At 52.8% G+C, this 134,489-nt stretch overlaps 2 protein-coding genes and 1 pseudogene across 2 annotated transcripts; 2 read left to right on the top strand and 1 right to left on the bottom strand.

Moving 5' to 3' along the window:
* Positions 1–34,186: 34,186 nt before the first annotated feature.
* Positions 34,187–53,162, top strand: NALF2 (NALCN channel auxiliary factor 2). The gene is made up of 3 exons (XM_088062680.1): positions 34,187–34,966; positions 51,837–52,008; positions 52,500–53,162. The coding sequence occupies exons 1-3, from the start codon at positions 34,187–34,189 to the stop codon at positions 52,910–52,912; spliced, it is 1,365 nt and encodes a 454-aa protein (XP_087918806.1). The 3' UTR covers positions 52,913–53,162.
* A 9-nt stretch (positions 53,163–53,171) lies between these two features.
* Positions 53,172–71,777, bottom strand: LOC102102268 (SAP30-binding protein pseudogene; annotated as a pseudogene).
* EDA (ectodysplasin A) lies at positions 71,776–133,208 on the top strand. Its single transcript, XM_005526146.2, has 8 exons — positions 71,776–72,048; positions 107,307–107,412; positions 123,980–124,009; positions 127,036–127,215; positions 128,022–128,056; positions 128,159–128,210; positions 130,404–130,534; positions 131,935–133,208. Exons 1-8 carry the CDS (start codon positions 71,776–71,778, stop codon positions 132,184–132,186), a joined length of 1,059 nt encoding a protein of 352 aa, XP_005526203.2. The 3' UTR covers positions 132,187–133,208.
* The last annotated feature ends 1,281 nt before the right edge of the window (positions 133,209–134,489 follow it).

Genomic DNA, 134,489 nt, shown 5'->3' with positions numbered 1-134,489 from the left:
CTTTTTGTTCCTTTGATATTTGAGATCCCAACATCCAACTCCAGAGTAACTTCTAGAAAATTTGTTGGGGGAAAGGTCTTTCCCACCAAGAAAAGATGAAGCAATCTGGGGCGAATTCCAAGCCCTGAGTGAATCCTACATCCCACCGAGAACCCCCAGGCACGCCAAGAGCTCTCGTGCTGGGTTCCTGAGCGCCCTCTTCCCACCTCTCCCGTGATCCCAATTAGCTCCGAGGAGACACAACAAGCCCCTCTCCTAATGCCCTTTCCAGGGTGTTTTCTCGGGATGAATCCTATGATCTGCCTCCATCACTCAGGGCAAACCTGGCATTCATCTCCCGTTCCCCGACCCCTGAGCACACCAAGGGGTGATCAAGGGAAGTTTTCCCGCAGAGTTTTGGCTCCTTTTCGCTGCTGGATTTCCCCCAGGTGCTCGGGATTCTTTTTTTCGCTCGGAGTTTGACACCCACACGCGTGGGGCCGTGCCAGGAGGGGCAGGGACAGCTCTCCCTGCCTGGCAGGGGCGTCGTGCCCGGGCTGGGCCGGCGGAGCCTCGGGAGCCGCTCCCTCCCTTGGCTGCGACCCCCGGGACCGTTTCCATTCCATAATTGGGCAAATCTTTTCCTATCAGATCTCAGCGCAAGTGTCTACAAGCCTTGCCCGAATAATAAGGAATATTCAAGCAAAATACAACACAAGGAAAACCTGGTGCTTTTTCTCATCTCCTTTTTGCCAGGAATCTGGTTTTTTAGGATAGCGGCTGCAGCGCAGGCAGGGACAGCTCCCGCATGACTATTCATGGGCAATCTTCGGGGATTTGCTTAAACTCAAAGCAGATTTGGAAGAAAAATAGGGAACCTGGAAGCCTTTGCTGATGACTCCTCGCGGTAACTCCGCTCGGCACCACGGGAAGCTTCTCCGCTCCCTCTTTCAGCTTGTTTTTATTGAGGTGTTTTTCCCTTCCTCCCCCTGACGTTATTTAAATCTTGTTCTTTAATAAGTCTACAACTAAAAGCAATTAAAGAGCTCAGTGAGCAGCATCCATTTCAGCGCTGCCTCCAAGGCATGTCCAGCACCGGTAAGCCCTGCCTGGAGGCACGGAGAGCATCGGGAGAGCCCGATGGGTGCCCGGCTGTGTGAAACCTCCCACCGTGGGGGCACAGGGGGTCCCTGCCACCCCCACCCCGAGCCATCCCATCCTCCCAGGGGCTCCCAAGCCTTTTCCTCAGAGGGCAGATGATTTGGGGGCCCTGCCCGCAAGCCCCTTCACCTAAAGGCGTTGCTACACTGATAAACGATGCTTAAAATAAAATAAAGAGAGAAAACGTGTGTTTTCCTTTTCCGGGAGCAACAAGATCAAAGCAGTTCTGAGGCAGATGATAATTCTTGGCAGTAACCACCCACAGGAGATAAGGGGGATGGAGGGGTCCTCAGAGAGACACGCTCAGAAATGCAGGTGACAGACACAGAGAGGGCTTTGGCTTTTAAAAGAGACATCGGGCTTTGCCATCAGGGCAGCCCAAACCCAACCCACACTGTCCAAAAATGCCCTGCCCCGTCCTCCCCCTGCCAAAGCCTCGGTACCTCCGTGGGCAGCAGCCACAGCCACGGCCGGTGCCCACACGCCCTTGGCAGCCCACGGAAAGCCCTTCCTGCCAAAGCTCCTTCCCTGTCTCCCTGACAAAGGGCTCTTGCTTCCAGCTCAGGGGCAGCAAACACGGAGCCAGGCGAGGTAACCTCTTCCCACAGCATTTTAATGAAGAAAACACCCACGGAGATGCAAACGCGGCCGCAGCTCGCTGCCTGCCCATCCTTCCTCCACCTGGGCTCGTCCTCCTTCCAGCTGGGATGGAGCAGGGCTGCGAACCACCCGCTGCCTCCGCCCCAGCGGAGGTGGATTGGCCGGGAAGGGCATCCCAAATCCCGAGGCACGGGATGCTCAGGGAGCAGGGCACTGCCAGGGGGGCAGCGGGCACGGCCCGGAGGGGAGCGGGCAGCAGCGCCCAGGAAGGGAGGAGGGAATCTGCATGAATTACAGGAGGCAATTTTAACCTCATCTTCTAATCCCTGGCACGCTGCCCCGAGAGGAGAATGGCGAAGAGGGGAGGGTTAACCCATCAGAGGTGAGAAGAGAGGAGAGACCACACTGAGGGCGGCACATCCCTAATTCCCAGTAGGAATCAGTATCCTCGATGGGAATAAGGCAATGCCAAGCTTCCAGAAACAGGGCTGGGCACACCTGGCAGGACCAGCCTGTGCCTGGAGCCTGCTCAGCCCCAGGGGCTCCAGAACCCCCCGAGGCTGATCCCCGGAGTGGGGAGCTGGGAGGGGGAAATTCTGCCCTGCTCAGGTGAGACCCCACCTGCAGAGCTGCCTCCAGCCCTGGGCTCCCAGCACAGGAAGGACCTGGAGCTGCTCTGAGAGTCCAGAGGAGGCCACGGAGCTGCTCCGAGGGCTGGAGTCCCTCTGGAGCCAGGCTGGGAGAGCTGGGGGTGCTCGCCTGGAGAAGAGAAGGCTCCAGGGAGATCTCAGAGCTCCTTCCAGTGCCTGAAGGTTGCCCAGAAAAGCTGTGGTTGCCCCCGGATCCCTGGAAATGTTCCAGGCCATGTTGGATGGGGCTCAGAGCAACCTGGGATAGTGGAAGGTGTCCCTGCCCATGCAGGGGTGGGACAAGATGGAATTTAGGGTGATTTCCAATCCAGACCATGCTGTGATTCCATGATTATTTCCTGAGGACTCTGAGATGGAGACCTGGCTGGAAGGACTGTAAACAGGAGGTGGGGAAGGTGCTGCCTCTGATGTAATCCTGCTGATCCCTGGGAACCACCAGCATCTTCCCACATCTCCCTCAGCCTTGGGAGCCCAGCTCAGCCCACCCCACCACCCCTCCAGACGGGTACATCTGACTTGTCCTCAAATCCAGCCAGCAGCTCTGAGTATTGTCCATAAAATAAACTTAAAAAGAGCCCAAGAATGATTTATTGAAATGTTCCCATTTTCACTGGAAACACAAAGGAATGATCCTCCCAGAAATGTGGCTCGCAGCTGGGAATTTTTTAACTAAAAAGTACGAAATGTGTGCAAACGAGAGACAGTTTTGGGGGAAAAACCAAAAATGCAACTTGAGAGCCCAAACATCTGTTGGAAAACCATTCCCAAAGTTCGGAAAGGCACTACCAGCAAACCCCACAAAGGCTGCAAGCAGAGGGAAGGGCCATGAGCAAGTCAAGTCTTCCCAGGTGGTCACGGGTCCTGCATCCTCAGGAAGGGCATCGTCTCCCCCTCTGAATTTTTGGGTTTTTCTGGAAAAGCTGGGCTGTGGGAGCGCTGCCCCGGGACTCCCAGCAGAGCAGCCCAGACGGGTGAGGCTCGTGCCTGTCAAAACATTTCAGAATAATCGTCATAAAGCACGGCCAGATCAAAACAAGTTAAAACGGAGCCGCCAAGGTCTGGTCACCTCATAAACCACAGATAAAGGCAGCAAGGCTTCACCAGAGCAGGTTTGATCTTCCTCCCTTCCTGTATCTCTTCCATAAACATTTTGGGGAGCCGCAGGAGAAGAGTCTTATTGATGAAGTCCCAAAACTAACATCCTATGGATGCTGGGAATTATCCCACGCCTCATCCTCCCTGTGCGGGGCAGCGCCAACCCCAGCGGATCCTGCCAGCCCTGCAGAGCCCGCCCCAAGGACTCCTCTGTTTACTTTAAACCAATTCCCATCAAACTCCTCACTCAAGAAGGGAGAAAAATTGGGTCAAAAGAGGCCCTTTGGCCGCCCTCTTCCTCCCAATTGTCCGACCATGGCAGGTGTTGGCCGAAGGAGCCAGGACCATCAGCAGCACCTCAAGAGCTTTTGTCAAGTCCAAAGAGCTTCTCCCAAATCCCTCTCTACCTTCTGCTGCTCTTGTGCTGCTGCATTGAGGATGTCCAGGGAAGGGAACGGAGCTGGGGAAGGGTCTGGAGCACCAGAAGTGGCTGAAGGAGATGGAGGGGCTCAGTCTGGAGAAAAGGAGGATCAGGAGAGCCCTTCTGGCTCTGCACAGCTCCCTGACAGGAGGGGACAGCCGGGGGATCGGGCTCTGCTCCCAGGGAACAGGGACAGGAGGAGATGGAATGGCCCAAGCTGCTCCAAGTGAGGTTTAGTTGGATATTAGGGAAAATTTCTCATGGAAAGGGTTGTCCAGCCCTGGCCCAGGGGTGGAGTCCCCATCCCTGGAGGGATTTAAAAGCCACATGGATGTGGCACTTGGGGACATGGTCAGTGGTGGCCTTGGCAGCGCTGGGCATGTTTGGGCTCCACAGCCCCAGAGGGCTTCTGTGAGTCTAAGGATCATCCCTCCTGCCCCAGCAGCTGAAGGTGTCCATGAACTTCCAGGTCACTCTGCTCATGCACTGCCTGGGATAGAGACCTGCCAAGTCTCTAGCTTCAGGTGCTCCAGGAGAGAAGTGGGATGAGCACCGAGCTCTGGCAGTCCTGGGGCTGGTCTGTCCACACCGGCCATGCTGTAATCGAGGCTTGGAGCAGAGAAGTTGCAATATTTGGGGTTTCTAAAAGGTCTCTGCAAGGTCACTCAGCTGAGGCTGGTGAGGCAAGAGCAGCCCTGGGGTAAATGGGAATGTTAATCCCTAGTTAAGGATGGCAGGACTTGGGGAACAGCCTGTTTATGCAGGAGAGAGAACTTTCAACAAGGTCCCACAGGAGCTTGGCCAGAAACCTCCTCTGGTGCCCCCCAAAGTGATCCAGGAGAGGGAAGAGCACAGCCAAGCACTTCAGAGCAGCTCCAAATTACTCCTGGCACTGAGGAATTGTGGGGGAATGGAATGATCGCATGGAACAGAGCAATAAAATGGCAGATGAACTTCCCTGCTCATAATTGCAGAGTAATGAACATGAAAAGCTTTTCCCCCATCCGGACACGCGCAGCGGCTCCGTATCAGCAATTACTGGGATTTAACGAGATCTTGGAGACGCTGCCGAGCCCCTTTGAAGGCCTCCTTTCAATGATTAGCAAGAGTCAAAAAAGGCAAGTGGAATATTAAGAACTCTTGGAGCAAGGAAAGAGAACAAAAGGGGAAATGTCCTTTTTTTTTTTTCCTTCATCTGTTGCCTCTCAGCTCTGATGGATCCATGCCAGGGAATGAGGAGATGGTGGGGAAAAGCATCACTTTGACCCAGGATTTGGGATAATACCCGTGTGGAGAGAGTTAAAATGAACCAGGAAAAAGGAGAAAAAGATGCAAAGAAAGTTATAGAGGTTTGGAATGAGAGAATTGACAATGGGATCCCTGGATAATGGATTTCCTGCTTTTCCTGCCAAGTGGCTTCTTGGAGCTGTGGGAATTGTCACCGGTGGAGATTTGTCAGCACCCTGAGATCAGGATGCAGGGTCAGCTCTGCATCCCTGAGAAAAACAGGATCAGCTCCAGGTAAATCCTGCCTGACCCGGGATGGAAAGGAAAGAGGATCAGGCTGGGCACCACTTCCTTCATCTAGAGCCTCCTGGGAAATCCCTGGAGCTTTCTAGGGATCCACAGCACAACAGTCCCTAGGGTTTTGTCCTGTGAATTTGGGGATGGCAGGTTCCTCTTAAATACTTCAGCCTTTCTTGCAACACCAAGGCTTCCTAGGAATTTCCTATGATTTGTGTCTAGAACATTTCCAGGAATGTTCAAGGGCTTCATAAGACTTCTCCAATCTGAAATATTTCAAGGAATGCCCTAGAGCTTCCCTGACTTTCCTCCACCTAGAAACTTCTCCAGAATCTTCCATGTTTCCCGCGAGTTTTCTCCCCTTTGGAAGTTTTCTGGCATTTCTTTATCAGCAACCTGTCTAGGAGCATCCCAATGAATTCCAAGACTCCCACAAGGGCTCTCAAGAAATTCTTCAGTCTAGGATATGGGTATGAAATCCTCCAAACACCTTTGAGAAATTTCTCCATCCAGGAAACCTCAGCCAAGGACTTTTGTCAGACTCTTCCGCCTTTTTCTAAAAATTCCTCAGATGAGGAATTCTAAGAATTTTCCTGGTGATTTAAAAAAAAAAATTCATTGTGCTTAGCAGGACTTTTTCCTTTGCACTTCATGATGCTTCAAGGAATTTCCCAAATGATTTTTTAAAATTTTTTTTTCAGGAATTCAGCCCTGCTTTATGAGAGTTTTCCCAAGTGCTCTGATTTTTGCAGCGCATCCATGGAATACCAAAAGAGGAGCCATTCCTCACCAGCCCTGAGCAGGACTGTGAGGCAGCTTGGGCTCACCTGGGATCTCTCTGCACATCCCTGGAGACTTCCAGAGTGAACAGCCCATTCCAAGCTCCCCGCTGGATCCAGGGATCTGTCACTGCCATGCCAAGAGCTGGATTTGGGGTGTGATCCACGCTTCTGGCCCTTCCCTCATCCATCACCACCAGTCAGCAGGGAACACACGGTCTGCAGGCTCGGGGTGTGGCAGCTGACACAGCCACATGTGGCCAGATGTCAGGAGAGAAGGAAAAACACAAAGCTGGGAGAGAGGCAGGATAAACCCAGATTGTTCTGGGATAACTCCTGGACACGCTGGCGGCTCCTGCCGCGGGCTGTGGGTTCACCAGGGTCAGCTGAGGTGCCTGAAGATGCTCCTCAACCTCTTGGGTGGTCTGGAAACTCAGTTCCTGGTTCAAAGAACTCAAAGAACCTTTGAACCAAACATCACCTTGCTCTGGGGGCTCCAAAAGGAGCATCAGGAAGGGTCCAAGGCCAGGCTGGATGGAGCTTAGAGCAGCCTGGGCTGGTGGAGCAAGATCATCTTTAAGGCTCCTTCCATCCCAGACCATTCTGTGATTCCATGATCTCCCAGGGAATCCTCAGGGTGCTGTGGGGCCTCAAATTTTCCTGGTGTGGGTGATCCATGGAAAGGAGGAGGGGGGCATGCTGAGGGGACAACGCTCCCCTGAATGGACCCGTGGGTGCTCCAGGTGCCCTTTGTGGGCACAGAGGAGAAGATCTGGGGAAAGCAGTGGCTGCACCCCCAGCAGAACTTTGGGGACCCCCCCCAGAACACCATCCCCCCCCAGCCACCCTGCCCAGGGTGACTCAGGGTGGGGTGGACACACCTGGTCTGCAAATATTGTCTGAAATGCATCAGCCCAGGCCGTGTTTGCACTGTTTATCTCCTGGAATTATTTATTTCCTACCTGTCCGTGGACTGCTGGGGACTGTCACCACTGGGCCGTGGCCATGGCTGTGTTGACTTTGGCACAGGGAAGGAGAGCCTGGGCCAAGCTGGGCAGCAGCACCTGGAGAGGAGGAACTGGGAGAACCCAGGGCAGGGAGAGCTGGGGCTGCTGGGCTGTGGGAAGAGCGCCTGGGCACGTGCAAGGAGCAAGATGTGGAAGTCAGTCCTGGAGATTGGTCCTGCAGCTCCATCTTGCAGGAATTTGGGGTGTGATGCCCCTAGAGCACCAGCAGAACCAAGGGCTGGGGGAGCAGAAGGGGCCTCTCCTCCTGCTCCGGCATAATTCCATGGCCAATGGGGTCACAGTGATCCCAAAAGGGTGGGTGGGTCAAACATCAGGATTCCCTGGGCAAAGCAGCCCCAGTGCCTGCCTGCCTCCTCCTCCTCCTCCTCTCCTGCCTCTGGACCTGCATCTGGGCTCTCTGCAATGTCCTGGATTGCAAAATAGCCCAAAAGTTCCCAAAAGAAGCTCTGGCTCTCTGATCCCACAGAAGAGCTGCCCTCCCATGCTCCAGCTGTCACCTGACACAGGGACATGGGTGAGGGGTGACAGAGGGACAGGGTCAGGCAGAGAAACCTCCCTGGAGGCACCCAGTTCTGTAAGAGGCAGCTTAGAGAGGAACTGGAGGATTTGGATCCTGTTTCTTGCTTAACTCCCTGATATCTGATCCCTGGGGAGGAAGAGAGGATTCTTCTGCCCCCGTCAGAAGGGATTTAAGAAGAGCCACTAAGAAGAGCTTCTGGAGCACCATGTGAGGGCTCTGAGCCCTTCCCGACGCTGTGGGCCATGCCTCGGGCTGTGAGTGCAGGATGAGGGGGATCCCAGGACTGTGCATGATCCCAGTGCTGCCTGGGTGACCAGGGACAGGGGGACAGCCCCTGGCGGCCTCCCAGCCCTGCTGCTGTGAGGAAGCACCAGCCCTTTAGGAAGGGGATTTCTAACAAAACTGAGATCACGTTGCTGTTTGACTTAATCTCAGGCCATTCTGCCTCCAAATCCCTCCTAATTCCTCGCTGATATTAATTACCATGTATCCGACCCAGGCCTGGGGAATGGTAGCTCTTCCCGACATCCCAAGCCAAGTGCTTCTCCGGGATCCTGTTCACAGCCAACAGCCCCTGAGCCAAATAATCCCTGGCCTAATGCGCCGACTTAAATTAGATTTGGGCCCTCCGTCCCTGCTCCGCCACTTTCTGCTCGCTCCCCACAGCTGCAGCGCAGACAAAACAGGAGGGATTTGGAGGGAGGAGTTGGCTGTCTCCTCCGGCACTCTTGGATCGCGGGATTTGGGTTTTGCCGGGCCGCCTCTCCCCGGGCCAGCGCTCGCTGCCTGCAGAGCGTGGTGGCAGCAGCGCTGGGGTCACCGCTGTCCCCGGGGACTGGGACGGACTCTTTGGTCCCGGCTGCAGGGCTGGGGACGCTGCAGCCGAGACACAGAGTGAAGCTGAGGGTTTGTGCTGACCTTTGAGCTGAAAACTGCTTTAATGGAGTCACGGATCCAAGGGAAAGACGGGAGCACTTCCCTCGGCGTCTCCAAAATCAGCTCGTACCCCACCAGCCCTGCCTGACGGGCTGGAGGGCATCCCACATGAACAGGGGAAAATTCCCGCAGGAGAGCATCCCACACCTCCAGCAGAGCATCCCCATGCAGGGATGCGCTGGGAATCCCGCCTGGCACGAGCGACCCGCGGCGGCTCCGACCCCCGTTCCGGACTGGGACACCCGGGGCTGTCCCACCCCCGCGGACACCCGGGCACGCCGCCCGGTCCCTGCAGGTGGGATGAGCCGAGCAGGGGCTGTAATTCCAGAGCCACTTCCCAGAGCAAAGCCGGAGCCCCCGGGCAGCGCCCTTTGGCCGCGGGCGGTGACCCGTGGGCAGCACATCGTCCGAGCCCTCCCGGGCCAGTGATGGATGGTGGTCCCTGCCCCCGCAGGCACAGACCGCCTGTCCCCTGCCCTGCCGGGACAGCCCGGCCCGAGGAGCTGCTCCGGACAGGAATCAAAACTTTGGGAATGGCAGGTCCAGAGCCTTCCAGTCAGGCAGGATCCACGATCCTGCAGGAGGGCTGGGGTCAGCCAGGGGCTGCCTTGCCCCTCTCCTGCCCTGGAATTTGGCAGGGATTTGGGATGCTCCAGGCACCGAGGGTGCAGGCACAGCCATTCCCTGCGGCGCCTTCCCAAGGCATTGCCGGTCTGGCTCAGCTTCTCATTCCCCTCCTTCCCTGCCCTGGGGTTCACTTATGGGATTTTTTATCTGCTAATGTTTGTGCCGCTCTCTGTGGGGAAGGGCAGACGAAGCCCCGAGGGCACGGGGTGCAGGGAATCCTCTCGTTCCATCCCGACTCTTCCAGGAGCCCGCTGGGAGAGAGATCTCCTCCCCGGGCAGGAATCGCCGGCTGGTCGTGAGCAGGGGGGGAAGCGGAGCTGCCTCCCTCTCCCCCAGGTTTTACCATAATCCAGCCGGTTCTAGCCCGACTCGTGTTTCCTGGGCCCGTCCACACCATTCCAGACAAATTGATGGAGTCAGCAGGATGGGAAGTGTTATCACGTACTACAAAAACATGGAATAAATCCAAGTCCCAGATTATCAGATAAACGGGCTCCTGATAACTGGCATGATTGGAAAGTAATGGGGAAACAGCTAAACGCGGTGGCAGGGGGGTGTGTAAAACATGGAAAAGATCCAGGAATTCTTTGCCCCGTCGCTGAGCTGAGGGGGCTGGGAATGGTCTTCCCAGCGCTGTTCGCTGCTCCCCTCCCGGGCTGAGCTGGGGGAGAAGCCCCTTCCCCACGGGAATGTCCCGCAATTCCCCCCTTCCCCCGCGCCTGCCCAACCCCTGATTGCTCATTAACCAGCTCTTGCACCAGAGAATAATGAGTCGTAAATCACCCTGCAATAGTCTGGACTTTAAACTCCAGCCCTCCTGGAGAGCGCGGCCATCCCGCCGGGGAAGGGGGAGAGGCCCCCGGTCATCCCTACCCAGCCTTGGTTTTCCTTGGACTTTCGCATCTTGCAGGCTCGGGTTAATCTTGGAGCAAACAGTGCGGGAGATAAGGAGCCGGCCGACCCGGCGAGCCCCTCGCCCTCCATCCCACACCTCACCTTTGTTTTCCCTGGCCCAGCCCCGCAGGTGCTCGCTGCCAAAGCAGCCCCATCGCCCCGGCACGTCAAAATCTCCGCCAGGCAAGTGGGACCAGCGCCATCCAGCAGCACCCCGCATCCATTACCCCCAGGTTACCATTACCAAGGTTACCCCCAGCCTCCTCCCTGCAGATTTGGATCCCCCTTTCCTGCGCTCTTTCCTTGTGTTCTTCCTCTCCGCGGTATCCTTGGGTGGGGTGAAGCATGTTAACGTCCGTCCCGGGAGATAAAATAACTTTAATGTCCTCCTTTTTCTGGCTCTTGGTGCGGGTTCTGCCACCTCGGGCCATGTCACAGCCCCGGGACTTGGGCAACACGCTCAGTCGTGATAAGGTGGTGGCACCGTGACCCAGGAAAAACGGGAGGAGGGAAAACAGCGAGAGAGACTGATCAGGAAACAGCCAACACTTCCCCTACACATTAAAAAGATGGGGGAAATCGTGTTTTCAGAGTCTTTCATTCAAATCGGGACGGCAGAGATTAGGACATTGTTTTTGGAATAAAAGCTCCTCCAAAATGTTCATGTTTGACTTTTTCTCTGCCCAAGCTCTTCCATGGCAAAAAGGAGGTTTCAACATCAGCCTCTGGCTGGCACAAGGAGGGAGGACGTGTCCCACCCCCCTTTTCCCTGTCCCCCCGCAGCCCCCCGGCCCTGCCGCACCCCTGGGCTCGCTCAGGAGCCCCTGCTCTCCCTTTGAACCTCTTCCTTTGAACCTCCCTCCGCCGATTCCCTGTGGGACACCTGAAAGCCATTACCCGGCAGATGCCGGTGGGAAGGGAGCGCTGGGGGGCTCGGGGGTGTTGGCAGGAGTGACCCGTCTTTGATCAAGGCCTTTGCTGCTCCTCGCAGCCTCACTCGCAGCCTCCCCGGGTCAGTGCACGAGGGCAGCGCTCGGCACAACTGCCCTTATCCAGAAAATTGTGTGGAAACCAATGTGGGGACATCCCAACCCCAAAGGCATCTCAGTGTCGGGACATCCCGCCCCTCAGTGAGTGCAGGGCATCCCACCCCTCCTTCCCTCGGGTCTCCTCTCCCGGGACTCCCCGTGGGGCATTCCCAGGACACTGGAGCCTCAGGAGCAGCCGGACAGGAGCGGTCACACCTTCACCAGGTGTGGAGGTCACACCTTCACCAGCTGCTCCCACCAGCTCAGGAGCATCCCGCAGCCCTGCACCAAAATAACCCCAGAGCCACACGAGCCCTGCACGGGTGCCTGGGGCCGGGGCATGGCCACCCCGCCACGTCCCCCGGAGGTGTGAGGGATCTTTGATCGGCTTTGCAGCCGTAGGAATCTCCGGGACACCGGGATCTCCTCGGCGGGCGGCTCCTGTCAGGAAGAGCGGCCACACTAAATCGTGCGTCCCCAGCACACAAACGGCTCCACTCATCGCCCGGCCCTCCCCATCCTCCGGGCTCCGGCTGAGCAAGTGCTTCCAGACACGGGCCGGGGCTTTGGGAGCTGCTCTGGGCCCCAGGCTGTGCTGTGGAGATGCGAAAACAAGACCTGGGGCTGCACGGATGCTGCTGAGCAGGCGGCTTAGGGAGGCAGGCTGCTGCCCACAGTCCTGCCAGCCCTGCCTGTCCCACCTGTCCCACCTGTCCTGCCTGTCCTGCCATTCCTGCCACCCCTTCCAGCCCTGGACACTTCCCAGCTGCAGGCTCGTGGCACTTGGGGGTCCCAGTTCTGCCCCTCCAGGCACCCTCAGCCCCCCAGAGAGGCTGATCTGGCAGTGCTGGGTTAAGGGTTGTACTCGATGGTCCTGAGGATCCTTCCCAACCTAAACGATTCTAGGATTTCCCAGCAGGTTCCCCCTGGAGTTTCCTGCCCCTGTCCCTGCCCTCACCTCCCTCAGCACATCCCTTCCCTGGTTCTGCCCCCAGCTGAGGTCCTGCAGGGACAGAAGGACGAGGGACTCGTGTGCTGCTGTCAGGGATGTCCCACAGCCCTGTGGTCACCCTGCACAGCCAATGGAACATCCACCAGCTCCCCAAACCCTGAACTGACTGCTCCAGCCCTCGGGATGGAGAGCTCCACTAGGGATCTTCCCTTAGGAGCAGCACTTCCCCACAGCAGCCAGGAAATGCCACCCCTGCCCTTCCTTGGGGTCACCCTGGGCACCCAGAGCAGTCACTGCTGGGAGCTGCTCCAAACCTTCCTCTCCCCCGTTAAAATCCCTTTTCCGGAGGAGCCTCCAGTCTTTGGGTTCACCTCTCTATGTTTATGATGAATTTGTCCCATGATTAATCATTCCAAGAATTCCCTGCAGATCCCCTCGGCATTGGGGAGGGGACATTGTCTCCGAATTCCTCTGGATTAGCAATTAAGGCATCTTTTCTCACTTTCTATCCAAGGGAGAGCCCTTCTGGTAGAGCCATTACAGGTCTCACACAGCCTCGCTCTTTGTAGGGCTGAGATTCCCTCGGTGGGATTTGCCCCCATCTTTCACCAACGTCTTTTTTGGAGGCCACAAGCTTAATTAAAACCTTATTCATTATAACTTTAGCAACTCGCTGCTCCTCAAGGACTTTGCAATCCCTCTCTGGGAATCCTGGGAGCAGAAGACAAAATGGGTTCAATGGTGGCTTGAAGTGGGTCAAGAGGTGAGGGTAAAATTCCCTGCTCACAGCTCCATCCATCCTTCCCAACATTCCAGGATCCTTTGTGGATTCCTGACACCTCATCTTGTCCTCAACATCCTCTTGGACAGACTCCTCTCCATCAAAATCCATCCTCAGCTGCAACACTGGGCATTGGGGATGTGGCATCTCAAAAAAAGCAGCTAAAAGTTGATGTGGGGGAAGGGAAAATATCTGCAAAGAGGAACTTGGGACAACCCAAATGTGCTCCCCCCGGATTTGCCCAAGCTTTTGTTTCAGTCACGATGGTCATTTATTTTTAATATGTTTTCCTGTCATTAAGTTTAATTTCAGGATTTTCAAAACAGAAAAACATGTTCAATAAGTTGGGGAGGTTTTCTCTCTCTTTTTTGTAGTGAAAAAGGCAAATAGTGCTGATCTGCTCCTGACAAAGTTGATGAATCGGCATTTTTAACAATCCTGTTTTTCCTTGGCCACTTCCCAGCCCGATCTCTTTGCTCTGGCAGTGCAGCTGCTCCATCCCCCTGCACTCCTGGAGAGGCTGGTGGTCCTTGGGGCCGGTGATTTTGGGATTCTCCTCGGCAGTGGCAGCCCCACACCCCCGGTGTCACCGTCACAGGGAGGTTGGCTCCAAAGGAATCTGTCACAGAAAATCCTCCCTCTCCTCTGCAGTGTCCTTCCCACCTTCATTTCCCTTTTCTTGCCTGTGGGTTTCTTGTGGAGGCACAAATTCCCTGGCAGAGCTTCTCCCTCTGAAGTGCTGGAGGACTTTGTTCCCTACCCTTGCCTCAGCCTACTCTGTTTCCTGTCCTTTCTCCTGCCTCCAGGCAAGTTCGGCTCCTCAGGGCTGAAAGGAGCCTTTGCAGCTCCCATTCCACAGGCTCCTGCCCTTGGCCTCGCCTTTCCCGTTCCCACTCCAATCCCTTCTCTGCTGGAAAAGTTCCAGGGCTGTGCCTGCTGATTTCTGGCAGGGCTTGGGCTTCCCATGTCCCCTCCAAAAGGAAGGACTCAGGCTTTCCCAAAATGTTGTGGCTCTTGGCATCCCTGCCTGCTCCCTGCCTGTTCCCTGCCCTGGCACTGCCACCACCAAAAGCCACTCCCGAGGTCCTGCCTGGGGCATTCCTGCTCGCTGGGATGCTCAGAGCTCATCCAGGCCATGCCTGCGGGATGCTGGTGAGTGGAAAATGTCTCCCAGGGGGATCCTGTCCTTCAGCACTGCCGGGACAGGACCCACAGCCCCCTTGGGGCTCGCTGGCACCACACCCCATTTCCAGGGCTCAGGAAGGGCAGCTGCCTCCAGCAAAGGATTTGGAAAATGAGGTCACTGCTGACCACATCGGGACGTGGAGCTTTCCCTGCCTTGCTGGGAATTCAATCACTGCACCTAATGAGGGGAGCACAGGGAGCAAGAGCAGGGGGACACCTTTATTTTCCCTTGACACAGTCCCAGGGGATGCCCCAGCGAGATCCAGGAAGGTGCTCCCATCCCATTCCCAGGTGGAGAGGGGCTGACACTGGATGGGATTGGAACACACAGCTTTAATTTATCAGGAGAAGGCAAGAGATCCCCAGGGCCCCCGACCTTTCAACAGCCACATGCAGCCCCCTCCCGCTCCTGTTCCGCAGGTACTCCCTTGTTTCCAGTTGATTGAAACCCAAATAATGTCCTCAGCCTGATGGATCGCTGCTGCTCCACCGGCATCCACCTTCCAGGGGGAGTGGGAAGGAGAGGAAATGGTTCCTGTGTGCTTCCCACCCAGCCCAGTGCATGGAGACAGCACAAAGCACATGGAAAACATCATTGCTCCATGGATAAGAACCGATTCACCCTCTGGAGCTGCTGGTGCAGTCCAAGGAAAGTCCCTCAGCTCTTCTCTCCACCATTTGTCCTTTCTATTTAGATTTTGGACACTCATGGCTGCTTTTAACTATTTCCTGCTGGTTGGAGAATCTTAAATAAAAAAATCTCCCTTGTGCCAAGGGAGACACTGCAGGAAATCCCAGTTGGGAATCAGAACCACCGGGATCCACATCCAGAACTCTTTCCTTCCCTATTTCCCCACATACTCCTGCCCCAAAGCCCACAGCTCTGGGCCAGGTCAACATCCAGTGACCCTGGCGGGGGAGGTGACAGTCCTGGAGTGCTCCAGAGTGATGAGTGGGACCCTGGCAGGGGAGGGCACAGCTCAGCCCTTTGCAGGGTCAAGACAGCCGGGCAGGATTCCCAGATAACCCCCGGCAGAGCCAGGCGGAATTCCCAGATAACCTCTGGCAGAAATACGGCTGCTGCCAGGACCTGCCCTCCCTGCTCTGGTGAATTAAGGCAGCCCAAGCCCTGGGACATAAATTAGTGATGGGAATCAGTGATAGGAGCCAGCCTTTGGCCCGGAGGGGCCCGGAGCAGAGGGATCCGGAGTTGAAGTGCCCATCCCGGGATGCTCTGAGCCCACAAAGGCAGTGAATTCCTGGCCAGCCTGGGGGCTCCTTTCCCCCCAGGAATGAGGGGGTGTTAATATCTGCTGGCCCTGAGGTCACAGGTCACGGACAGCTGTCCCAGTGAGCCAGGGGAGGTGGCCTTTGCAGTGACACGTGGCTGCTCCAGGCAATGTCACCATTCCCGGGATGGGGCCCCCGCGCCCCGGGGCTTGGGGGGCCCTGGGTGCCAGGCAGGCTCCAGCAGAGGGATGTGGGAACAGGGAACAGCAAACCCGTGGCTGCCTTTGCATAGAGACCAGGCAGGAGGCAAAGATTTCCTCCACACTTTCCTTCCCTCATCCTCTCCTTGCTCACACAAGGAAAACCTTTAACATTCCTGCCAAAATTCCCTACGACAAAAAACTGTGGAAAAAACAACCAAAAAAAACTCAGTTAAAAAAGTATTTATGTGCTCTGCTCAGACACAATCACAGGTACCCCAGGGATGTCACCTGCAGCTTCTCAGGTCACCCCAAAAATGATGTTTCCCTGAAGGGATTGGGGCACTTTTGCCCCCAGATGCAGGCAGAGACACATCTGGTGGAAGGGATGCTCATGGATTGGGACAAGGCAAGGGCACGGCTCCTGGACAGGGTCTGTGAACCCCCCTCCCAGCACTGGGACCCTCCCACACCCTCCGTGTCACCCCGGCTGGCAGCACCTTAATAACCCCTGGCGCCACGAGTCGGGCCCCGAGCACGTGGGGCACTAATTAGCCCTGTGCTCATTAGCCCGGGCCTGGGGTGGGGTGGGGCTGTCAATGGATTTTGGGGGGATTAGAGCCCCACAGGGCCGGGACCCCCCCTTGCCACCCCCACCCCAAAGAGATGATGAGTCAGTGCTGCAGGGGGCAGGATCCCACAGTTCTCCACAGCTCTCCCAGGGACCAGAATTCTTTACCTGGCCGGAGTGATGGATGTCCCTGGAATGAACCCAAAATGGAAGAGGCCAAAGATTAAAACCACCCCTCCCCAAAAGCCCCCTCCCCACCCCCAGCGTTAACTTTTGGTTGAGTGCAGCAGATAAGAACAAGTTAAATTTATCTTCAAAGAACCCCCAAAAGTGACTCTCTCTTAACCCCTCCCTCGCCAGAATAAATCTTCCCCTTATCTGAATTTCCAAGGAGCAGGGCTGGCAGGGGACAGAGAGGGAATGCTGCAGACTGGGTTAAGCCAAACCCCTCTCTGGTTCGGATTAAAGAGGAGGATAAAAGAGCGCGGGGTCCCGGCGGGAGCATAAATAACACGGGATGGGCCCGGAGCAGGGATTTACACCCGGGAATGCTCTGAGCCCAACACAACAACAAGGGGGGAGCAGGGGGCTGGGCCCTGCCAAGGGGTGACGGTGGCTGTGGAGAGGGTGGAAAGGGCAGGAGGTACCGAGTGGGAAGCAGGGAAAAGATGGGATGCAGGAGGAATGGGAGCCTGGGGAACAGGCATGGTGTGATGTGGGATCCTGCGGCAGGAGGGAGGGGAAAAGGGGAAGGAAAAGAGAAAGAGAAAAGAGAAAAAGAGGAAGGGGAAGGGAATAGGGGAATGGAAATGGAAATGTGGAAGTGGAAGAGGAAGGAAAAGTGCAAGAGGAAGGAGCAGGAAAAAGGGAAAAGGGGAAAAGCGAAAGGGAGAGAGGAGGAGATTGGGGAAGACAAATGGGGAAGGGAAAAGGGGAAAGGGAAAGGGAAAGGGAAAGGGAAAGGGAAAGGGAAAGGGAAAGGGAAAGGGAAAGGGAAAGGGAAAGGGAAAGGAGAAAGGGAAAGGGAAAGGGAAAGGGAAAGGGAAAGGGAAAGGGAAAGGAGAAAGGGGAAAGGGAAAGGGAAAGGGAAAGGGAAAGGAGAAAGGGGAAAGGGGAAAGGGGAAAAAGGAAAAAGGGAAGCAGATCCCTGCCCTGCAGTATCCATGCCGCAGTGTCCCACATCTCACATGCCAGCACATCCACATCCCTGCGGATCGGACAGAGGAAATCAGGCAGACACAGCCAAATTCCAGAAAATTATTTTTTCATTTTCTCCATTATTAGTTTTTTATTAGAGGGAAAAACAAGCAAGAGCTGCCTCTGCCCCAGCACAACCTTCCCCAGCCACAGCGGCTCCGGTTGGGCTCCAAGCGCTGCCCTGGACGGCCAGGAAGAGCCTGGATTTAGGAGCTGTTGGAACCCCCCTGCTCTGCTGCATGGGCAGGGGGTCAGGGAGGCTTCACCCCCCACCCACACACTGTGGATGCTCTGGTAAGAGGTGTCCTGTGGGGCAGATCCATGGGAAAAACCCTCTGGGATCCAAGTGCTGCGGGATCAGCAGAGGGGTGAATAAATCCACCTGGGATGGGAACATCCCGGCCAAGGAATGAGCTCACCATGGATGGTCGGATGTGGGGGGATAACGAGGACTCTCTTGCCTTGATGCAATCCGGGGAAGACACAGCCCAGAGAGAACCATCGGAAAAAGTCTTTGACCTTCCTGAACCCTCGGAAAGATTGAAGCTGCACCTCCGGCCTGGATTGCAGGGGGAAGGGAAGAGCGGGAGCAGATGTCCCTGCGGTGGGGGACACGTGCAGCAGCCGGGGAGGATGAGCTGGATCAGGAGGTGGGATGCATGGAATGGCCACCCACGGCCATTCCAACTTGGATCTGAGCCCTGCAGCATCCTGGGAAGCTGATGCCCTTCCCACCATCCCTCCCTCAGCCGGAGCTGTGCCACGATCCCACTGCAGCTGCAGGTTCCCCGTGCTGGAGGTGGGAAGGGCTGCCAAGATCCATCGCCCTCCTGCAAAACTGCTCCGGGATCTGGAATCAATTATTGTGCAGGCCCAGGGATTAGCACATTACAAAGGCACAGTGACTTCAGGAACCTGGAATGGGAACAGTTTTTGCTCAAATTGTCACCTGCTGCCCCTGCCTGTGCCCTGGGTGTGGGAAGGGCCAGGACACGGATCCCTGGGAGGGCAGGAACACCCTCTCCAGCAATCCTCAGCTCCAGCCCCTGGCCAAGGAGAGGTGTCCAGGGCTCACTCCCCATGTCACAGGGAATTTTCTCATTCCTGGGTGAAGCTCTCCAGAGCTCTGCCCAAGGTGAGAAGTGACCCTGGGGCTGCCACGTGTGTCCTCCAGCCCGGGATGGAGGATCCCGACACCTCCCACCCGAAGCATCTCCCAGTTATCAGCAATTCCTCTCCCCTCCCCTGGCCACCGGGAAACATCCCGCTGGGATTAGCGGAGTAACCCGAGGAGATACCGGTGGGGATGCTCCAGGGCATCCAGAGGAATGAATCTGTTTGGAAAAGCAGATCCTGCCTCCAGTGGCTGCGGGTGCTTGACAAGCTGCCCACACCAACACCCAACTCTTCCCCTTCGGAATCACCAACCATCCCATATTCCTACTAAACCTCCACAGAAAAAAGCTTTTCTAAGAGAGATAAACAGGGGATTTCAGGTAGTGGATGCCCCTGGGTGGGAGACACCTCACAAAGCCCCCAGAGCTCAGGCATCACCGGGGATCAGGGTGGGTGTTCATCCCCTGGTGTCGTGGGTATAAACAGCAGCCAGAGCAACGGCCAAAAATTTTGGGAATATAATCGCCAAAGCCCAGGAAATACCCCAGATGGATGTGCAGGGATCATGAGGAGACCTGGATGGGTTTCTCCCTGCAGTGCCCAGGGCAGCTCATGGAGCTGGGCATCCCAATGCCCTCTTCCCCCTCCTCCTCCTCCTTCTCTTTCTCCACCTCCTCCTCCTCCTCCTCTGCCCTGGCTGCTGGCTCCAGCTGGAGCAATCTTGCTTTTTTGCCTCTCTCCCGCGCTAAGTGAGCTGGAGCAAATCACCCCGGGATTTGCATTAACAGCAGTCGCTACAACAAGATCCCAGCCAAACACAATACTCGGCTTTCCCCCTGTCCTTAGTGCTTCCAGATGGAGCCCCTCGCTCCCACCAAAGGCTAGGGGCCAGCTCCCCTCTCTGCTCCCAGCATGGACCTTTCTTTCAGCCTCGGGCTCCGGAGGGGGTGAGGAAGGACAGATCTGCCCTTTGTCCCAGCTCCGTGCCCGGTGCCGGAGCAGGGAAGGGCCCAGCAGTTTTCCCTGTTTCCAAAGCAGCGGATTTATTTCCGCTTACATCAGAGAAAGTTGAAAAAAGTCATCATAAAAGAGAAAGAGATCAGGATATTCTGCAAGTCCCTTGGGATCTGTATAGGGGAAGACATCCTTGCAATAACATCAGCAGCCCCAGCACCGCCTTTGGAGCCGGCCAGGAACGGCCTCTCCGGCCACTAAAAGCACTCTAGCAGAGTGCTAAAAATATTCATTATCCAGGCGGGAATCGTCAGCGCAGCACAGGCCCCAGGTATTAAGTAGGTAGCAGAACCTGGCACTGGCTCCTTGGCTTACACCTCCTCACACACATTTGGCTTTGTCATTAAAGCCTCCAGGCAGAGATGTTCCCTAGGAACAGCCAGGAGCAGAGGGGCTGGCTCGTCCCTTGCCTCCCTGTGCCAGGAGACCCCCATCCCATGGAGCTGACAGCTCCTTTATTGGAGCTGGAGCAGCTGGGTCTCTGCCAGGTGCTTCTGAGAAGAAAATCCATTGCTTGGTGGGGAAGTGGGGTGATGGGGAGCACCCGGACCCCCCACACCCACCAGTGTTGCTGTGTCCCCTTCCATGGACTGGAATTTCTCCTCTCAGATCCTCATCCTGTGGGAAGCTCATTAAACAATCAGGAGAAGTTTTGGCCAGACCTTGCATGAGCCCAGCGTTGCTTTGGGCAGAGATTCCTGCTCTTCCCAGCCATTCCAATAGGAAATGGGTTCCACTGCTTCCTCCAGGTGGTTTTGTTCTTCCTCTCTTTTGTTGGGACTAAACCTCCTGCAGAAGTGCCATTGAATCCTCCTGGAATCACAGCAGCTCCCATCAGGATCATCAGCTCCAAGACTGCACAAAGAACCTTCACACAGATAAAAATCCCCAAAATTAAGTCACAGGTTCTTGTTTTTCACCCACACTTTTGCAGCTGCTACTTCCAAACCTTGCTTTGCAATCGTGAGGAAAGGGAGGCAAAGCATCCCAGCTGCACAGGGAGTGAACGTGGAGCCTCTGCACTGGGAATCACGGAATCACAGACTGCTTTGGGTTGGAAAGGGCTGGACACACCAGGGTGTCCTTCCACCCCTTCCATGAGCAGGGGCACCTTCCACTGTCCCAGGCTGCTCCAAGCCCCATCCAACCTGGCCTTGGGCACTTCCAGGGATCCAGGGTCAGCCACAGCTCCTCTGGGCCCCCTGTGCCAGGGCCTGCCAGGTTCCCACCTCACAGGGAACAATTCCTTCCCAATATCCCTGTCCTAACCCTGGAAGTGGGAAGCCATTCCCTCTCATCCTGTCCCTCTATCCCTTGTCCCAAGTCCCTCTGCAGCTCTTCTGGAGCCCCTGTAGGCACTGGAAGGGTTTTTAGATCTGCTTGGAACCTTCTCCAAACGAACCCCCTCAGTTCCCCCAGCTTGTCTTGCTGTCACACTGTGCAGGGGGCACTCAGAATTGCAGGATCAGGATGCTCCTGATGCAATCCCCCATCACCCCCAGCACTGCTGGCTCCCAGCCCCCTCCCCTGCTCCCCCAGGAGCGCTGTGTCCATGCCCCAGCACTGCTGGACAGATGCTCCTGCTCACGTCCTGTTTAGCCCAGGCTGCTCCCAGGTTTCCCGGCCCCCTGGACACTCTGCAAACCGGAGACAGCTGCAGCTGGAGGAGGGATGAGAGAGGGGGGTCTGAGCTGCTCCCCAGAGCTGGATGTGGGACAGCCCAAGGAGCTTAGCCTTGTTTATCCTGCTGTGGTTTTCCTACAGGGAACATACGTGAGTTCCTACAGGGACACACAGAGCATTCCAGCTTCCTCCCTGCCACGACCTCTGTGCATGTGAGGTCTTCCTTCCATGGGGGAAGGACAGATGGGAGGGCTGCTAAATCAGAGAATCATGGAATGCTTTGGGTTGGAAGAGACCTTAAAGCCCATCCAGTGCCACCCCCTGCCATGGGCAGGGACATCTTCCACTGTCCCAAGTTGCTCCAAGCAAAGTTCAACCTGGCCTTGGACACTTTCAGGGATCCAGGGGCAGCCACAGCTTCTCTGGGTAACCTCATCCAGGCCTCACCACCCTCACAGGGAAGAATTTCCTTCTAATAGCCAATGTAAATCTCCCATATTTTAATTTAAAACTATCTTCCCTTTTCCTGTCACTGACTGTCCATGTAAAAGCCACTCTCCATCTTTTCCATAAACTCCCTTTAGACACTGAGAGGAAAGGCAAGAACTCTGCTCAAATCCTTCATCCAGCAAACCCAGGAATGTTTTCTCTGGCAGCTGTTTCCAATGTCACGTTTGAGGCTGGCAGCACCACGGAGGGGACCCAGAGCTGTGTCCCCTGGCAGGGCTGGCCCTGCAGCATTCCAGGCTCCGTTTTTATACCCATCAGATTTGCTCTGTGCTTTAAAGTAAAGCCCCTTGTAAAACCTGGCAGCCCTGAGGAGAGATAAGGGGGGTCTCAGGGAGCCTTTGGCTTGGGAAGGGAATATAGAAGGAGCTGCTGTGATGGAGAGCCAAGCGTGGGGGTGGCCGGAGCAGAGGGAGGCTCTGGGGCTACTGCAGAGCATTTGCCGGCCCCAGTCCCATCCCTGGAGCCTGGAAATCTGCGTGGTGGGATCTAGGCCAGCACAGGGAGCACAAAGCTCCTGCCTCCCCATCACACAGCTCATGGGTGGGGCTGTGGCCATGGAGGATCCTGGAGTTCCAGGGCATCAGGGACTCCCTGGAGTGGTAGAGGAGCTGCTTCACCACTGGATCCTGGAGTGGGACCCATGGGTCTGTTTGGGTGGGAACTGGGATGAGGGGGATCCATTCCAGGGAGGTGCTGGGGTGCTGCAGGTGATAGCATGGGGGAAAAGCCACAACGCTCTGTTGTGGCAAATGTCCATGACCAGGATTCATTATCAGGATGAATTTTTTCACGGAAAGGGTCAGGCGTTGGAAGGGGCTGCCCAGGGAAGTGGTGGAGTCCCCGTCCCTGGAGGTGTCCAAGAACAACTGGACATGGCACTCAGTGCTCTGAGCTGGGATCAGGCACAGGTTGGAGTCAATCTTGGAGGGCTTTTCCAACCTCAGTGATTCCAGGATTCTGTGTTTTTAGGGATGCTCTGCATCTTTCTGACTTGTAGAGCAGGGCAGGGGGAGCTGAACTGGGTGCCCAGTGAGGCACAGCCAAGGAATGGGGGAGAGGAGAAGGTGGGAGCACAGGGCAGTGTGGAGAGGAGGCAGCGATCTCCCCATGGATAAGGGGGATATAATCCCTCATTTCACACACATGGAGATACCAAAAGCCAAATCGTGGAGGATAATTGCTCCAAAAAACAAAGGGGTGCTTCATATTCCTTGGCTCCCTGACAGAATTAGCACAGCAAGCATTCCCTGGCTTTCCTTTCATTCTCCTCCAAAAACATCACTTTCCTGGGGGTGGATTTAGGGATGGGAGTGGGAAAGCCATGAGCATTGCTGGGTCCTGGCAGGGTGGGATGGGCAGCTGCCCACAGGAGCAGGGATTTGCCCACACCCCTTCCTTCTGCTTCCCCATTCCCCCAGCTCCCTAGACACCCCCAGACCCTCATCCTGGGGGGCAGCCATAGCCCCTATCCCATCCCATCCCATCCCATCCCATCCCATCCCACCCCTGGGGCTGTGTTCCTGGCAGAGGTGGCACCGATCATGGCAGGGGAGCAGCGTGCCAGCAGCACAGCCTCATCCACGGGGCTCAGGAGGCAAAAACAGCTGGGAAAGAAGAGCCTGGGAGGCTTTTTCCCAAGCTGGGAGAGCTCTCTGAAGCTGCTCGCCCCCGGAGCCAGGTGGCCTTTGAACGGGAGCAGCTCCCAGCAAGCCCCAGCATGGGCGGCACCGGGAGTGCCCACAGCCAGGAAGGGCCATTCCTTACGGAGTTTTGGGATGGAACTCACCTGCTCACCTCAAACCAAGTGTTTATAAACCTGCAGGAGGGTGGGTTAAGAGCTTTGGTGGAAGAACAAAGGGCACAAAAGGAGGGTGGTTGGTAAGAGGGAGAGGAATGGGATGGGGTGAGATGGTGGTGCGGGGCCAGGCATGGGGTGACAGGTCTGGTGACACCAGGGTGCAGGGGAATCCTTGAGCTCTGTTTAACTTAATAAAAATACACGATGTGAAACCCTTTCTCTGCTTTTGAGGTCTCATTTGAGGCCACCCAGTGCCACCCTCCCCGAGTCCCTGCCGCCCACAAGCGTCATGGGTGCCCCATTGCACCTCCAGCTTCCTTCTCCCCAGGTCCCTGTGAGTATCAGGGTACACAGTGAGGGCTCCCCCCGTGTCCCCACCACCAGCTGAGCCACCCCCAGCCCTGCCCCAGTCGGGTGAGGGCTGCAGCCCTCCAGGCCTCCCAGTCCAGATGGTTCTTCAGGGCTGGAATGAAAAAGCTGAAGTGTAAAAGAACGCTGAAGGGAGCAGTGGAAGAACCGGATTTTCTTTTATTTGATTTTTTTTTTTTTTTTCCTTTTCTGAAGGATGCTGTATTGAGCTGAACATGACAAATATGCCAGGAATGTTTGCCCTCAGGGCCTGGGAGAGCAGGGAAAGGCACTGCTGGCACCTTATCAATGCAGCAGCCCCGGTGTTTGTGCAAAAACCAGTGCCAGGGGCAGGTCCTGAGGCAGCAGCTGCCCGTGCCTGGAGCAGGATGCCAGCAGGAACCTGCTGTGACAAGGGGGAATGTCACCCTGGCACAGGGACCTGCCCTCAGCCTGCACACGGGGCAGAAGAAGCAGGTCTGTCTCTGCTCCCAAGGAACAAGGGACAGGACAAGAGGAAACAGCCTCATGATGCCCCAGGAGAAGTTTAGGTTGGATATTAGGGAACATTTCCTCATGGAAAAGGCTGTCTGGTGGAGTCCCCATCCCTGGAGGGGTTTAAAAGCCCTGGGCACGTGATACTTGGGGACATGGTTAGTCGTGGCCTTGGCAGTGCTGGGGCTCACTTGCACTCAATGATCTCAGAGGGCTTTTCCAACCTCAGCGATTCCGTGATTCTCTGAAAGAGCCGCGGCCCAGCTCCAAGGAAGCCATGTGCAGCAGGCTGGGGCCGGGGCTAATTAACAGGCCTCGTTAAAAATATATTGTGTTTGCTTTAAACAAGGTTCCCCCAAGCCAGAGGAAGCTGGTGAGGGACTGAGGAGAGATAGCGAGGGAGAGGGAGGCAGCAGGGAGGGGGAGGCGATGCCTGGGTGCATTTATTCCTTCCCTTCCTTCCATTTCTAACCCAAACCAAAGTGTCTCTGTGGCTGGAGGCGCCCTCTCGTCTCATAAAGTCCCACATAGGAAATTGTAAAGTACAGGAAAACAACCCAAACCCCCTGACCCCTTAACAAACTCCAGCCACAGCCGAAGTTGCAGGGTAAACAAAGCCAAGCCGCTGTCGCCAAACTCTCCTGGGTGCTGGGGCTGCATTCCTGGTCCCAACAGAGCCTGGATGGCCCTGTTGGAGGCTGGATGTCCCCAGCCAAGGCTGGATGTCCCCACAGCCCCACCCCAGCCACAGAGCTGCCCCTCAGCCTGAGGGTGCAGCTTCCTTCAAAGTCAGATGCTTCCTCTCCCCCCCACCACTGGAGATGATGATGCTCTGAGCCAGGATTTGGTCTTCCCTCTCCGGTTCAGAGCAGGACTGATGTCCCTTGAAGCCTCAGGGTTTGTCCCCTGGGTCTGTCTGACACCCACAGAGTGGCACTGGCCCTGCTGCAGCGCCATTAGCATCGGTGCCACCGAGGGAATGCTCTGTTTCCCTGGACACCGGTAATTCAGCCAGAACCTGCACAATTTTCTGTGCATAATAGTCCCAAATGTGCTCTCTGGCAGGCTCAGGAATCAGCAGCCCAGCGGAGGCAGCCTGGATTAATCAGGCTGGCCACGACTCGGAACAAACCTGCTGATGAAGCCTTGGCAGCAGCAGAGTGTGTGAGGGCTGTCCCTCCCCTCCTGCTCCCACACAGCAATGAGGGACTGGGAATCTTAATGGAGTGACTGACCACATTCCTCCAGAGCTCTCTGCCACCAGCACTGTGCCTCCTGCTCCCTGTCCCATGTCCCCACACTGGCTGTGACAGGTGGTGTGGGGCTGCTGCTGCAGAGGGGGGTGAAGGGGTCAGGTCATCCCAATCCTGGGACACTCTGCTGGATAATCCAGCCACACACCCCACCAGGAGCTGCCTGTGCTCCTGCCTGGAGCATGGGACAGGAAAGCCTTGTGGGATGCTTGGAGCAAGCCCGCAGGTTCATTGTGGTCCCGAATCCTGGTGTTTCTCCTGTCTCCTTCTTTCAGCCTCCTGTCCTCTCTGCCTCCCATGCACGCTCTGGCTGAGATTCCACTGCCCATGGGATGCAGGTTGGGAGCTTTCCTGGGGTATCCCAACCCACCCAGGACATCCCCTTCTCTCTTCCCCCCAGCAAACACCACCTCCTCTCCCTCTGAAGGGCCAGCATGAGCCATTTTTGGCAGGTATTTGTCTGTTGGATGCTGCACTCAGGGCTGGCACTGGCAGCAGCCTGCAGCCAGGATGTCTCCTGCATTCCTGGGCATTGCTGGGGATCCTTGGGGTGACCAGCCAGGTCACAGGGACCGTGCTGAGCTAGAGGGATGTTGGCACTCTCCTGTGCCCCCTGTGATGGGTGGGGGGTGCACAAGAAGGACAGCCCTGCAGAGTGGGAGGCCAGACACCTCCCCCCTCCTAAAGACACAGCAGGATGTTTACATGATGGATTCTGGCTGGTGAAGAACACACAAAGCCTCGAAAAAATAAAATGAATAACAAAAAACAAAATTCTTCTGTTGTTCCCTGCAGCAGATGGAAAATAAACACAGCTGCTCCTCTGCCCCGAGCAGCGGCCGCACACCCTGGCCCCCGCGGGTCCCCGTGCCCAGGACACACTGCCCAGGCAGCCAAATGCCCATGGGATCGATCCCACAGGAATCCTCAGCACCCAGGGGGGTGACAGCGTGGCTCTGATGCTGTGTGAGGGGCGTGGGAGCTGAGGTGGCACTGCCAGCCCAGAGGGATCCAGAGAAAAGGGATTGCCCAGCCCAAGGAGCCATCCCAAGGTGGTGCCAGTCCTGCTGGTCCAACCTCTGCTGTCTCTGCTGGATGGGGGGGATAATCTGACCCCCTGGAAGGAGAACCCTCTGAGGGGGTGTGAGTGGGGCAAGGGACCATTCCCCACCCAGCTGGAGCAGCAGAGGAGCGGGGACAGCGCGGGTGTTTGGGGACAGGACAGGCTGTGAGGCCACAGCCGCCCCATCCATGTGGAGCACGGGGTGAAGTGGAGGTTAAACATCAGGAAACACTTTCTGGCTCTAGATGGGATGGGGCAGGCAGAGCCAGCTCCCTGCTGGAAGCCCCCTCTGCAGGGGACCCCCAAGTGAGGGCTGTGTGTCTGTCATGCTGCCACGGCCGGGATGTCCTGTATCTTTTTTTCCTCCTGAATTTTAATGCCAGCAGCAGCTGCTTGCTGTGCACAGAGCCCCCACCCCATCTGACCTGAAGCTGGGGGAAAAGAGAACATTTCCCATATTTACTGTGAAACCACAACAACTCTTGCAGAGGCAGATGCTCCCTGCAAAGTAACACTCCAGGTTCTGGATTTAAATAAGGTACAAGTGTCTACAAATCCCATGGACAAGCAGAAGTACCAAATATCCTGCAGTTTCACCTCAGGCATCCCAAAACCTCTCAGTGTCCTGATCCAGGAGGCCTGAGAGTCCTGAGTGAGGTTGGGCTGTGCTCCAGGCTGGGGGATGATCCAGGTAGTTTGGAGGAATGCTGTCAGGGATGCCTGGGCTGCAGGGATGTTTCCAAGGATGCAGGGATGCTGCCAGGGGTCTTTGGGACTGCAGGGATGTTGCCAGGGACTCCCAGAGCTGCCAGAGGCTCTCTGGACTGCAGGTCTGCTCGGGGCTGGAAGAGCACTTGAAGCTGGCAGGGATATTCGGGATTGGCAGGGACTCAGGACCGGCAGGGATGCTCCAGGCTGTGGGGATGCTCCGGGTTGGGGAATGCTCCGGGCTATGCCCCTAGTTGCGGGGATGATCCGGGATGTGGGGACCAGGGGGTGACCATGAACAGGCATCCCGGGCTGGAGGTGCCGGCGGGCGGGGCAGGGGCTGCGGGGGCTCCTCCCGGGCCGCTCGCGTGGAGCTCGGCTGTCCTCTAGTGCACACCCGGCTCCATGACACGGAGCCGTGGGGCTGGGAAGGGCTGGGAAGGGCAGGGAAAAGCACAGAAAAGCAGGCGGGGCAGGCAGAGAGCACCATCAAGCCCCACCTCCCACTTCCTTCCAACCTCCGCATTTTTAGGGACTCCAATATTTATTCGGTATCCCTTTGTCCCTCGCTTTTTTCCCACGTCCCAGTCCCCCTTGTCCTTCCATCCCTTTTTTGGCCAGTTTTCTATCCAATCTCATCTTAATTTAGTGGTCTCCAGTTATTCCTTAGGCTCCTGCTCCTTTTCAGACTCCGTTTTTCAGCAGCCTCCACTCTTCATCTGCCTCTCAGTCTCCGTTTCGCATTTTTATCGTCTTCCCACCTCTCTTTCGCCTCCCCCCCTCCCTTTTTCAGCCCCCAATTTTTCCTGATTTCTACTTGCCCTCAATCCTCCCACACCTCTTTGGGCTCCCACCCCATTTCGACGCAGGGGAGCCACCACAGGCACATGGCATGGGGAAAGGAGGGAAAGAATGAGGGAAGAGGGATGAAGTGCAGGTCCCTGAGCACTAGGGGCTGTCACAGCCTGAGCAGCCTCACCCACACACCTGCCTGTGGCTCCATTTAAGCTCAGCCTCAGCTCCTTCCCCACCTCGCTGTCAGTGCTGCCTCCAGTCCCACAGCCCATCGAGCTGTCCCCGCCGGGGCTGTGGGCACAGGGGAGGCTCCCTGACTTCTGCCAGCGCTGCACAGGGGGACACCTGTCCTTAAGCCACGGGGGTCGGTGGTGGCCCCTGTCCCCTCCATGGGCACCTCCATGGGTGCTTTGGGGCTCTTCTGAGGTCCTTTGGGGATCCCGGGTCGCGTTGTCCCCGCTCTATCCCCTCTCTCTCCCGGCGCTGTCCCCGCTCTGTCCCCGCTCTCTCCCGGCGCTGTCCCCGCTCTGTCCCCGCTGTCCCGGCGCTGTCCCCGCTGTCCCGGCGCTGCGGTGGCGGCGGTGGCCACGCGAGGGCAGCAGAGCGCCAGGGACGGGCGGCGGGAGCGGCACCGGGACCCTCGGCCGGGCAGAGCCACGGGACGGATCGGGACAGGGACCCGAAACACCGCCCTGCCCACCCCTGCCGAGGGCAGCGACACCTCCCGCCAGACCAGGCTGCTCCCACCGCAGTCCAGCCTGGCTTGGACATTTCCAGGGATTCAGGGGAAGCCACCGCTTCTCTGGGCAACTTGTGCCAGGTCTCCCAGGATGCTCTGATCGAGCCAAGTGTCGGCTCCTCTCTCCTCCACGGGCAACTCCAGGACCTGGCATTGCTCACAAGGGCTTCTTCATCTTCAACCACCAAATAACAGGGGATTGAGGAGCCACCTGTGTCTGTGGATGCTGCTTTCCTCTCTACTCTGAGTCATTCATCTGTCCTGGCCCAGCCCTGGCTGAGGAACAGGTTTGAGGATCATTATTCCAGAGCTCCTTTGCTCCAGCGGGATGAGCTTCCCAGCATTTGCTGCTGCAGACCCGGGTCTATCAGCCTGGCCTCGGGCTCTGGGCCCAATCCGATATCCATGCATGACCCCCCCTCGCCAGCCCCCTCTCCCACCCCCACCATCTTCAAAGCCAAGGACCTGGCAGTGGTTCTGAAAGCTGGGCAGAGTCTCCATGCCATGGCTTGGCATGGAACTCAAAGGCTCAATTAGCAACATCTGCTCTTGTGGGCTGTAAAACCCTCTCACTGCTCCCCTCCCTTGCTCCGAGCACTCACAGCTGGGAGCAGCATGGGGCTGCAGCCAGCCCGGCCAGGGGAGCTGTGCCCCTGGCTCACAGCTGTCATAGCTTGCTGTGCCATCTCTGCCACCGTGCCACCTCTGCCACTGCTCTCCAGACCCCTGAGATCCACAGCCTGATGGCAGCTGAGTGTGAGGGATGAGGAGTGAGCTCTTCTCTCTGGTGAGCAGGGAATGGCTGGAGCTGTGTCAGGGAGGGTAAGGCTGGATATTAGGAAAAGGTTCTTCCCCTAGACAGAGTGGTCTGGAGAACTGAGTGGCTGGGAGTGCTCAGGAGAAAAGGAGGTTCAGGGGAGACCTTCTCCACAACTCCCTGACAGCAGGGAGCAGTCAGGGGGGATTGGGCTCTACTCCCAAGGAACAGGGACAGGATGAGAGGGAACGGCCTCAAACTGCACCAGAGGAGGTTCAAGCTGGACATGAGGAGGAATTTCTTCATGGAAAGGGTGGCCAGGCATTGGAAGGGGCTTCCCAGGGAAGTGGTGGATTCCTCATCCCTGGAAGTGTCTGAGGAAGGACTGGATGTGCCACTGAGTGCTCTGGGCTTGTTGACCAGATGGAGATCGGTCAAAGGTTGGACATGATGACCTTGGAAGACTTTTCCAACCTCAATGATCCCATGATTCTATGAAAACCAGCCCATGGCCTGGAGGCTGGCTGAGAGCCCCCGCCAGCACCCATTGTTCGGGAGCTGAAGCAATCGGAGCCCTTTCCCGAGGAGCCTGGCGGGCCGGGCCGGGCTGTCCCGGGAGGGCTGTATAGCAGCAGGGCTGGACACTGCTGTCATCATTCCACGGATGCCTCCAAACGCAGCCAAGTGGGGCCACACGAGGCCACCAAGGTCGGGAGGGCACAGAGCCAGCCTGGAATGGGATTTGTGAATGGGAGCGGGACAGGCAGTGCCAATGGGGTGAGACTGTGGGGCACCCTCTGGAGAGGGGGTCCCTGAGCCCCCACTTGGAGGCAGCCTGGTGCCAGGAGGGGACAAGGGAGTCCCATGGCAGCACTGATGTCTGACACTGGGCACCAAGCACTTCCCCGCCTTTCCTAGCCTCATTCCAAGAATGTCCAGTATGTCCACTCCTTCCCCACATTTTGGCCATTAGATCTGATTATCCTTGATTTACTTGCTGTCTGGGGAGCTCTCAGAGCCTCTCCCTCTGTACGAAGCAAGCTCAGCTGCATTCTGGCTGCAGCAAAACACCTCACCCTGGGGACGTCCCTTGGGAGATTCCCCAAAACACCAGTGCCCTCCTCAGCTGGCGGTGTCCCTCAACTCCTGCCTGGGAGCTGGGGGACAGCAGGGCTTCCCAGAACTGTCACCCCATGACAAACAAAGGATGTGATCACAATCCCATAAAAACACATTATTGAAGCTCTTTGCCAAGGCCAGGCTTATCTGGTGCAGTGGGTGATGAGAAAACACCTTGTGCTTACGGTGACTTCCTCCCTACTTATCCCCACCAAGGATCTGCCTCACAGGTAATCATGGAAACTCCAAATTCCCCAGGCAGTTGTCCCAAACACTGAGTCAGAAGCTGGCAGAGATGCCTCTCCCACCTGAGGAACCAGGACTTGAGCGCCAGCCTGTCCATATCTGTTTGGAGTGACAAATCCATCCATAAACCACATTTTCCTTGGAATACCAGCAGTAAAACATCCACACAACATTGTCCTTAGTACACCAGCAGCAGCAGTAGAGGGAGAGAAGCCAGAGGAGGGCTGAGCAAAGCTGTTATCTCCTGAAGGGTCATGTGTGAGCCGCTGGTTTTGCAGGCAGTGGGAGGAGCAGATAATATTTTCCCAGGCAGAGGAAACTCCTGGGTGAAAATAGCGCTGTGCCCTGGAAACGGAGCCATCAGCAAATAGGGCTGGTGCAGCCTCATCTCAGCAGGTAATGCTGAGCTGGGCACAGGCTCTGTGGTGGATGAACTGCTCCCGACGGGAATGGGAGAGATGAGCTCCCCCCGTGGCCCTGTGGGAGCACAGGGGAGCCGAGCTCAGGGACAGGTAGAGTGTTCCTGCACAGTGGCTCTCTGGGACACCCTCTCCATGCCCTCTCTCTCAGTTTCATGCAGTCCCAGGTACATAAAAGGACCAGGAGTGCTGGAACAGGAAGAAAGCTGAGTCCTCAGGCTGGGGAAGAAAGCTGATAAAGGAAGGGAACAAATGGAGCTTTGTGGGGATGGACAGGAAATAAGAGAGAAAGGACAGCAGGGCTCAGTGTCCCATAATTAATGGGGTGCACAAGGCTTGGAGGGGCCCTGTTACTGTCTCAGCTCTTCCTAGACCAGGACATGACAGAGCTGATCTCCTGTCTACAACGCTCCCTCTGAGACGTGGAGTGATGGGACAAGGGGGAATGGCTTTAAACTAAAGAGAAGGGAACTTTACATGGGATATTGGGAAGAAATCCTTCCCTGTGAGGGTGCTAAAGTGGGGAAGCCCTGGCACAGGTTGTCCAGAAAAGCTGGGGCTGCTCCTGGGTCCCTGGAAGTGTCCAAGGCCAGGTTGGACAGGGCTTGGAGCACCCTGGGATAGTGGGAGGTGTCATGCCCATGGCAGGGGATGGGCATGGTGATGTTTAAAAGTCCCTTCCCACCCAAACCATCCAGTGATTCCTCAAACCCTGGTCTGATCCTGTGCAAACAGGCACAGACATTCCTGGGAAAGAAATCCACCAGAGGAACTGCAGAGCTGCAGGAACAGCGCTCTCACCTATTCCAGCATCTCCTCCCGGCGGGGCCGTGGCTATGCTGGAGCTGCAGGAAGGGATGTGGTGGGAAATCCAGAGGGAGCAGCCCCTGAGGGAATCACAGGTGTCTGTGCCACGGCTCAGAAGAGCTGAGCCTCCAGCCTGTGTTGCAGATCCTTATATCACTCCCCGTGATGTTCAACATTTGTTCGTTCCGGCTGTAAAACCTCTCCTGGCTCCGCACCAGGTATTTTCCTCCCTCAGTGCCTCAGCCAGGGCCGAGCTGTTGGAGTGTGAGCAGCTCACACACCACAGCCTTTGTGAGTAATGGCACCAGCTGAGGTGACAGCCCCTCCACCAGAGCCCCTTTCCCAAGCTGTCCTCACAGGTTAGGATGGTAAACAGGAGAAGGATAAAGCCTCCAGGGTCCCTGTGCCTGCAGGATCCCACTCTCCTGAGGGCGCTTGGGTAACCTAGCTCCAGCACTCCATGGCCTTGAAGGAACTGGTTCACTTTGGGACAGAGCTTGAGGTAAACCCCAGGAATAGAAACACCTGAACCCCACAATTCCCACAGCCAGGGTAGTGCCCGAGGCTGAGGGTGGCTTTGTGGATGGAGAAGGACCCTCCAAGCAGGCTCTGCCCTCTGTTCTGTGTATACTGGGGTTTCATGTCCATGGAATTATGGAATCATTTAAGCTGGAGCGGCTCCCAGAGACTGTTGAGTCCAGCTATCACCCCCCGCACCACCAATGCCACCATTAATCCATATTCCCAAGTGCCGCATCCACTTTATTTTGACCACTTCCAGGGACGGTGACTTCATTGCTTCCCTTGGCGTCTGTTTCAATGTCTGACCACCTTTTCAGTGAAGAATTTTTCCCTAATATCCCACCTAAACCTCCACTGGTGCAACTTGTGGCTATTTCCTCTCACCCTGTCTGTTGTTCCCTGGGGGCAGAGCCCGATCCCCCCGGCTGCCTCTTCTGTCAGGGAGTTGTGCAGAGCCAGAAGGTCCCTCCTGAGCCTCCTTTCCTCCAGGCTGAGCCCCCACACTTCCCTCAGCTTCTCTTTATTTTCCACTCCCAGAGACCTGATGGTCTCTCTGGGTTTAGCCATGCCATGAACCCCCTAACAGGGGTTTAGGGACATGAATAAGGGACGTCCCTGGAAGATGCTTTTGCTGTCTGGTGACATCTCTCTCCCAGTCAAGCAGAAATGGAATCATCGGGGGCTCTTTGTGGGGCTGAGGGTGCGAGGGCAGTGAGGGGACAGCAGGCTCTGCTCTCAGGGGACAGCACGGTGTGCGTGGCTGCTGCTGGAGCCCCCGCGGCCCCTCTCCACCGGGACCTGTTGACACCGGGGATGTGGCAGGGACCAGTCCGTGAGGGTGAGGATGGAGGCGAGGATGAGGACTCAAGTGAGGGTGAGGTGAGGGTTAGGATGAGTATGAGTGTGAAGATGATGGCAAAGCTGAGGACGAGGATGACCGTGGGGGTGAAGTGGCGGCGAGGATGAGGGATGAGGAAGAGGGTGAGACCGAGGGTGCGGATGAGGTGCTGATGAGGGTGCAGGTGACGCTCAGCGCGGGGTGAGGACGGGGCAGAGCGCGGAGCCGCGGCCGGGGCTGTGGCGGGTGTGCGGGGGTGTCCCGGCCGGGCCGGGCCGAGCGGAGCTGTCCTTCAGCACCTCGGCAGCGCCGGCCGGGCCGGGCCGCGGCCGTGCCGGTGCCGGCGGAGCGGAGGCAGCGCGCAGGCGCAGCGCTCGCGGCTCCTCAAGGTGTTGGCGGCGCGGCCGAAGATGGCGCCAGACTGAGGGCGAGGGGGCCGGGCGGCGGCGGCGGCGGGCGCGGCGCGGCCCCGGCACCGCGCCGGGGCAAGCGGAAAGCCGAGTGAGGGCGGCCGGGGCAGGCGCGGGGCCGGGGCCGGGGCCGGGGCGGGCGGCGGCGGCGGGGCGCGGCGGGGGCGGCGCGGGCATGGCGGCGGCGCGGGGCAGGTGACAGCGGCGGCAGCGCCGCGCTGCCCGCCCGCCGCCCGCGCGCCCCCGGCATGATCCGCGGCGCCTGGATGTCCCCCCCCGGGGGCGCCGCCGGCGGGGCCGTGTGCTGCGCGCCGCGCCGCAGCGACAAGCCGGTGGCCGACCCCGAGCGGGCGCAGAAATGGCGCCTGTCGCTCGCCTCGCTCCTCTTCTTCACCGTGCTCCTCTCCGACCATCTGTGGCTCTGCGCCGGGGCCAAGCTGCGGGCGGGGGAGCGGCCGCGGGGCCGCGGGCCGCGGGCGCTGCTGGCGGCCGAGCCGGCGGGCGGCGGCGGCGGCGGCAGCTGCGAGGCCCTGCTGGGCAACCTGAGCCGCGGCCCCGGCGGGCCCTGCCCCGCCGCCCGCGGGGACCTGGACTCGGCGTGCGCCCGGCTGCTCGCCCCGCAGCGCCCGCGGGCCCCCGGCGCGCCCCTGCGCTCGCCCCCCGCCGCCGCCGCCGCCGCCGCCGCCGCCGCCGCGCCCTTCTTCGCCTCGCCCTCCTCCAAAAGGACCTTCCTGCAGGCTTACTTCAGGAACTTCAACCTCTCCTTTTGTGATACTTACACGATCTGGGACCTGCTGCGAGAGATGGCCGGCCCCGACGGCCTGGACTGCAGCCTGGACAACCTGATGGTGGACCTGGTGGTGGCGGCGGCCGGGGCGCTGGGCGGGGAGGCCTGTAGCAGCTGCGTCCAGGCGTACCAGCGGCTGGACCAACACGCTCAGGAAAAATATGAGGAGTTCGACCTCTTGCTGGAGAAGTACTTGCAATCGGAAGAGTACTCGGTCAGATCCTGCCTGACGGACTGCAAGGTACGAGGGGCCGTCCCGGGTGAGCTGGGCCGCAGGGGGCTCTGTGCTGTGGGGGTACCGTGGTCCCCCTGCTCTCACACCTTCCTGCAGGCTGGGATCTCCCTCTGCTCTCCAGACCTCTCGTGGCAGTGGTGGTGGGACAGGTCTGGAACCCTTGGGAAGGCTGGACAGGGTGGTGTGGCAGAGAAGGCAAAGCAGGACTTGGCCTGAATGAGCACTCACACATCCCTTCACACCTCTGCACACACAGGCAGCTCCCAACATTCCATTCCCAACACCCTTCTCCCAGCACCTCAGTCTGAGCACTCAACTCCTGACACCTCACTCCCAGCACCCCAGTCCTGACACACCACCCCCAACACCCCTCTCCTGACACCCCAATCCTGACGTGCTACCTCAGTCCAAGCACCTCACTCGTGACACCCCAATCCCTACCAGCCTCATCCACACCCCTTTCCATGTGCACCCCTGTGCACACAGGGGTTGAGCTGGGGCAGCTGTGGGGCCCCTCACCTTTGCCTCAGATCTGCTGCTGCTCCTGGAACAGCCCAGGGTTCTGCCTGGCTGTCATTAGACCAGTGGTGACCTGAGATGAACCGTGGTTCAGGGCCCCATCCCTGTATGCAGCTGCTGTTTTCCAGCTCTTCCACCCTTTCTGCCCAGGGAGCTGACCCAGGAGTGCTGGGATGTGCCTCCCATCTTGGTGTTCTCCCCAGTGTCACTGAGTGTTCCCAGCCCTGGGGTACAGCCCCTGTTCTGAAAGCTGATGGGTTGGTTGCATCTCCCAGCATCAATGGGATCGAGGCTCAGTATGGAGCCATCTTCTCTCCCAGATGAGAGTTGTAGTTGGATCTCCATAAGACCCCCAGTGTGGTTCTGCTGGATGTTCCATTCTTACAAGCCCGTGGTGCCTCCAGCTTCCACCTGCTGCAAGCTGCCTGGCTCACCTCCAGACATCACCTCTGGGAAGAGCAATGGTCTCCAGAATTAAACCTGCCTCCCTTGCTCGGAGCTGTGTCTTGGGCGGTGTGACAGCATTGTCCCCACAGGGATGGTGGCAGAGCTTCCTCCCTGGTAGTACAACAGGGTTGGCTGCTCTTCTTCTGGGACAGGAGTTTTGAGGGACACTTGGAGTTGCAGGGAAGCTCTTGAAGTCATGTTCATGCCCTGGGAAAGTGTGGGAGCAGCACCAAGAGCAGTGCTGGGACACCGAAGTGTCTTTCACCAAGGGCACATTGGTGAGATCCTGGCCACTGCTCCAAGGGTCGCTCTGGTGAGGTGCTGGGTTTGAGCAGGAGCCTGTGCTTGCATTCTGGGCCTGGGCCAAGGCAGGTAATCACAGTCTGCTTCCCAAATTCCTCATGTTTCCGAGGGACATAGCATTCAGCCTGCTCTGAGTAGTTTGGTCCTACTGCTCCACTTGCACAGGGAGTTTGGTGCTGTCCATTGTGCTGCTCCTGCTTCCAGGGGCCCAGCAGGATCAGGATCTCCCTGTGTCATGTCTGGTGGAGCATAAACATTCCAGATTCAGGCTTAGCATCCACCGCTGCTGGGAGACCCAGAGAGAGAAGCGAAAGAGGTGAGAAAATAATCATCATGTTGGGACTCCAAAATACGTAGAAACAGAGCCGTGCTTCAGTGAGTCTCCATTAAGTGTCCCTGGGTTTAACATCCTTGATGGGAGAGCAGGAAATGTGCTGGGGAGATTCAGAGCTGGAGGCAGTGGCAGGACTCAGCCCTCTCAAACTGGTTCCGTGTTGTGTCAGTGCATCCTTAGAGCATCCTTAGAGCATCTGTGAGCTCCAGCCTTGCGTTCCACAGGCAGCACTTGGGAACAGGAGGCAGGAGGAGCAGGGACAACCTGTGCACACTCCCCTGGGCCACCCACTGGGAAATTCCCATGGGAGTGCCTGAGTCTACACACTCCCACCGGAGCCTTCACAGCTCCCATCCTTTTGGTTGCTCCTGAAAATCAGGCTGCTTTGTTTAAGGCCATTCACTCCATATTTATGTGTCTTACTCCAGCCTTTTGCATCCATGAGATTCAGCTTTTCCCTCTCAATGGCTGTTCCCCATCTGTGAATTGAGGCTAATGCCAGACCCCTCCAGCATTGTGGTGAGGAGGGAGTTTTGGCCTGATTTCGTGATTTCTGGACGTGAGCAGGGACTGCAGTTACTCATTGCCTTGGAAAAATGTGGCTGGCGGGATTTTTGAAGCAGTTTGAATTTGTATTTCCCATCCAGATGCTGGATGATACCTGTTTGTAAGGGATGGCAGAGCTATTGCTTGATGGTGATAACATCTGAGAGCAAATAACAGGAAAACAGGAGAGGAGTGGAGGAAAACAGAGTGGAATGTGCAGTTCAGCCAGTGTGAGAACTCCTGCAGAGCCCTCACAGCAGGATTCTGGCTGCATGAGCTCTGGAGCTGGAGAAACAGGATTTAAATGATAATTCTGGGACACAGGACCATGGGAGCGGGGCTGTGCATGGAGGGTTAGTGCTGCTTCCCATTTGCATCCCTGCCATTCTGTAACAGCAGCTGGAAAATAGAAGATGAGGAAGCACAGCAGCTCCAGCTCACCTGCTCACAGCCTTCCTCTGCAGAGCCACGGATCCCTCTGGAATTCGGTGCCTAAGAAGTCTGGCTCAACAGACAGCTCACAGGGAACTCTGTGGCAGCCAAACCACTCCAGTGATTTTGGCTCTTTATTCCACCTCATTTCAAACTACAGCAACACCAAATCCCAGCTGGAGCTGCCAATTCCTTCTTACAGCAGCAGGTTTGACCCCAAGCTAAAAGTTTTGAAGCATCTGAGTGTTGTGGATTGATTTTAGGAGACACATAATTCCCTGTTAATAAATCATCTTGAGAGCTGCCCTCAGGTTTGGGGAGAAAAGGGAGGTGCTGCCGGGAGGGGAAACAGCATCCTAGGCATCCCAGCCCTGGATCCATCTGTGCCTGGAGATTGGGAAAGACTGGACCAAAGTCTCCCTGGGAGATAGGAATCCCATGAAATGGTGGGGTCTGTGTGTAATTCAGATGCTGAGATTACTCAGTGCTGTAATACTCTGCCTCTTTATTTTCTGCTTGGGGATCGTTCCTGGGCAGATCCCACTTTCTGCACATGTTGTTATACCTGTGCAGCACTGTCAACTTCCAAATCACTCTTTGGAAATGTTTTATTTGTTACTCTTACAACTAACCCCAGAAATCCCTGTGGCTGAAGGACAGTAAATCATGAAGATGCACTTCTGGGGTTTATTGTTTGCATTTCCCATTTGTTGGGATTTTGGGGGGGTCTGACTCCCACAGGGACACTTATGGACAGGGGCACCAGCATCCTGTGGACAGGAGGAAGAGAGGGAGGTGGGTCCACAGGGTCCATCCATCTTCTCAAATACATTTCTTCTCATGTTGCAGGGATCTGCCTGCCAGCTGCTGGGTCACGGTGCTAGGTAGGGATGATGTGGATAAAAGGTGGAAAACGCCTGTGTTTTTCTGAACATAAGTGGGAAAAGTCATTAATTGAGTCAGGAGCAGCTGCTGGACACCTCCATCTCACCTGTTGCTATGTGACTTGTACCCTTTGTCACTGCAAGACACAATGAACTTGGTGCACAGTTGTGGGGACACTTTGGAGCATCCTCCTGTGACCAAAGGAGGTCACAGCCTGGCAACACGTATATTGGATTTGTATATCCATCAGGAAATGTGAGGCAGAAACAGCACTCAAATTGTCAGCCCAGGCTTTGCAGGACTTAGTGCGGGAGGAAATCGCTGTCCTTCCAAAGCAATGTCCTGCTTAGGGCTCAGTTGTGCCTTTTTCCCGTCTTTCCAAACATGAAAAGAGCAGTGTTGCTCCAGCTCAGACACCAGATGAGAGCTTTGCTCGTGCCAAGGCCATGCTCTGCATGCTGGCTCCTGCCCCGACAGTTCCCAAAAGTGCCCCCTCCCACCGATCCTGGGGCAAATCAAGATCTATGGGACAAAGCCTGCGGAATTAAAGAGTCATTAGGCTGCAAGAAACAAAGCTGTGGCGAGAGAAGGGCTGACAGGCAGGAGGGAGCTGGCAGCAGAGCTGGGCAGGCTGGGCTGGACAGGACCTGTAGCATCTCAGATGTGATTAGATTATCAGGTTTCTCTGCACACGGGCCCGTGGCTGTGGGATCTGGTTCTGTACCTCTGGTTTCCCCAGTACCCCTTGCAGGGCAGGATTTCACTCCTGAGGCTTCACAGTGATGTGGTGAGAAATGGAGGCTGCTCCTGCTCTGGCATCACCCCTGGCACAGCCCACATGGAGCAGGGAGCAAATCCCCAGTGCCCAGGTTCAGCAGCCTCTGGGGTCCTGTTTTCTGGCTCTTGTTTAACCAGGAATAGCATCAGTAATCGGCATCGCTGTGGAGCATCCCGCCCTGTGGAACATCCTCTGGAAACCCGAGCCTGCAGATGCCAGGAGCTTTAGAAACACCATGTCTTGGGGTTATCCCAGTGCCAGGGACACCTCTTGGGGGAACCAAAGCAGCGTTTTACCTTCACAAAAGTAGCTCAAGTTGTGGGTTTTTTTGGGCTGGGCTTGTCCAAAATACTGCCTCAGCCTGGTGCACTTCTACTCTGGGCCTGGATGGCTCCTTGCACAGAGGGAAAGTCCCTTGAGAACCACAACAAAAGTGGTTTCACCAAAAGCTTGTGCTTTTTAAAGGGAGTTACTTTAGTACTGAGGCTTCCAGAGAATCTGTGGACGGGTGACTGCAAAGTTGCTCCCTGGACCTGGTTCAGTGTGGAGCGTTTGGTGCACCAGGAGCAGCAGCACCTGGGAGGAGAGAGGCTGCTCCCAAACACCTGTGTCTGCTCCAGAGCTTCTCCTCCAGAACCAGCCTGGCCAGTGAGGTGTTTCATGAGGTGAAAAAAGGTTCCAGAGTGAATTCCGAAGTAATTCCAGCAAATCAGCGCAGTCATTTGGCAGCTCGAGCAGGAGCACACGCACAAGCTTAGCCAAGTGTGTGGCTCCATGTTCCCCACCCATTCCATGGGAGCAAAGGGAATTTTTTTGCAGCCCTGTACAAAGATATAATTCAGTTGTATAAAGAATTTGGGCTAAAGGACCATGGTGGGTTTAGTCTGCATGTGCTGTGGCTGCCCAGTTCCAGTGCCTTGTGTCTGGTACCTCCTTGATGCTTGAAAACTGAGATCAAGGCTTGGAAAACAGGAGAAACAAAAAGTGAACTGATGGAATAAAAGATGTAGAGGTGTCAGGAATGTGCCAGTGGTACTGGGACTTGTGAGGGCTGCAAGCCAGGTGGGAGTGGGAATGCTCAGATGCTGCTTGGACAGTCTTGAATTTTCCTTGAGGTTGAGACCTGGGAGTGTGTGGTGGGCTGGAGGCAGAACCCACACTGGTGCTGTGGGGTGAAGCTGCCTGGGGTGGGGTCAAGGTGTGAATGGGAGGGGTTTATGGGGGCACTGGATGGTGTTTGGCTGCCTCCTTTGTTCTGGTTGTCTGTCAGTCCTTGTTGTCTGCCTGTCCTCACTTGTGTCTGTCAGTGGTGCTGCAGGGACAGCCCACAAGTTTCCCAAGGCAGCAGCAGGTCTCCATGGAGCAACAGGCAGGTCAGCAAATGGTGCAGGGACAGCGAGGGAGGGTGACATCTGTCTCCATCAAACTGTCACCAGTAGCTCCAAGTGCCACAGGCTCCAGCGCCTTCTCCGTGTGCTCCCGGCTGTGCCTGCTGCCATCTCAGCTCTCCTGCTGCAAGTCCAGGTTCTTCTCCATGCCTGGGAGCATGGTGGGCACAGGGGCTTCACCAGCAGGGTGGGATGAGCTCCTCAGAGATGCCACCTCAGCAGCTGGAGATGGAAAGTATCCGGCTGTTCCGTGTGGTGCGGGAAGGCTCTGGGAGTCAGGAGCTCAGCAGCACGTGTGGTGATATCAGCGGAGTGTGAGATCTGGGAAAACCACACGACCCCCAGCCCCCTTGCTGTGCACATCCATTGTCACAGGCTACCTGTGGTTGACCAGGTCAGGGCTGTCTTGCCACGCTGCTTTTCCTACCAGGCAGTGATCCATGCTCCCCGTGGACAAAGGGATCTGCTGGTGCCACGCTGACTTCCAGCTCTGCGCACATCTGGGAGAGGAGGCAGCACCTCCCACACCAGCACCAGGAGGAGGGAGAGGATGCACAGGGTGTCTGCTTGAACCCAGCTGGACCTGCCCTCACAACGGGCTTCACCTGGTTCCTGCCTGAGGACAGGATTCTTTCCCATCAGGAAAGGAGCCGTTCGTGCCCAGTGGGGATCACACATGGCCTGGCCTGACCCCAGTGCTGGGCAGTGCCAAGCATCACACGCAGAGAGGGTATGTCAAAACACCCCACAGCCCCAGGCCTGTCCCTAGGGATGCCCCGCAGGCTTTTCCTCTGCTGCAGGCTCCAGAGCTGCCCTGCAGGGTGGGAGGCAGGCAGGAGGCAGAGGCAGGATGTACTTGACTGCCGGGGGGCTATTCCCGCTGTCACCGGGATGCCATTAGGATGCGACTCATGCCTGGCTCCACGCAGGAGCTCAGCTCCGCTGTCCTTTGAAGGGCAATGACTCAGGGACAGCAAATCTGTGAATGAGACACGGAGGCTGCCTGGGCAAGAAGTAGCCATCTGTCCACGCTGCTCCAGCCCCATTCCCGTGGGCAGAGCCAGCAGCTGCCTGCCTGGAATGGCTCGCCTGCTTCAGCCTCACTCCTCTTCCCAGCTCCTGGCTTTTCCCTGGGGCCTGTCTCCCAGCTGTGCTCCTGGGGTGTCACAGCTGGTGCTGGCGGCATTGACTCGCCCAGATGCTGCCAATGTGTCCACTGTTTAAAAAGCAGCATGAAACGGCCTCACCTGGCAAGGATTTGGTTTTCCAGAGCCCTGTCCGTGCCAGCATCCTGGTGTTCCTGGTCCTGGCTGGAGAAGGTAAAGCCACCTGCTCTGCTCATCCTTTTGGGAGTAACAGATACACGTGTTTGACATCTTGGCTGGAATTTTATCCCTGCACGGCAGCTCTGCAGCTCTGCTGGTGGGTGGAGGCTGTGGATGGACAGGAGAGTGAAGGTAGAGCTGGAGAGGGGGCCTGGAAGTGTCTGGGATGTGGGATTTCCTGGTGAGGGGTGTGCCAGCACCTGGGTTTGCCCAGATCAGGGAGCCTGGAACCCCTGTGCCCACAGGCACCAGTCCCAATCATTCCCCACTGCTGGTGTTTGCAGAGGGAGAGGAGGCAAGTGGAATTTTCTTGGCATTTTCTGAACAGCTGCAGTTTGGGAAGGACTGACTGGTGCTAGCAGAGCTGGAGCTGTGTTTCTCTCTTTAATGTAAGGAGTTCAACCCCCTTCAGACCTGGGCATCTCTCTGACCTGTTCTTGGTCTTCAGTGTCATATTCCTTGGAGCTGGTCGCCTTCTGTGTCATTTTCCGTAGATGTGGAGAGGAGGAATCCACAGGGATCTCTGCCTGTGTGTGCAGGGAGCAGCGTTTTCCTGCCATGCCGTGTTGCTTGTTATCATTCCTCGCTCTCCCATTCAAATGAGACTGTCGGGAAGCACCAGGAGCTCTGGGCAGCCTGGCTTGGAGTGTGCTCCTGGGACCTCTCTCCAGACATCCCTTGCTCATGGGAATGCAGGGGAAGCACTTCTACTTTGCAGAGCATAATCAGGGACAGGGATAGCCCCAGCCTGTCCTGGGCTTGCTCCAGGGGAGAGCAGCAGGAATGGGGCTTCCCTGCAGTAACGCATCCCTCGGGATTCGCTGCCTGAGGAGCGATGCCAGCCGGGAGCGCCTGCCTGCTGCTCACCACGGAGACTGGGAATTATCCTGGGGCTTTCCCTCCCTGGAAGGGAGCAGGAGATCTCTGCAAGTGGTGTTCAGCCAGGGATAGAAAAGCAGAGGTTGCAGCTCTCGGGTCTGACATGAGCCTGTTGTGTATCTCCAGCAGTAGGAGCTGCCAGGAGTGCTGATAAGCATCTCAAAATCATCTTTGCTTGCATTTAAGGGACCTGTGGGCACAAGCTGAGGTGGCTGCAGGGCCCAGCATGAGCGTGGAAAACTCCACACTTCCCTGTGACCATGGAAGGTGCCCAGGAGCTGGGATGCTCCTGTCTCACCACTGTTTGCTCCATGAGGGAGCAGGGATGGGCCAGATCCTGCTGCTTGCCCATCTCTGTGGGGTTCACAAGGATGACATGACGGACCATGTTCCTCCTGCTGCCTTATACCTTGTCCCATTCCCACTCAAGCCAAGTGGGACCTCATGGGATGCTGTGCAGGGGGCTCCTGGCAGAGTACAGGATTATCCCCTTCCATAGGTGTTGGATGTAAGATAGCCCTTGCTGGGCTGGATGCTCACACCATTCTGAGAACAATTTTCCAACCTCACCACTTCCTTGGAAGGGAGATGAGCAGAGAAACTTCTCCCTCGCCCCCATCACTGGTGGGTAATATATGGCTCGTGGCACTGAAGTGTCTCGCCTTTATTTTTTTATATCCTATCTAATGTAACAGGATGTTCTCATTAGCTGTATAAATGTTTAATCCACTTTTGAATCCTGCTAAGCCCCTGGCTGCAGCAGGATCTAATGGGAGTGAATTCCTCAAGCCATTCTAATGGATTGCAGGGACCTCACTTTCCCTCTGTCACCAACTCCATCATGTTCAGCTGCAGTTTTGCAGAGGTCTTTAATTACTTTTTAAGTCATTGGGCTGGCAGGATGGGTTGGTATCTGACCCACTGGGGGCTTGCAGGTGAGGGATTGTGCAGGATGGAGCTGCTGGAGCAATCCTGAGGAGGCCACAGAGCTGCTCTGAGGGCTGGAGCGCCTCTGGAGCCAGGCTGGGAGAGCTGGGGGTGCTCACCTGGAGAAGAGCAGGCTCCAGAGAGACCTTAGAACCCCTTCCCTTGCCTAAAGGGGCTCCAGGAGAGCTGGAGAGGAACTTGGGACAAATACTTTGAGGGACAGGACACTGGGAATGGCTTCCTGCTGCCAGAGGGCAGGGTGAGATGGGATATTGGGAAGAACTTTGCTCTGAGTGTAGTGAGGCCCTGGAACTGGAGGTCTGGTCTCCCTTCTTCCACCTTGGGGCATGGCCATGTGGTGTCACAAGGACAGAGCCCTCCAGATGCCAATGAGAGTTGCTCTCTCCCTGGCCACCAGCTCCTGTCTCCTGGTGTCCACCCCTTTCCCACACAAACCTCCACACTCCATCTGGCCTTCCCTTCCTGACAAGTTTTGCTTCTCTCCTCTGTCCTCTCTCCTCTGTCCTCTGTCCTGTCTCCTCTCTCCTCTCTCTCCTCTCTCTCCTCTCTCCTCTCTCCTCTCCTCAGCCAAGACCCTTTTTGAAAGGGGAGCACGGAGCAGCAGCCCGGATTAACTGCAGCCTGGGAATGCTGGTCCCTGTGGCCTCACAGTGCTCCTCCCTGGCTGGGATCATGGGACAGGGACTGGCTGTGCCTGGGGTCTGGCAGCAGTGCCCACAGGCAGCCCACCATGGCTGGACCACCATGTCCCAGACACTGCCAGGGAATTCCCAGGGTCTCTGCAGGGGACACAGCCAGGATGTGAGGAGGGGGGACTGAACAGGAGACTGACATCAGGAATGCTGGGATAAGAGCTCCCATCCATGAGCAGAGCACTGTCACCCTGTGCTCACCCCCCTTGGAGAGAGGATGCATCTACCCTGAGGTGGGGTTTGATAATGAAATGGAAATATTCCATGGGAATTGGGATGTTTTGTAGCAGTGATCTGGGAACAAGAGCCTCCTGCAATGGGCTGTAGGAGTGGTTGGGCAGGGCTGGGTGGCTGGACAGGGGGTAACCTCCAGCCTGCACTGGGAAAAGTGGGAGCTGTGGTGGGAGGGAAGGGGCTGCAGACACTGCTGGGCAGGAACATGGAGCAACCTGTGACATGCACGGAGACAGGCACTGGCTGTGGGAAGCAGGAGGGCCTGGCAGCGGTCACTGCCTTCCTGTTCATCCAGCTGTGCCATTAATTACTGTGATTAATCAATAGACACAGGCACATGGCCGTGTCGGGGTGCCACGTGCTCTGTCCCCTCAACACAGGAGCTGCCAGAGGTGTCCAAAGTGACTCCAGAAGCTCTGCTCTTCCAGGGAATGCTCCCTGCTTCAGTACAACCATGAGCACAAGCTCTTCCTCCTGGGTTTGTTCCAAGGGGAGTGTGGCATCTGCTGGGATGAGACCAGGCTTTTCCCTGGGCTCTGCACACAGCAGCCCTCGGTGCCATGAGCTGATGAGCAAAGCCAGGAGGCTGTGACTGTGGTGTCTGTCCCCTGAGAGCATTCCCAGGGCTGGGAGCTGGCACTGCCACCCCCCTGCCCATCACCTCTGGGTGCTGGGGTTGTGTGTGTGTGGTTGCAGAGACAGCTTGGGGTGCTGGTTTTCCCATTCTTTTCCACTCCACTCCTTCCCAAGGCATGTGTTGAGCTGCCTGATATCATGACATAGTGTGACAGTTGTTACCTGGGCCTTGAGGTGTGTGGGGGGGGTCACACTTTAAAGCTACTTTCTTTTAGTTTTGGCCAATGAGTACCTGAGGCATTGTGTGTCTCAGACTGGGTTTGAGTGGTTTGAAGGGGAAATTTGGGGCTCTTTCCTCTAGAAGAAGGAGCTTTCAGACAATCTCTTTAATCCAGGAACTGGGAATTAAAGCTAAAATGCTTTAAAATGAAAACTAAAGGTTTTAAACTTTAAAACTATCAGCTGCTTCATGAGGTGATTGAGTGGTGAGTGAGTAGCTCTGACAAATTGCTTCCAGGTAATTTGGAAGTGATTTCATCACTCGGGTCAAGGGATATGGTCTTGTCCTGTGGGATGTAGGTGGGAAACCACAGTTTGGGAGCGTAGGGGACGTTCCACTGCCCAGGACCTTCCCTGAGGATGAGCCTGGTTGCTGCCAGACCTGGACCACCCTGTGCCCAGAAAAACACACAGGAGGGATGCAAAATGCTGTCATGGATGGGATGGCTGAGGGAGAACTTCTGGGAAAACCAACCCTGGAGAGGGGTGGGCTGCAGGGTAATGAAGAGCCTGGAGTGGGCACGTGCCAGCCAGCCCAGCAGCTCCGTGTGGAGTTTCCAGTGGTGTCTGAGGAGCACCCACTCCAGTTGGGATTACCATCAGTGCCATTCCCTGCAGCCTGTGTGCATCCATCCCCATTCCCCCATCCCCATCCATGTCCCAGGCATTCCTGCTGGCAGCCCCATCCCAGCACCCACCACAGCCGCCACTCCGTGCCCTCTGGAGCTGGGTACAATGGGCAGAGGCTCCCCTGGTTGGGAAACGGAGGAGCTGCGGCTCCAGTGCTGTCATCGCCAGGCAAAAGGCAACTTTATATTAAAAATGAAGGAAAAACAATACAAAACCCATAATCCTGCCCAGTTGTTGGGGTTTAGGGTTGGGTTGGTGTTTTTCTCCCCCCTCTCCTAACCCAGAGCATGTGAATGTGTCAAGGCAGGGATAACAACTCCAGAAGTATCAAAGAAACCAAAAATCAGCTGTTCCAGAGATGATGTTGGAACAGCCCATAGCAAGGAGAATTTTTAAAAATGCCTAAAAGAAGCTGGTTTAAAGCTCCACATTGTTAGTGTCTGAGTTAATTGAATACAGTGGTAATTGGACATTGCAGATGTGTTTGTGACTCCTCCTGGCTGGCCCTGGACCTCAGCATTCCCTTAATCTTCTGCCATCCAGGGGGGCTCTTCTCTCCCCCCCAGCCTGTCCTGCTTCCCGCGCTGCATCCTGATGTGCCAGAGCTTGGAGAGCTGCCCAAGCAGCTCATTAGCAGTGCTCATTTCCCTGTGTCCAAGATTAATGAGGCACAGCCACTCCAGATGCTCCTCTCAGGCCAGGGTGGAAATGTGAGTCCCAGGAACTGCTCTGGAAGGGGAGGGGGATGCTTCAGGCTGGGGGTCTGGCAGGGACTGGCAGGGATTTTTCTTCCCATCCCTGCTGGGAGCTGGGTGCACCCAGTGGGAAGAGGGAAAGGAGGAGAGTCATGATGGTAGAGCCCAACTTCCATAGTGATCCTCACCTCTGGTCCAAGCACACTCCCAGATCTTCTTCTGGGGTTATTTTGTAGGGAAAACAACCCTATTTCCCTGTCTGCATCTCCCCCTTCCAGAGAAATGGATTTTGGGATGGGGTTGCTGCCCCAACCCCTGCCTCTAATTAAGGAGAAGGGTTTGTTACATTTGTGCCATTAGCAGGATTTTCCTTGGAGAAACTTCCTGAGCATTGATTCCTGTTCAAATGGGAAAACAAACACACAGTTTGTTGTGTTAATTACAGCTGGCATTCCCAGTGGGCATCCAGACTATCCCAAGCACTGTGTCCTCTGCACTGGTGGTGTATCCTGCGAATGCTGCTCCATCCCTGCTCCTCTGTTGTCCCAAAGTGGAGCTGGGATGGTTCCACAGGCAGTGCCAGTGTTCCCAGCATACTGGCAGCAACTGGACTGGCCTTGAAGTGGCCAAGTTTGTGCAGAAATCCTAAGGACACGGAAAGACTTTGGAGAAGCTCTTTGGTGGGGAGTGCTCTCCTGGTACTGACAGGAGACAGAAGAAATAGTGCAGGCAGGGCAGAATTCCCATTTGGCACAGAATTCCCTGTGAAAGCACCATCCCTCTGACTGCTGCTTCCAGATCCCACTGGAAGTGTGAGCAGACAGGGAGCTGAATTCACTATTAGAAATCCAATTCAATTTGGGTTTTTTTTAATGTCATTTATGATGAGGTTTTTCATCCCACCTGCAAAATTTTGATGTGGACAGATAGTCTGTCCTCTTCCATATAAATTGGCTGTCTGAAGTTGGCTCCTTTCCTAGGCAGCCAAATTCCGTGTGCTTTCTCAGAGTCATGCAGCCAGTCCTCCAGAGCTAAAAATGCAGGAAGAGGGCACCAAATTGAAGCTATTTTGGAGTTGAGGTCACTTATATTTACTTGGCCAGGCTGGAGATCTGCCAAAAGCCAAACCAGAATGGAGGGAACACTGATTGCAACCTAACCTGCTTCCTGAAGAATCCAGAGAGAGCAAGGATGAAAACTAGGGAGCTTTCCTAGTTGATCTAAGCAGGGAGTCAATTTCTTCCTGTCCTAAATTCTCACATGTCCTTTCTAACAGCAGAACTAAGGAGGTTGTATGGGGTAAGCTTGGAGATACCAAAACCTTGAGCATCCCAGGGAATTTGCTCCTTGTGGGTGAGTGATGGGAGGACACTGGGATCTCCTGGAGATCTACCTGTGTCTCAGCCTGATCCCAGGGGAGTGGGAGAGCCCTGTTGGACCAGCAGGTCTTGGATGTCTCTGGTTTTGAGTACACACAGGCAGTTTTCATCCTGCAGAGCTGCAGGAATTCCTGCTGCAGCCCCTGGAGGGTGCCACAAGGGAATGGCAAGGGCTGGCTGGGGTCAGTGCTTCCCTTAGGGAAGGCAGGTGCTCTGGAAAGGGAAGGAAGAATGGAATGCAGCCAGGGAATCCTGGTTCAGGTTCTAGATGAGTGCTCCAGCTCTGCCCTCCCTGGTGGTATCACCAGCTCCTTGCAGTCTCTCCTTCCATATTTTCATTAAATTCATGGAATGTCCCTGTGTGTGTGACCCCAACCCTCTGTCAGATTTCCCTGATGGAAATCATCACAAACATTCAGGGGGAATATGTGTGGATCCATGCAGAGCCTGCTTGTGCCAACTCCGTTTCCACATGACAGCAGGATGAACCAAAGCAGCTTCCCACAAAACTCTGGGAAATCTCCTGTTCCGGCTGCCTTTTCCACCCAAATCTGGAGCTGGGACAGCTCAGGTGACGCCCACAATCCTGTGCTGGAGCACTCAGTGTACCCTCCATGCCAGGCTGCATGTGAGCCCAGGTGGGAGCTGGGATGTGTCTGGGATCTGGGAAGCAGCGTGGGAGAGAGTCGGAGCTGGGAGAAGACTGGCAGGAAATGGGAGTGAGTAAATCAGCCGAGCTCGCCTGAGTTGTGACTAAAGGGGGAGCGTGAGACATCTGCAAATATTAGAGATGTGTAAACACGGAGCAGGGAGAGGGAATGGTGGAGGGAATGATTGAAGGGAGTGAACTTTTGGATGGAAAAATGTAGGTCAAGTATGAAGGAAAACTTGTAGGCAGCGAGATAAATGCTGTAAAACAACCTCCTTGGGAAACACGAGGAAGTCCCACTGATGGAGATGTTTATCCTGAGGCAGATGAGGGTTGGAAAAGAGGCTGAGCTGGAGGGATGGATTCAGGGTGTCCATCCCAGATGGGGCTGGGCACACCAGTGATGTCCATCCAGCTCCTTGTGTGTTCATAATTCCCTTTTAAACTGCAGGCTGGTTGTGGTTTAGTTAATCCATCCGGATTTTAATCCTGAAAATTTCTTGGCTGTGAGAGGAATTCACCTGTCTGACTTCAGCCAGTTCAAATTCAAGCAGGTCATCCACACCAGCTGTCCAAAATCCTGGATGGTCACCAGGGGAAGGAGAAGCTCATCCAGCCCCTCACTGCCAGACACTCCGAGGGTCGGGGTGTTCTCAGGACACGCTCTCCTTGTTGCTATAAAGGCAGCCCAAATAATTAAGGTTATTAATAAGGCCCCTCTGTGTTTTGTTCCAGATTACACTGGAATGTGTCTGGAATGTGTGGAAACCACAGCATCATGTCCAGGCAGGGGCTTGTTGAGTCCTCAGATTGGAATAAGGATATGGTCTATCTGAATAAATCCTGGGCACTCAGTGGATGCTTTGGAGCCCATTTTACACCCCCTGGTGCTGTGTCCCTTCAGTGTAAGGTGTCACTGTCCCCTGAGCTCTCTAACCCTCCTTTACCTTCTGTTGAGGTTCCATAGCAGCAGTACCAGGTCCTGCTTTCCCAACAAGAAAAACTTGTGGTGCTTGCAGAGGGCCATGTGCCACCCACTGAGGGGTCCTGCTGTGTCCTCCTTGCTGTCCCCATGTCCCCAAGGGAGCAGAGGCCGTCAGGGAGGGCAGTATTGGAGTGGGGGTTGTGGCCTCTCCAGAGCGTGGCCTCTTCCTCCTCAGCTCTAGGGAATCAGCTCGGGCAGATCATGGAGTCGTGGAATGGTTTGGGTTGGAAGGGACCTTAAACCCATCCTGGCCCTGGACACTTCCAGGGATGACATGTTCAGGGATGCAGATCCAGACCTCAAAACTCTCCTGCTTGTGTCCTCACACTCTGCAGAGTCATTCCCTCCTCTGGAGCCGTTCTACCGTGTCCCAGTAATTAACATCCAACAGGACAAGGAGAACAAGCACCTGCATTCCCTCATCCCAGGAGGAAAACCCTGGCCACAGTACTGGGGACTGCTCCAAAATGTTCACTCCATAAATTTTGTCCTAGTGCCCTTTATACTTTTTGGGATGAAAGTTTCACCAAAGCTAACACAATTCTGTAAAAATTCTGGGTTTCATGATTTGGCATTTTCCAGGGGGAAAAAAACAAACTAAAATAACTTGCCAAGAATTTCCCAACCAGCTTTAATCCTGAGACACTACTGTGGTCCAAACAAATGATGATAAGGATCTATAGAAAACATGGGAAAACAAAGATGTGATGGCTTTAAAGCCTCCAGAAAATGAAAATGCAGCTGGAAGGAGGAGCAGGGAGTTTCTTTAAGCATGCCAAGGAGGGAAACTCCCTTTGAATCACAGGGAGCCCTTTCTAGCTGGTTTCAAAGGAAGTTGGATGCGGTGGTGGAATGACCGCGGTGCTGTCACTCGCGCCCACATGAGTTCATGGATGAGATGGAAGTGCCACGGGTTTCTTGCAGCCTGAGGAATGATGTACACCAGGAGAAATGGGAGCTTTCCCTCCCTCTCTGCTACAGCCAGTGGAGACAACTTCCCCTGTGCCTGATGCTGGGGAGAGAAGGGAAATTTGGGAGTATGGTTGTAACTGAGGCCGTGTGGGCTATGCCCAGCTGTCTGCCATGGGCACAGGCACATGGAGGCTGGAAGGGAAGAGGGAAACCCAGGACTGGACAGGCTGGAGAGGTAGGGAATGTGACACAGCCTTATAGTCACAGCTGAGCCCCCAGGGTGCTCTTCCTTCTGGAAATGTTGCCAAGCACATCTTGAGGTATCAGGAAGGTGAACAGAGCACATCAGGACACCTGTACCGCTGGTACATCCCAGTGCCAGAGCATCCATGGAAAATGAACAAGTTTCCCCCTTGAGCCAAAAGAAATGGCACAGCAGAAGTTCCAGATGTCAGGGAATCGGGAATCTCTCCCAGGACCTGTGGGGAAGGTGAGGAAGGTGTTATTTGGTGACAGAGAGGGACAAGCCTGAGGTGCAGTGGCTGCATGTGCTGCATCCCAGCTGCTTTTGTCCAGCAGATTTTCCAGCAGGAAGTTTCCAGTAAAGACCAGTCCATGATGTGTTTTGCTGTCCCATGTCCAGAGCTGATGGGGGCCAAGGCACTTTAGAGGAGGTGAGAATCCCTCCACTTCCCAGGAGAGCAGTGGGATGTCTTGGGGATGAGGAGGATACTCTGGGATGGGTGATAAACAGCATTTGAATTTTTTTGATGGTCTGAGCTCTTGGGTCACTAATGTTGGCAGAATCTGTTGCAGTGCCTGGCTGTAGGGGACATTATTCCATGTGGTAATTAGCTTTATTTTTGTGGTGGATTTAGCTGGATAGATGAGTTCCACCATTACACTCCAGTGGGTTGTTTGAATCCATCGCTATTCAACAAATGATACCAACACACATTTCCCACAGGAGCTGGGAGCTCTCTCATGATCTTCCACGCTGCGATGCTCCAGCTATCCCAGTGCTTAGGAAATGATTTATCCCTCTCCATGATTTCCCCCAGGCTGTCTACAAGGCATGGCTGTGCTCCGAGTACTTCAACGTGACCCAGCAGCAGTGCCGGCAGCGGATCCCATGCAAGCAATACTGCCTGGAGGTGCAGACCAGGTGCCCCTTCGTGTTACCGGACAATGACGAGCTGATCTATGGAGGTTTGCCTGGCTTCATCTGTACGGGTAAGGAGGGCCGGGCTCACACCGGGCACGGGGCGGGGTGATGGTGAGCCCTGGGGAATTTCCAAACCACTTCCCGGGTTTGGAAGTGGCTGGAGTGGGAGGAGGGGCAGTGTAGAAACATTGCCTGATGCCGAAACACGGCCATCTCAAGGATATAGGATAAGGGGTTAAGACAGCAATATCTCAGCCCAGGAGGTGAAAGTCCAACCTCTGACTGAAAGTTAAAGCATGGGAGGAGCAGCAGATGATGGGTTAAAGCAGGGTGGGAATATTGAACCGCTGTGAGCAGGATTTGAGGAGCCCTGAGCTCACCTTGCTGGTGTGTGCAGGCTCACAGATGCACTGGGGCCAGTCCCAGGGGGTGTCTGGGTGTCTTCGTTCTCAGGTGTGCCCATGTCACTGCTGGTGGGCACCAATGCTCGCTTCCTCCACAGCCTCATCCTCAGTGTTCCACTGACCCCTCCTTCTGCTTCCTTCCTTCCTTCCTGCAGGGCTGCTGGAGAACCAGCTGCCCAACGAGGAGGCCAAGTGCTGCGAGGTGCAATGGGACTCCTGCGAGCACCCCCCAGACAGCAACGAGGACACATCCCCCAAATCCACAGCGTCAGAGTCACTCCATTTCCACCGCCACGACCCCCACCTCCATCACCAGAGGCAGAACCACTACCACCTCTACCACCACCACCACCACCAGTACCACCAGTACCACCAGCCCCACTCCCCGTCCTTGCTGCCGGTCTCCGCGGGGTCTCGCCTCAGCAGCAGCAGCAGGATCAGACTGTGTGTGCTGGTCCTGATGCTCCTCCACACCATGGTGTCCTTCTCGAGCGTGCACGGTGGCGCTGGGGGGCTCAGCCTGGAGGCCCCACCTGCCCTGGAGGAGAGCGTGGCACGGGATGAGTGACACAGAGGGCAGAGCCGACCTCCAAGGAGAACGCCAGATCTTTTTCCATAAGGGGGGCACATGCTATTCCTCCAATGGGAGGCACGGGATTGGGGGTGGCGCACACGCACCCCCGCACATCCCCCAAGAGCTGCTCGCGGGGCATCCCCGTGGTGAAGAGTCTCTAACGCGCACAGGGCTGCGGGACCCGGCGCCAGAAGGGTTCGGGCAGGGCCAGCATTCCCGGCCCCGCAGGCGCCGGGCGGGCAGGAACAGCACGGGGGCGGGGAGACCGAGGGGTGGGGTCCCTTGGAATCGAAGGGTGTCCCCATGGGACTGCCGAGGGTCCCCCGGCCGCTGCCGCGAGTGCCTTGGGCGCCCGCGCCTCCCCCTCGCTCCGTGCCGAGGTTTGACGGTCGGCCCAGCCCTCGTTCCTTTTCTCCTGGGTCTGTGAATCCCGAGGGAGCAGGCTGAGGGGCAGCACCTCCCGGCACAGCCTGGCCCACTCCTGTCCCAGGGAAAAGCCACCGGCTCGGGGCAGACTCGCCCTGGTGGGGCGCAGTGTCCTCAGTGCGGCGCTGCCTCGCTGGAGGCGTTTGGGGACAGGAGTGGGACGCTGTGACACTGCACTGTGGTACCACTCGGGGTTGGTCTCACTGCATCCCAACCTGCTCCTCCAGCCTGGCCTTTCCTGCTCCTCTATGTGAGGAGGAGGAGAGGGAGGAGGCATGGAGCAGGAGGGATGTCCCCAGCATTCCCACATCCCACTTTGCCAAGTGTCCTGATGATTTGGTGTAACCTTTTCTGTTGTCCTTCCTGGCTGGTGAGACTGGTCTCAGTGAGGAGTTGGGGAGATGTGACTCCAGCAGCACACAGGCTGTGAGGGAGAGGGTTCCCACGTGGCAACAGTTTGGATGCAGGGAATCCCAAAGGCATCCTTCCGTGCTTCCCAGCTACAAATCATTGACTGGATGGCAGGAGGACTGGGCAAACGGGCTGGAGAAATCTGGCTTGGAGGGAGAGTCTCCCACACAAAGAGGCACTAATAAAGCCCAGCTAGGGAGGAGCATTTTTGTGAATAGTTTCAATCCACGGATGCCCCCAGATCCGGAAATTTCTGGGAGCCCAGCTGGACTTGGCCAGGCAAGGTGCTGGCTGGTGTAGCCTCATTCGACTCACTTGGGGTGATTTTTTTTAACCTGAGCTCAGCATATCCAGGGATTCAGCCCCAAACAAACATCAGATCTCTAGGATCTGATCCCCAGGTCATTTCCTGGGAAACTCCCAATTCTCCACCCACCCACCAGAACTGTTCCCCAGCATGGACACTGCGAGGTGGTGCCTCCGGGCCGGGCACCAGGGGCTGTAATTTGTCCTGGGTGTGGGCAGGGAAGGAAGAGAGGGTGTTTTGGCACAAGATCATGAGTTGGGTGTGAACTCACTCCCTGCTCCCAGAGGGGCTGGGATGGTCCCTCTATTTCCAGGCTGGCTCTTGACAGGAACCTACAGCAGAGCCCTGTGTGGGTCACTTCAGGAGACAGGGATGGAGCAGGAGGAATGTCCTGCTGCATCCCAAATGGATCCCAGATCCCTGTGAGGGTGCAAGAAGGTCTCAGAGCTGATGACCTGTAGGAGTTTTGTAGTTTCTGGTCTGTTGAGGTGAAGCAGAGCCCCGTGAGCAGAGCCCCATGAGCAAAGCTACTTCCTGCCTGGCTGGAAGAAGGAAGTACCAGGCATCTCGTGGGAAGCACAGGTTTCCTGACATTTCCAGCCCATTTCCAGACCAAAGAGGCTCTGAGAAGCAGCTGAATGTTTGATTCCTGCTTTGACTTGAATCTCAGAGCTTTGGGGTGATGTTTACACACCACCAGTTGCCTGTTCCCAAAGTCCTGCGGAGACGAGGCCTGTGATCCCATTGTCCCATGGGTTTTGGGGTGGGAGAGGTGGTGCTCATGGAAGATGGAGAGTGTTTCCTGACCAGATTCCCTTGCTGTTGCCACCCAAAAAGTAGGATGTCTCCCATTTGACTATTCCTCATGACATCCATATAATTTCAGCCTAGTTTACACCAATCAGAAGAGTTGGACATGGAGCAGTTCTGCAAACCGGGATCCAATCCCTTGGTTTTCTGTGAGCAGTGGGTTGTGGAGCTGCTCTGACAAGGAGTAAAAGCTCCCAGGCAGGCCAGGGGAGGGAGCACAGCCCCGTCCCTGCCTCCAGACAGCCGGATCCTGAAGGAAATTAGATTTCTCCTGTACTGCCAAGAGTTAAGCTAATTCCAGGCGCCTCTCTCAGAGATAGACTGTGTCCAATCTTGGAGCGACTCATCGGGAGAGAGAAGAATAGCCCAGTGTGGTGCGTCAGCAAGTGGCCCTGAGTCACTGGCCCTGTTCATTGTGTCATGTGTGACACTGAGCAGTGCTGGCGGGCACACGATGGCCCGGCCCCAGTCCCTGTGCCTCATCCAGATCCAGCACCATCCTGAGGGATGTGTGTCCTTCTCCCTGCCCCAAAGCCCTTGTGCCCTACAGGTGATGGAGCATCAGACCAGGCTTGGGGGTGGTGGTGGGTGTGGGATTCCCAGAGAAGCTGTGGAAGTGTCCAAGGCCAGGTTGTACAGGGCTTGAAGCAACCTGATCCAGTAGGAAGTGTCCCTGCCCATGGCAGAGGGTGGAACAGCCTAAACCATTCCATGATTTCATGATTTCCACAGAGCTGCGGGAGTGAGATCCAACAACCCAAGTCATCTTCAGGGTGTGCGGGCAGGGATTTGCTGGGATAACCTGGGAGCTGTGAGAAACAGTTTCACCTTCCCTAACACCAACTGGAGGCTTCCCTTAGGAGGTCAGGAGCGTGTGTTGCATCCCAGGGAATATGGAAGTGGAGCCAGTGCAGAACTGGGCTGGTTTGGGTGGCTACTGGAGAGGTTTGAGCCCCATCCACTGGGAGTGAAGAGGCCTCTAGGGCAGGAGATCCACACGTTTTCCAGGCCGTGGCTCCCAGGGGGTGTTCCCAAGAGAACGAGATGCCAGAGAGAGCACAGGGGATGCGGATCCTCTCTGGGAGCGTGGGATGGGCTTTACCTGCTGCAAGTGGAAGGAAAGTGCTGAGTCTTCCCAGAGCGAGGCTTTGGAAGGAGATCTTTTCTGTAGCGAGTCTGGGCTGCTGTCAATAAGTTTTGTGGTTTTAGGGCACCATATGCTGCATTCAACACTTTGCCAGTCTCCTTAAATGGATCCAGACAAGGCTGTTCCCAGAGCAGGAGCAGCTGGAAGTGGTGTATGGAGCAGTCCATCATCAGGAGCCCGTCGGATAAAATTCCTGCCTTTGGTCTGACATTACAACCTCCTAATCCTCCATCCCTGAGCGCTCTGGCTTTGCTCTCTGAGAGAACAGCCCAGGAAGCAGACGGTGACATTGTCTCACTTAACACCACTGGCATTATTTTCATTTCAAAGTGGAGGGAATGTGCCTGGAAAAGGAGGGAGTGTGCTTGGATAAAGAAGGAATGTGCCTGAATAAGGAGGGGAAGAGCTTCCTTACCCTGTGCGTCCAGGGATGCTGAGCCCTGTGTCCACCAGAGCAGGGCCCTTTGCAATCCCAAATGCTTTTCACATTCCCAAATCCACCTTGGAAAACACGAGCTCTAAATGATTTACCCAACCAGGAACTTAAACCCAAGGGGCTTTGTCTTTTTCATCCAATGATCTTATCTCTTCTCCCTAAAGAAGATGTCCCGTGTTGGGATTAATATTGTAAAACTCAACTTTTCCTTCAGTGGACAAACTTCTCTTTGCTCAGAGAAAATTCCCAGTGGGAAGCAGTGATTCCTCCCTGGTGAGGGGGTTTCTCATTCCCAGACAAATGAGGGATGGTGATGTCTCCACAAGCTCCAGGTGTGGGCAGAGAGAAGGAACAAAAGGAGCTGGGTCCAGCGTTATTCTCGGGTTTTGCACTTTCATGTAGCTGCCAGTTGTACAAATTAATTAAAAATAACTGAAGAAAAATCCCAAAGAAAGGCCCCGCTTCCTCTGGGGAACATTAATCATTAGCTGAGTCTTTTTCTTATGAAAATACAGATCCATGGTAGCCCCAGGCAGAAGATTCCCAGGGAGAGCCCTTACCATTCGTGCTCGGAGTTAGGGAAATCGCTTTGAAAGCATCTGACAACTAAAGCAGAACATGTTGAGTAACTTGGCAACACTGGGAAAACATCTGGAACTGGTTTTCCTTCAACACATTTTGCTTTGCTTCAAGAGGAGATGTCAGGGCAGTTCATTCACTGCCACTCAAGGCCATGGGCGGGGGCAGGAGACACTCAGCTGCTGCCTGGAGGAAGGGAATAAAGGGAAGATCCTGGATATCTGCCTCTCCTGGGCAGGATTCTGTGGGGCCAGGCCATGGAGTGTCGCTGTGTGGAGCTCTGCAGATGCCACCTGGTCTCTGGTGGCACCAATGTGGTAGTTTGGGATGGGCTGTTGAGGTTGCCTGGAAACGCTCTGGCTGCCCCAACCTGGTCCAAGGCCAGGAGCAACCTGGGATAGTGGAAAGTGTCCCTGCCTATGACAGGGGGTGGAACTTCATGATCTTGAAGGTCCCTTCCAACCCAAACCATTCTGGGATTCCATGATTTCCACAGAGACAAAGGGAATGAGGTCCCATAGCCCAGGTTACCCTCAGTTTGTGGTTCATCCTAATCCCTGCTGGCATCTGGGAAAGGAATGCCTGTAGGGCTTGGTGGAGACAAAGTCACGACAGAAACGTTCCTGGATTCTGCCAGAAAGTGATGGGGCAGTGTACTAGTTTGAAAGCAAACCAGCGGGAGATTCCAAGTCAGAATTATGATTTAAGAAGAAAATTAAGATAAAGGCAGTAGTACAGAAACACTGGCTTGGACTGACAGAGTCAGAGCACGACCTGACCCCCTGTCAGTCAGGGTGGTGGTAGCAGTCTGATTAAAAGGTGCCTGCAGTCCTGATGGAGTGATGGAGGGGCTTCTGTTGAAGTGGTGATCCTGCAAAAAGATCTGGTCCTTCTCTGGAGGTCTGGTGGTGGTTTTGGAGCTCTTGTCCTCTGAGAATCCAGTGGTAGTGCTCCCATAGTGTTCCAAGCCACAGATTATATCCAGGTAGGAATGTTTGGTTCCTCCCCTCAGGGCTGGGGGACGCACAATGAGATGATGTAATTTCATGAGTCATTCTGTGAGACCCTTCTTCAACATGTGTCACTTGCTCCTCCTCTTCTGGGCATCTCCCACAGTGGTGCTGGATGTTGTGGTGGTTGTGGAAGCAGAGCTTGTTGTTGTACCCCTTTTAGTGTCAGTCACAAATTTAATCTTTGCACGTTCTTTCTTGGCCTTCTCCAATTTGTCCATCTCAGTCTTCTGGGCTTTAGCTAGTGCCTCATAATATGAATCCTCTGACCAGCTGTGGGGATCAAACATGTCCTTTGGGTAACTTGTACCAGTTTCATCAGTGGAACAAAACTGGATCAGTTTTTCATAGATGCTGGGGTTGCAAAATTCATTTTTCTTCTGGATGATATAGTTCATATCCATGCCTTCTTTCATTTTCCTCTCATACAACTTACCAATTTTATCCCGCAATTGTTTACAACATCTGCCTGGAGGCTCAGGAGGGATTTTGATCTCATCTGGAGACACGTTCCACACTCCCTCTGAAAAAGATGCATCTGGTTCGCAAGGATCTTTTTCCTCCACTTCACAGAATTCCTTTAGGTCACCAGCCTCAGGTTTTTCAGTCTGTGAATTGTCATCTGCTGACAGCCTGCTGTTGCCATCATCCGCCTCTTCGTACCCTTCCCCATCCGGGCAGGTAAAGTCATCTTCTCCCTACCCAACTGACCCCAGGCCTCCTTCCTCTCCTGTGGGCGTTCCCCCATCGCTGCCCGCTTTGTCCGAGTCCTTACTGCAAGGAGAGGACACTGCACTTCACCGCTGCCTTCTTCCACCTTGGCCACGCCTCCAGGAGTGCCCCAATTCGGGCACCAAAAATGTTCTAGTCTGAAAGCAAAACAGCAGGAGATTCCAAGTCAGAATTAGGATTTAAGAAGAAAATTAAGATAAAGGCAGTAGTACAGAAACACTGGCTTGGACTGACAGAGTCAGAGCACGACCTGACCCCCTGTCAGTCAGGGTGGTGGTAGCAGTCTGATTAAAAGGTGCCTGCAGTCCTGATGGAGTGATGGAGAGGCTTCTGTCGAAGCGGTGATCCTGCAAAAAGATCTGGTCCTTCTCTGGAGGTCTGGTGGTGGTTTTGGAGCTCTTGTCCTCTGAGAATCCAGTGGTAGTGCTCCCATGGTGTTCCAAGGCGCAGATTATATCCAGGTAGGAATGTTTGGTTCCTCCCCCTGGGTGGAGCATCTCACAATGGGATGATGTAATTCTGCAAGTCATTCTGTGAGACCCTGGTGGCCCATTGGTGGTGATGGTGAACTGGAGGGAGTTACCAGGGCTGAGTCATGGGGAAGATAAAGGACACTGCCCCACCTATCTTTTGGTTACAGCTTACATTGTAACCCAAGACAGGCAGGGAATTCTGTGTATCAGCTTTTTGTGCTTTCCTGGGGCTTTCCATCCCTGGGGCTTAAGTCTCTTAAACTAGGCTGGAAAAGTTGGGAAGGGCCATGTCTGATGTTCAGGTTGGATGTTAAGGATCTCCCTCAGCCCAAAAGTTAGCTCATGGACAACCCAGCTGGAGGTACCACCATCACACAGCCCCAAAACCATCCTTCCTCCCACCAAAGGAGCCTGCTAGGAGCTCCTGGATCACAGCAGCCCTGGAGCTGCACAGCTCCCACCATGAGTCCATTTTATTCCAGGAATGGAAGGATTTTTTGGGTGTTCTTGGTCCAGGTGGTTCTTTGGGTGACCTCCCAGCCCTACGTGTCTCTGTGAGGAAGGAGGAAGGGAGTAGAGGGAATGCTACGGTAGGGGATGGACCATTTTTAATTCAGGATCATAAATAAGGAATAATAAATTTTAAAAGTTGTTGGGATTTTATCAAAACTCTCAGCCCCTCTCAAAGGCCTGGGCAGGAGATGGGTGAGTTCCTGAGCCCAGTCCCTCCACCCTTTCCTGCTCCACATCTCCAGGGCTTGTGTTCCAGGCCAGGAGCAGTTTCCAGCCTTTTTAGCACTTCAGGATGATCCTTTTTCAGCCCAGAAAGTCGACAACTCCTCTTGTTGTAAACTGAAACTCAGCAGAAAAACCCCAAGAATTAGGTTTGGCTTATGAAATTTGGGGTTGGTTTTACCATTTTTAAATGTATTTGGGAACTGGACATGCCTGAATTGCAAAACAAAAAGACAAAAAGAGCCAGACAGTGATTTTTTTTAATTTTGAAACTTGTCAAAACAAGCCAGATTGATCATTAGGACCAATTTTTTTTTCCTTTTTTTTTTTCTTTTTTTTTTTTTTTGCAAATTGAGAAATGCATCCAGAACAGCCCTTTCCCACAAAACCTTTCATTTTCCAAAAAGAATATGAGGCAAAAAAAAAATATTAAAAAGTACCAATCACACTTTTTCTGCTCGCACAGTTGGAACGGGCAGCAGCGGATTGGGAGAGAATAGCAATTTGTAAGGAATTCCAACCAGCTCTCCTTAAAATAGTATCCAGCCAGTTTCTCCAGGGCAGGAGGCTGGGTGGCTCCGTGGTGGGAACAGGCTGGAGCAAATCCTGGTTGAGCAGGTCGGGATAACACCTTGGGAATGCAGGGACACCTCCCTCGTGGGAATCAAGAGATGCTGACGCTTGGGAGGAATTCCTGGGGAGCCCAGCCATGCTTCTGTGGAGGTTTGGGTTGGTTTTCTGTTCCAACCCAAACTGATTCCAGCTCCTCCGAACCTCCTGTTCGGACACAGCCTCAGGATGCCTTCAAAAGGGAGATGCTCCTGTCTGAGCACAGGGGTGGAAATTGGGAACAAATTCCGTGTGCTGGTCCTTGAGGGAGCCAACGCCGTGTTCAGGAGGGATGTGGGAAGGGAGAGCAGGAGGAGACCCCAGCCCCTTGTGCCCTTCTCCCCCTGGAGCGTGTCTGAGCTGGGGCTCCCTGCCTTGTGCTGGGTGTCCCAGGGCCTTGGGGGGACCTGTGGGGACCTCAGGGGGACCTGTGGGACCCAACCCCTGCAGTGCCCAGGCTGCTGGTGCCCGAACCCTTCTCAAGTGCTTGTGCCATGGGTGGTGACAGAGCTCGGCCTGACCCCAACGAGGTCCTTTAACAGTGCGTGGTGGTGAAACACAAACCAACATTGCTGAACTCAAAGTATCCTTTCTAATCCCCTGGCCCGGTTTCTCTTTCTTTCCAGCTTTTCCTCCTCCGCCTACTGGACCCTCCCTCTGTTCCCACCCCCCTTCTGTTTCTCTTTCTCCCTTCTGTCATAAGAAAGTGACTGTGTCCTCAAGGGGACAGTTTTCTTATGCCATTTTATACACTGTGCTTCATGTTTAGAACTTTTTTGCACTAGTTCCTATTACATTTATTTTCCAAACTGGTTTGACAAAAAACAAACAAAAAAAACCCAACAAAAACACAATCCCATGCTATAATTCAGTTGTATTAAAATATTATCCTACTACTCTCTGTGTTCAATAGTCTCTGTACCTGTAATGCTTTCAGTTCTGTTGTATTTTGGGGCCGAGGTTTTCTCTGCTCCTTGTTTAACCCAGTAAAGAAATAAAATGTTAAGAATTGATGATAACTCCTCCTCCTGTCTCTGCTGTTCATTGGGGCCACCAGGGTCCCACGGGGATGGGTTCCCCCCAGAACCTGCTCTAAACCCCAGCCACTGTCCCATGGGGGTTGTTTTTCTGCCAAATCCAATCCCAACTGGAGGCCAGAGAGGCAGGATGGAGGGACAATAACCCTGCCTTAACTGAATTTGATTTCGTAACCTTTCTTTATATTCTTTTGTTTCTTGCTTTCACATTTCTTGCCACGGGGCTCACCTCAGAACAATAGGGGCGAAGGCTGTCACCAAGAGATTCATCAGACAATAATGACTCAACCAGGGTATCCAAATTTTGCCCAGCTGAAGTCCACACCCACACATAATCTGGAATTAATTCCTCTGGACAACAGAGCTCGGCATGGAACAGAGGGAGGACACCGCGCTCCAAATTGAGCGCTGCATGCCAGGCTGGGAAAGGCCACGGGATAAAGCTCTGGAGTTACACTGTGGCCATCCCCATCCCGAGCTGGAAACCTCTGTTTGGAAAGAATACCAGGAAAAGGGGAAGAAATTGGCTGGGGATGGAAATAAATGTTTCAAAAAACGAGATTGGTGCAGGAGGCAAATGGGGGAGGCACCAGCTCTGCTGGAGAGCCAAGGCATAGAGTGGGGGGTGCAGGATGGGGGATTTAGGGGGCTGGGGGGTCACAGTGAGAGGGGTGGGGGTGATGATGAGGGGGCAGCACTTCCCCAGCGTGGGCAGCAGGAAGTGGGGATTCTGTCCCTCTGCCCTGCTCAGGTGAAACCCTACCAGCAGAGCTGCCTCAAACTCTGGAACCCCAAAATCAGAAGGACCTGGAGCTGCTCTGAGAGTCCAGAGGAGGCCACGGAGCTGCTCCAAGGGCTGGAGTCCCTCTGGAGCCAGGCTGGGAGAGCTGGGGGTGCTCACCTGGAGAAAAGAAGGCTCCAGAGCGATCTCAGAGCCCCTTCCAGTGCCTAAAGGGGCTCCAGGAAAGCTGGAGAGAGACTTGGGACAAGGGATGGAAGGACAGGACAAGGGGGAATGGCTTCCCGCTGCCAGAGGCAGGGTTAGGTGGGATATTGGGAAGGAATTCCTGGCTGTGAGGGTGGCAGAGGTTGTCCAGAGAGGATGGAAGAGGTGTTTGGCTCCCCAGACAGGAAAGCACCCGCTGGAGCCTGTCCCCAGGAAGCCTCAGGTGCCCCAGGTTGTCCTGCTGCAGGCAATTGCAGCAGCCCAGGTGATTCCCAGTCCCAGAGTGACTCCTCCTGAGTGTGCCCTAAGCTGCCCCAGTCTGAGAGCTCTGGGTCCCAGCTGGGCTTTAGGAACTACATTTAGGGTCCTGCAAGGGCCTGGGGTGGTGAGCAGTGTTGGGATGCAGTGTTTACCTTTTCAGGAGCGTGTTTGGGATATTCTCCTTTGGGAATGCTGCTGGCAGGACGTGTCCTGGCAATCCTGGTGCCATCTCTCATTCCCACCAACCTCCTGGGTGCTTGGGGAGCATTGCTGCCGCTCCTGAGCTCCTAGGGAAGGGTTTTGGTGGCCACATGGTGCCCAAACTGCTGCAGCAGCTGCAAATCCACCCAGGAACGTGCTGCTTCCCAAGGATTTGATTAGCAGGGATTTGAGTTAAGTGGATGTGAGTTTTCATGGCTATAGGGCTGTGCACATCAAAGCTGGGAGGCAGCGTGGGGCCAGGGAGAAGTTTCTCAGCTGTAAATTTGCCTCGTGACTCCATAAAAACTGTGATGGGCAGCATGGAAAGAATTCTGCTGGAAAGAGCCTGGAAAATGCTGAACCTCCGAGAAAAAGGCAGAAAGGGCAGCAGACCCAAATCAAAGTCCAGGCCTGGGAATGTTTTGAGGTGTGAGATGGGACTCTCCAGATGCTGAAATCCTGGGTGGGGTCTGGATTTTGAACCTCAGCCCTTCTGGATGTGGATTAGGAATTCCTCTTTTATGTCTTTGTTTATAGTTTAATAGATGGCACACCAGCTCCTGCTTTCTGGGTTATCAAAAAGGAAAAGGATCATTTTCAAATGTGTATTTCTGAACAATTTCAGACCTCCTGCAGCTTTTCCATCCTCCCTGAGCAGAGGTGAACTTGGGATTTATGGAAATTCAGAAACAGGGCTCTAAAAATGTGCTTGAGATCCCTGTTTTTCACATCAGCACTTGACCATGGGAGATTAAGAATTCTGAAGAGAAGATTCCTCCTATCAGGAATGCAGTTTCAGGGTGTTTTCCACCTACCAGGAAACTCCAGGATGATTTTAGGCCTTTCCAAGTCTTGACATTCTGGACACAGTCCAGCTGGAGCTCCTGATGTTGGTGAGTCCTACATTTATTTTTCTGGGATCAGTCAGGTTTTTTTGGGTGTGTTTATGGCTTTTGTGACTTGACAATGTGGTGCCACCTCAGCCAACTGATGAAAATCCTGGAGTGAGGAGTTGATGTTATTAATGATCATCATTTTCCACATTTTTTGCCTGAAGGACTCCTTTGTTCTCTTCTTTTTGTCTCAAAATCTGTGTTAAGTAACAGCTTACAATTAATTTTTCATTCCAGCCCCCTTTGCCCCAGCAGAGCCTGGAGGGGCTGTGGAAGGTGGGTTTGTATGGATTTCCATGGGTGCTGTGAACCAGATGGGTTTTACTGGGTGATTTCTTTCTCCCTTGTTCTGCTTTTCCTGGTTTCTCTTTTGGATCATGGCCTTGGATCTCTTTTGGTACCTGAAGAAGATCAAGGTTTCACTGATGTGTTTTCCCCACTGAAAACTCCATATTTTTATTAATTCAACTTTAATTGCAGTGAGGAGAAGCCCTTGATGGGAAAGAGCTGGGGAGGATTGGGTTTGCTGCCCCCACCTCCCTCTGGTTTCCTGCTTACCCTTCACAGTCTGTCACCTTTCCAAGGGTGCTTGGAGCTTCATTCAGCTCTGATTTCTGCTCTCTGTGACCAGGGTCAGGACCCAAAGAATGGCTGGAGCTGTCAGGGCAGGTTCAGGTTGGATTTTAGGGAAAGGTTCTTCCCCCAGAGGGTGTCAGGCACTGAACAGGTTCCCAGGGAATGGGCACAGCCCCGAGGCTGCCAGAGCTCCAGGAGGGTTTGGACAATGCTCCCAGGCACAGGGTGGGATTGTTGGGGTGTCTGTGCAGGGCCAGGAGTTGGATTGGATGATCCTGTGGGTCCCTTCCAGCTCAGGAAATCCTGGGATTCTGTGACTCTCCTTCCTTCAGCATCCTCCTACCACCCTCTTCTCTCCCTCAGCTGTGTTGCTTGATCTTTTCTCCAAAACTCATTGAGTTTGGGGTTTTTTTTTAATAGAATTAATTGGGTCAGGATCTTTGGGTCATTTCTACCCCACTCTTGTGCCTTGCTGAATGGGTTGTGTCTCCCCCAGTTCCCTTCTCCCACAGCTCAGAGCCCAGCCCAGGTGAAAAATCAGCCCCAGGTAAACCCAGCACAGGCTTGGAGCAAAGCCTCGCTGCCAGGAGATCCCCTGACATGTTTGTACTCATAAACTTGTCAACATTTGGCTTTTTTGTCCCTCTTGGGGGAAATTACTGCTGTTCCTCACCCCGTGTCAGCTCCCGAGCCGCGTTGGGAACGGTGCTAAAACCCCTGCTGTGGGTGAGGCTCCGGTGGGAGCTGTCACTACCTCGGGGTCAGGAAGCCAACGGGAACCTCTGTTCCATAAACTGTGAGTTTTTCATAAAAGCCTTTCTAATTTGTACCAAAGAGACTCCAGCACACCCTTGGGACTGGTAAAAATAATAATAGCTTGAGTGGTGGAAGACTGTGAATTTGAAACAGAAGGTTGTGAGATCCACGAGAATTACCCGAAACATCAACGTTGGACATCAATAAATGTAATTTAGATATACAGTGAGATAGCAAAGATTCCCACAAAGAGCTGTCAGCTCTTACCTCTTCAGATCTCGGTGAGATAAAGCAGATGTTCCCACGCATTGATCCGGAGGAATCGGCCCTTCCATCCAAGAGCACGCTGCCTCCAATCGCACGGGAATTATTCTTCACCAAAATTACAGGGTTTGCTATTTTTCAATCATTTTTTTATTCATTCTGAGATGAAATGCACATGTTCCCATCAGCAGGTTTAGCTTAGGAATGCTGCATTCCCAAAGCCAGGAGTCTCCTCGTGGAGAAGAGGTGAAGGCAAATGGCACTCGGAGCTGGAGCTGTTCCCTCTGGAAAGGTCCCTCTGTAACACCCAATTTAATCTTTACTATTCCATCCCCAACAAATGGCTCCTGCCCCTTCCCAAATCCCCTCAGCCAGGCTCACATGGAGTGCTTTATCCTGCCTTGATCTCACATGGGCTCTGCAGAGGAAATTGCTGCTTTAGGGCTGTGTTCTGGAGGATATTCTGTCTGAGCTTTGTGATCTTTCTCCTCGCTTAAATCCACAAGTGCTGGCACGCTGGGAAGAACAAACACGTGGGGTTTTCCTTCCCTGGTTATTGCTGTCATCTCACATTAACAATCCCAAGGCTGGAAATCGCTGAAATCCCGGGTCACCTGGAAACTAAGCCCCGGATGTGGGGTCCTGTAGCTGGATCAGGGCCTGGGCGTGCAGTTTCCAATCACTGTGAGCAGAAAAAGACACTTCCATATGTTCTCCTTATGACTGCTCCTGCTTTGATATGAATTCCTTGGATTTACCCTTTTTGAAGCCAGGGCTTTGGTTCTTAATGCTGGACTTGCCCTGTCTCACCCGAAATGCTTGAAAGTTTGAGTTTAGGCCAGAACTGGGCTTTGGAAAAGGGCCTGGAGTGACAGGAAAAGGGGGAATGGCTTCAACCTGACAGAGGGCAGAGTTAGAGATAATTTTGAGAAGAAATTCTTCCCTGGCACAGGTTGCCCAGAGAAGCTGTGGCTGCCCCACCCCCGGAAGTGCCCAAGGCCAGGCTGGATGGGGCTTGGAGCAGCCTGGGACAGTGGAAGGTGTCCCTGCCCAGGGCAGGGGGTGGGATGGGATGAGTTTTAAGGTCCCTTCTCACCCAAACCATTCTGGGATTCTCTGCTGGGGCTGGAACTGTGGCTCTGCTCCACAAAGGGTTTTAGTCACTTTATATTTGTCTCTCTTAATGCAGAAATTGCATCTTTGGGCTCAAATCGTTATCCACAGAATTTACATTTCTAACGAGAGAGAAGCAAAAGCCAAAGAGGCTGAAATGGACACACTGGCCACAAACCTCGGGCAGGGGATTTCCAGGAGCTCTCCTGTCAGAATTCCCCCTTGCCCAGAGAACACACAAGTGGTGACACTGAGGTTCCAGTTTCCCATGCCCACAATTTGGTGCTAATCCCATGTACTTCTGGCAGTGGGAATCCATTCCCTGTGTCCTGTCCCTCCATCCCTTGTCCAAAGTCCCTTTCCAAGTCTCCTGGAGCCTTTTTAGGCACTGGAAGGGGCTCTCAGGGTGTGGCAAAGCTGGTGCGAACCCTTGTGCTGTGAGAGCAGTCATGGTTTAGGTGGGGAAGGGTCTTCTTGGGGGGGGTCCCACCTGGACAGGGCGTGGCTCTGTGGGGTGGCACCTTTTCCCCAAAGAGCCCCAAATCCAGAGCTCTGCTCCTGGACAAACAGGCCCGGAAAAGCACAGAATGAAGTCGGAAAAGACCTCAGAGATCATTGAGTCCAACCTAGGATCCAACAAGGCCATGGCACCAGGAAAGCTGGAGAAATCCTTGGCACCAGGAAAGCTGGAGAAATCCTTGGCACCAGGAAGGCTGGAGAAATCCTTGCCACGGGGCAGGGAGAGGAGCCCCTTCTCTGTGGTCCCTGCTCCGGCTCAGCATCAGGGTGCAGCTCCTTCCTTTTCCCTGCCTTTTGGTGAGCGATCCGAGGGGCAGAGCAAGCTCTGGGCTCTCTGGCAGAGCATCTTTCATGTATCACGTCTGCTCCTCGAGGCACAGATCGTATCCTCTTTCCCTGGCACCAGCACAGCCCAAAAGTGGCACCCCCAGGACAATGCCTTGGCCGGCTCCGGCGCTGACCCGGGATGTGGGAGCCGAGGGGTCGGGATGAGGGGGCCAGGAGGCACCAGGGAGGTTGAATAACGTGGTGTGGAATATCATTGTTCCAGCCAGGATGAGTAAGAGCACAGCTGAGCCTGGTCACCGACGGCACTTCCATGATTCCGGGGGAGGCAGGGGCTCGGAGACGGCTGCACAGTTGAAAATCAAGACAATGAGTCTATAAAAGTTTAAGAACTGAATAGATCCCGAACATTTGGTTCTCATTATCACCAAATAACATATAAATAAACATACAACAGAACCAAGAGCAGCATCTTCCTCACCCCCTCTGCAAGAAGTTGTGTTTAGGATGAACTCGGCCTCCTTGGCCAAACCTCCTCCGGTGTGCTCCAGGATGGAATCGTGGGGCTGCCAGGCCTCATCTTCCTTCACAACAGAGCAAGGCCTGTTCCATGCAGGAAAATGAGGTGTCAGTGTGCTGCTGGTCCTTAAAAGTCAGCAGTGCAGGGGGAAATGTGAAAATAAGCCCAGCAAGAGTCAGCACAGCTTGTTGTTGTTGTTGTTGTTGTTGTTGTAAAAAGCCCATCCCAGCCCCTGCCATGGGCTTTCCACACCTTCCACTAGCCCAGCTTGCTCCAAGCTCCATCCATCCTGGTCTTGGACACTTCCAGGGATGGGGCAGCCACAGCTTCTCTGAGCAACTTAGTGCTAATTGTGAGAATTCATGGAGTAAGATGAGAGGGAGAGATGAATGCTCAGAGACACTGAGATGTCCTGAGAGGGAAAATCTTGGAAGAGTCCCTGGCAGAGCTAGGAAAAAGCCATGAATGTGATTCCTTAGTACATCTTGCTCTTCTAAGATGAACATATTGCTCAATCCCTGCTCCTCTGGAAGCAGTTGGACACAAATAATTACCTTTCCTGCACAGACAGAGCTCACAGTTACTGAAAAAACAGTCTTAAGCAAATCAGATTGTATGGAACATCTTAGATCTCACTGAGGAAGAGGAATTGAGATTGCAGCGCTGGATGGAGGCTCCATAAAATCAGGATTCTCCTTTCTAAGGGCTCATAAACGCCCATGGATGTGCTGTTGGAGTGCCAGGATTTCAGGTTTTAGGAGACTTTATTGTACTCATGTTGTTGAGAACATCTCTGAGAGAGCAAGGGATGGCTTTCCTCAAAAGTCAGGAATTCCAAAGCTTTGAGGTCACACATGTTAAACTCGACTCTGCAGCCGCTGCAGGAATTGCAGCTGCTGCCAAAATGTAAATGGGAAATGGGCTCAAAGCTGCTTTACATCACTGGAAGATTCCCTGCTCTGAGGAATTCACATGGAGAGGGGCACTCAGACCTGCCAGGGAGTGCCCTGTGCTCTGCAGAGTTGTACCCATTCCAAAGGGAAGGGAAATCTCCTAAGCTACAGCGGCTTCCTCCCACCTGTGGTTTAATCCTGCTGGGGTGGGAAGGCAATGCTGGAAAAAACCCAGCAAGTTTGGGAACCAAGAGAAAAAGTCATTCCAGACATGTCCTCTGTGTGTTCTCCTCCTCTGCAGCCTCTGCCCACCCTCCCCAGGACCCTCTCAACTGCTCTTTGTTTTCCCATCCAGAGCATCAGGGATCCCTTCTGCATCTTCCCCACCCTCTGGCTCCTGCTTCTCCTGGACCAGGATTCTTGGAGCACAGGCAGGATACAAAAACAACTTAAATCTGTGAGGTTCTTCATCCGTGTAACAAAGTTTCTCAGGGATGGCAGAGGAAGGGGAAGGAATGCTCGGAAGAAGAGGAATTAAAATAAAAACCTGGAGAAACTGCAACCATGGGCTGTGGGGCTCGACTGGTCTGGGTGTGAGGATCCCACTTATTAATTATGTTTTAATTCCATCATCACCTGGGATTCCTTTTTAATTAGTGGGATGCTGCTCAGCTCTTGGAGGCAGAAATCTTTCCATTTGGCTTAAATCCCTGATGAGATCTAGGCAGGAATGGAGAGCTCACATCTTCCCCCTGACCCAGCCCCAGGCTGACCTCTAAAATCCACCTTCAAAGTAACCTCAGTGACCCTAGAAAATGGGATGAGGCTGCTGCAAGTGTGGGTAGGTCCATGTAGGATTTGAGTTGGGATTTTCATCTTGAAAAACAGGATTTTGGTGGTGCAGGAGTTGGTCTTGATGATCCTTGTGGGTCCCTTCCAATTCAGGATATTCTGCGATCCTATGAAAACCAGTAACAACACTAAGCACTCAAATAATTATAAATGTTCCCAGAATAATTGTAGGGTTTTGAACAGAGGGTTCATTTGTGTTTATTTTGCTTTTTGCTCCTCAGTTGTTTGGATTGGCAGCGCTTGATGCTTCCAGTTTTGCTCTCCCCAAATATTAGGGAAACATTTCTTTCTTAAATGAAAACAGAGACTCTAATGGAATTTCATATTTATGACACAGGACTATAGGAAGAAAAACCTTCCTGCAGGAAAAGAAGGCCAGGAAGGGCTGGCAAAGGTCGTCCTCCTCCCCAAAGGCAGGACAAGGCCACCAGGGGATTCTTTATGGCTGTGATCTGTGGGATGAAGACCCCACAAATTCTCAGACAATGTGTTCCAGGACTTGGAAGGGTTTCTCCTGGAAGGGACAGCTTCGTGAGAAACTCACCCTGCCCCCAGGATCTGGGAGCACAGACCTGGCACGGGACCACCCAGCTCTCGGAGCCCACCCAGGGGAGCTCGCCAGGACCCATCTCAGGGACGTGCTGGTGACAGCCCTTGGTGCTGGCCCTTCCTGGAGATCAGGGCATGGCTCTGACATCTCGCAGCACTGCTGACCTGCTCTGCATCATGTGATCCTCCAAAACCAGCTGGAATCCTCCTCTGCAGTGCCACCAACTCTGCTGCCATTAACACCTTGCATTTAATAGCTTTTTGTCATTTTTTTCATTTTACTTTTCCAAATCAAATCCTATTTTCTTCAGGCCGCCTCTCGAGATTGTTCAGAACATTTCCAATTTCTCAAGTCGAATTTCCTGGCAGCCTGTGAGCATCACACAGCCCCTTACTCATCACATTATCCCTCTTGATATCGATTAAACCCCCTGACTGGGAATGGAACCAGCCCAGGCTTTGCCAACTCCTCTCCATGAGCTTTAAGATCCTTCCAAACCAAACAAGGTGTGATTTGATTCCGTGGTTCCCTCTCCAAACCCATCCTCTCGCTGGTTCACTCTTTCCCAGGCTGTTTTCCAGCTTCCATAAGCTTCCAGCAGTGACAATCAACCTTTAAAAAGCTGGAGAAGGCAGCGACAGCTGCCCCAAAACACTCCCACACCCCTGGGCACCCCCGTTCTCGGCCGTGTCCCCCGGCAGAGCGGTGACAACGCTGCCACTACCGGGGATCGGTGGCGCCTGGTATCTGCAACCAGGAATCCTGGAACAGCGATTGGAGGGACTGCGGTCACCGGGACCGGGATCAGGTCCATCCATACCGGGATTGGGATCGGGATGGGGAAATTGACCGGCACTGGGACTGGGATCGGAAGAGGGACCGGACCCTCCTGCACCGCACTGGGCACGGGCCCACCCATCACCGCGCCTGCCCGTGCCGGGACCGGGACCGGGACAGGGACAGGGACAGGGACAGGGACCGGGACCGGGACAGGGACAGGGACAGGGACCGGGACAGGGACAGGGACAGGGACAGGGACCGGGACAGGGACCGGGACAGGGACAGGGACAGGGACAGGGACCGGGACAGGGACCGGGACAGGGACAGGGACCGGGACAGGGACCGGGACAGGGACCAGGACCGGGACCGGGACAGGGACAGGGACAGGGACCGGGACAGGGATCGGGATCGGGCCCGTGGAGGGGCGTGGCTCCAGCGCGCTCTAACCCCGCCCTTCTGATTTGCATATCCCCGCCCCGCAGGATCGCCGGGTCTGCCCAGGCCCCTCCCCCTCTCAGGCCCCGCCCCCCGCCCGGACGCTGAGGCGGCGCTGCCCCGGCCGAGCCCCGCCCCTCCCTGCCAGGCCCCGCCCCTCTGGCGGCCCGGCCCCGCCCCCCGGGCTCGGCCCCGCCCCCCGGCGGGGCGGTGGCGGCCCGGCCGCGCAGCCCGCGGGGCCCGGCGCGCCCCGGGACCAGCAGCGCTGGGGCCGCTCCGCGCCGCTCCGCCCGAGCGCACCATGGGCGCGGAGCGCAGGGCGGCGGCTCCCCGCGGCTGCGCCTGCGGCGGTGGCGGCGGCAGCTGGCGGCTCTTCCTCGGCTTCTTCGCGCTGTCGCTGGCGCTGCACGTCCTGACGCTGGGCTGTTACCTGGAGCTGCGCTCCGAACTCCGCCGCGACCGCGGCCCGCAGCCCGCGGCCCCGCCGCGCCGGGACGGGACGGCGGCAGCGCCCGGAGCCCCGGCCGGGGGGCGCCCGCTGCGGGCGGCCGAGGGCGCGGAGCGGCGCCAGCAGGTGGGTCCGGCCGGGGGCGGGGGGACCGGGGGCTCCGCGCCGCTCGGGGCCATCCCCCGGCTCCATCCCCGCGCTCGGGTGCCGCGCCGCGGGGCGCTGCGGGACGGCCCCTCGGCGGAGTTTGGGGGAGAAAGGGGGGAAAGCCCCGAACTTGGGGTGCGGGGATGAGACGCGCGGGGAACTCGTCTGGGCTGGGGGTGACGGGCTGCGGGGCCGCCTGTATTCCACCTGCTGCTCGCCGTCTCCCTGTCGCGACAGACCCGCCGTGTGTCCCGACAGCCCAGCCTTGGCGGGGGGCAGCGGCTCTGCCCCGGCCCTTGCGGGGTCCCCCCGGGCGCGGGGTGCTGCTGCCGGGGAGCCCCGCACGGCTCAGCCCCGCACCCGCCGTGCGCGCTGGGTCCCGGTCCCGCACGGCCTCCGCTCGCTCCTCTCCCTCCCTCCCTCCTCCTGCGCCGGGTTCGTGATTCCACTGCTCCCCCAGCCCAGTGCATCACCTTTTGGGTGATGCCTCGGTGTCCCCCCCGCAGCAGCTCCTCAGCCTGTGCAGGACAGGTGGGCAGCAGCCTCACGGTTGTCCCCGCCGCTGTCCCCAGCCCCTCGGGGGGGGTCGCCTGTCCCGAGAGCCTCTGGGAAAGCCGGAGCGGAGCTGGGGCCTCCGCTCGCAAACTTAGCTCATTTTTTCCAGGCACGAAACCTCGCTGCGAGCAGGATAAGCTGGAGGAAGGAGTTTCCTCCCCTCCGAGCCTCCCGAGCGGATGGCCCGCTCCCCCAAGGTGCCGGGGTGGCTTTGCCGCGGAGTCGCAGCGGGGTTTCGGGGGAGATGCCAAGCCCTGCCTCGGCACCGGCGGTCCTCGCCTTGCTGGTTATCAGCGTGTGGGGGGGAAGGACGAAAATAGCTTTGATAAAGCGGCGAGTTTGGAACTCTTCCTCCCACTTGGCAGCGGGAGCCGTTCCGCCGCGCCGGCCTCGGCTGCCCCCGGGAAAGCCGGGCGGGCTTGCGCTTCCTTCGCTGCCTGGATCCCGCAGCTTCCCATAATAAATCCAAGTCCAGCGTTGAACCGGAGGGAAGCCGAGCTCCCGGGTCATCGCTCTCCCCTCGCTGCCCCTCGAGCAGTGTCAACACAGAGTGAGCCGGAGCAGTTTGATGTCGTGCTGGGATTCCTGGGTTGCCTTGGAATAGCGCACGGCTGGAGTGCCTTTCGTGTTACCGTGCTGGATCTGTTTAGTCTTTCGAGCTCTTCTTTCCAGCGAGTGTATAATGAAATACCAGGGCAAATACTTGAGGCATTCATAAATTACAGCGTTAGATAATTTGTCTCTGGATGCGGACGGAGCTCTGAGCGTCGCTCTCTGCAGCTGACGGACTCCAGATAAGGTAAAGCTAATTATTTATTTCTTTATTCTACATCTGGCCTGTCAGGCTTGAGATGAAATATTCTTTGGGGCACATTGGAGCAGTTGGGTTGGAGACAAGGGTTGCTGGTAGTAGGGACATGGGGAAGGGAGCCTGAGCTTCCGGAGCTGCTCTGGTTGGGAACGGCTGCCGTGACAACGTGTGATAAATGAGATTTTTAGTGGTGCTGCTCACCCGTTTCTCACTGATTTTTTCTGCCTTGAGTCGATGTGGAGCTAAAAACAAGCACTTTGGGTGTCCCAGGGTGCTGTGAGTGCATCCCTTCAGTGATTAAAACAGCTAAATGAGGAGTTTGCAAACAACTTTATTTAGGAAGTTACTGTCCAGCTTTGGGGTGCATGTGCAGTTCCTGGCAGCTCTTCTGAGCTGTGCTGCTGTCAAACCCAAAGTGTCATCCCATACATGTGATGCATGCATAAATTGGGCTGAAATTACTAAATAATTAATTCAAGAGGTGTGATCAATGACATTTCTCTCCTGAGGACCATGGTCAGAGCCAGGGTTTTTTTGGGGGGCACCAATGACCACAGGGCTGTGAGCCCTCAAATGTCCTTCAGCTGCTGAGGTGTCCTCAGTGAAGAGGCCAAGTGCTGTGTGTGTTGTGATTGTACAAACTGACTTAAACCCAAAAGATACTCCCTCCCCTTCCTGACCCTTTTTTCTTTATTTTTTAATCATTTTATTCCACCCCCATCTTTCTGACCTGAGGCAGGAGGAAGAGGAGCACAGGGGGAAGGACGGGGAGCGATGGTCAGCGCTGAGATTTTGGCTGAAACCCCACCTGGCCACGTGCCAGAAATGACCTCATGACAGGAGTGAGATTTGGCAGCTCGATAACACCCCGCTTCCCTATCTCACAGGGTATCCAAATATGTAACTCATTTGGGATGGAAGGGCAGATTTTCATGGCAGAGGTTGAGGCATTGTAGTTCCACATCTTTGTCCCAGAACCCGCCGGGTGTTGCATCACCACGTTGGCTGCGAGATGAGGAGTTTGTTAGAGCTGCTTTAATTCATTGACTCTTCAGTGGCTCAGAGGTGTCAGAGAGGGTTTGGGGAGTGGTGGAGCCTTGGCTGGTGGGATAAAATCCAATTAATCCCTCTGGATGGGTGTGCTGTGGGATGGGAGAGGGATTCTGTCTGATGAGCTTTGCTCATGGAGATCCACACCAGGGCACTGTGTCCCTTTAGAGGATTTTGTGTCAAAATTAAATCATATTTTGCCGTCAAAAAATTATCCTTGGAATATTTGAGGGGTGCAGAGCATCACATTCCTGTGTTTTTTCTCCAACCAAATCTGTGTCGTGCCACGCTTCTGCCAAAACTTGTTTTTTGGCTGATGCTGGGTGAAGTGTGTACCCTGAGAGTGTCCCAAGACAGGGATAAAAACTGCCAAAGCCTGGGAATGGGATCAAATGCCATTGGTTTTGTCAAACGAATTGTGGAGGCGCTTGCAGCTGGTGGGGGGGGAGGGAGGGGAGGTGCTGAGTCTTCAAAAAAAATGTGCTGAGCAGCAGTTTGCTTACTGGCATTTCACCTTCCCGGTGCCAAGGTGTCTGATCTGTCTCCATTTCTCACTTTTACAACAAGGGATGTGCCCACTTTGGAGCAGTGCCCACACTGGCGTTCCTGACCCTGGCGTTGCTCCCATGGAATCATGGAATGGTTTAGGCTGGAAAGGACCTTAAATCTCATTCAGTCCATGGGCAGGGACGCCTTCCACTAGCCCAAGTTGCTCCAGGCCCTGTCCATCCAGGCCTTGGACACTTCCAGGGATCCAGGAGCAACCACAGCTTCTCTGGGCACCCTGTGCCAGGGCCTCCCCACCCTCACAGGAAGGAATTTCTTCCTTTTCTTTCCCCCCTCACCAGTGTGAAATTGCAGTTATTTTTCCCATTTTTTTTTTAGTCAATTCTGGCTCCAGCATGAGAGGCAGCTCTTGGTGTGATTGGCACAGAGGCTCTGAAGGTGTCCAAGCTGCTCCTGAGGCTTCTCCCACCCTGAGCATACCTGTAGCTCATCCATGCGTCTTCATCCCCGTGTCTGCTTCCTGCATCCCAGCTGGAACCTGCCCAACGTGCTGAAAGCTTTGAGCTCCTGTTGGAAATGCTTTTCCAGCCTCCTCTGGAAGCAGCCGGTGGGCTCAGGCCTTTAAATCCCTGCTCAGGGCCTGTGTGCTGGGATTTCACAGCTCTGATCCCAGCTTAGGGGAAGGCTGGGTGTGTGCAGAGGGAAGGCGGTGATTAGGGAAGTGCCCCCACAGTGGGTTTTCCCTCAAATTTCACTTTGTGGGTCCTGGTTTTAGCTGGAAGAAGCTTCCAGAGGGCAATAATAGGAGCCTGCAGAGCTCTGTGGCAAATGTCAGGCTCTGGTTACCTTCATTCACAACTCAAATTCTCGTAGTCCTGCTGCTGTGCCTGTGAATATTCCATGCAAAATCTGGCCTGAATCCAGAACTCCTCCTGTTGAGATGCTGCAGAGTGGCAGGAACGTGGCAGTGGCTGCGGGATGTGTTTGGGAAATTAATCCTTTGGGAAATGAAATCCAGTGTGAGCTCTTCCCGAGGGCTGGAGGTGCATCCCTGCATGTCCTGTGGGGTGAATTCCTGGTGTGAGGAGAAACCTTTGGCTGTGTGGGAACAGCCCAGCTGGTCCTTGGGAAATCACAGAAGGGTTTGGGGTGGAAGGGACCTCTCAAGGCCACAGAGTCCAATCTCTGCCACATGCAGGGACACCTTCAACTCAGTCAGGACCTTCCCAAAGTCCTTATTCCCAGATTTATGGTGCTGCAAGGGTGCCTTTCCTTCTGCCCCCCCAGCCTCCTCCACAGCTGAGCTGGGGTTTCATTTCTGTTTTCCACTCCTTCCATGAAGGAGGAAAACTGTGACTTTGTGTGAGGACCAGGACATTTTATCAGCATTTACTGAGTTCCTTGATGGAGAATGTTGCTGCCAGAGTAAGTGTTTGACTGACCCATGACCAAATTGCAGGGTTTTTCCACTATTTTTCAATGAGATCCCTGGCAAATCCCTGAACTTGGGTTTTTAACAGCATTCCAAAGTTATCTTCCCCTAACCCCAGAGTAAATAGTGCTGTATCAACCCCATATTATTTTAACCTTTTAACATTATTTTTCTTACCACATAATAACATAAATCTTCCCTGCTCTCCCATACACATGTAGTGTCTTGTAATGCTAATTAAACTGCACACCAGCCTAATTTTGCTCTCAGACTAATCCAATATATTTTTCTTGACTGGAAGCCAAACCCGGGGAGCTTCAGAGCATGCGGAGCTCTCATTCCAGTCTTATTATATGTTAATAGCTTTATATTTTAGTATCTTTCAACACTTGGGGAGGATGTTATTTTTAGAGGCGTCTGGCTGCAGAAGATACCGGTGTGTGAGGGGTTTGGGGGATGTGAAGCACTGAGTAAACTTCATGCAGTGAGTAAGTGGGAAGTGTGTCCCTGGAGAGGTGTAATCTGTCAGGATCCATTGTGCACAAGCATGGAATCACAGGGAGGTTTGATGCAGTTTTGCCGTGGTTAGGTGGGAGATTTGGATGCAGTTTTGCCGTGGTTAAGTGGGAGATTTGGATGCAGTTTTGCCGTGGTTAAGTGGGAGATTTGGATGCAGTTTTACCGTGGTTAAGTGGGAGATTTGGATGCAGTTTGACCGTGGTTAAGTGCCTTTATGGGGTGGTTGCAGTGGTAAGTGCTCTCTCGTTAAACTCTGGGTTTGTGTGCTAATGGTGCCGATGCCAGTCGGGCCTGGATGCTACTACAGCAGGAATAATCACTCCCAGATGGGTGTGGATGGAAACAAGCTCTTTCCCTAAGCCCAAATGAAACTTTTTGTTATAAGTGCAAAGTCCTAATGATGCAGGAGCCCATTGATGGGGTGCCAGCCCTGTAACACCTTCCAAATGGAATTGCCAACATCTTCCTGCCTGGCTGCATCTCAGCTCCAGGGATGGAGCTCAGAGCATCCTTGGGGATGGCTCTTGCAGTAGAATCCCAGAATCTGCTGAATTGGAAGGGTCCCATCAGGATTTGGGTTCACTGCATGGCGTAGGGTTGAGTTGTGTGACATTGTGTGACACGAGGTGGCATCGTGTGGTGAGGGTTTGTGTCCCTGGTGTGAGGGTCCATGGGGACGGTTTGTGTGGTGTGGGGATGGTCCATGTCCAGGGGGATGGTCTGTGTTCCGTGGAGTGAGGGTCCATTTCCAGGGTGTGAGGGTCCATTTCCAGGGTGTGAGGGTCCATGTCCATGGGCACGGTCCATGTCCATGAGGGTGGTCTGGGGTCCATGGTGTGAGGGTCCATGTCCATGGGGATGATCTGGGGTCCATGTCCATGGTGTGTGGGTTTAGGTCCATGGTGTGAGGGCCCATGTCCATGGGGATGGTCTGGGGTCCATGGTGTGGGGGTCCATGTCCATGGGGATTGTCCATGTCCATGGTGTGCAGGTTTATGTCCATGGGGAGGGTCCATGCTCCATGGCTGTGTTGTGGTGGGAGCTCTGGCTCGATGGCTTTGTGGCAATGGCTGTTGTGTGATGTGGCTTTGCCGTGGTGGATGGGGCGAGGGTTGTTTGTGCTGCGTGGGGCTGTGGTCACTGTGTGGTGTGGCAGGACAATGGCCACAACAGCTGGAAGCTGCTGGATGCTCCCAGGACAGGAGGGAAGGATTGGGGAAGAGTTGCCTCCTGCCAGAGCTGCCTCTTGCCTGGCCCTTGGGAGATCAGACCCTTCCTGGGCAGTGCCGGTGCCCCAGGGGTTAAATCCCATCCCTGAGTGACAGCAGGGTTAAATCCCGTGCCAGGCCAGCGGGGTGCTGTCCCTGAGTGCTGCCTTTGTCCTTTAATCCCTTTTTGCAATTCCTGTCACCTCTGGGCTTTTGGCCTCTCCCGAGGCACAAAGGCTCAGAGGGGAGAGGGGAGAGGCAGGGAAGGTGTTCCCTGAGCTGGTGCTGGAAGTCAAATCCACCTGAGAGCAGGTACAGGCTCTGTGGTTGTAATTTATCTGCAGCTGGGAGGCTCGAGGAGCTGCTGTGTGGGACAGACCCTTTTGTGCTGCTTAATCCCAGAATGGTATGGGTGGGAAGGGACCTTAAAGCTCATCCCGTTCCCTCCATGGGCAGGGACTCCTTCCACTTCCCAAATTGCTCCAGCCTGGTCTTGGACACTTCCAGGAACAGGGCAGCCACAACTTCTCAGGGCATCTTCCCAGTTGTCTCTTCTCCCTTTTCCATTCCTTGTTTTAACTGGATAATGCTGGCGTTCCTTCCCAGAGAGTTGAGATGATCAGAGTGCCCTGTCCAGAAAAAAAATAAAAATTAAATACAGATCTTTGAATCTCATTCTTGTTTGATAATAATATTTACATTTTCTAAAAAGAACTAAAACTTTTAATTCCTCTTTATGTTTTCTGATCCATGAAGCGGCAGCAGCTTTCCCTGGGTTTCCCAGGGATGTGGGGCAGGCACTAATGGCCTAAACAGACCTTTGTGATCCTTCCAGTCTTCCCCACGTGCCGGGCTCAGTGAAATTAATCCAGGAAATCATTTCAGAGCAATTATTTCCTTGAACTTTGCAAACAAGTTGCTGAGCTACTGGTTCCCTTAACCAGCACTTTATTCTAATTTTCCCATGGGGTAGGAAAATAGGATAAGGCATTTAAAGCTGGCAGCTGGAACTGTTGCCAATCCAAGAGGATGGAACAGTTCAGACTCAAAAATGATGGGCTTATTTAAATTTTTTTACTGCAGTTGCTGATGTTCCTGTGGCTGCAGGAAGGCTCTGCCTGGAAAATTTGAATTCTCATGTTTTCCCCTAAAACGTAACCTGTGGCAGAAAAGTGGGATCAGACAAGGAATCGCTGGATGTGCAGCTGATGGGGTGCATTTCCAGAGCAGGGTGAAGGAAGGAGTTGGGTTTTCTGCTGCAGCTGTTTGTATCTTTTGAGTGATAATGAACTCAGTGAGTAGTTGGCTGCCTTGGGGCTGTGGATGGGCTTGTTGGTGCTTGCTCTGTCTGTCTGGGGTGTTAACTCTTGCTGGGAAGGGGGGAGATCCCATCCAAAGGCGAGGGAAGCCCATCAGGAATTACCTCCACCTGCCTCAGTAAATAAATGCTGGCAGATTTCTAAGGTCAAAAGGAGGGTTTTTTTTCTAGGGGGTCAGGAAGGCAAAGTTTAAAGCTGGTAATTGTCCATTTTAAAGGAATGTGAAATCTTCCTTTGAGCAATATCTTTATTGCCAGCTTGGTGTTTTCTCCTGTTGTTGACAAGAGTTGTTTTGGCTCAGAACACTGCTCCTGCAGAGATTCCTGGGCTGTGCAGGACTTGATGGTGAAAGGACAAGGGGTGATGGATTTAAACTAAGAGGGTTGATTTAGATGGGATATTGGGAAGGAATTCTTCCCTGTGAGGGTGGTGAGGCCCTGGCACAGATTCTGTGGATGTTCCATCACTGGAAGTGCCCAAGGCCAGGTTGGACAGGGCTTGGAGCAACCTGGGATAGTGGAAGGTGTCCCTGTCCATGGCAGGGGATGGGCTTTAAGGTCCTTCCCACCCAATCCATTCTGGTTTTCATTCTCTGGAAAGGGAATTTGTGCAGGAAAAGTCCTTGAACTGAAGGCTTCAGCCGAGCCTTGGGAGCTCAGCACTAATCCTGGCTCAGCTGAGCTTGGCCTCTGTGTCTGGTGAGATGCTGAAACCAAGAGAAAAACTCAACATTTTGCTGGTGGGGTGGATTTTGCTTAGGAGATGGGAGAGCCACCATGCTCAGCCCCTGCAGGAATGCTGTCTGGTGTAATCCCTGGATCCCCTGGATGGAATCCAGCACTCCAGACTCAGTCCAGTGCATCTCCCCTGTGTTCCCAGGGGCTGGTTCTTATTTCGGGCTCAGCACCAGCAGCAGAGGGGCAGGAGAATCTCTGTGCCACTGCCAGGGATGCTGAGAGCCAGCACATTCCTAATAAAAGCAGGATTTGACTTCCAACACAGGTGCTGGGCAGGTCGTTCACACTCTCCTGTGTGGCTGCAGGGCTTGGACAGTTCCAGATGTGCTGTGTCCATGTCCTGGCTGGGATGGAGCTGCAGGAGGAGCTCTGGAAAGCTGAGGTCTTCAAGTGTTAAATCCCAAGTGCTGTTCCTGCAGGCTCAGCTCCGATCCCGGCGTCTGGCGCACGTTTCCAACAACAGCCTGGATTTGCCAAGGAAAATGACGCTGGATGCAGCAAAGAGCTGTCAACTCTTTCCTCCCTTCGCTGCCGGGCAGCTTTTCTCCTGCTTTCCAGAATAACTGGGCTGTTTGGAAGTGATATGGAATTTGGGGCTCTCAGCGATGCTTTCATCCCCTTGCCTCCATCCTCACCCCATTCCAGACAGCAGCACCTCACACGAGCGCTGTGGGGTCCCTCTGCAATCCCATTGCTGAGGTGACGGCTGAGGGTCACATTAACCTGAGAATAACTCAAGTTCTTCTCCTCTGGTACCTGAATGTTGGACCAGGGGGGTTTTGGCTGGAATATTAAAGAACTTGTTCCTAAGAAAGGCTTTTTGAGCCTGGTTTTGTGCAGATGGGTTCAGGAGAAGTCCCCCAGGGACCCCTGGTGTCCCCCCCATTCACTGACCATGAGCTTCTCTGTTTGGTCCTTCTGACTCCAAACTCTTTTTTTCCCCCATCTCTGAAGATGCTGAACCCCCAATTTATAAATGATAATTCTGCTAACGAGGGTTCATGGGGTGTTTGGGGCAGGTGGTACCCTTTAGTCAGATCCTTGTGAAGATCCCATGTGGCTTCAAGCTGGATCAGGTACTGAAGGAGTTAAAAAATTCCTGCTGCTGGTGCACACGAGCAGCGCCAGGTATCTCCCAGGGGATCCAAGTTTGCTTTCTGAAATCTGGCAAATAGCAAAAATTTTGATGTCTGTGAACAGCAATCACACCCCGAGGCGATGACGGCTGACGGGGAAGGGCTCCTGACATATTTACCGAACAATTTTCTTATCATGAAGTGCTCAAAAAGCCCAAACCTGGAGAACAATAGCAACAAAAACCCCACTGCAGGGTTTGTCAGCAGATGCAGCTTGGAGATAACAAATGATTTTTTTGCTTTTTGTTTGACTCCTTGGCATTTAGGGGTTAATTGGAGCGAGGCCAAGTGTGGTGAGATAGTGCCTGAATCAGAGTTTTAAAAACACTGGGATTGGAAGGGTTTTAACTTTTAACTTCTGTGAGGCTCTTAGAGGCTGGTGAAGAGGTGGGTTAGAAACAACTAAAGGAAAACACTTGGGATGGGCAGTAAAAACTTTGGAAGTGGTAGCCCTTCCTGAGACCCCAAAAGTCATCTCAGCCCTCACCCCAGCTGGGCTTCCCCTTGTGCTGGGGCTGGATTGGTCTGAGGTATTATTAAATGCTAATAAATGGGAATTAAATGTGAATAAATGTTTCTGTGAGGGTTTTGTGTCACATGTTCATCCACCAGTCCCTCTGTCCTGGTTTTGCATGTGTTTGAAGAATGAAGCAGAACTGCATTTGTGAGAAATGGGGACTTTGACACAAAAAATCAGGAATAAAGTTGTAATGTTGGTCCTGATCCAGCTGCTGCCTTTGATTTCGCTCCGATATAGAAAGGCACTGGCCTGAAACTGGTCCAGAGGGTGTCCAGGATGCTCTGTGAACTCTGGCATGAGGAATTCTGAGCAATAAAACTTTGGAAGTGTGGCCTTCGAGGGCTATTGTGGAAGGAAGGGCATAAGAAACATGACACTGGGATTGTGATTCCTGGCAGGAATGCTTTGCAATGGGGAAATTTCAGTTTGGTTTGTGTTGCTTACATGCCTTTCTTCTCGCTGAAGGGCAAATGACAGTGTCAGCATTAAATGTGAGGAGCTGACATCTTCCCATGAAATATGCCCGACGTCCCCAGAACAGAGCTGGAATTATTGCTGCTCCAGAAATCTGCCTTCCCTGGATTTTACTTTTGGCCTTGCCCTGAAAGGGACCCGGCTGAAATGTTCCTGCTGATAACGAGGTTGGTTGTGGAGGGAATTGTGCTCCGGGGAGAGGTCTGAGAGCAGGAGGAGCCGTGGCTGAGCTGGATGTCCCCGTGTCCCTTTTTCCCCCTGGGCTCTCGTGTCGGGACGTGTCAGCCTGACGGGCGCCTGAGATGGAACAAAACCCAGGGCCATTGCTTGGATGTTTGGGTTTTTTTTTAAGGCCACTTCTCTGGGTTTGAAGATCTTGAACTTCTGTGAGGAAAATTTATGGCGGTTTAGAGATGGAAGAGATTGGCCATGTTCTCCGTGATGCCCTGTTGGTCCCGTGTCCCCGGCAGCTTCTCTTGTGGTGGCTTTTAGGTTGGTTGGTTCAGCTGGGCTTGGTGTAGCCAGGGCTTCACCGCACAGGGTGAGTGATTTAGGGAGCTCTCTTGACTGGGAGCCAGTGGAGAGATGTGTGTGGCAGCTGGAGCTGCAGGAGGATGAGGAGTCACTCAATTTATCTTTACATCCAGTGAATCGCGTCGCTCGTTTCGGAGATCGGGAATTGCTCTCTGGGCTGGGCTGAGTTTGGGCCCCTCGTGGGTTTTTCCACCACGATGTGCCAGGGTTGGTGTGCGTGGGGAAGAGGAACCTGTCAGGCTGTTCAGGATCTGCAGAAGATCAGCAGGGTTGGGCCTTGTTGGCCATTAAGGGACACCTTGCATGGAAAGGGTTGTCCAGCCCTGGCACAGGAGTGCTGGAGTCCCCATGCCTGTAGCTGCATGTGGCACTTGGGGACATGGCCAGTGGTGACCTTGGCGGTGCTGAGGGAATGGTTGGACTCCAATCTCAGAGGGCTTTTCCAGCCTCAGTGATTCCATGATTTTCCTACTATCACTGCTCAGTGCTGACATGCTCAGATTGGAAGAACTTGGGTTATTTCATACAGGATCCTTGTTTTCTTCTTTCCCTCTGAAATCTCCACAGCAGAACCATTTGCACATAAATGAAGCGGAGTTTTTGGCCAGCTCTCGTGCGCACCTGTGCACTCCGATCACCCGCCAGGAAATTGCTGCCCTGAAATGCTGCTCCTAAAATATTTGCCAAGGAATGGTTTGGGAAAGCTAAAAATTCTTCTTTTGAGACTTCTCCTGTGGTCAGTTGTGAATTAAGGCTGCACAGAAAGAGGTTGTTGGAGCAAATGAATGGTTCTTAGAAGCAGTGGGGTGGGTCAAAATAGGGCAACCCCCTACCCATGGGCAGGAACACCTTCCACTATCCCAGATTGCTCCAGCCTGGCCTTGGACCTTTCCGGAGATGGGGCAACCACAGCTTCTTCCACAAAATGATGGAAAACACTGGGCTGGAGTGGCTCTGGTGAATATAGGATTATTTAATATATAGGATGATTTAATTTCTGTTTCAGTAGCTCTGTCTGCCATTGGGGGCTGGGGTCAGCTGGGGTGAGGGAGAAGGATGGAGGGGATGAGGCAGCGAGTCCCTGCTCCAGCAAGACAGGATTTCCAGTAGGAGAATGCCCTTGGAAGAGTGTGTGTTTGTGCCCACAGCCATTAAACTCCATAATCTTGGTGTCTGTATCGACTTACAAATGAAAGCTTGCAGTAATTTGGAGCAGCATTTGAATTGTGAGTGGTAGTGATGATGCTGAGCTTGTCTTTTAATGCTGAGTTTAGAGGCTTTGAGGTTTGGATTAAAAAAAACTTCAATGAAACCACAAAAAAGACATTGGAAGCATAGCTGAACAGGTGGAACAAATTTGTTAAATCTGTTACTGGGAAAACAGCAACTTGCTTTTAAGAAATAAATCAATCTGCAGCTCAGTGTTTCATAATGAGGAGTGGGATAGGAAAATCTAAAAATATCTCCAAATGAGAGCTAATGCTCCGAAGGAACAGATCCAAACTAGAATATAATATTGCCCATTGTGGTGACAATAAGGATTTTAAAGTTCATTGAGATCCTTGCTGGGATGCAGATGGGACTTGAAGAGCCAGCATATTTCCCTTGGCTGGGTCCAGTTTTTATTTGCATAATAACTTATTATATGTATTGCCAGTAGCTCGCAGAGCCCCTGGTCAGGATTGGGAAACCACGATGAGTTCATCCCCCTCTGCCTGCTGAGACAATATATTCCCCAAGAGCTGGGAGGGAGGCGTCTCTAGCAACTAAAGCAAGTGATTATGTGCTTGAAAAGGCAGGAAAAAGCAGAGTTTTAACCCCATGAACCTTTGTGTACCTCGGATCTTCTCACCAAGACCCATTCCAAGGGTCTTTGTCCTTTGGCTGCCTTTGTCCCTGTCCTTCCTCCTGTGGCATGAGCTTTAACAGCTGATTTCAATGAAGTTAAGGAGCTTTTCCAGGTGGAAAACGTGTCCTGGGTTTTCAGGAGGTGGGACATCTTTGCTGTGGTCTCTGTTATTGTGGAACCATGGAATGGTTTGGGTCAAAAGGGGCCTTAATGATCATCTCGTTCCACCCCCTTTTCTGCTCCTTTCCTCAATTTCCCCAGCGCTGTTCAGGCAGCAGAGCCAGCTCCGCTTCCATTTTTCTTGGAAAGCGATTCCACAGCCTCATCCCTCTCTCAGCAGGTTCTTCCCAGCGTTATTCCAGAGTTTCCCCTGCTCAGCAGAGCCTGGGTGCTCTGTCACACCCAGCCAGGCCAGGCTGGGGCACTGCCATCACCTTTCATGCTCCATCGTCCCCTTTCTTTTGGGACTTGCTGAGGGCTCCTGGGCACAGGGGGCTTCTTCCAGCGCTGCTGTGGAGTAGCTGCTCCCAACTAAGCAAATCCACATGGACAGCTGTTGCTCAGAGGGGAGTGCATCCCTAAAGTTTGGGATTTGTGCCAGAGGGAGTGCAGCCGGTGCACGGCTTGGGAGCCCTCGACGCTTAAACCCAGGGAAACCAACCCCAAAACCTCTCCAACTTCCAGATTGTGGTTGAGGGAAGAATCAAGGTGTTGTGGGGCTGTAAAGGAAAGTGCTGTTTTTTCACAGCTGGGTGGTTCCATTGCTCAGGGTCAGGGATTGTGTATGGCACAGCTTTGTTTTTGGGGGCAGAGAAGGTTTGCCTGAAACTGCTTCAGGCTGGATTTTAGGAAAAGGTTCTTTCTCCAGAGGGTGTTTTGACACAGAGCAGGTCCCCCAGGGAATGGTCACAGCCCCGAGGCTGCTAGAGCTCCAGGAGGGTTTGGACAACACTCCCAGGCACAGGGTGGGATTGTTGGGGTGTCTGTGCAGGTCTAGGAGCTGGACTGATGATCCATGGGGGTCCCTTCCAAGTCAGGATATTCCATGATGCTGATTTTGGTGATGGGCAGGTCACGGTGCTGCTGTCCTCCTCTGTCCCAGGCTGAGGTGCCCTCGGGGTGACAAAGGCCGGTGCTGTCGGTGCCTTTGCCGTGGTCAGACCTGGTGTTTGGCCAGGTCCAACCCAACTGTTGGGGCTGCCATTTTCCTTTGGAAGCATTTCTGAGTCCAGGGATGCTTTTCCATGGCTGGGATTCCCTAAGTGCGTTGTACCATCACTTTCTGCCCCAAACCTCAGCTCAGCCTTCAAGGACTTATTTCTCACCTCGCAACTGTCACCGTCCCCAGCCTGGTCATTGTGCTGGGATCTGGATGGATCCATGGGTTTGGAAACTCCTCCTGTTGCTTTAGTGCCGAGAGGGGCTCGTGTGGTGCTGATTTGGGAAAGCCTGCTCTCCGTCTGCTCCCGTGGTTTGGGAGAGCTGGGATGGGATGCCCGGGATCCCCACTCCAACCACGCTGGCCCCGCTGGCCAGGAGCTGCCCAGAGTGGCCAGGAGGCAGGGATTTGGCACCCATGGGTGCTGCTGGAGGGGCCAAAGCTTTCGGGAGGTGCCAGGGACTCACTCCGGCCATGCCGACAGCGATTTTTCAAGGCTGAGGGGTTGGTGGAGCCTTTGTGTTCCTGCTTTGAAGCCCCGGCCTGAAAGTGTTGTAATGAGATTTTATGATGTATTCTGGCAAGGCCTGGTTATTTTGTGTGTGGATTTATTGTCTAATGAATTGAGTGATTTTGAAATGTTTTGTGCAACGCTTTTTTGGAAAGGACATTGTATTTTGTTTATGGGACGTGTGAGTTTTTATGAAACTTTATTTAGCTTTTAGCAAGAATAATCTTTATTCAACAAATAGTGCAAATAAATCTTTAATTGAACAAATATGTGCCAACTTTCAAACACAGTAACAAACAATGACATGAAACAAGGAAACTTTGGAACAATATACAACTTTAAACATAGTATTAAAAAAAAAAAAAAAAGCAAAACCCAAGGAAAAAAAAAAAAACCCAACCCAAAACCCCTAACAAAGCAGATTTTGGGCTGTGTAGAGGAGCGTGGATATGTGGGACCTGCCAAGCTGGAGTGAGCAGAGCAGGGAATGTGGTGCCTGGTGGCTTTCCAAGGGTGCCCAGGGATTGGGGTGTCCCCCATTCCGGGGTTTTGGAGGGGGTGGGAGCTGCTGGATGTGCCTGGGCTGTGGGAGCAGATGTGGAAACTTTTTTTGTGTGTCCCAGTCCTTCCTGAGCTGCCTTCCCAGTGGGGCATCCCCAGCCCCAAGGAGGGATGGGGGGCACCCAGGGGTTGAGAATTTGCCTCTTCCAGCCCCACGCCGTCTCCAGGCTCTTGGAGGGCACCCGAGGGGCTCTGAGGTCTGGGATGCTGCAGTGTCCTGTGTGAGCTGCCTGGGAAATGGGATGAGCATTCCCTGCTCCTCTTTATTCCTGCTTGGGCTTGACTGCTGCCACTTCGGTTGGAAATGGAGATTCCCATCCCCTGCGCTGCATGCAGCTGGAAATCCCTGAAAAATTCTCAAATCCAGCATGAAAGGGTTTGAAATGAGGGGAGGAACCCTCAGCATTTGTTTCATTTCACTTTTTGGAGCGTTGGTCTTTAGGGAAGATGGGCAGAGTCACCTTTCTGTTTATTTACTTATTATTCTGATCCTACTGGATTTCCTTCCTTGTTCCAAGTATGGAACATTCCTTTTATATCCCTGGAAGTGTTTCAGGCCAGGTTGGACAGGGCTCAGAGCAACCTGATCTAGTGGAAGGTGTCCCTGCCCATGACAAGGGGTGGAACTGAATGGGCTTTAAGGTCCCTTCTAACCTAAACCATTCCAGGATTCTTTGCAAATAATTATCCTAAAGTATGGAAGGAATTTAGTACTGAAGATGCTCATACAGCTGCTGCTTTTCCCTGGAATTTCCTATATTGATGACAAAATTACTTGGCAGGAGGAGACCAAGCTGTGCATTTAAGTGACTTCCCTACATCTTCAAACCCCAGGAATACGAACCCTGATATTTCTTCTTTCTCTGGGAAGAGCATTTTCAGCCCTTCGTTGCCCTTTTCAGGCCCTGGAATTGGAACAAAAGAGCTTTTCTTCTAAAAGTGAGCCGTGGAATTGGGTGTTAATGGAAACTAATTAATGCTGAATGGAAAATTCCTTCTCGGCTATGTTTTGCCATTCTCTTTTATAGCTCCAACCTATCAGACCTCTCTCGGGCTGCCCATACTTTTCCAGGAAGGATAAATGAGGCTTATGTTTCCAGAATGGGAGCTGGAGCCATCTCACCCCTCCATTCACCCTTGGCTTGATCTGACCCAACCTTCTCCAGACCTTTGAGTGGTCCTAGAAGGGCCCAGTGCAGCTCTGTGCACACCCCTCACTTTCAAAGACTCCCTTTTTCCTTGGATTTGGCCTCATTTTCTGTTTCAGACAATCACAGGATAATTCAGGTTGGAGAAGCCCGCTGGAATCATCGAGTCCAACCCTTCCCCAGCACTGCCAAAGCCACCACTGGCCCACATCCCCAAGTGCCACATCCACGTGGCTTTTAAACCCCTCCAGGGATGGAGACTCCACCCCTGTGCCAGGGCTGGACAACCCTTTCCATAAGAAATTTTCCCTAATATCCAACTAAACCTGCCTTGGTACAGCTGGAAGCTGTTCCCTCTCCTCCTGTCCCTGTTCCCTGGGAGCAGAGCCCGATCCCCCGGCTGTCCCCTCCTGTCAGGGACTTGTGCAGAGCCAGAAGGTCCCTCCTGAGCCTCCTTTGCTCCAGGCTGAGCTCCCTCAGCTGCTCCTGGTGCTCCAGACTCTCTCCCAGCTCTGTTCTCTCCTCTGGACACAGGAAAAGCCTGGAAGAGCAGCAGGAGATGGTTGGGTTGGGGAGTTTCACCCCATTCATAAATGGGGAGATGTTGGTGTGGCCAAAGTGGCAGAGTTGGCTGAGCCAGCATTTTCCATTTGGATCTCCTGAGCACAGCCCTGAGCCACCAGCTCCAGCCAGAGCTCTGCCTGAAGCTCTCTGAGCCCTTCTGGCCTTTCAAACAGAGCCAAAAGCCCAACTGTGGAGGGAAACACCTGCCTGTGCTTTGTTTTGAAATCCATATTAAATCAGGAGATCAAGGAGTCTCTGTCCATGCAGAGGGATGGGGGAGGGCCATTGATGTGCCAGATGTGTGGTTGGAACATCTGTGGCTGGAGGTGCTCTGCCCAGGATTTCTCTGCTGAGTAAAGCAGGGAGGTGGTGCCTGAAGGGGCTGCGAGTGGTGGTCTCCTCTCTGTGGTAATTCCATCTTTTTCCTTAGGTAGGACATGGCTCGAATCCACAGAACAGCCAGGGGTGGTGTTAAGGATAAACTCGTTGGATTCATGATTGGTGCTTTTAACTACTTGAATTCCCAGCTAGTGGTGGGGGGGATAATTCCCTGTAGGAGCAAACTGAGCATCAAAGCTGTTTGTCCTTGCTGAGCTGGGCTCAGACACAGCCAGTCTCCAGCAGAAAGTGGGATGGGGACTGTAATGTTGGGAGCTGTCAGTATGGAGACATTCCACATCCTCGTCTCTGGATGAGCCCAGAGGAAAGGGACATTCCTCAGGCTGAGGCTGCATCCCATGAGGATCAGGGGGACAATTGCATCTGGCACTGGGGCTGCTGTCCTTCCAAAAGGCAGGAAGGAAGGAGCGCTGGCAGGATCTTGGTGCTTGGCCAGTTTGGTGATGGATCCCAGTTAAGGATGGTGAGGTCCAGAGCACACACCAAGCTCTTCACATTCCCTGTGAGGAAAAGCTTTCCCTTCGCTCGCTGCTGTCCACACTTCCATTCCTTTCCAGATCTCCCCATCCCTCCCCGTTTGTGGCTGCAGGGTGAGGGCCCAGAGCTGCCCCTTGGGTGGGAGGACGTTCCCACATCGCTGTGGGATGTGCAGGTGTTCGTGTGCCACAGCTGCCGAGCTTTTTTCCCTGGGATAGATCCCTGTGAAGCCTTGGCTGCCTCGGCTGCTGGAATTCCTGTCAGCAGATCACCTGCTCCCAGTTGGAAGTGGTAAGTCCTCTCTGTCCCTGTGTCAGCAGCATATCAGGCCCACAAGTGTCTTGGCAGGAAACCTTCCTCTCTCCCAGGCTCTTGGATCACAAGGGGAGGATCGACCAGATGTCCTCAAAATCCTGCGTATCCTGAGGCTGACCTGCAGCTGGCAGGGAAAACTTCACTCCGTGTCCATGGAACCTCTCCCAGGTTTTGTGAAGACAGAACCATTTCAGATCTCTCCATCCCTCCTGCCCCTCCTTGGTCCGTGTTGGGCTCCAGCCTCCTCTGGGGTGGTCAAAATGGAACCTTGTGAAAGACCAGAAAGGTGCTGAGCTTCTCCTGCAGGGGCTGCAAGGAGTGTGTCTGACACTTCAGCTGGTTTTCCCTATGGATTTAAGGAAGGGGGTCAGGGCAGCAGGGCTTGGAGGATATCAATGATTCAACCAAAGAAGTAATTTATATGCACCAAGCTTGGCATTTGAGTGCTCATGGATAAGCAGGAATAATGCGTAGGATTCATGGTACCTGTTTAAAATAGCTCTGTTGGAGCCCCAAACCAGACACGGAGGGTTTGCATTTCAGACCATCCTCTTGCTCCAGGATCTTCCTTTGGAAAGAATGCCAGAATATTCCATGCCAGCAGCTTGTGCTGCCCCAAAGATCCTCCTGTTTTTAGGATGCAGATTTTGATCTCAACCTGGGAGTCAGAGCACGCACTTGAACAGCATCTTAATGAGCTTATGGTTGAGAGCTATTTATTATCTGTTAGAACAGGCCTTTTATTCCACTGGCAGCCTAATTTGCATGGTTTGTTGTAATTAACACCATAAAATGTTTAAACAAAAGTACAGATAGAAATTAAATTTACAGGCATTGAATTCAATAGCATCAGAATAAACCTTTGATTTGTTTTTTTCCTTTGGCAAGAAAGTGATTCACTCAAATTAAATTTAGGAAAAGCTCTCAGCTTGGAAGGAGGGATTTAATGAAAAAAAGGCATCCCAAACTGCTGGAGCAGCTCGGGGGAAAGCCGGGATTTCACTTGGACAAGGCTGCTGAAGGGAAACTCAACTGTTTTGGGTGGGAGAAGTGTCCTGAAATCCTGCTGCTGCTGGCAGCACATGTGCAGGTAGGATGGTGCCTTCGCTATCCATCTGCTCCATTTTTTTGTGCTCTGGCAACAATTTTGGAGGCAGATTGATGGGAGTGTTCCCTGGAATTGTCCAGGGGTGGCTTGTGGAGCAAGCTGTGCTAGTGGATGGTGGGGAAGGAGTGGAACGAGATGAGCTTTAAGAGCCCTTCCAACCCAACACATTCCAGGATTATTCTGATAGTTTGGAAAATCAACCTGATACTGATCCGTGGGTGAAGGGGTTGGGAACTGCGCTGTGTCCCAGCCTTTCCTGAGGTGCTGGAGGCATTTTCCATGGGCTCCTGTGGCAGTACATCCCCTCCTGCTGCAGAGCACGCAAGGTGGCTCTGGAAAAGTCTTTTATGGCACCGAAAGAGGCGTCACCACGTCCAACCCCAAATGAAGTCATCAAACCCAGGCCACTTCTGCTCTGATTTATGCGGCAAACATTGTAAAAAAAATATATTGTGAGCAAATGGTCTCTGGGTGAGGTTTAGATTCCCTTCTATTGTTTGGAATTTTGGGTTTAGTGTTATGGCTGGGATTTGTATAGTCAGAACTAATTTGTAGCGTCTGGGACCAAGGCTTGGAGTGGTGCAGGAGCTGGGGTTGAGCTGCTGGAGATGTTAGTGGGGGGGAGCACATGTTCCCTGGGGTCGGGGCTGCCGGGATTTACGGCCTGTGGGTTCTCGGGAGCTGATCCAGCAGGAATTCTGGTAGTTGGAAAATAAACGGGGAGGGTTTAGCACATCTGTGCCTCTCCCTGGATCTTTGAGGCACCGAGTTGGGGTTTGAGGGGTCATCCACAGGTTCATGCTCTGCATCCCAAGGGGTTGGTCCAAAATTTCCTCAGTGAGACATTGCTGTAGAGGATATTCCCCAACAGGCTGGGGTTTTGAAGCTTAAAAAGGTCAAGAAAGGTCTGTCCCGAAGGTTTGTAACATGAAAATTGGGGTAATGATGGAGCACATTGAAAGGCTCAGGTCCTTGCCAGCTCCTGGGCAGTTTGATAAATTTATAGTGGCTTTCTCTCCCTGATTTCCTCCTGAAATCCCTCCTGCATCAGGCTGAAAACACCAAGGACATGTGTCTGTAGAGGACATGGAAAGACTGAGATAAGTGAACTTAAAGCAACTTTTTAAAAGAAATAAGGCTGACATGCATTGACCCCTCAAGGAGCAGTGCTGGAAAACACATTTTCTTGGCCAGGTCTTGCACAAACTAAGATTAATTAATTAATTTCTGTTGCTGCAGCAGGGAATTCTCCATGTTGGTTTATTCTCTCTTTTTAAGCATTTTTATTTTTACCTCTGGCTCTTACTGCTCCACTGGTTACATTTCATTCTTTCCCAAATAAACCTTTAAAAGGATCCATGGGGATTGTGTCTTGTTTAGGTCTATTTTTTTTTTCTCTCTTTATATAATTATTTGGATTGGTTTGCCAGGAGAAACCCAGCCCTTCACCCACTGGGTGCTGCAGGTTCTGAGCATTGGCTCTACAGAAAATAAAAATTCATTCAGCTTGAGTTGTTTGACTTCGGGATAAACTGGGAAGAAGGAGCATCTTGTTGTTCTCATGCCCAAACTGGAGATTCTGAAGCAGGAATAAAACTTTATCCCTCTCTTTTCAGTTGCTTTGTAGTGAAAAGGGCCAGGTAGGGCCCTCTGCTGGGGTTTGCAGCATTAATCAGTGATTAACTAAAGGAAAGTTGTGAAATTAGGAAAGACACAGAATTTAATGCCTGCAGTTTAATAACTGTGTGGTTTAGGGCTTTTTCACTTCAAATTAGAGGGTTTTGGTAACATGATAAGCTGCTGTTACATGTCAGAGGCAAAGGACTTGAAGTTTGCTTTTTCTAGCAGTGTTTTTTAAGAACAGATTTTCCTTGTATTTCCTGTCAGCTCCTCTGGCTTCTCTTTTTCTTTGGAAATGACACATTGGGAATTATGTTTTTGGAATTTGGCAGGGTTGGAGTGAGGTTTTTTTGACTCAGGCAATGGAGACTGAATTTTTGGCTTGCTGTCCCTGGTCAGGTGATGTGCCCTGTGACAGTGGTGACCCCAAATGTGTCCCTTTCACCCCAAACCCTCGTGTGAGTGTGCGATTCTGTGTCTCCATGTCAGAGCCCAGGGGAGCAGCTCTGCCTGGGAGCGTGTCTGGGCAGGGACAGGAGGGAAATGGGGAGCAGAGCTGCTATTAAAGGGATTATTCCCAACATTATTCATCAGCCAGGCTTGAGTGATGGCCTCAGATCTGGTTGTTTGTGTTGGGAGGTTGTGTGTGTTGCTGATGGGAAAGTGAGCCTTGCTCTGGGGGGGGGGAACTGGTTTTATACTGGTTTTGTAGCAGTTTTGGGGAAGTGTTGGTAAAGTGGCTGCTGTTTATATTTACATTTATGTATTGTGTACATGTATCGGGTTTTTGGGGTAGGGACACCTTCCATCCTTAGCCCATGGACATCTCCATGGACACAGAGCCACAGAGGCTGTGGCTGCCCCATCTCTGGAAGTGTCCAAGGCCAGTTTGGATGAGGCTTGGAACAACCTGGGATAGTGGAAGGTGCCCATGGCAGGGGATAGAACTGGATGAACTTTTAATTTCCGTCCCAACCCAAACCATTCTGGGATTATTCCTAACCCTCCTGGGGATATGATCTTGTGCTCTGGGCTTTGAGTGTTTGTGACCCAGGTTGTGCCAGTACATTTTCCTTTTCCCTGGGTCAGAGTTTTCCTGATCTGGTTGTGATGGGAAGATGTGACTGTCCTGACTGTTGATGGAAAGACCCCAGTGCCATGTGAGATGTGTCTCAAAATCTGCTTGTTAGTGAATAACTGCTGCTAAAAGATATGAGCTGGCATAAGACATGAGCTGGCTGGATATAAGTCAAAAGGAGACGCTGGAACATGGATGGAGCTTTAGCTGCAGCAGAGCTGAGGGTTCAGGAAAGGTGCTGGAGGTGCTAAACAAGGAAAAGGGTGGAGGAGCAGCTTCCACTCCTCCTGCTCACACATTCCCTGCCAGGAGTGTTCTGCTTGCACTGAGCACTGCTTTTTCACTTCACAACATCACACATCTTTCACTTCAAACGTCACTGGGGTTGGAAAAGCCCTCCAAGATCATCCAGTCCAACCTGGGGCCACCTTGTCACCAGCCCGGAGCGCTGAGCGCCACATCCAGGCCTTCCTTGGACACCTCCAGGGATGGACACTCCAAACCTCCCTGGGCCGCCCCTTCTGCTGCCTGACCACCCTTTCCATGCAGGAATTCCTCCTGATGTCCAACCTGCACCTCCTCTGGCACAGCTTGAGGCTGTACTTGAAGCAAAGAGCACTTTTGCTCTCCTCGTGCCTGTCGTGGAGCGCGGGTAGCGACGAGCAGCCGCTGTTTGTTGTGGCTGTTGCCGCCTTTCCCTGGGTTTTCTGCCTGGCTAAGGAATTATCCTGATGAATACACGGAACAGACACAGCTCCTGGCTAGAGGGATGAGAGCAGCTAATCCACAGGAGCACAGCCCAGTCTTTTGTTGCTTCCCGTTGTGGGGAGTTGTGCAGGACAGGATTTGTCAACACTCGGGGCCTGACAAGGAGCCCGTGACGGCTGTGGGTGAGGCCAGAAAGCAGGGCCGGAGGGGAAGGTGTTGGGACTTGCTGCTGGAGCTGTGTCTGCACACACACAGCTGGTTCAGAAATCCCTCCTCTCCTGCGGGAATGCAGGACTGACAGCTCTTTTGGCATCCCACAAGGAAGCAGGTTCAGGAGGTGCGGGCAGCTCTCTCTGGCCACGGGGAGTTGTTTTTTAGTGGGGTGAATTTTGGGGGGTTCCACCTGGTGCTTCTGGGGTTTCATCCTTTTCAGATGTTCTTTCTCCTTTTCTCTTTTTTTTTTTTTTCTTCTACTCTAAAAGTTGAAAGAGGCCTTGGGTGGCTTCTCCTTTTGAAAAGTGACCTTTCTGCATAAAGTTGTCTGACTCTGTGCTGTCCGTGCCCGGTGATATATGGGAGCATCTGGGAATGAGGGGAGGCTGCTCAGTAATTCCCTGAATTTCTCTAGGATCACACACGGACCTCACGATCCCTTCCCAGCACTGGTGAAATGTTCCCCCTTTAATCCCAGCCCTGTGTGAGGAGCTGCCATGTGTGGGCAGAGCAAAGAGAAGTGGGGAATGGGCTTTTTTTGGGAGTTTGGCATATTCCAGTAGTGCCAAGTGTGTCTCAATTAGTCCAGTGCATACATCTGTTATTTGACTGTGGTCCAAAGCAATACATTCTCCTCCTGCCTCCCTGGCCATGGTTTAATTAATTAAATTAAAAAATTTGGCCACAAGCTGTAGGTGAAGGTGCTGCTGGGGGAGTGGGAGCTGCTACCAAAATACCATTGTTAAATGGTGGTGTCATTCCCAAATAATCCACTTTATAAGGCTGTTTTATTGGTAGTTTCCGTACTTTGCTACTTCCAGAAGATCTCTCACCAGAGGCTGGTTCCTGCCCTGCTCACTCACTTCCCACCTCCACCCTGCACCTCTCCAGGCTAATAATAAAAATCAAATTGTTTTCTCTGCTGGAGAATAAAAGGAGAGTCAGAACTGAGGCTGATGTGATCCAGACCAAGCATTTCCCTCTCCTTTGGGTGCTGGATGTCCGAATTCTCTGGAAATTAAAACCACCAGATGCAGTTCTGCCCTTGGGCACCCTGAGCTCCCTGCAGCAGCATTCCCAGTATCCTTCAGTCCACATGGGATCCTCAGTCATTTGGTTCTTCCTGTTGCAATGTTACAAATTTCTGCTGCCCTGGATTTTATTTGTGGGTTTTTCAGGCTTAGCAGGTAATGGTTATAAATGGAAATTTGACTGCAGCACATGGTTTCTGGCTGCAGTAAATTCATTCCCTGCAGGCTTGGGGACGGATCCCATGTGTTTTCTCCAGTGCAAATGGTTGTTTCAAACATCCATCTGCTTTATCTGCTGTTGTGTTTACAGTTCCCCTTTGTAGTTCCCAGCAGCATCTCCTCTCTCTCCTCTGCTTTTGTTTATTTAACGTTATGGTAAAATATCCCTCTCGTTTGGAGTTGTTTTGTGGGAGCCTTTCCCAGCTTGGCTGATCCCAGGGGTCAGGGGAATAAAGTATCATGAACCGATCTCCCCAGGGGAATCCCACAGTGGTGGTTCCAGCTGGTCCCTGGTGTTGTTGCTCCTCGGGAATGAGATTTTAGCCAGATCCAGCCCTTGACCTTCTGTGGCTCTGCAGGCAGCGTGGCTGGTCATTACTGAAAAATAAAGGGTTTAGTCCACTCAATTTGTAGCAAAATTTGACCAGTGGACTCATCTTTGTTTGGGTATTGAATTGTGTGATGTCCCCAGTTGTTTGTCTGTCCAGGATTATTTAGGAAACCAGTTTCAGCTTTAGGAAAAAAAAAAGCCAACAACAAAATAATACAACAAGCAAACCCAAACCAAGCTGTCTGAAAAATCCTAGGAGGATACATTTGATACTTTTTCCTGGCAAAAGTTAAACATTTTCCATCCTTCTTCAGTTTCAAGCCTTGAGAAGGTTTGTGGGTCCTTCTTCAGCACGTGGTGATGTCTCTCCGTGTCCAGGCAGGAGCTGCAGGGAGCACCCCGGGGCTCCACAGCCTTTGGAGTTTCCCTCAGGTTTTGTGTCCCCATCATGGGCAAAATATGACCCAGGATGACATTTGGAGCAGTTGCAAAATTCTCTCAGTAAACAGTATTTTATTTCTTTTTTCCTTATGCTGAGCCCCAAGCGATGTTACTGCTTGTCTCGCACAGAGAAGTAGGAAAATAGTCCCTGGCTGCAGGATGGGGTTGTTTTCCTAATTTTCCTTCACCACAGCAGCATTTCCTCTTACTGGTGAGTGTGTGGAGTGCCCAGATGAGACCCCTCCAGCTCATGTGTCACCCCAAGCTGTTTTGTGGGACACTGGAGAGCGACTTTGGAGTGGAACCTGGAGTGCCAGGACAGGGAATGGCTTCCCACTGCCAGAGGCCAGGGATGGATGGGATACTGGGAAGGAATTTCTGGCTGTGAGGGTTGTGAGGCCCTGGCACAGGGTGCCCAGAACAGCTGTGGCTGCCCCTGGAAGTGTCCCAGGCCAGGTTGGACAGGGCTTGGAGCAATCTGGTCTGGTGTCCCCATGGCAAGGGGTAGAACACAAGGAACTTTAAGGTCCCTCCAACCCAAACCAATCTGAGATCCTATGGTCATGAATTCCCCACCATCTGCTGTTGGAATTGTCTCTTTTCCAGGGTCAAAAGCTGCTGGCCAGCTCCAAATAGTCCAAGAGTCCAAGCCAGCTGAGCCTCATTTTGGCCACTGGGTATGGACAGAACTGACCATGAAATTCTTTTTCTGGCTCCCTTTTTTTTTTTTTTTAGCCTTACAGTTTTTTCAGCCTTCTGTTTCTTTTAACCTCACAGTGCCTCAGTACTACCATACCATGGAGAAGCAGCTGCTGCAGAGGCACGAGCAGCATCCAGGAGCTGAAATATTAAATCCTTTACTACTTTCCTTACTTAAACTCCTCTCAACAAACAACTCAGACAGCACAAAACCTTTTTCTTTCAGCCTCACAAAGTCAGAACATGTCATAGGGGATGTTGAGCTAACGCTGCTCCCCTCCCAAGAGCTGCCCCAGCCCGACACGAGGCAGCTGTGCAGCAGCTGGCCTGGCTGCCTGGCTGCAAACATCTGGATGGGCTGCGGCGCATGGTGGGAGCCGCTGAGCCGATGCTGCTGTGCAGCCTCAGGCGCTGTTTGAAGACGTGCGTTGGGCTCTGCACTTCAAAGCCCGGCTCAGAAAGGCTTGGCTTGCACAAACTCACACCTCTGCCTCTGCTCTGGGGCTGCCCTGGCTCCCACCCGCAGCCAGAGACCCAGGAATGCCGTAGTTGAGGTTTGTTTGCTGGGAGGATGATGGAATTCCTGTGCGCAGCCTCAAGATCCACTTGCTCGTGCTGTGCCAGCTGCTCGCGCTCGCTGGCCAGGCCGTGGGGGCTTGGGGATGGGTTGTTTGGATGGAAAATGGAGCTGTTGCCGTGTGGAGAGGGAGTGGGGAATGTTGTTCTGATTAGGAACTGTCTGGTGCTCGCAGCAGCAAGTGGAGCTGGGTTTGGCGGCCCCAGAGCTGGGCCTAGAGGCAGCCGGGGATGTGCACGGTGCTGGGACCGGCTGTGAGATAGCGGCTTGTGGAAAGCTCGCATTCCTCAGCTCCTCCCAGCTCCTTTTCCCAGAGATTCTACGGCACATCGTGGTGTTTCTGGTCCAGCTCATCCCTCGTAGCTCAGGGTTGTGCTGCTCCAGTGCACAGGCAGTGGTGGGGCAGAGCCAGCCCGGTGCTCACAGTTGATCCCATGGCACCGCTCCAGGCACTCCATGGAGCCATCAGGGATCCCATGTGCCTCCTCTGACTCCCTCGGCTGCCCACATACCCCAGAGCACATTCCAAGGGCGAGGAGATGGCACAGCTGGCTGGTGGGTCAGGCTGCCACAGGTTTGCTTCTGGAAGGTTCCATCCCAGAAGTGCTGGGGTGCTGTTTTCCCCTCATGTCGGTGGTTTCGGTGGGTGCCATGGCTATGGGAGCTGCTCCAGGTGTCCTCACTTCCAGAGGAGACAATTCTTGCTGCTGAACTCACCCAGGCAGGGGAAGCCAGGTTAGGAGGGGATTAAACAGCGGCAGAATTTGAGTTTTTTTACAGTGAGGGTGGATTTTTACCACCACTGGTGCAGGGTGCCCAAAGAGGAGGTGGATAACCCAACCCTAGAAATATTGAAGACCTGGTAGGATGAGGCTTGGAACAACCTGGACTAGTGGAAGGTGTCACTGTCCGTGGCAGAAGGATGGGCCAAATGGTCTTGAAGGCCCCTTCCAGCCCAAACCATACTATATTTCTATAATCCAATTTTTGGGTAGCAGGATGTTTATCTGGAGGCAGCTTCTCCAGTGCCATGTGCTGAGAAGCCCCTTGGTTCTCCCTGGATCCAGGACTTGAGGGGACATTCCCTCTTCTCCCCATTCCCATGCTGTGTCCCGTTGGCTTCCAAGGAATCCCCGTAGGATCTGGAGTTTTGCAATTCCTGCATGAAGGAGCATCTCTGGCACCGCACCCAGCCCTGCCTTGCGGGGACTTGTTCCCATGGCTGTGCCCGGAACGGAGCCTTGCAGAGCTCTTAATCCTGTCTGCATGAGGTCATTGGCTCCTTGACGTTAATTGCAGGGGATCTGATTAATTAGGCAGCAGAGCATAATTTATTTGAGCAGATTATTGTATAGAATTAACCAGGCAGCCGCTGTCTCCCACCACAATTCCATGCATCCCTGCAGGTGTGGGAATCACCATTGAAACCTTCACCCTTGAAGTGGATGGCTGCGTAATAATTGGATTATTTCCCAGTTGCTGCAGTGGACTGTTTATCCATGTTATTTCATGGATGCATTATTTTGTGGGTGTTACATTTTCAGCAGACTTGTTTTCATTTTAATTCTATTCAATTTGGACTGCTTGATTCCCTCCTCCTATTTCCTTCCCTTCCGCTTTTCTTCTTCCAATAAAACGTCATAAAAATTAATCCCCACCGAAGGCCAAATTTAACATTCAGATTGAGAAAAGAGGATTTTAAAGCCCTTGTGCTGAAAAAAAGGAAAAAAATCACTCAGACAGGAAGTCTTGGGTTTGTTATGGAGCAAAGAAAAATGTTTTTAAAACTTTATCATAGAATTATGAAATCCCAGGGGACTTTGGCCTGGAAGGAATCTCAAAGCTCATCTCATTCCACCCCTTTTCCATGGGCAGGAACACCTTCCAGTATCCCAGAATGCTCCAAGCCCCATCCAACCTGTCCTTGGACACTTCCTTAAACAGCTCAATTACCTGAACAGATGAAAGATTTAAAAACTATGAAGATTTTTTAAAATTTCCCCCCCCCAAAAAAACGATAGGAGGGGTTGTCTGAGAGCAAGGGCAGAATGAAGTTCATCAGTTCCAGTGTCTGACAGATGTTCTTCTGTAACTTTCTCCCGTATGGATCCATCTCCGTGAGTGAATCCAAACCAATCCTTTGTTGCAGCTGGTCCCACTCCAGGCCAACAGGGTTGTGTAGAATGGAGATAAAGGGCCAAATACCAGAGAACTGAAAAATGCCATAAATTTGGATCCTGCAGATGCATTCCTAAGGGAAAGCTCCAGAGCAGGATCTGGTTGGTCACCTCCTGCAGGAAGAGGAGGCTTGGTCACCTGGAGTGTTTGTCTGCTTTGGAGATGGGTTCAAAATGGGGCTGTTCATTGAATCAGCTGCTCTTCCCCAGTGTTGGGATTCCAGTGCTCCTGTCTCTTGAGAAAAGTCTGGAATTGGTGGGAGTTGAAGGAGTTGGGTGGCACAGAAGCACCTTTAGTGGAGGTGATCCAGAGCATCCTCTGGGAATGATCCCCGTGCTCGTAATGGTCCGTGTTATGTTGGTTATGGGAGCAGCTGAGGTCATTGTTCCTGCCATGACTAGCAGGGCTTCCCAGGAATTCCTAAAAGTGTTTTCAAACCTGGCAAAATGAGGTTTTCTCCTAAGGAGGGGCCCCAAGGGTGGTTTCAGGCTGGAGAGAGTCCAGTTCTACATTTTGCAGGGAACAGAGGTGCTCCAAGGGAAAGCAGCAGGGCCCTGAAGCTCTTTGCTGGAGCAGCTCCTGATCTGAGGAATATTTTAAGAAGGATTCTGGCTTGAAGAAGATTGTGCTGTTGACCTCATGTTGTCCTGGATGTGCTGGAGAAGCTCCAGGTCGTGAGGAACGAGAGCAGTGGTGCAGCTGGAGAAAGGAAGAGGAACTATGGTTAATGTGGAATTGCTGAGGGTTTGATTCCCCCAAATCAAGTGTGTGCTGTGTTTTATGAAATGCATGAATATTTTGGGAATATAACTGCTCAAATAAGGAAGAAATTGCTGTTGGAATGCAGGAGAAGAGCCCATGACCTCCATCTGGAGGGGGGCGTAGCCCAGCTGGCTGAAAATGGGCCTGAAAAGGGCTACAAAAGCTAATTAAAATGTGAAAAACTGAGAATTCCTGCTAATAGACAGCAGATCTCTGCCTGGCGCTGCTTCACAGCTAAATTTGATTTCCTTGGGAGGCAAAAGGAACTGATTTAAGTTCCTTACCTTGCTGACATTGATCCCTCTCAGCGTTCAACCAGCCTGTTCCCAGCAAGGAACTTCCCGCGGCTCTGCTGTGCCGGACCTGGAGCCTGCAGCAGGAATCTCTTACTCCTGCTACCAGTAAAAAATTCACTGCAGGTGTCTTCATGTGCAGTGTTAAACTCAGCTTTGACCTTGTTGTCTCACATCTGGGTTGTGTTTGAGCTTTCCCTTCGGTGCCAGCAGGTGTAAGGAGTGGGAAGCCTCAGCCGCCGCTCAGCTGGAGCTGTGTCCACCTCCGTGACGTTGTCCCCCCATCAAAGCCTTTGTGGGAGGCACCAGCTCCCCTCCAGCACAAGGCAGCTCCAGGGAAAGGTGTCTTAGACAGGTGTGTGTGGACAAACAGCCTCGTTAAACAAACCAAGGTCTTCCAGGCTTGAGGTGGTGCTGGTTTGGGGTCAAATTTAGTGATTGAGGTGCTCCTACAGTCAGGGGAATCCAGGGGTTTGGACACTGGACCTGCTTCTGTTTTGTGCTGAAACCAATTTTCTGTGGAGGTTTAGGACAGAAAGTGTTTCTGAGGGTTCCATAGGTTATTCTCCCTGTGCTGAAGGAATGCTGGAACCTTCCTTTCCCAAGTTCCACTTCACTCCTCCCGTGAGGAGCAGATCCACCTGCCGGCTGCCTCTGCCAAGTTTACCTGCATTTGCTCCAGATTCCTTCAGCTGATTGAAAGTAAAAGTCAGGTAGTGTGTTCAGTGGGATCAGTGGTGGAAATGTAAATATTTGGGATGTTGCTTATTGAACTAAGCTGATCTGGAGCTGGGGAAGGTTTGGATTAGAGGAAAGGAGGAAATTCCTGTTCGGACTTGGAGCTGCAGGATGTGATCACTGCTGTCATAGGTCTGCTTAAAGTCCAGTTCCACGTGGAAAGGAGGAAGGGAGAGGGGAGGTTTTGGGAAGGGTTTGCTTCTGAAGGGAAGTTTATAAGGTATGTTGATGGTTCTGATGACAATTAATTCCCTGTGTCCATTGCTTTGGCTTGGACTGAGAACCAGCAGTTGGATTTAGGGTTCTGCCCTGCAAAACACAGTGGCTTTCCTGGGTAATGAAGGTAAAATACCAATAAAAGCTTGGGAAAACCTGCTCCCTCCTCTTTCATTGGTCTCCAGTTGGTGTCTGTTACTGGAGTGGTTGGAAGAGCCAGAGTGTTGTTCCGTGGCCTTCTCCAAACTGGGATGGCACAGTCCTTGGGAGAGGCTTTTGTGCTCAGCACATTGGCAGCACCCCAAATCCTGTTCCCAAAAACACTGGTGGCATGTTCAGGGTGTCAATGTGCTGAGGTGGGAGCTCCTGCCTCCCCCAGTCCATGGCATTCCATGGTACATCTCCAAGTCCAAGGTAATTTCTGTTTTCCAGTGGTTGAATACTCCCTTGACTCCTTGGTTGGCATTTTTGTGAAGCTCCTCATGAGTGTTGGGAGGAAGGTGGCTCTGCTGTTACAGCTCCTGCCTGGATCAGAGCTCAATCCCTCCTCCCAGCCAAACTACCCACCTGGATAAGCTCCTTAGCACCGCTGCTGTTCCAGGATTATAGAACAGCTTTGGGTGGAAAGTGCTTTTGAAGTTCCCTGCTGTGTCTGAAAACCTCTGTGAGGATCCTTGAGCACAGACTGGAATGAGGAGGAGTTGGGATTTTGTATCAACTCCTGGGTGAAAGATTGTGCCTCTGGGATCTCAGGCTTCAGGAAATACAGCTGGAAAGAGCGGGAATGTGGCTGGCATTGGGAGGGAAGGGTGACAGAGGTGAAGGAACAGGGACCAGAGGAGTTCTGGGCATCTTGGAGGACAAAACTGCAGCTTCACACAGAAAAAGTAGGGGTTTGTTATTGCTCCAGAGCCCTGGAAAGGATTCCCACAGCCAGGTTTGGGGAGGAAGGTGGGTAGTGGAGGTTGTACCATCTCTGCTCCCTCCTTCTCTGCTCCTCCCCCTCATGGTATTGATCACCTTCGAGTTTTGCAGGCAGGGCCGTGGCTTGTCCTGCAGACAAGACACGGTGTCAAAGTTCTGTCACGTTGAAATGGGAATTGTTCCCTCGTTTGCTCCTTGCATTTTTATGAGGAGCAAGAAACGATGACAAAAACAGTTCTTAAAATATGTTGAATGGGGTTTCTTTTCAATAAAGCAAAGCTACTCCCCGAGCTTCTTTCTGGGCTGGTGGAATATAAATTATCTACTTGATCTTTTTTTTTTTGCACATCGTGTGACCAGAGGCAAAGTTCTGGAGGACAATGGGGCTGATATTCAAGTAGCTGCTCCTCTGAACCACAGGCTGAACTTGAGAGCACCAGAAAAGCAACAATACTGCTTGCAGAGAATGCTGCTGCAGAGCCTGGGCTGGTTCTTAGGCTCCTCACACCTCTGATCTCCCAAACGGCAAAGGAAATTTGACTTTAACAATCCTGTTAAACACTGGTGCAGGAGGGTGAGTTCATGCTTTTTTTCTCAGGTGCTTTAAGACATTGAGCTGTGGGTTTCTGGATGAGATCTTTGGCTGGGTTTGCTTTGTCAGGAGGGATTGGGAGCCTTTGGAGGCAGAAAATCTTTAGGGTTTTTTTCACTTTTCACCCAAAAGACCTTGTACACCTGAAGGTTTGGGTGTTTTTCCCTTCTGCAGGAAGAAGACACTGGTTCTTCCTACCAACTTAGCCTAAGGAAAAATACACTCTTTGCATGGGTTGGGTTTTATTTTCTCACTTTTCTTCCTTTAAAGCTGTTTGACCATTGGAAATACCTTCCCTTGGTGTCCAGTGGCTCTACAAGAGACTTTTGACAAGGGCCTGGAATGATGAGACAAATAATAATTTATTTTATGAAAAATGATAATAGCTTTCTTTATCCTTACTTGCATGGAGTGTGGCATGTCCATCCTGCAAATGAGTTTGAGAGGCCCTGTTATTTTGGGAGTTCCCACTGTGCTCCCTTGACATCCATCCTCCAGCAGCTTTGTCCAATGTTCCCAGGCAGGTTCTGCAGGGAAAACCAGCTCTGTGTGCCTTTGTTTTGCTTTATTTTGCCCAGAGAAACCGAGGCAAATCCGATTCCCTCCGGTGAGCAGTGCCTGTGCTATTGTTTCCCAGGTTATTTTGAGGAATGCCTTCCCCTGGGATTTTTCCTGTGTTGGCTTTTTGACCTTTTTGCATCCTATAGTGATTCTCTTGATTAAACCCACGGTGTTTCTAAAATTAAAGGTGATTTGAGGGCTTTGGGTTGGAGGAGGAGGGAAATGGAGATTATTTAGTCTGTGCAGGGAAAATACCTGCTCCCAAAAAAGAAGCTGTGTGTGCTTGACTCCTGAAAAATTCTCTGGCTCTAAAAGTGCACAGGCTGAGAGAATCAGCTCTCTGAGGCTGTGAGGATGAGGAGTTTCAGTGAAATCATGGACTAGGTAAGAATTCCTTTTAGAATTGCCCAGAAGGTGGCACAGCCAGGGTGCCCCATGAGCCCAGGGTTGATGCAGAGGAAAGAAGGAGCCTTAAAGATGATTTTGTTCCACCCCCTGCCATGGCAGGGACACCTTCCACAATCCCAGATTGCTTCAAGCCCCATCCACCCTGGCCTTGGGCACTTCCAGGGATCCAGGGGCAGCCACAGCTTCTCTGGGCACCCTGTGCCAGGGCCTCACGGGGAGGAATTTCTTCCCAATGTGTTACTGATATCTCGGGGGTGGCAATTGGAAAAAGCATCCGAGTGGTGCCGGCCACGATTCCCAGACGGACACAGACGGGCCCTTCATGGCCGAGCATCCCCCGACCTCCGGCAGCTGCAGCCCTGGAACAACGGAGCCCTTGAGTCCCCAGAGAGGAGATTGGCTTGGGAGGCTTGGTCACCCTTTCCCTGCCCCTGACCTTCCCAGGGATCTGAGCATTCCCTCCCTCCCGAGCCAGACCCCTGACCCCTCCGTGCCAGTCACTGGAGGGTCAGTGCCATTACTGGCGTAATTCAGAGCACTGTGGAAGGTGTGACCTAGGGATGGGCCCCTCTCTCTGCTCACAGGGGTTGTGTCCATGCCCAGGTTGAGTGTGGAGTGCTGGTGTGTCACTGCTCCTGGAAAACATGCTTTCATGGGAGTTATCCCAAAGCAGCGGCTGCTGTGCTCACAGTCAGTGTCAGAAGCTGCTTTATGGGTTTGTTTCCTGAGTAAAAGGTGTCATTCACTCACCTTCACTGTCATTTCTCTGTCTGCAGAGTTTAATGAACAGAGTACTTTTAGCCAAAATTAAGTGTTTTCTGACTGGTGAGTGACAAGTGACATCAGATTAAAACCTGAATCAGAGCAGGGGAGTTGGGGTTGTTCATCCTGGAGGAACAGCCTCTATTTCACCCTGTTCTGTAAAACTCCACTAATGATCCAGGCAGCCACAGCATTCCAAAGCCAGGCTGAGGATTTCATTGACACTTGAACCCAAATTGTAGTGCAATTTGTTCCTTAGGTTAGTTCTTCAGTGTCTCAAGGTGAGTTAAATAAGGTCTTTAAAGAGAAATTCACGTGTTCCCATCTCTGGCCCTGCTCTGATGTGTCAGGAAGGGTGCTGGTGGTGCCTGCAGGAGCCTCCTGCTCCAGTGTTCCACACCTGGGGCAGTGCAGTGGGATGTGGGAGCTTTGGGAATGTGGTGCTTTGGGAATTATTCAAGCCCTTTATTCCTTGTTGTAAACGAGAGCCTTGGGTCGTCCATTGAACCCTGTATCTGGTCTTCCTCAGGCAGATGAATTCTACTCATTGTTACTTTTTAGGGATGTTTAAAAGCCCAGTAGTGACACTTTGGGAAGCTGGTCCCAGGTTATCCCACAGCGTTTTGGGCTCCTTTCAGCCACAACACCATTGCAATGGCAAACACCCAGGAATTTTGCAGACCTGCCTGCACTGGGACCGAAGAAAATAGCAAGAGTTTGGGAATTTGAGAAAAGCTTTGGGGGTTCTTCTTTGGAAACGAAAGGGTTTCCAAACATTTCCGTTTGTGAGACTGCACCCGAGCTTGTTGGAGTAAAGCGAGGTGCAGATGTAAAACCTGGAGTGAAGGACTGGGATGCTGAGGTTGGGAGGGGAGCTGTGCTTGGGAAATACCTTGGAAATTCGGGGAAGAGGGAGGTGAAAGCCCTGGGGCTTGTGAAAAGCCAAGGGCCTTTTGCGATTATTGCTCTTGATAGGGACTTTTATGGGCTGGAGCTTAACGAGCCTGGCAATTCAGGCGAGGTGTTTGTTCTTCTCTGCTCTTTTCAAGATGCTTTTGATGCCCCAGGTTTTGTTCTCAGAACAATGATGAGCTCGATAACCTTTGGGGCTGCTTTTTGAAGCCTCCTGGTTCTTGTCTTGGGCTGTGCTTTTGTTTAGCTGTGTATTTACAGCTTAAATAACCACGATCGGGTTTCTTCAGCAAGAAAACCCCGTCCTGGTCGGAGCAGCCCTGGCTGCTGGGTGCAGTAACACACAGAAGGTGTTTGGTCCCTAATTGATCTTTGACTTCCCTTTTTTATGAAGTGGAAATAACAGGAAAATGCCGCTGGTGATGAGCTGCCACACCCGGGGGTAGCTGGGATTCTGGTTTCTAACCCCAAATTCCAGTTTCTGGGTCGGGATGTTGATCTGTTACAGAGCTTTTAAGGTAGCAGCAGTTCTTTCCTGAATAAGCGGTCGCTACATAGAATTTTTGCCTCTTGGCAAATCTCGTATTACAAATGTTGCTGTAGGTTTAAAGTGTTAATTTATGTGGTATATTGGGTTGGATTTAAAGGTCCCTGAAGACCTTTGAATCTCAGTAGCTAATGAGGCTTGCAGAGAGGAGCTTGAGAGAGGAAAAACTTACTGGCAGTGAGTAATGCTGGAGAAGGAGCTCCAGGATTGAGCAAGTTTTGCAGAGGAAAATTAGGAATTATCACGTTGGCCTTTGAGGTGTTTGATTATTTCCAGCCATAGATCTCCCTGCATCCCTGGGGGAAGGATTCTCCATGCAGAAACCCCTCAGGTGGAGTTTTCCAAAGTCCTAGATGGCTTTCAAGGGGACATATCTCCTTGGGATGAGCTGAGATCCGTGAGCGGCCATCTCGTGTCCTCCTCGGTTCTCCTGCTCATCCCTGATGGAAAGGATTTGGCATTTTAGGCTCCAGTATCTCAGCTTGGCTGAACCAGCCTCGCAAAGATGCTTAAACTTCTTCCCTCTTCTCACAGCTGGCCTTGCTGAACTTCTTCCACCCCGAGGAGAAGCTGCACATTGGAGAAGAAGGGAGACGCGTCCGTCGGAATAAAAGGAGTAAAGGCAGTGAAGGGCCCGATGGTGAGTCCTGCTCAGTTTCTGCCTGATTTTGGTTCCCTCCCAGATAAGGAATTCCAGGAGTTCTGATTTCTGCAACTGTAGGTCTTGTGTGAGTTAATGCTGCTTAGGAATTCCATCCTTGACTCCTTGAACTGTCTTTAATTTGTACTTGTTTGCCTTTATTTGTTGTCCTGCACACACGGCTTTGCTTAAAATCATCCAGGGGATTTTCACAATCCAACAAAACAGCTGGGAACATCTGCATCCCAAACTGGTGACTGCTCTGAGGGGTTTTGAATTGCTGTGGAGTCTCAGGTGGGGTCAAAGCCCATGTGAAGGGAAGACAAAGTTGTACAAAGTTGTACAAAGTTTGGATTGAAAGAGCAGAAAGGTTCCTGATTTCTTTGTGAGGAATTTGATTTCCACCCCTGGAAGAGCTCATGTGCTTCCCTACTGCAGGAAAGCACAGATGCCCTTTTATAGGAGCAGAGGAAGGACTGGATGCCAGGGAAAGCAGGGACAGGACTGATGGAGTCGTGGTTCTGTGCCTGGCTGAGCCTGAGCCCTAACTCCGTTATCATCATTGGTCTTCCAGTCCAGCTCCATGAGTTTCCCATCTCCCCTGGAACCTTTCACAGTGGAGAAGCATTTTCCTGTGGCTCTGCTCCAAGAAAGATCTTGGTGAAACTCCCTGGATTCCTCTTGCCCAGAATGCTGACAAGTCTGATGCATTTGGTACAGACTCCCTGAGTGATTGCAGCCCAGTGTGGGCCATCAATTTTGGAGGCAGTGTTGCTCTGGTGCTCAGATGGCTCAGGCAGCATCCTTTTCCCAGTCTCCTTGAAATTTATCCCAGTGTCTTCACCAGTTGCTTGTGTAGTAGCAAGTTCCCACTGGAGGCGAGCGGTGTCGATGGAGCGCTGCCGGCAGATGTTGGGAGGGATTAACTTCACTCCTCAGGCTGCCTTTGCCTTGCCAGATGTGCAGAGAGCTGCTGAGGAGAGATAGAGAGGCTGAAGGTTGGTGTCTAATGAGGGTTTTGCCTATCACCCTTGTGTCCAGTGTCGTCCTTTCATGACTGGCATTCCTTTCCTGGATTTCCCTGATGCTCCCTGGATGCTCAGAGTTGAGTCACCCCAGAAATGCAGAGCACTTCCACCGCTTATCCAGTCCTGGGAGGGGAATGGGGCTGGGAAAGGGGCTGGAGCCCCAGGAGGGGCTGAGGGGGCTGGGGGCGCACAGCCTGGAGCAAAGGAGGCTCAGGAGGGACCTTCTGGCTCTGCACAAGTCCCTGACAGGAGGGGACAGCCAGGCAGGATTGGGCTCTGCTCCCAGGGAACAGCAGCAGGACAAGAGGGAACAGCTTCCAGCTGTGCCAGGGGAGGCTCAGGTTGGACATCAGGAGGAATTTCTTCTTGGAAGGGGTGGTTGGGCCTTGGAAGGGGCAGCCCAGGGAGGTTTGGAGTGCCCTGGAGGTGTCCAAGGAGCACCAAGGCGTGGCACCCCGTGCTCTGAGCTGGGATCGGTCACAAGTTGGACTCGGTGGTCTCCAAGGCCTTTCCCAGCCTTGCTGATCCTGTGACTCTTACCTGTGTCTTTTTGAAAATTAGGGATTTTGACCCCACAGGTGGTGGAGCTGGGAAAACCTGTCAGAGTGGCAGTTTTGTCCCTCACTCTCAGAGTGAGGTTGTGTCCCTCTGGCTTTGGCAAGTGGCTGCCCCGTGTTTGGCTGTGGTGGTTTTAGAGCTGCATTTAACAAGTGGGAGCCATTAGGGCAGGGCTTGACCTTGTAACAACCATAAAATCGAGAAACAAACAGAGCCACAGCCTTGGGGAACTCAGGCTGTTTGTTTTAGACCTTCGTGAAGGAATCTTGCTGTCAGAGCAGGGCAATGAATCATTTAACTAATAAATAAAATCTTGTCATGGTCCTGATAACACCGTTTTCTTCATGAGTTTCACAGAGGAAAAGTTGATCAAATCTTTGATCTCCAAAGAGCCTCTCGAAGATAAAAGTGGCTGAACTATAAATTCCCAGAAGGAAGGAGATGTGCTTTCCACTTGAGGCCTCGCTAATATTTGTCTGGAATTAATTTTATGAACTTTCAAGTGCTTTTACACATGCAGGGAAAGACCAAAGTGATGTGAGTGTGGAGGCTGGGGCTGGAGGGAGGCTGCTCCGACCCTTCCTGGCTCTTCCACTCCTGCTCCTCCTGATCCCAACAACGGGCTGGCTTTGATGATTTATAAACATCAGGGAGAACATGGTTCTTTTCCCAGAAGCTTTTCTCTTTTTGGAGGATTTGCTTTCAAGCCTTTTGCTGTGAAAGAGGTGATTTTGGGGCAGGGCAGAGCTGGTTCTGTGCAGCCAGGGGAGGGTGGTGGCCCTGGCTGTGCCCAGAGCACAGAGCCACAGGGATGAGACAAGGGAGCAGCAACGCTGCTTTGGTGCATCTTTGTTAAAAAATCCAAGGAAAATTGTGTGCAAAGCCATCAGTTGGATCCTGTCACTCCCCAACAGGACTCTGGAATTTCAGGGGCTCCTCCTTGGAGGACTCTGGTTTCAGCCCTCTGACCCCTGACATGTTTTATGGTTGGATTTGCTTAATTTTGAGTTGTGGCCCTGCACCCACGGTGCTCTGAGCAGGTGAGGTCGTGTCCTGTCCCTCTCCATGTCCCTGCATCCCTCCAGCCCTGGGGCATCCCACGGGATCACTCAGGGCTGGTGCCTGTCCCAGTCCTGGGATCATCATCTTGAAGCCTCTTTCCAGTCCATGCCACCAGACCCAACTTTTGCACAGCTTTAAAAACTGCCACCAATTTTTCCAGCTTTTCAAGGCCCGGGATTATCCCTTTCCACTCTATTTTTCCTGCCTCTTTTGTCCTCACTGTTCCCATCTCCACCTGTCGCTTCATTTCCTTTAATTCTCTGAAATCTGCCCCTCTCCAATGCCTCTTCCCTGTTTTCTCTCCTTTCCCTCTCCTTCCCTTTTGCCCTGGTGTATTTATGCTGCCGTGGAACCGCCGCTGCTCCCAGATGAACAAATTCTGAAGCTGCTAATTAGCAACAGTTGTGCTAAAAGGAACCATCAAGGATGTTAAATTAGTCCACTTTTAAATAAACTGGGTATGAAATGTTAGATCTCTATTCCCAGAGTGCCAGTAAAAATGCTGCTGGCTCTTTGCTAACAAAGCCAAAATCTGGGAGTAGCATGGTTGTAACTCCAGAGACAATTCCGTGCTCTGGAGGTTATAAATAATGACAGAGCATTTACAAAGCAGATGTCAATAGAACTCTTTAAAAAACATTGTTTTAAACATATAAAATAGTTTCTTTTTCTCCTACTTTCATCTCTGTTCCCAGTTAGATCCCTGCCGGGCTGCTTTCCTGGTTTCTGGGCTTTTTTGCATTTTAGGGTTGGGATTGTTGGTTTGTTGTTTTTTGCATTTTTTGGGGATTTTTTTTTTTCCTTCCTAGATTTTTTTCGTATTGAGCTTGGTGAGAAACATCAGGGATTGTTCTCCAGGCTTTGATTGGGAGCATGGCAGCTGGGAAGAGGCTGAGCAGATGGCTGGCCTTAAGCTGACAACAATTTGGTTCCTACTACTTTGGCAGTTCTTCCTGCCGAGGAAAGTCCTGGAGGAGAACTCCAGCACTGCAAATGGTTTTGGGTTGAAAGGAAAATGAAATTCAGGGGGATTTAGAGCTCTTCCCCATCCCTGCTCCTACCTGGAGCTTTGGAAATGATGCCCCAGCTACCTGGGTCCAGCTTCACCCTCTTAGGATTTGTTTGGTGGTTTTAAGGGTGATTTCAGTGTGGTTTTAAGATGGCTTTAGAGTGGGTTTTGGATAGGTTTAGAATGGTCTTACAGTGGTTTTAGGGTGGGTTTTGGATGGTTTCTGGATGGTTTAGTGGGTAGCTGATGCCAGAGCCTGGCTTTTAGAGTGGTTTAAGAGTGGGTTTAGGGTAGAATTTGGATGTTTTCTGGATGGTTTAGCAGGGAGCTGGTGCCAGAGCCTGGATTTTAGGATGGGGTTTGGATAGTTTAACTTTTAGCATGGATTTGGGATGTTTTCTGGACAGTTCAGCAGGTAGCTGATGCCAGAGCCTGACTTTTAGGATGAGTTTAGGATGATTTCTGGATGGTTTAGCAGGTAGCTGATGCCAGCCTGGCTGGGGGTGCCTCACTCCCCGTGGGCAGCCCCCAATCCCACAGGTGCCCTGTCCCAGCCATCCCCCTTTCCTGACCCAGCAGCACTGACCATGCAAAAGAACTTTTTTTATCGTGTGTTTTTTTTTTTTAATATCCAGCTCACAATAGCAACTTTTCCTGCCGGCTTCCTCTCCTGTGGAAAGGGCAGGTTCGTCCCTCTGCCTCCAGAACAATGGGTGCCTTTGTGTCGGCCCAGTGCAATTCCCAGAGCCCCAGCATTCCCAGAAACACAGATGGATGCAGGGCGATAGAGCCTTATTGTGCTGCGAAACCATGGTGATGAGCACGCAGTAAATACTGGACATTTCCTGGATCCTGGAGCAAGGGAGACGCTCCCAGAAGGAAAGGCTCACCGCAAAGTGATTGTTCTTACTGATTTCCCTCAGAATTTCTCTATGATTTCCCCCTAAGTGGGAGAAATTGGAAATAATGTGATGTTTTTGGGGATAAACTCATCCCTTTCCTGGGATGTTGCTGTCAGTATTTGTTATTACTGTGACAGAATTAAGGCTGCTGCTTCTTTACATATCCCTATCTCCATGTTATTCCCAGGCTTATGAGAGCAGGGATCTGTTTAAGGTCTTGTCCCTAAAAACCCAGAGTGGTGTTTAGGTGCTGGTTCCAGCTCTGGCACAGGTTGTGCAGGGAAACTCCTGGAAGTGTCCAAGGCCAGCTCGGACAGGGCTTGGAGCAACCTGGGATAGTGGGAATTGTCCCTGGCCATGGCAGGGGATGGGATGGGAAGAGCTTCAACCAAAGCAGTTCATGATTCTGTGACTCTCTGACTGCTGAAGTCCAGAATTCCTCACTCAGCTCTGCTATGTGTTCTGTCCCAGTTGGATGTTAAATTGGAAAAGCTGGGAGAGGCCCGAGCCCAGTTGTGCGGTGTCTGGGGTGAGGAATAGTCCCATCTCACAGGGATCACAGTGGAATGATGGTCAGTGTGTCCTGACCCAGCCACAACCTCTCTTTGCCCCCTGGCTTCTTCAGCAGCACTTCCAGTTGGGATCTGGGTTGTTCCAGAAGGAAGTCAGCTTCGTTATTTGATGTTTACAAAGCTGTGAAGAGGTGCTGCTGATCTGGTCCACCCCTGGAGCTGCTCTGGGGGTGTTTGTACTTCCCTGGCTGGGATGAGGCCGTGGGGTGGCCACTGGGTGATTGGGAGTTGCTGAGGATGAGCAGGAATTCTCTGGCCATTGTCACCCCGGTGACACTTTCAGACACTTGCCCTGGCTGCACTTGTGGGTGGATTCTGAGCTCCTGAGGGCTGTGCTCAAACTTGACCAGAGCTCCTTTTCCAGCTGCACTTTGAGCAGCGAGCGACGTTATTGGAAGTGACTGGTGATTCCGTCTGAATTCCGCTCCTGAGACCTGGGGCTTTTCAGAACGCCCCGGGTCAAACACTGAGCTGCAGGAATCTCACAGAGTTCCTTGTGTTACAAAACAGGGCCAGCAGTAATGAGAGGGGAACAGATGTTCCAGAGGGGCAGGAATGTGGCTGCAGCTGAGCTGTGAGTGCAGCTGAGCTGCACTGAGCGCTGGAAATGCCGGACTCCTCTGGAAGCTGCTGCTCCCCTCCCGCAGCATGAGAGGCTCCATTGTCTCCCTGCTGGCGGATTTGCAGCTGAGCTTTGATTTCGGTGAATAAACCCTCAGCCAGGGACGTTCTGCAGGCTCAGCACATGCTCCAGGCCCGTCTGGTTGCTCCAAGTGCAGGAATTGTTGTGGAACTGGATCAGGTCCACCTTCCCCACCTGAGCTCCTGCTCAGGTCCTGCCCCTGCCACCACAGGGATCCTCCTCCTGTAGATTTTGGGATGAAGCTTGTTTTTCTGTCTGGGGGGTTATGGCAGGGCTGAGGGGATCTCATAATCCATACAAATATCTCCAGAGGGTGTCAGAGGATGGTGCCAGGCTCCAGAACAAGGGGCAGTGCCTATAAACTACAACACAAGGAGTTCCACCTCAACACGAGGAACAGCTTCTTTCCATGGAGGGAGCAGAGCCCTGGAACAGCTTCCCAGGGAGGGCGTGGAGCCTCCCTCTCTGGAGGCATCCCAAACCCACGTGGATGTCTTCCTGTGTCACCTGCTCCAAAGGGTGACCCTGCCTAGGACTGGATGATCTCCGGAGGTTCCTTCCAACAGCCAAACCTGGAGCTGCTGCTCTGGTGGTGGCAGTTGTGATTGTCCTCACTGTGCCCTCTCTGGGCACTCACTGCAACCCTCTGGGCTGTCACAGAGCAGCTGCACCAGCCCAGAGCTGCAGAGCTCCAGTGAGGAATTCCTTGGGGAAAAAGCTGTGAATGAGGCTGGGGTTGAATGTTTTCATGAGGGCTTTGTTGGCCGTGATGTATGGAGACATTGTTGGAGTCATATCTGATCCCACTAATTCCAGCAGGATTTGGGGAAGTGCCTTAATTGCTTTCAATGGCTAAATGCAAGAGTTGGCTGAGCCAGGCAGCATTCCCTGTGTCCCAGCTGCTGCAGGAATTTCACTTGAGCTTCCTAAGAGTGGTAGAGTCTCTCCTGGGTTTCCTTTTTTCCCACTTTTTTCCCTTCTTTTTCCCCCTTATCAAATTAATCCAATCCTCACAAGAGCAATGGGGTCTCTCTTAAGTTTCATTATTTTTCCCGCTTCTTCCCCTTTTTTTTCCCCTCCTTTTTCCCTCTTTTCAGATTCATCCAGCTGGAAGTACTTGTGGATGCACACAGGTAGATCCTTGGATATAGACTCGTGTTTTCCCATGTAATTAATCCACCAGTTCTCAGGAAGATGCTCAATGCCATGGAGGTTTTCCATCCAATTAGGCAGGATTACGGATGGGAGGAGGAAAAACTCATCAAGTTCTGCAGGGATGAGACAGTCAGAGAGGTTTCCTTCTACCTGCCCTCGATTCCTTATGGATAACCGCGGGAAGAGCTCATTTCAGACATTCAGCAAACAATTCAGGAGAGCCTCTCGTACTCCCACTTCAAACCTTGCTGCTGCCCCACTTGGGAATCATTTCTGCTGGAATTCATGACATATGTTCATTGTTTATCTTAGTGGGATGTGACTGAAAATGTCAGAGTGTTTTGTGTTAGGCAACAACCGAATAAAGCAAACAAAATAGAAGCACAGCTGTAATGCTACGCTTCAAATTGTTGGATTTAAATATGTGGGATTGATAAAGGAAGCAAGAGGGTGCAGTGGTGGATAGAAAATCAGCCTGGTGACTCCAGCCAGCAGCCAAAAAAAGCCTTGGGATCCTCAAATTAGAACTGGGAATGTTGTTTGTCAGCTCTGCGCTTGGAATTCAACTGAAATGCCTGAAGGGAAGCAAAAGGCACATCACATCCTCCTTCCAGAGCCAGCCAGAGGGTGGAAAATGAAATATGATGGCCACAGGTTCTGGTGTGAACCCCAGGAACTTGGCTGGGACTGCTGATGTGGGAACGTAGCTGAGGAGGGTGGAGATTCCTGTTTGATTGGCTTTTTGTGTTTCTGAGGAAGCAGCACAAGAGGATTTTGCCAGCAACAGTGGCTCTGGAGTTAATTGGGAGCAGGATTTTGTCTTTGCTCGTGACCACATTTGTGCTGTGGTGTTCTTGCACCTACTCAGAGACTGGTGCTGTTTATTCAGAGCCTTCTGGTACCAGCAGCCTTTCCTGGTGCCTTGCCATTGATCCTGCAGTGGATCTGGATGGGATGGAGGAGGGAAATCACCTTGGCTGTTCCTTGTGTCCTGTAAAGCCTTGGAAATTCCCGTTGCAGTGAGCAGGAACACATCTGCCTCGCTCAAGGAAGTCAGGAGGGATTTTTAGCCAAGCTCTGACTTTTGGAGAGCAGAGTTGAGCTTGTAGGATGGAGACAGCCTCTCATCCTGGATGGGACCAGCACTGTGACAGAGGTGACAACAGCAGGGGTGACAGACCTCTGAAGGACAGGTGCTCTTCCATCCTGCTTCTCCTACAATCCTGCACCTGTATTTTTCCTGATGCCGAAAAGCCCTTAGGAAGGAGATACACAGGACTGGTGGGGCTCTACCTGCTCCAGCACCTGCTGCCCTTTGAGTCCCATCATCCTTCTGAAGGTGGAAAAACCTGTGGACTGCATGAGCACAACTAATTCATCCTGCTCCTTTTGTCCTTCCCAGCTGGGGGGTTGCTCCCCCCAGCACCTTTACCTGGAGCAAAAATCAGGTAGATGAGTGGCTGTCCCTTAGGTCTGTCTCCTGTTAACACTTCTGTTCTGATCATCTGCAGTAATCAGATTTTCTTTCCCTTGAATATGATTAAAGATGAGGATAAACTACATCACAACCTACTGCCACTATTGGTGTTATGTGTAAATTTTTAAGTTTAACTGTCCTTAGGAGCTTCACCAAATGATTCCCCAAGGAATCCTGGGTTTTGTCAAGCCAAGCAAAAATCTCTGAGTACTGGCAGGAGAAAAAAAACTTTCTCAAAAGCAAAAAAAGCCCTGTTCCTGATGAGATCTTACGTGGTCTGAAGCTGTTTGAGATGAGAGATTGTGGCTCTCTGGCATCTCGTGTCTCTCCAGGGATTCCAGGGATGAGCTGTGACTTCCCTCCATTTGTTTTCAGCCCGATGAGCTTGAACTGGGGGCTGGTGTTTGGGATCAGAGGAATGGGGAGGGAGCAGGCTACTGATCCATGGAGCTCCTGGAGCAGCATCTGCTCATCTGGATGACACATGGATGGAGGTTTGTCCTTTGGTGGAATGCGAGGAGAGGAGCAGGGAGGCAGCAAAGGCCACTCTCATCCTTCAGCCACCGCATGAGAGATGATTCCCAGCCCTTGGTGCCGAGGCACGAGCTCTTCTCACACGCTGTGGCCAAGCAGCCCCAGGAGTGACCTCAGTGCAGGACACTTCCCCTGGAGACACATGAAAAGTGCATCAAAGAGATGAAGAATTGCCTCAAAAATTAGATGGAGCCAAGGGAGTGCCTCAGAAGAGCCCAAAATGAGCTGCAAACTGTCCTTGATCTGCCAGGCTGGAGGAGACCGGCTTTGGGCTGGGGCAGTCCAGCACAGGGCTAGGGGGTGATGAGTGTCACTGTCCCCAAGCCATTTCTGGGGACTCAGCAGCCTCTCGCTCCACAAGGGGACAGGGAAACACAAAGCAAAGGCTCCTGAAGTTCAGGGCTTGTGTTGTGCAGGTGGAGCGGGCTGGGATGGCCCTCTGGTGACTCTGGGAATGGCACGGGACCAAGATCCCACTGGATGAAGGACAGGGAGGGAACACTGGTTTGTGGGGTGCTGTTGTGGAACATCTCGATTTAAGGTATAACCAGGCAAAGACCTTGAAGGGTGGCTGTGTTCACACGTGAATTTTAAGGAGTTTTAAAACAAGGTTGAAACAAAAGCAGGGAAAGAACAAAAAGTGGTGGCTGAGGAAAGCTGGGATGCCCTGGGCTCTGCCCTATGGATTCAGACATCCCACAGCGCTGTTTCATCCTTCCCCTACTTTGTGTCATGAATTCCCTCCCCATTCCCTTACAGAACATATTCTCTGTATTCAGATTTGTTGAAATTAGTTCTAGTTCACACCCCTTGGCTCCTGCAATTGTGGGCAGCACTTTTCCTTCACTCTCAGCAGAAGATCCCCCTTCCTCATCAAAAAGCCACCCTGGGAAGATGCACCAGAATTCTGGAGTAGCACAGGATGAGATTTACTTCTGGGGTGTTTTCCTAGATTTATCATTTATCATATTCTCTAAATATTCTGGAGTAATAATCCCAAAGCTACTCTTCAGCAGACCCATTGCTTTCTCTCTGGAGTTGGTAAAGAAGCACTTTCTTTTTCAGGGAAAAGGGAAAATATTCCTCTTGTTTCACTGTTTGTATCACTGACTGATAGTTCAGTAGGGTCCAAGAAGCTTTCATCTGGATAGACCAAATTTCCTGAAAATGTTGAAAACATATTGGTTCCAAACCTCCCCCAAAACCACATGTTCTAGATTAGGCATGTGTTGGGAGCTAACATCCCTCTTTCCCCAATCCACTGGAATCTGGCATTAATAACCCCACATTTAAAAATATTTGAAAAGCTTTACATTTCTCCTAGCCAGGGGAATGAAGTGAATGTCACTGCATCAGTGCTGGAAAGGCAGCATCCGAGTTCTGGAGTTTACTTGTTCCTTGGGAAAACTGACATCCCGGATGGCAGGAGGTTCATCATCACCTGAATCTCAAGGGATCTCAAAAAATCTCAAGGGATCTCAAAAAATCTCAAGGAATCTCAAGGAATCTCAAGGAATCTCAAGCAATACAGCATCCAGGCTGCTTTTTCCACCTTTGGTTTTGGTCAAATAGGGATAGAGGGGTTGGTTGATGGGTAGGGCTTACCCCAGAGCCCTTGAGGTTGGAAAAACCCTCCCAAGATCATCCAGTCCAAGCTGTGACTGATCCCCACCTTGTCACCAACCCAGAGCACTGAGTGCCACATCCAGTCCGTCCTTGGACACCTCCAGGGATGGGGACTCCACCACTTCCAGTGCTTGAAAGGACCTACAAGGAAGCCAGAGAGACGAAGTGGGTGCAAACTGAAAGAGGGGCAATTTTTGAACATATGGAAGGAATTCTTCCCTGTGTGGTTGGTGAGGGGCTGGAATGGATTTCTCAGTGAAGCTGTGGCTGCTCCATCCTGGGAAGTGTCCAAGGCCAGGTTGGACAGGGCTTGGAGCCACCTGAGCTGGTGGAAGGTGTCCCTGCCCATGGCAGGAGGTAGGATTGGATGGGCTTTAAGGTCCTTTCCAACCCAAACCATTCCATGATTCTGTGACTTAATGATTTAATGTTTGTTTTATGAAAGAATGAGAAGTGATGGGGTGTTTCTGGACGATGCCAACCTCTCTTTAATCACCAGGATTTCATCTCTAATCTGTAACCTGGGATGAGAATAATTCCTCAGTACCTCCATCCTCTCATCTCCCAGGGTGGAGGGGAGATGGAAACATGGAGGTGCCTCAGTTGAATTATCTGGTCTTACATGTCCCCAAATCAACGTCACACTTGGGGAAGAAGATTGAGGATGTTCCATAGTAACTCAGTGCGAGGAAATAGGAGAGGGATCAGTAATTCCCAATGAATGCTGAAAACAGGTTGGCAAAGGGATGGATGGATGGATGGATGGATGGATGGATGGATGGATGGATGGATGGATGGATGGAGGGATGGATGGATGGATGCATGGATGGATGGATGGATGGATGATGGATGGATGGATGGATGGATGGATGGATGGATGATGGATGGATGATGGATGGGGGATGCATGGATGGATGGATGGATGGATGGATGGATGGAGGGATGGATGGATGGATGCATGGATGAATGGATGGATGGATGATGGATAGATGGATGGATGGATGATGGATGGATGGATGGATGGATGGATGATGGATGGATGGATGGATGATGGATGGATGGATGGATGGATGGATGGATGATGGATAGATGGATGGATGGATGGATGGATGATGGATGGATGGATGGATGGATGGATGGATGGATGGATGGATGATGGATGGATGGATGATGGATGGATGGATGATGGATGGATGGATGGATGGATGGATGATGGATGGATGGATGGATGGATGGATGGATGGATGGATGGATGATGGATAGATGGATGGATGGATGGATGGATGGATGGATGGATGATGGATGGATGGATGATGGATGGATGGATCCACGGATCCATGGATCCATGGATGGATACCCAAAACTGGTGGCTGCTGCCATGTACCTTTCCCAAACTGAACGAACACCTTAAAGGCATCACTTGGTGTCATGTCCTGATTCAAATGATGCTGTTTTAACATGGTTGTGGCATTCCATGACTTTTTCCTGCTCTTGGCAACTGAATTCCAGCACATTCAGCACCTCCTTAGGTGTATCCTTTGTTTGGCTGATTCCTATAAAGGTCAATCTTTTATAGGTTTGATATAAAATCAGTGTAATTACAAAGATCTGTTCCCGTCCATAAAACCAGTTGGAACTGTTTGGCAGGAATTTAAACTATTTCTTGTTAATCCACACACACAGCTAATAAGGGAAGGCATGGGTTTTTTAATATCCTATTTATATCAGCAGATGTCCTAAAGAAGTTTGGGATATTTCTGTATTTAGAGTAAATCATAGCAGTGTGTAGCGTGCAGAAAGAGAGATTGGAGGGGGGGGGAAAGTCAACTCTATTAATCTTGCTAAGAGCAAACATGTCACATGTAATATCCTTGAGTTGCATCACCATCTGGGATTTTTCTGAAGGCCTTGGAATTGATCCAGCAGATGGTAGGGCTGCAGGAGCTGGGGCTGGAACCTGCTCCCTGAAGCAAGGGGAGATGTCTTCTGCTGCTGGCTGCGCCACAGCTGGGGGTTTGCACACCAAAAGCTCATCTCTTGCAAGTGTTTTCCTCAGCTTCAAGGGAGATGTTTGCATCTAAACCCAAAGTGCTTCTGCTAGAAGGGACTTGGAATTGTTTTGAGTGGCTTGGAATGGTTTGGAGCCTTTCTCTTGTGGTGGCTGTGTTTGGGTTGAGGTCTTTTGTCACCATATAGAGACATCTTCCCTGCTTGTGCCTTTCCCATTAAGTTTTCCCTCCTGCAGGCTTGATATTCCCTCCTTTTCTGATGTCCTCCCCTCATATTTTCCCAGCAGTTGTGGAAAATCAGTTTTTGGAGGAGTCTAGCTCTGGAGCTCTGCTCACAGCCAGGGTGTCCAGAGCCCAGTGTGCAGCATTCCTGCTCCCATCCTTCCTGGGGGAATGTGATTAGGAACTCAGCTGCTTCAAGGTACTGCAGCAGAGCCAGGGGCTTTTCCTACAGGAAATCCAGGGAAAGGGAGTATCAGTGGTAGGAGTAGATCAGGTAGCTGCAATGTTTCCAGTAGCAGCTTCAGTAGCCATGGCTCTGGTGGTTAGGCAAAAGGAATCCCAAAAGTAACATTCCAAAGGGACTGTCAGACTTTAGAGAGACTTTCCAGCCACGTCCTGTGACACAGGACAGCTCACTCTGAGCCAGAAGATCCCCTCCAGACTTGTGCTTCTCCTTGGAAGCCTTCTCATTCCCAGCTCAGTGGTCTTGGGAAGCAGTTTGGATGTGCCAGAACTGTTCTTGAAGCCCTGCAGGTCTTCTCCTCCTTTATCCTTTCCCAGTGGTGCTCTCACCCCTTTCCCAGTGCTGGTAGCCACCAAGGCAAGCTCACTTGCCCACTTCTTGCCCTTCCCAGAAGCCTTTCTGTGGAACTCTTCTCATTTCAATTAATCCTTCTGTATCAGAGGATCAGGGTTGACTTCATTGTTCCCAGGATTTCCTCAACCCTTCACTAAATGGCAGCAGGATTTCCCTATGTTTTTCAGAGTTATTCCCATTTCAGGATTGTGTTTCTGCCTTGTTTGGCTGAGCAGCGGCAGCTGAGCACATGCAGGTGTCCTCCAGCATCCACCAGAACACTTTATTATTTCCCATGTATATATATTTTATAGGACTGTATATTTTGTATGACTGAATCTCATTCCATGCTTATTATCCTTCAAAGCCATCCAGCCTGTCCTGCTCTCCCAATCCTTTTCTGAATTAACAGTTCTGGCCAACTTCCCTCCCCCTAAACAAGGGGGTGAACAGAGCTGACAACTCCTTGAAGAAGGGATCAGAGTTTAAACATATATTTAATCAGCACTGGAATAAATCCTCAACTGCAGCATGGCAAAGCCCTGAAATCAGGTATGGGAGGCGTTGATCAATCAGAAGTTCTTCAAATCAAACGAGTTTCCTTCTCCATGAAGGTGGCAGGTCTGTAAACTCTGGAAGATATCCTGTAATTTGGTTTTTTATACCCCTGTACAGCAGAGGAACAGGGTGGATACACCTGTGATCCACGTCTTGGAATGGAGAAAAAGAGTTTTCTCTTAGGCCATCCTTGGAATCAAGGCCTGGATGAAACTACAGTAAATAAATGTGGGTTGTGTATCAGGCTTTGAGTCCTGGAGCTCCTCCATGGGAGGAATGGGATGGGGAGGTGGGATTGGCAGTGTGGGGGAGAGTGTGGGAATGACTTAGGTTTGCATAATTTGTAGGTATTTAACCATCAATTAAGAGGTAGCCTGTGGGTCGGATGTATCATGGAATCCCAGAGTTGTTTGGGTAGGAAGGATCTTAAAGCACATCTCATTCCCCTGCCATGGACGGGGACACCTTCCCCAGTCCCAGGCTGCTCCAAGCCCCATCCAGCCCAGCCTTGGACACTTCCAGGGATGGGACAGCCATTATATTATAATGATATAATGATCTGTGTGTCCAACCACTGCATTTAACAAGTTTAAATATTTTGAAAAGTATTTTAAAATATTTTAACAAGTTTAATGCTTAAATATTGGATTGTGGCCTCTGAAAACCCTAGCAGAAAGGATTTTTTAATTACCATTTTTCTCCTCTGCACACTAATGCTGGGACAACATCCATCAAGCCAAGTTTTCAAGCCTTATGCCTGAGCACCTCAGCACCTGAGAGGAATACTGATCTGAAACTTTGGTGGCCCTCAGCTTACACTCAGTAATTTATTACCATTTCAGCCTGAATGGAGCAGTAGCTCATGAGCTCCTGTTTTGAGCAGAACTGAAGGAAATTCTGCTCCATCAGAAGCTTCAGCTCCAATTAAACGATCCCCCCCTGCTCTCAGGAGGCAAACAGATGCAAACCCCAGAGAGACTCAGAAGCTCCCAAGCTTAATAATCCTGGGTTGTTTTTTTTTTCCCCCCACCTCGTGTCAGGAATATTTTTGTGTCTGTCGAAAGCTCCACTTGCAGATCCATAACATCTCTCTCTGCCGTGCCTGGAACAGATGCGTGTGTTGTAATATAGACTGCGAACATTGACATCCCATGTGGTTCTCATTCCTCCCAGTCATCTTTGAAGCTAATTGGATCCAGCCAGCCCAAATGTGTCTGGCTGGCCACAGCTATTTGTACTTTCACTCTGGTTCTGGTGCTAATGGTGGGATCTATGGAACATGAAATAAACTCTCGTGACTCCGAGGGCTGCCGAGGCACAGCCGCTCGCGTCTCGCTGGGTTGGGATGGGCTGGGATCTTTAAATGGGATTTTTTTTCCTCTTCTAATGTTGTTCAGTGGCTGGTGGCTACAGTGAGGACTCAGAAGTGCAGAATCAGGAGCCTGGTTGTCCAGCCTAAAATGTTTCACGGTTTGGTGTGGCTTCCTAGTGGGATATTGGGATGGCATCGTTAGGAATCCATGTGTTGTCCAAGCTGTGAATATTATTAAAAAATAGTATAAAAATACTATTAAAAATAGTGAATTAGCAGAAATTTCCATTTAGATAACAGAATCATAGAATGGGTTGGGTTGGAAGGGCCTTAAAGCTTATTCATCCCCATGGGCAGGGACACCTTCCACTAGCCCAAGTTGCTCCAAGCCCTGTCCAACCTGGCCTTGGACACTTCCAGGGATCCAGGGGCAGCCACAGCTTCCCTGGGCACCCTGTGCCAGGCCCTCACATGGAGGAATTTCTCCCTAAAGTTATAGATACCGCTGTTTATAGATAATGTACTTCATAGATAATGCTTTTTGTAGCTAATACCGTCATTTTCCCATAACCCACCAGCACAGTGTAGGAAAACAAATATTCCTGTTGGAAAGGCATCAGTAAGGTTGATGGGTAATTTCTCCGGTCCTTTTCCTGTCTTTCCTCTAACTATCCATGGGAAAAAGGCTCTTCTGTTAGGAATTTACCTTTCCCCACCCCCTCAGACTCAAAGCAACCTCATTACCTTCAATTGGTTGTAATTTTATCTCAGTTAAAGGTAATTTCAGTCATTGCTGTGCTCCACCCCAGGTTTTAGAGGGATTTCCCTGATGAATAGTAAGAGAATATTTGGGGATTTTTGCAGTTCATTCCCATCCATGATGAATTCTTGGGGAAGCAGTGGAACATGTTTCACACTTCAGCCTCTGCTCACAAAGTCCCGTCATTTCTCAGCTTCACTGTAAATATTTTCTCTCTGTGCTCGGGAGGTTTGGGTTCCCATTGTTTCAAGCAGCCAGTTCAGAATAATTCTTTGCTTTTGTGGTTTTTTAGTGTTTTATTCTTGTTTTCAAACAACTTGGCTCGCAAGGAGTCAGCAGGGGGTTGGACCAGATGATCTTTAAAGGTCCCTTCCAACCCCAACCACTCTGTGATGCTCTGAAATTTGGGTTACTGCTCTCAGCTGAGACCATTCCTGTGCTGCTGCATGGGCCACAAATACATCCATTGTCCACTTGGAAAATAAAATGGCAATGGGGATTTTCTCTGATGAAATGATCCCTGAATTTCACTAATTTTCTTTTTTTTTTTTTCCGCTTTGTAGGTCCAAGTTCAGTGAAAAACAAGAAAAAGGGTAAGTTTGAGTTTTCCTTTCTGTGCTTTGTGAATTCTCTTTGGCCAACACCAAGGAGGAACCAATGGCAGCTTCCCTCTCCAGGAAAAGCTGGAATAGCACCCACAAGCATTCCTTATAGCCTCCTTAAACACTGCAAAAAGTGAATTATGTTGTACAGAAGTAACCCTGAAGATTCTCCAGTTGAAGAGTTGAGTCAGTACCAAATACCAGGAGCTGTTGCTGTTTGCCAGCCTTGGCTTTCATCCCAATCCTGCCAACCTGCAGCTTGGGTTCTCCTTCAGACCCACCAAACTCAGCAGGAACACACTTTGCATCCCGCTTTTCCTTGTGTTAACCTCCAAATTACCATTTTAGGAACTCCTTCTGAGAGTTCTGCCCTCGGGGTTTTGTGGATTTGATGATGTTCCTCAGGCAGTTTGCAGTGGATTGTTGGGATTTGGGTTGTTCAGGCAGCCCTTTTTGGGTCAGTTTCTGATGCCATCCTTGTTTCTGTAGGACTGCTGGGGACACTTAGGGTCCCACACTTAGGATCCCACATTTACTTCCAGGTGTTTGAGTGAGTCCAAGGATCCGAGCAGTCGAGTTTTCCATGTCTGTACTACTGCAGTAGCACATGAAATGGCTTTAATCCTTGGATGCAAACTCCAGAGCCACAGCTGAGAGGTGGGAACAGGCCACACTTAGCAACTTGTATTTACTCCGAGAAGCAGTGTAAAGTTTTATGTTGGAGAAGTTTGTCCTAACAAAGCTCAACCCGCGTTCAATCAGCCCAACAAACAACAACCGAGTGATGGCTGCAGAGCAATTCCAGAGGGGCAGGGGCATCTCGTGGAGCTGGATTGCATACAGCTGTATAAAGCAGCTTAATTTTATGGTATTGTCACATCTAATTCATTTTAGAGTTCCAGTTCATTGTTTGATGAGTGAGGGTTATGGAGAGCTCCCTGCTTCTGCCTGCTCCCAGTTTCGGAGCCCGTGGGTACGGACATGGAAGACTTGTCAGGCTGGGATTTGGGTGCTGGGACCCTCCTTGGAGACCTGCTAAGGGAGCTATTAGATACATGGAATATCTTTTGTCTTGTGAGGTTTGTTCGTGCAGAGAGGTGGTTGAAGTGCCTCAAAGGAGGGAAAGGCGCGGAAGTGTGTCGCTGCGATGAGCGATGGTGTCACTGCTCAAGCAGCAGCTCCCTGAGCAGCAGAGCAGATTTCGGAGGCAGATGAGTTAAACCAGCTGTGGTGTGCATCCCTCTTGGGAAGGGAAGCCTGGAGTGACAGCAGCAGCATTCCCAACTCTCTGCAATCCTCCCTTGGATGGCCTGGATTTGTGGGATGTCAGTGAGAGGAGTTTGGTGGGGTTTAGGGAAAACGGGCGTGGTTCAAGGTGATATTTCCAAAGCACGGCATCATCCCAAGGAGGAGGAGAAGTATAATCCTCCTGGATTAGAGGAAGGCTGGATTGTGGCCAGCTCAGGTTGGAAGTCATGGCTGATGATTTGGAGAGAAATATTGCTGTGGAGATTTGTCCCCTGAAGCCTTTTCTCACTTTTTGTGGGACACCAGTGTGGCTTCACTCACCCCTGCTTACTTTAACTTCATTTTCTGCACCTTTAAATTATGCCCACAGTTGTCCCACCTGATGTCCTTGTGCCCTTGCTCCTGGCTAGTGGCCATCCAGAGATTCCCGCTCCGGTGCTAAAACAGATGGATTTTTCCTTACGCTTCTGTCCATTACAAAGATGGATATTAGCAGAGAAACAAGTACATGAATGTACTCAGAAACTATTCCAACAACTATAATTTCATATCCCAACTGCTGCTGTCATCTAAATATGAGTTTAATTCTGTCCTACTGGGGACCTTGTGGCTACAATTGAAGTGATTTTGCTCTGTTTATGTTCCTTGGCAGAAAAGCTGCTCCAAAGTGGCATTTTAAAAACTACATCAAAAGAACATCATTTTTGTCGGGAACGTGAAAAAAACGGGTGAGCAGGGACCAGGCTTCCCTTGCAGAGCTTGTTTCGTCCCACTCTGTGTGTGTAGGAGTCATTCCTGATGTGGTTATGTAATTTCTCTTCCTTGGGACGTGTGAGGTGTTTGAGGATCATGGTAGGGAAGAAGGTTTTTATCACAGGGCTGGTAAAATACTGGGAGAGGTTGTCCAGGGAAGCTGTGGCTGCCTCATCCCTGGAAGTGTCCAAGGCCAGGTTGGACAAGGCTTGGAGCAACCTGGGATGGTGGAAGGTGTCCCTGCCCATGGCAGGGGTGGCACTGGATGGGTTTTAAGGTCCTTTCCAACCCAAACCAGTCTGGGATTCTGGGATTGTAACAATTCACCAGTGTTTCCATCCCCTGGATGGGGTTAGTCCTTCCCGAGCCCCTCAAGCCCAAAATATTGAATTATTTTGAGGCACAAGCAGCACAGGGGCTCCTCCAGCAACGCTGGGGAAGAGCTGGAGCTCAGCTCTGAACTGCCCTCTGGAGGAGACCAAGCCATGGGGATCATCTCCCAATCCTAATGTGCAACAGGTAGGAAAGATTATCCCTGTTTTCCATCCGGCAAACTGAGTGACTGCAGAGTGGTTCATCTGGACCAGAACAGCCCAGCCTTGGCTGGGTGTGTTGGAACGTGCTGTGGGAGCATCCTGACTGTATCCAGAGATGATCCTAGGTCTGTAGGGATGTGACCAGCCCCAGGGCATGGGACTTGAGGACTGACCTCATGCCGAGAGCAGAGCTGTGACCGGAGCTGTGGGAAGAGACCCCTGGAGCCTCCATCCCTTGAGAGGCCCTGGAGAATCCCATGCCTCTTTAATTCCCAGCAGGTCACAGCGTGGTGACCTGGTCCTGTCCTGGTGGCAGTGTTGTCCTTGTGTTGTGGAGCCGTAGGACCCTCACCCTGGCTGTCCTGCGGCTCCTCCTCATCCCTGCCTGCAGCCAGGAGCCATCCATCCCCAACCTCCCACTTCCTGCGGCTCCAGGCACACCCCACAGCCCCAGGTAACGCCTGTCCTTGTGTTTTCCAGGTAAAAAGGCTGGTCCTCCAGGGCCCAACGGTCCCCAAGGGCCACCAGGGCCTCCCGGGCCGCAGGGTCCCCCCGGCATTCCCGGCATCCCTGGGATTCCAGGCACAACCGTCATGGGACCACCCGGTCCCCCTGGCCCGCCAGGCCCTCAGGGTCCACCTGGAGTGCAGGGCCCCTCAGGTAAGGATCCATCCGTGCCCTCTGCTCCCGGCTGGACCAGCGGGAATGCCGGAGGTGTCACCGGAGCGTGCGGATGCGATGGCACCACGGCCTGGAGCAGGGCTCGGGTGTCCCGGGCCATGTGGGACAGGGCTTGGAGCAACCTATGGAAGGTGTCCCTGCCCACAGCAGGGGTGGAACTCGGTGGGCTTTAAGGTCTCTTCTAACCCAAACCTTGCTGAATTTCTGGGATTCTGGGATTCCGTGGGATTCCATTAAATGGGAGCAGCAGGAGCCCCTCAGCTCCGTGCTGTGCTGCCACAGGCATCTCCTCCTTAATTAGGATTTGGCTCCCAGGGAAGGGAGATGCAATGAATGACCTGCAGAGGGAAACTCGGCATCTTGGCAGCCAAGAGGTTTTATTCCCACTGTGGATCAGGGAATGGGTTGGAGAATTTTTCCTTCTAGTGGAAACCTGTTGAATAATGAAGAATTTTGATGGTTGGACAGAAATGCCGTGAATAAACTAGGGAAATGTAGGATGAGTATTTTTCTTATTTGTTTTTGAATATTTTTGAATATTTAGTATTTCTGGTTTATGTATTTTAATATTACCTGCATCCCATATTCCTCCTCCTGTTAAAACAGAGGTTTAATGGTTATTATGGAGTAAGAAAAGTGATTTACATGGGACTTCAGGGTTATTTTGAGGTAAAAAAAAGTTGTTTATAAGGAGGTTTAAGGGTTATTTTGGTATAAAAGAAGTTTTATTTGTGTGATTTTTCACTCAACCTTCCTCTTCAATCACATTGAATTGCCTTTTGCAGGTGCCACAGACAAGGCCAGCTCCAGAGACATCCAGGTGGGTTAATCTTTCCACGGAAAACCCCAGCTTTGGGGGGGATTTTCCCAGACTGGTGCAGTGCTTCCCATTAATCCTCAATCCCTGTGCTCTCCCTTGCAGCCAGCTGTGGTCCATCTCCAAGGCCAAGGCTCAGCAATCCAAGTGAAGAATGGTAAGGATCTCTTGATAATTGTGGGTACTGGGAAGAGCCCCTCCTGCACCCATAGGGATCCTGGATCCCATCCCATGACACAGCTCCAGGATGATCCCAGCCCACCCCTGCCTTCCAATGCCCCCGCCCAGACCCCCCAAGAAAACTCTTGTGTGGAGTCTCCACCCCCCTTTCCCCTGAGCTCTTGTTTATCTCCCAGATTATCCCTGTTCTGCACATCCCAGTAACTCTGTCCCAGTAAATCTCCCTTCTCCCTGACCCCCAGGTACATCTTGTGCCTCCCCAGCCCCTCCATGACCAGGCCTTTTTTCCCCCATTCTATTTTAAGCCCTCAGTGGATCCTTATCCTGTCTCGTCTCTATTTTCCCATTTTCCTCCAGTTTCCCAGGAATGTAAGGCAGGGAAGACCCAGTGTCCAGAGGTGTCCAGCCACCAGCTCCTCCTGGGAGCATCTCTTCCCCCACCCCAGCCTTCAGTCCCAGATGCTGCTGAGCCATTTCCCATCCACAGGCTGCTCCTTGCTCTCCTCCCCTTTCCCAGATCCCCATCCAAATTCTCAAGTTCCTGCTCTCCTTGCCAACAGCTGGGGCTCATTCATCACCTCCTGCCTCCCTGCTCTGGCTGTGCTGGAGAGGAGCTGGCTTGTCCCCTCCCTGTGTCCCCACGTGCAGCTCCCCAGGGATCGCATCCATCCATCCTTGCCCCAATCCCACACTGGATGGGACGCGGCTCCCGAGGGTGGGGGCAGCAGGAAGGAGCTGCAGGATCCCTGTCCATGAATTCCTGCCTCACACAAGTGGGATGAGGAGGGCTGGCCACTGCTTCTGTGGGAAGGCAGCTTTCCCTGTGAGCAGTGGCAGCTGGAATTTCTCATGGATAGGGACTTGTGCTTGCAGCTCCCCAAAATTAAAAGGAAACCGCCCGTTCCTAGGAACAATGTGAGGGAAAAGATGCTGTTTGCTTACATTCAGAAAGCAATTATCCCTTCATTACTGGGAATGCTGAGGGTTTCCAGAGGGAACGCTGCTCTCTAAGAGTGGGAATGCCCTGTGAGTGTCCTTCCCTGCTGCTCAGGAACAATCCAGAGCTGGGAGCCAGGAATGCTGTCCAGCTGCCAGCCTGGCGAGCTCCAGCTGGGAGCAGGGAGAGGAGAGGCAGATGGAGACTGGAAGGAAAAGAGTGGAATTTGATAAACTGAGGCACCTACAGAGATTGGCCCAGTTTGGGGCTCACAGCAAAGTCTGTCCCTAGGTTATCCCAGTAATTCCAGTGCCAAAGGGCTGGGTGGTGGATCCATAAATCCCTGACTGTGTTGAGGGACCCCAGTTAGGGGTTACTGTGTTATGATGCAATTTCCTACTTTGTTGTTATTCTGGCTTTTGAAAACCTTAGGAGTTGTAAAGGCAAAGGTTTTGTTAAAATCATCCCAAGTACAAGGTCAGGATTGGTGAAGTCAAGGAACACCAGAATTAAAATCCACAGTGTGACACAAAGCTCTCCTCCATTTGCCAGGAGAAGAGAAAGCTCCAGGGAGCCCCTTCCAGTGCCTGAAGGGACTCCAAGAGGGCTGGAGAGGGATTTTGGACAAGTGACAAGACAAGAATGGCTTTAAGCTGAAAGAGGGTAGATTAAGATGGGAGATTGGGAAGAAATTCTTCCCTGTGAGGGTGGCGAGGCCCTGGCACAGGGTGCCCAGAGAAGCTGTGGCTGCCCCATCTCTGGAAGTGCCCAAGGTCAGCTTGGACAGGGCTTGGAGCAACCTGGGATAGGAGGAGGTGTCCTTGCCCATGTCAGGGGCTGGAATGGGATGAGTTTTAAGGTCCCTTCCCACCCAAACCATTCCATGATGGTTCCATGATGACCATTCCCATGGACACAGTCGGGAACAGGGATCAAACAAGCTCAGCTGCAGGCTCAGGAGGAGGCAGGTCCGTGTCCAGCCCTGGGATGAGCAGAGCACACAGCAGGCTGGGTTTTGAGGCTGAGAACACAGAGGGTTGGGGGGACAGGCGACCCCACAAGCCACGGTGTGCTCAGAGCTACAGAGGAGTCCCTGCTCCCGCTCCCTAGCCTGTAATCCTGCGATTCCCCCTGGGAATTCCCTGCTCCCTGTCGTGCTGTGACTGTATTTGTGTTGCTCCTGCGCTTTTCCTCCTGACGGGTACTGAGTGACCGCCGTTTTCTCATACTGAGATCTTTCAGGTGGAGTCCTCAATGACTGGTCTCGCATCACTCTGAACCCCAAGGTGTTTAAGCTGCATGCCCGCAGTGGGGAGCTGGAGGTACTGGTGGACGGCACATACTTCATCTATAGTCAGGTAGAAGTGAGTACGGTCCTAGGCTAACTCCTCCTATTCTTGTGTTCCGGTGGAAGCCTTGCATGAACCACGAGAGGGCTCCAGACAACAACCAAATGCCAGCAGCTCGTGTGGAGCTGTTCGGCTCAGGATGGGTGTGGGGAGGAGTGTCACACACCCCTGTCACCGCCAGGACACCGCCCGCCAGGGGATTAGTCACTGAAATCACACCCCACACCCACCAATCCCAGGGTTATCCCTCCAGTTATCCGTGCAGGTCATCCCAAGCCTCCCTGCAGGCAGCACGCTGAGCTCAGCGCTTTAAAAGACCCGAACGCTGCTCGCTTGTGGTTATTTTGGAGCTGTGTCACTCTGAAAGTGCAGGACTCCCAGCCCAGGTGGTTTGGCCAGGTTCCAGCCCAGGTGACTCTGTTTGCCTCCCCCTGTTCCGTGTAGCTCCATCCCAGAACCGGCTCTGGGATGAAGTGGCCCACGGATGTCAGGTGCTCTTCCATGGAATTGGTGACACATGTCCAGTTTGGATGGGGACAGAAAATAGAACTCCACATGGGCCAAAGTGTAATTGTTTCCCGAGGGCTTGGTGCTGATTGCTGGCCACAGTCTTGGCCCACTGAAGCCTCATAGTTTGTAATCCATCAAGAAATAAAAAAGGGATTCAGTGTTCAGGCAGCTCTTGCCTCCAAAAGGTCTGGATTAAATTCCTCAGGAAGGAGCAGCTCCCTGAGACTGACTTCTCCTTGGACAGGTTTTCCTCTTGCAGTTCTTTAGGAATCAGAAGTCTCACCAGAATCAGAATCAGAGTGTGGGAGAGGGTTAAAGGAGGACAAGTAGAGTCACAGGGCCTTGGACATCAGGGAGTTCAATCAGTAGAAACACTGTGAGGTGATTTCCTTCCAAGCTGTGGAGGTTGGGCGAGCCTTTTCACTGTAATAGCTCGTGCCTGTGCAAGCACCGAGTCCAGTTACCCAGGAGGCAGCTCCCAGTGCACCTTAGGGCAGTTCTGATGTCACCACTAAAGGAGGCTCCTGGCACCAGGAAGCAGGACTGGCCAGGTAAGTGCAAGAGGCCTTCAGTCAAATGTGTGTGTCTGTGTGTGGGGTGAGAAGCTGCTGTAGCACACAGGGGGTCCTGCATGGCTCTGTGCAGGCTTGTCCCTTCCCTGGAATAAGCAGGACGGTAGCTCAGCCTTAGGCACATGGATTCAGGGCGTTCTGCATGCTTGGGTCAGTCTGAAGCGGAATAAAGGAGGTTCCTGGTTGGTTTGGAGCTCCCCCTGCCCCGCACAAGTCACCTGTGAGCGCAGGTGTTGGGGCCAGGAGGGGCTGCCCACACCCCCAGGACGCTGCCCTTGCTCCCCACACCCCAACCCCCGCCCTGACACCTCCCTTCTCCCTTCTCCACACCAGGTCTACTACATCAACTTCACCGATTTTGCCAGCTACGAGGTGGTGGTGGACGAGAAGCCCTTTCTGCAGTGCACTCGGAGCATCGAGACCGGCAAGACCAACTTCAACACCTGCTACACGGCCGGGGTGTGCCTGCTGAAGGCCAGGCAGAAGATCGCCGTGAAGATGGTCCACGCTGACATCTCCATCAACATGAGCAAGCACACGACTTTCTTTGGGGCCATCCGCCTGGGAGATGCACCCGCATCCTAGAGAGGAACTTGGCGTGGCCAAGGACACCCATGGAACTGCACAGTGCTGCTGTTCATAAAGCGTATCAGTATTTCAGGGGTTCTGTAATCCGGCCATAAAGGAAACTGATCCAGAGCTATTTATTCCTATATGTGAATGCAGGAAGCACAATTGTCCTCTGTGACTCGCGGGGAGACTCGGATCAAACCAAAAGCTGGTGGGGAGAGCGTTGTGACGAGGAAAGGCTGTTGGGTGTGCCTTGTCTCAGTATTTCAAGTATTACTGCACTGATACTCTGCTCTGTGACCTTCACACGAGGCTTGGTGGGAGAGCTGGGGGCTCTGCTGGGATGTTGCGCTGGCAAGAGCATCCCAGGCGGGAGCGGGAGGACACGGACTCCCGTCCCAAAATCCCAGCCAGGCTCCTGCTTGTGCACGCTAACGACAGCCAGGAAGGGGGTTCTGGCTTCCTGCCTTCCCAGGGGGAGCTGGAAGGGCCGGGGGGCGAGGGGAGGTGGGTGAGACAGGCTCAGTGGTGTTTACATTCATCCTCAGGAGGAGGAGGAGGAGGAGGAGGAGGAAAAGTGCCTCGACCTAGAGCTTGGAAGCAAAAGCAGGAAGTGCGAGAGGAAGAGGAATAACTAGAGCAGGCTTAGCAGATAGGAAACTGCCTCCACATTCCAGAAACCACCAAATCCCAAAGAAAACGCCGATTCCCAGGTCCAGGCCTCTGCTCCTTTCAGCTCCTGCCCTTACCCCAGAGGTAACCTTGCCCCAGCGGGGGCTGCCTTCAAGTACTGCTGCTGTTACAGCAAGTTGAGTTGGGTTGTGGGGGTATTTTGGTTTTTTGTTTTTTTTGTTTGTTTGTTTGGGGTTTTTTTTTTGGGGGGGGGTTGATTTTGTTTTGTTCTTTTTAATTAATATTTTGCAAACCAGAACACATTTCTACAGGCTTCACCGAGCCACGTAGAGCAGCCACAAGTACTTGTGACAACACTCGGAGGAAGTTTGTTATGTTTAAGAATAAAATATTCAAACAGGAAATTTTTTTTTCTGTTTTAATAGCAACTGTCCTGATTTTAGATGCGGTTTTTAGCCTTCTTCCCCCCACCCCTTTCCTTTTGGCACCCTCCTACCTAAAATAAGTGGTGATGGAGACTTTAGCAAAGGAAAAAAAATGGGATTTTAAAATCCAGTCCAGCATGAAGTCACCACTTTTTCTTTTCTCTGAGCCCTGCTGAGTCTAGTCATGACTCGATTTCTGGTGACTAATAGAGGAGCTGGGACACTATTGTTTCTTTTGGCTTCTTGAGCAACTCTGTCCCGTTACCTCCCCTCAGCTGGGGAGACCTAAAGCCATAAGATGCTCTGGAGCTGAAGCACAGGCACAAATTGCTCTGTTGTCTCAGCCCTTGGCTCACACTTGCTTGGCTTGGTTGGGGTTTTGTTTCCCTGTGTTTCTTTCCAGAGCCTGTTTGTGCTTTCAAGAGGGGAGTGAAGTTGCAGCCTGTGTAGAAACGGGACAAATCCAGAAGTGGCATCTTCAGCCTGGAGCAGGGGAGGTTTTGGGGACCTCAGTGCCTAAAGGGGCTCCAGGGGAGCTGGAGAGACACTTGGGACAAGGGATAGAGGGACAGGACAAGGGGAAGTGATAGGGTTAGGTGGGATATAGAGATGGAATTCTTCCCTGTGAGGGTGGGCAGGCCCTGGCACAGGGTGCCCAGAGAAGCTGTGGCTGCCCCTGGATCCCCTGGAAGTGTCCAAGGCCAGGCTGGACAGGGCTTGGAGCAGGCTGGGACAGTGGAAGGCATCCCTGCCCATGGCAGGGGGTGGAACTGTTTGATCCCACAGCCCAATCCTGTGATTCCATGATTTGGTGCTGGCTCCATGCAGAGGTGGCTCACGGTCACCTGCAGGGTGTGGGAGGGACATGTCCCAGCTGTGCTGCGGCCACCGAGGGCCCGCCCTGCCTGGAGCATTCCTGGCTCCATCCCTAGCGAGTGATGTCCCTTGCCAAGTGTTGCAGTTATTGGGAGACAAAAATTCCTCGGGGCAGCGGCGTTGGCCGCGGCCTCGCTATTCACAGGAGCCGTGCACTTCGGGAAACAACTGCGTGACAAATGGGCTGCTCCAGCTTTTTAGTGGCTTCTCCTCCCTTCAGCCTCGACATGTGGGATGGGCAGGAGCCTTGGGGGCTCTTCACTGGGCTCTGTGGTTTTCTTTCCTTTCAAATGGATTAAGAGGGACATGTTCCTGTGACAAGAATGAAGCGAGACAACTGTGTGCAGTGAGAACATGAAGCAAATCGTTAACAGGACTGCTTTA

This window comes from Pseudopodoces humilis, chromosome 15 (genome assembly GCF_049639895.1).
Source record: "Pseudopodoces humilis isolate 2021_Gansu_Grassland_sample_001 chromosome 15, ASM4963989v1, whole genome shotgun sequence".
Taxonomy (NCBI): domain Eukaryota; kingdom Metazoa; phylum Chordata; class Aves; order Passeriformes; family Paridae; genus Pseudopodoces; species Pseudopodoces humilis.
Note: the sequence above shows the minus strand (reverse complement) of the source record. Positions and strands in the feature narration are given on the sequence as shown.

What these genes read in the sequence shown, in the direction of transcription:
- EDA (XM_005526146.2), top strand. Translation starts at nt 71,776, where the DNA reads ATGGGCGCGGAGCGCAGGGCGGCGGCTCCCCGCGGCTGCGCCTGCGGC. An exon ending in AGCAATCCAAGTGAAGAATG is followed by an intron (nt 128,211 to 130,403) that starts GTAAGGATCTCT and finishes TCTCATACTGAG; the next exon opens with ATCTTTCAGGTGGAGTCCTC. An exon ending in TCATCTATAGTCAGGTAGAA is followed by an intron (nt 130,535 to 131,934) that starts GTGAGTACGGTC and finishes TCTCCACACCAG; the next exon opens with GTCTACTACATCAACTTCAC.
- NALF2 (XM_088062680.1), top strand. Translation starts at nt 34,187, where the DNA reads ATGATCCGCGGCGCCTGGATGTCCCCCCCCGGGGGCGCCGCCGGCGGG. An exon ending in CCTGCCTGACGGACTGCAAG is followed by an intron (nt 34,967 to 51,836) that starts GTACGAGGGGCC and finishes GATTTCCCCCAG; the next exon opens with GCTGTCTACAAGGCATGGCT. An exon ending in GCCTGGCTTCATCTGTACGG is followed by an intron (nt 52,009 to 52,499) that starts GTAAGGAGGGCC and finishes TCCTTCCTGCAG; the next exon opens with GGCTGCTGGAGAACCAGCTG.